General features: G+C 43.1%; 2 protein-coding genes across 2 annotated transcripts; both read left to right on the forward strand.

The window, feature by feature from the left end:
* The first annotated feature begins 1,297 nt into the window (after window positions 1–1,297).
* On the forward strand, window positions 1,298–59,286 carry taf2 (TAF2 RNA polymerase II, TATA box binding protein (TBP)-associated factor). Its single transcript, XM_080746042.1, has 27 exons — window positions 1,298–2,041; window positions 2,696–2,750; window positions 3,474–3,634; window positions 5,890–6,008; window positions 6,660–6,801; window positions 7,477–7,708; window positions 15,358–15,542; window positions 15,992–16,105; window positions 22,388–22,487; window positions 23,227–23,312; window positions 27,423–27,558; window positions 28,622–28,776; window positions 29,652–29,766; window positions 30,063–30,172; window positions 30,802–30,867; window positions 32,595–32,721; window positions 34,599–34,724; window positions 40,390–40,530; window positions 40,704–40,814; window positions 40,894–41,087; window positions 41,958–42,097; window positions 42,660–42,729; window positions 43,364–43,473; window positions 56,629–56,858; window positions 57,812–57,979; window positions 58,441–58,543; window positions 58,958–59,286. The coding sequence occupies exons 1-27, from the start codon at window positions 1,992–1,994 to the stop codon at window positions 59,260–59,262; spliced, it is 3,651 nt and encodes a 1,216-aa protein (XP_080602168.1). The 5' UTR covers window positions 1,298–1,991; the 3' UTR covers window positions 59,263–59,286.
* Window positions 59,287–64,782: 5,496 nt separating this feature from the next.
* Window positions 64,783–119,114, forward strand: enpp2 (ectonucleotide pyrophosphatase/phosphodiesterase 2; the record flags this gene model as incomplete). The annotated part of the gene is made up of 25 exons (XM_080740614.1): window positions 64,783–64,800; window positions 67,522–67,627; window positions 72,546–72,701; window positions 75,512–75,637; window positions 76,291–76,351; window positions 76,582–76,679; window positions 79,490–79,569; window positions 80,983–81,102; window positions 81,834–81,889; window positions 89,649–89,714; window positions 89,998–90,070; window positions 90,160–90,268; window positions 101,531–101,656; window positions 102,895–102,926; window positions 105,027–105,154; window positions 107,580–107,652; window positions 107,784–107,871; window positions 110,520–110,689; window positions 113,527–113,662; window positions 114,025–114,164; window positions 114,608–114,743; window positions 115,970–116,047; window positions 116,359–116,491; window positions 117,338–117,491; window positions 118,944–119,114. 25 exons carry the CDS (start codon window positions 64,783–64,785, stop codon window positions 119,112–119,114), a joined length of 2,634 nt encoding a protein of 877 aa, XP_080596740.1.
* Window positions 119,115–129,975: the final 10,861 nt, after the last annotated feature.

Here is a 129,975-nt window from a genome sequence, read left to right on the forward strand (position 1 = left end):
TTCAGAGATTCAAAAACATTTTACAGTCTTGAAATACTACTTTCAAGGTTTGGACTATTGGCATGAATCTAATCCCATAGATATCTGCTATTTTTCAATAGATAAAGTTATTAGGGCCCCTCCACCTTGGGCCCCAGTAACTCAGTCCCACTTTCCTACCCCTTGTGACACCCCTGCCTGTCCTCAGTGGGGTAAAGTAACTACGTAACATTCACTCAAGTGCTGTACTTATAAGTACAATTTTGAGGTAGACTACTTTTACTTTACTGGAGTATTTCCAATTGTCAGTATTTTATTTCTTCTCCACTACATCTCAAAGGGAAATATTGTACGTACTTCACTACAATTATTTGACAAATGTAATTACTACCATCAGTTAACTTTATAGATTTTGATTATTATTGAAAATTATTAAGAATAGGTTTATATTTACCACTATTTGCCAAATATTGTATAGCTACATTTTATACGTTTGAAAACTTGTGAAATGTGACATTCTGCATAAGGGCACGGTCACACAGCACTTTTATTCTACCTACAGTATGAGGGTGGATTCTGCCAATGTGTGTCAATGGTATTTTTTTTTTCGTATTTTTTTTATGCAGCCAGACCATGAAATGCATTGGTTGTTGACCTCTCTCAGTCATTTGCGTTTAGTAGTGAGGTCACAAACAAGTGCATGTAAGGGCGCCCACCTTAACTTAATGTGGCCCGCAGGTTAATATTGGAATACTGATATAGCCTATTATTGATTTCAGCTGTTACAATTCCAAACATGCAAACATGACCCGCTTTAATTACTTCAGTCTGTATTAGTGACTAGCCTACTAGTCTTGTTTATGTCCATTGTATCTGTATTTAAGAACATAATTGCATTTGATTTTTCTTATACTTTTCAGGATTTCAAAAATAGCAAAAATAGCAGATCTATAAGCTCGACCTGCTATATTATGATCTTGTAGATTAGCCTTTTTTTCTATGTTTGCCTGATTGCATTGTGGCCCTCTGGAGTGAGTGTGAAAATGTATTGGCCCTGTCCAGTCTTTGCTGCCCTCTAGTGGCACAAGGACGATAAAACAATACATATATATTTTTTAAATATAAATTAAAAGGTTATTCGTTAAATAATATAAGACTATTCCTCCATCAGAGTTTCTAAAGTTGGATATACTCGGTCATTTCACATAAATATTTAATTCATGTATTCTCCCCCCCCCCCCCCCCCTCCCTCCCTTGCTTCCACCGCGGGAGTTCAAAGGTAACAAACAAAATGGCGGAACCCACTCACAGACATCAACACAACGCGTTGAGAGCGCACATATAACATAATATTCAAAAAGGAAGACCACACAGCCAGATATCACACATCGCGTTTCTTTCAAAACCAACCCGGCGTTTTGTCTTCCCAGTTTTGTGTAATTGTTGCTGGAGTAGCGTTACATTCTGTGGGCATTCATTGGTTGGATATAACTCAAACTAAAGACACCAGTACAGTGGCTTCTGCAACAAACCTCTCATGTCTTTCTGAGTCGTTGTTTGTTTCATTTTCTCTGTTTGTTTCTCTGCAAACTGGATGCTCTGCACTGAACAGCTTTGGTTGGATATAACTCAAACTAAAGACACCAGTACAGTGGCATCTGCAACAAACCTCATGTCTTTCTGAGTCGTTGTTTGTTGCATTTTCTGTTTCTCTGCAAACTGGATGCTCTGCACTGAACAGCTGGATTAAGTACTTCTTTATTATCATCAGCAGTGCTCTACATTGAACACTTGGATTTGTCTTTAACGTCTTACGATTGAACACAGTGATTTTATACCACGGCTGTTTAAAAGCTCATATAACTGCCTTTATTTCTAACTCAACGGCCGGGTTATAGAGGGATGAGGTTTGAATGGAGCTCCAGTAGTAGACGAACACATTCTTCTACGTCTATTGTCTGTATGTAGCATGTTGAAAGCCAGGCAACTCCAGGAGGCATCAAGCTAAAAAGATGAACAAGAAGAAGGATAAAGGATTTGAAAGCCCCCGTCCATTTAAATTATAAGTATTTTTTCCTTTTCTTTCTTTGACTTCTTGCCTGGACATTTTGAATGAGTTGAAGTAGCCAAATCTGTTTGTAAACAATGTATTCACTTATGGTTGAGCGTTTCAAAGGCTGTAACATGTAACATCTAGCAGCCTAGTAACTATTTGACGTTTGCAAATGTCAGCCTGTAGAGAGCCTTCATTAATGGCTAGTGACAAGCATTAATAAGAAAAAAGAAATAAAAAAAATAGCTCAGTTTACTGTAAATATTGTACTATTTTCTAATCCTCATTTCTGTATGATGTGTTTTGCACACTACTATATTTGTAATTTAATGTCTCAATGAATTGAGTACCAAGTATCCCCAATGTAAACAAGCCATAGTGCTTTTGTGGCTTTCCTAAAAGGTTTGATTGATTGAAGACTTTATTAGAAGTTACAGGTACAGTTTCATCATGACAGTACAGTTCACTGGTACCAGGTCAACTAAAAGGATACCTCAAAAAAGCTTTGGGGCTTGTACCAATTGGGGTCCTTTTTTAACTCATAACATAGAATTAGCCGCAAATTGCAACACTAGATTTTTTTTATAATCGGATGACAAGCATCCTGTTATTTTTGATAAAGAAACTAAAGCATTGCATACTGACATCTCTGTCTGTCTATACGACCCATCAGGTGGTGTGCATCAACAACATCAACTTCCAGAGGAAGTCTGTGATTGTAAGTACGCTGTAATAATAGTCCGTAACTACTGTAATAAATAGATCATGCTTCTAACATGTTCTCGGATTGAAGTATTAGTTTTTGCTATTCATTGGAACCCTAACTCATAGTGCATGCCTATCTGTGTGTTGCAATTACTCATTTAAGTGGAGTTTAACAGCCTTGCATCTACAGTTATAACACTACTAAGTCTAAGAACTTGGCTTCCCATCTCCATGTGATCCAATTGCGGGGGTTGACACTGATGTCTCAGAGGCACTTTCCTGTCGGGCCAGTGCAGGTCAAGCTATACTTGCCCAAAGGTCATGCCCTCTTGCCTGAAAACTAAGTCAATGAAACCAGTAAGACGCCCTAATAGGGCGAGGTCGCTCTGAAACAACGGAGACTTAATGCCGTTAGTGTCAACCCCTGAATTGCGGGTCCAGAACAGATTTAATCACAAGTAAGAACACTTGCTGGGCATTGCTGCCTGACGCACCTCCGAGGGTGCCATGGTGCTGGCTGCAGGGTCATCAGCCGGGAGCCAACCTTCACAGATGTTTCGCTCCTTTAATCCCGGAACATCTCTGGGTGGTGGAGCAGCGACAGGGACGTCTCCCTGCCAGCCCCCCTGCAGCCAGCTTAAGGATCCTAATTCTACCCACATTCTGTCCCCTGTTTTATTGCTTTTGTGTATGTGTATGTGTTTATATATATAAATTGTTCTCTCTCCTCCATCAGGGTTATGTGGAGCTGACCATCTTCCCCACTGTGGTCAACCTGAACAGGATCAAACTCAACAGCAAGCAGTGTCGCATCTACAGGGTTCGTGTGAACGACCTGGAGGCTCCCTTCCTCTACAATGACCCAACACTGGAGGTCTGCCACCACGAGTCCAAGCAGTAAGAACCAACCCCATCTCTACCCCATCTCTCACAGATAAACAGTTGATAACTTATCTACATTAGTGGAGCACCGTAGTGCTATTGTATACGCTAGTGATGCGCGGGCCGACCCGGTGCCCCCACCCGCCCGCCAACCCGCCCGCGTGCGGGTGGGTGGGTCAAGGTTTGAGACTCAATATTGGCGGGCGGCGGGCGGGCGGGTTATCACCACTCTCATGTGCAAAAAATAAATAAGAATAATCACCTGTTCTTATTTGCCTTTTATTCTTAATAAGAGTAGTCCTATAAGAATAAGAATATAATGTTTGAATACGAGCATGAGCGAGCGAGCATGTTTTAAAATGCGCCAGAGAGGAGCGAGGTTTCTCCTCCGCTCCTTGGTGCGAGGACCGTCCCAATTCCGCTCCTGTTGGGCCCGCGAACCGCATTTTGCCAACATTTGACACAACGTGAGCACAGCAGAAGAATGCACAAACAATTCAGCAGGATTTCACTTACCGTTTGTGTCTCTGTCATCCACACAAGTCCGTTTATAGCTAAATACTTTGTGTCGGGTAAGTTATAGACTATAACCAGCCAGTCAACGGATACGATTTGAAACACAACTTTCGCAAGTGAGACGGATTTTTTGACTGAATGAACCAACCACGCTCGCCTCGAGAATTAAAAAAAAGTATAAAAGCTATTTGAGATGTTTATAGATTAGAATCTTTACACACCTGCTCCCAAATAATTAATTATATAATTCCAGTTCACTGCGCATATATTATGTAGGTCATTTCAATTAAGCTCTCGCACTCAATTGTCTGAAAAGAGTCGAGCAGCTCCCGCCTCCCTTAGTTTAAACTAGGTTATAAAATGACATATGATATAGGCTATATAGAATAGATTTTCAGCCAAGAAGTGAATGAAAACGTAGGCCAGTGCTTTCTTATTGTCCATGCTGGATTATTATTTCTTCAAATTGACTGCATCCATCCTGGATCACACAATAAGAGGTAACATCCAGGTCTTTATTATCCATCATGCTTTCAAATCAAACAAAGTAATCACTCATAGGCCTATGTGTGATGTGTGAGACCAAGTTTAACATCTTAAACATCACATGCTGCGCATCCAAAGTCAGCCGCCTCTCCTCCTCTTTCTCTCCTCCTCCTGTGTGTCTCCGCTCTCATATAGGCTACTAAATTGAACAGCCTTTCGGACTTTAAGTCACTCGGACTTTAAGGCCATCGGAAAATCACCATGCGCCCACCTCGAGTCGCTCCCATGATCCCATCTCTGATCTCTCCAATCTGGTGAATCAATAACCAACAGAATGTAATATTGTCCGTCTTTTGCTGTCTGCGCTGTATAAATATGATTGACATAAAACCTGAAACGCCATTCTTCCCCGACGATGCCCCAGAGAGAATGAACGTCTTTGAATGAATGTCTTTTAGGCTAAACCCCAATTTGAACAACACGTTTGTTTATTTAGCCCATGACAATATTGTGCTACTGTAAACCTTTCTGTAAAGCGACGTTGGGTACTTAGAAGAGCCGTATACAGATGAGCTATTCTGGAGATGATATACCATCTTTTTTTTAAATGCGGGTTGCGGGGCGGGCGGATTCGTTGATTTGTATATTGTTCTGCGGGGCGGGCGCGGGCGGGTTACGTTTCGTGCGGGCTGTGGGTCGTGCGGGTTATGAAAAAAACCTGACCCGCGCATCACTAGTATACGCTCAAGCAATGAGCTAAACCTCTTTTTGTAAAGTGTTATTCAGGTGGGAATGAAATCCCAAATCAGATCAAATCTGATCTTGGCAGTAAGATTGAGTGGTGGAGAAAGATTAGAAAAATTGTCTCCTGGATATCAAGGAATGTTAAGGACATTTTTATTTGCACAAGTCCGAAGGTTCATTAGTCCTACATCTCATTAGTCGGAATTTAGTTAGGGTTACTGAGGTTAGGCATAGTATTCTTAACAGATTCGGACCAATGGGCTGTCGGAACAAAGAGGTTTCGGACCAATGCCATGGCACCAATTTGCAGAATGTGTTGATTTTATAATGTGCTGAGTAGCTTATTTGCTGTTACACACCTTTCCTGCCTGCCCTCCAGACAAGTGTAAAGGACTGCTGTGGAAATAATCATGTGATTTTATTTTGATATCCTGATAGATCAGGTACTACAGTATATGCATATCTGTGTTGAATTTTCATTTTATGAAGTAATATCAATCAATCTTTCTTATCTGCCTTTGTAGGAGGAACCTGAACTATTTTTCCAGTGCCTACACAGCAGCTGTGAGTGCTGTGGACCCTGATGCCGGACATGGAGAGCTGGTCATCAAAGTCCCATCTGAGCTCTGGAAACAGGGAGACGGTGAGAGACATACTGGACCCGGCCACACGTGTATGGATCTTTTTCTAAACGAACGCTTTCATTCTCCGATCACAAAATAATCCACGTCCACGCGACAAAAATGTCTAGGTCTACACGTACCACCCCAAAATGATCATGATCAGCTCCAACAAGCATACCATACCATGACAGTAGGTGGTGTAAGAGATATGTAATACCATAGAAGAATGTGCAGAGCATGTGCAGTGAGATGGTTTTGAGCTGGTAGTTAAAACAAACAGTGTGTGTGTGTGTGTGTGTGTGTGTGTGTGTGTGTGTGTGTGTGTGTGTGTGTGTGTGTGTGTGTGTGTGTGTGTGTGTGTGTGTGTGTGTGTGTGTGTTGTGACTCTCTCTCACATGCATGGAGCACCACCCACACGTTATGCACACACACACACACACATACACACACGCACACACACACACACACACACACACACACGTCATCGTTTTCAGGATATTTTGGTAAACCTTTGTTTATTCCTATGCAGGACCATGTCAAACTTTAGTCAATGTTAAATAACTAAAATGTCAGGTACCAGCTCTGTAACCAGGTTTTCAGTTACCGGACCGGTACATAGAACATTAATGTAATATCAGATCATGGTTCTTGTGCTTTTGTTTTGTCTGCAGACCTGAAGGTGTTAAAGGTGTACATAGAGTTCTCCCTGGACCAGCCCAAAGGGGGTCTTCACTTTGTTGTCCCAGATGTGGAGGGCAACATGGCAGAAAGAGCAGCGCACGTCTTCTCCTTTGGATACCAGAACTCCACCAGGTGGGAAAAGTGATTTCCTGTCATGACTAAAGCCCATGTAATTTACCTTCAACCATTAATCCACGATCCACTCTTTTATGTAATTCTACTTATCTACTAGTAAGACGCCCTAAAGGGCAAGGTTTCATTCATGGCCGTGTGCATATGGCTGAGTGCACGCATCCACCTGGCTGACGGCAGATTGCTGGGCGAGCACTGGTGCTTTGGCATGGGGTAAACTTTGACCAAAGAAATGCACAGACACCTGGTTTAAGTTTAAGTTGACAAAATGTGTCCATATTTTCCCAAATATGGAGATGACTGACGTCTGACATCATAGATGTCTGACGTCATACCACATGAGTCTGACACAAATTATGTCCATAATGGGCATTCCCAGATATGGGCTATTGATGACATCAGATATCTCCATAATTGATATGGGCATAAAAGGGACAAGGATGTGTACTGATGACATCAGGGATTTGGGATTGTCACCAAAACCTCAGATCATGCTTATGCCTCATTAACTTTTTTAATGAGGCGTCATGCCATAGCGTGATATGTGACGGACGGACAGATGAACACGATCAGCAGTTTTCATACTAAACATGCGACCTAGGGTCGCAATTATAAACGTTGCAGTTTTTTGCCCTGAACTGACGTAAAACGTTTTTTATTATTATCCCCAACCAGATTCTGGTTTCCCTGTGTGGACTCTTACTCTGAGCTGTGCACGTGGAAGCTGGAGTTCACCGTGGACGCCTCCATGGTGGCGGTGTCCTGCGGGGACCTGGTGGAGACCATCTACACCCACGACATGAGGAAGAAGACCTTCCATTATGTCCTCCCCATCCCCACCGCCGCACCCAACATCTCACTGGCTGTGGGCCCCTTTGAGATCCTGGTGGACCCCTACATGCATGAGGTGTGTGTGTGTCTGTAGTAGGGCATTAACGACTTGTGATTTTAGCAAGTCGACTCGAGTAAAAAGTTGAGTTGAAGTCGACTTTATCGTTTTCATCACATCACACACACATTATTTTTGGGGGTCTCCAGATGATTAACTTAATGTGAAACATTGTTTTCTCACTCAACTGTAAACAAACCAACATAAAGTTTAAGTGTATAGAGGGTATCTTCACATTTCTAAAGTGCCAATTTAAGGACTTTTTAATACCCATAAAATGGCAAATTAAACAAATTGTCAAAAATTGTGAAAATAGACGATCTACATGCTCACAACGCCTCGCGATGCGAGGCGTTGTGAGCATGTAGATCGGCTATTTTCACAATAGAACGTTTTTATTTTTTTTCAACTTCGACTTTCAACTTTCTCTGGTGGGAGTCGACTTGTGTAATGAAGTCTTGTCGACTTTTTCTTTAATGCCCTAATCTGTAGTTGATAGCTGGTGGGACTGAAGATTTGAGGCAGCTCTATTTATGTCTGGGCTGTGAAATAAAACATTTGCCTTGCCTGCCCTGCACTCTAATAATTTATGATATATTTGTGATAATTCAACAAAGTTGACTGGAAAGCTTCACATACTACTGCATTGCAATTATGGTGCAATTATCAACCAAATTATTTTCTCTCATGAGTTCAAAATACCAGGGAAGGGAACTAACCCTAACCCATTTCTAATAATGACCACTAGGTGTCACCAAGACACTAGAAGTAGACCAAGACTTTTGATCAAATGTGATGGTGTGTTTACCATTAACTTATCATCATCCTCATCATTAATTGTAATATCATAATACAATGAAAGTAAAGATTGCATGAGCAGAAAATAACATTTGTACGCGAGAGAATACATTTAAATGTTTTAATAAGCAATGATTGCTGTTTTAAAAGACCAATGTGGTCATGTCTTTTATGTAGGTTTCCCATAGTGACATGTTTTTGTGGTAGGTATTAGGTTTCTCAAAGTGGGTGGGGTGCCGTGACACAAGTCCAGGAATGGCGCAGGAGTTGTGAGCTTGTAGATCGGCTATTTTTGGTGAATGTTCCCCCCAGCATAGGAATGCTAGAGTTCTAAACTCCAGCAGTGTTTAAATCGATCTGTCCTATAATTGAAACGAGAGTTATGCATATAACTATGGTTCTATGAATACCGGATAACCGCCAGAGGGCGGTGTATGAACACCGTGGATAAACATCACGCGCTTGCGCAGAGGTCGAATTCTAATAACAACATAGTCACCCGTGACCCTGTGTGCCTGTGCGTGAGCACGTACACTGCCTACATAGGCAGGACGCACACAAGGACCTCCCTCGTGAAAATCTTTTCGTCTGGGATTCCGAGTGACAGACACCTCTGGCGGTTATCCGGTATTCATAGAACCATAGTTATATGCATAACTCTCGTTCTATTTCATACCTCCTAACCGCCAGAGGGCGGTGTATGAACACCGTGGATAACGTATATCAACATGGTCACGAGGAACCTGCACTCACCAACCATCAGTTACAGGTCGAGGAGGCCGACAACACAGCCATCTGGACCAGTCGAGGGGCAGCAACATTCACCCGGTAGAAGCGGGCGAACGTAGAGGGGGAAGCCCATGTTGCCGCCGCACAGATATCCATCAGTGGCACGCCCTTCAGTGCCGCCCAGGAGGTGGACACCTTCCTGGTGGAATGGCACTTCACTGGAGGAGCCGGCAGCCCCTTCCGCTCATAAGCCTGCAAAACGGCATCAATGATCCAGTGAGCAAGACGTTGCTTGGACAGAGCATGTCCCTTCCTGTGCCCTCCATAGCAGAGGAAGAGAGCATCCGACTTCCGAAACGCCATCGTGCTGTCAATGTACTGCCTCAGGGCCCGAATGGGACACAATCGCACATCATGACTCGACCCCTCCGCCCCTGGGTGCGCAGCATAAGCTGTCAGAGTGACAGGCTGGTTGACGTGAAAGGCTGAAATCCTTTTCGGCAGGAAAGAGGGGTTGGGCCACATGGTAACCCCAGAGCCATCCGAGGACCACCTCAAACAGTCCATAGCGACAGATAGGGCATGGAGTTCCCCTACTCGCTTGGCAGACGTGATGGCAAGGAGAAAGGCGGTTTTAGCAGACAGCCACTTGAGACCAGCCTGCTCCAGCGGCTCAAACGGCGGAGAACATAAGGCTTCCAGGACCATAGGCAAGTCCCACGAGGGCACTCTAGCCACGTGCGGGGGGTGCAATCTGAGCACTGCCTTCAGAAATCGACTGACCAGCGGATGAGACCCCAGCGTCCGACCGTCCACCAGCACATGCCGAGCTGAGATGGCAGCAACATACACCTTCATAGTAGAGGACGAGAGCCCCTTGACCAGCAACGTCTGAAGATACCGTAGCAGTCTCTGCACAGAGCACCTGACCGGATCCTCGTGTTGAGACTCGCACCACTTGCAGAACAGCTTCCACCTGTTTGCATAAAGCGCTCTTGTGGAGGGCGCATGAGCGTTGAGCAGGGTCTGGACAACTGCCTCATCGCAGGACTCTAGCAGAGACCCTGGCCCCTCAGGGGCCAGACATGGAGCTGAAGGCGATCTGGCTGGGGATGCCAAATGCGGCCCTGCACCTGTGACAGGAGATCCTGCCTCGACGGGAGGGGCCAAGGCGTTCCAATGAGAAGCCGCCTGATCATGGGGAACCAGATCCTCCCTGGCCAGTAAGGAGCCACCAGCAGCACTGTGTGACTGCCTGTGGCTATCCTGTGAAGTGTCAGCGTGAGCATGGGCAAAGGAGGGAACGCATACAAGAGGCCTGGCGGCCATGGGTGAGCGAACGCGTCCTGTCCCAATGGACAGGCTGGATCCGACAGGGAGAACCACTGCTGGCAGTGCGTTGACTCGCTTGAGGCAAAGAGATCCACCTCTGCCTTGCCGTACTTTTCCCAGATCCGTTGGACCACGGCCGGGTTCAATCTCCACTCCCCCGGTGGAGGATCCTGACGGGACAGCAAATCCGCTGCCTGGTTGCAGACTCCCGGTAGGTGCACTGCCCGGAGACTGCGAAGGCGAGGAAAAGCCCACTTGAGGAGCCTCTGGGCCTCCAGCAGACACTCCTTGGATCTGATGCCACCCTGATGGTTCACGTGGTACACCGTTGCTACGTTGTCCGACTTGACAAGGACATGCCTCCCCTCCAAGGCAGGAAGGAAGTATTTGAGGGCCAAGTACACTGCCCGGAGTTCCAGCACATTTATGTGTAGTCGCCTCTCCTGAGGGCCCCAGCACCCTCTGACTGCCCTGTGCTCCCATAAGGCTCCCCAGCCTGACAGGGAAGCGTCCGTCACCACCAACTCCCGGCGGGAGGGTAGTGCCCCCACGGGCACGCCCCGGCACAGTCTCTCCCTTCTCCTCCACGGCTCCAGCAACCGACGGTGATGACTGGAGATCGTCACCAGACTCTCCTGATCCCACACGGGGTCGAGGCCCAAGCCGTTGACCCACACCTGCAGAGGCCGCACTGACAGGAGCCCAAGAGGTACAAGCCTGGATACCGATATCAGTAAACCCAGCAGCCTGAGGAGCAGTCCATACTCGAGCGTGGTGCTTCTCCGCACATGAGACACAAGCTCCAGAATGCTGTCCACTCGCCGTGGAGAGGGGCAGGCCATCATTGAAACGGAGTTGAGGGCGATTCCAATGAATACAGTTTCCTGACTGGGAGTCAAGGAGCTCTTGGTGAGGTTCACTGTGAGCCCCAGTTGCGCCACATGGTTCAAGAGGGCCGATGTGTCGCTGAGTACCTGTCCTCGAGTCGACGCGCACACCAGCCAATCGTCGAGGTACGGGAGAATCCGCATCCCTCTGTCCTGGAGCGGGGCCAGCGCCGCCGCTACGAACCTGGTGAAGACCCGGGGGCTGAGAGAGAGGCCAAACGGAAGGACCCGGAACTGGTATGCCTGACCCTCGAAGGCGAACCGGAGGAACTGTCTGTGGTCTGGTGCTATTGGCACGTGAAAATAAGCATCTTTTAAATCTATACTGGTGAACCAGTCCTTTGCTGCCACAGCTTGGAGAACGTCCACTGGGCGCACCATCTTGAAATGAAAAGTCTTCAGGAATTGGTTCAGATTCCTGAGATCGAGGATTGGCCGAAGTGTGCCATCCCTCTTTGGGATAAGAAAATAATTTGAGTAGAACCCTCTTAGCCTTGCTGAACCAGGTACACTCTCTATGGCATCCTTCACTAGGAGCTCTGTAATTTCCTGTCTGAGGGCCTGAGACCTCAGCGGATCGTCGACCACGGTCATCCTCACCCCGGTGAATGCTGGGGGCCGACGTCTGAACTGAATCCTGTATCCTCCGGATATGGTGGAAAGTACCCAGGGGTCCGAAGTTAGGGCTTCCCAGCGGCTTAGATGTTCTGGGGTGAACCGGCTGGGGCCCGGGTCGGGGGAGTCACGCTCGACTCCCCCGGCCCTTGAATGATTTGGATGATCGGCCGTCCCCACGCCTGGGAGCCCTACCTCTGGGCTCCCTAAAAGAGGGCTGTGGGGGCGCTCGTTGGGGCTGGTCGTGCCGAAACGAAGAGTCTCTAGCCGCCGATGATGAAGCGCTCTGACCACCAGATGCTGAGCGTTGAGTGCCCGTGCGCCTTGACTGCCGTGCGGGTTCCCGGCACAAGTCTGCGAACTGACGCCTGTACTTCTTCACCTCAAGGCAGCGGTCCAGGGCCTCTTGAGCTGAGGGCCCAAAAATCTGGCCTGGGGCAACAGGCAGCTTGCAGAGCTTCTTCCTGCACTGCGCTGACACAGGGGCCTGAGCAAGCCAGACCTGGCGACGAGCCAAGGTCAAGGTGGACATAACCCTTCCCAGGTCCTTAGCCATGTAGGCAAAGGCCCTGAGTGAAGCCTCACTCAGGCTCTGTGTTGCCGCATCCGCCCCCGCCGCCACAAGAGACTTGTCCAGGGCCAGGACAAGGTGGGACATCGAATTCCCCACACGCGCCACCTGAGCTGCTGACTCATAAGCCTTGGTGATGTAGTCATCCGTCAGTCTGCATTGGGCCAGTGGACATTTAGGATCCTGACTAAGGGCCTCCTCTGGTGACACCACCAGGGAAGCGATTGAATTCTCCACCGCTGGCATATGGTCCAAACCAAACTGTGCCGCGTCAGCCATGGCACCCATGGCCCTGCGGTCTTGCGATGGATGACGATTAGACCTGGGATCTGCCCAGCATGATTGCAGCTCCGCAATGAAAGCCCTCGAAGGCGGCACAGAGAAAACTGGATCCGGCCTATGCCTGAAGAATTCATTGGAAAGCTGGGGCCCTTCAGTAGAGACCTCAATGCCCAGCCGCGACAGGGCAAGCTGAAGGTCCTCCTTGGTTGCAGTAGTAGCAGTACTTGCTCCTGACCCCTGTGAGCCCGACTCAGAGCGAGGGGCCTCTCCAACTGGCTCCTCATGATATGAAACCTCATTTGTGAAGAGAGAGTCTGAGGCCGATATAGACAGGACGTCCTCCAAACCAGCAGCCCATGCTGCAGCATGGTCCAGGCCCAGCTGCCTAGCATGGCGTTGGGGCCCTACGGTAGCAGCACCGGTGGTAGGGGTACGGGGCTGCAGGTTATAGAGCAGGGCCTTAATCTGAGCAAACTCAGCGGCCAGTGAGTCCACCGTGTGCGACGGGGGTTGCTGGTCCTCCTGACGCACCTTTTTCGCACCTGCACCTTCCCCACCAGCCGTTTCACGACGGCCCTTCTTGGCGCCTGCCTTCTTGGCCAATGCGTCCTTACTATGGGAGCGCTTGCTCTTAGAAAGCCCCCTCACTGGGCTCAAGACTGGCATGCCTGATGGAGGCATGTCCCTGCCCTCAGCCGTCGCCAGCCGTGCCTTCCTCGCATCCAAGGCCATGCAGCTGCAATTCGTGCACGCCTCCGTCGTCAAGGCTTGCCTCAGATGGTCAATGCCGAGACAGCGCGGGCACCAGTCATGACCATCCTCCATATCCAAAGCGGCGGCGCACCGGGCACATGCGTTCTGCATGACTGGTGATTATAGCAGCTTTAACTGTAGCGAAGGAACGAACACCGCTCTCTGATGCTACACGCTTTTAAATGCCAGCACCGTGTGCTGTGCAACGCTGTAAACAAGCGACAGCTAACGTTAGCTTGTGGAGCGAAGACCGCTCTCTATGCTACACGCTTTTAAATGCCAGCACCGTGTGCTGTGCAACGCTGTAAACAAGCGACCGTTAACGTTAGCTTGTGGAGCGAACACCGCTCTCTATGCCAACGTTAGCCGCAGACCCACGCTGGTTAGGCTAATAGCGCTATCGCTAAACAACCATACACCAACACACTGCTGCCTTGCAGGGTTCACCAATAGCTATGTAGCGAAGACCACTATCGACGCTATAGTGAACGGCAGACGTGCTACACACGTGGGTCACAAACTCACAATACAATGCAACTAGCTTTATGGAGCGAAAACCACTCTCGACGCTAGTATATTAGCAATTGGCTATCATCAGCCGTTACTTACCGTACTGCTTTCAGTCCCATCTTGAACAGGGTAAACCTTGCAGTCCACGTAGTCTCTAGGAGGGCGAAAACCGCAGCTCCCACCGTACCATATAGGTTTAGGTTATCGAGACTCCAACGCATCTGCTGTGTCGACCTGCGCTCTAGGCGAAAAGATGAAAGAGGGAGGTCCTTGTGTGCGTCCTGCCTATGTTAGCCTGGCTCCAGCCAATAGACCCGCCCACTCTCTGAGTGAACTGCATCTCTTGGTCTGGATATGTCATATGACGAGTCTCTTGATTCGGTTCAAAGCCGTATCTTGGCGAACCGACCAATGAATTCAAAGCAAGACGGAAAAAAATCTACAGAAACAGTGGAGGGAGGGGTGGCTGCGTGGCTCACCAGAGTTCTTAATTGCTCCCTTTGAACTTCAAAAGGACTCCGAACTGCAGGCATTGATTGAGCCATACAAGTGTCGAGTAGCTCGTTAGTGATTCTCTCTAATCAGTGAAACATCAAAGACACTGACCTGTTGGGTGCATGTCATTGAGGGGAGGGGGAGGAGGGATTGTTTTGTGTGCAAAAGTCAAACACAACCCTCCCACCAGATCGCTTGTGATTGGGAATTTCAAATTTTAAATCCCCTCCCCTTTGAAATCTCAACACAATGGCTCAGGCTCAGACTCTTAAGCTCCAGCGCAGAGTCTGAAATCAGGCTATGCCTATGTAGGCAGTGTACGTGCTCACGCACAGGCACACAGGGTCACGGGTGACTATGTTGTTATTAGAATTCGACCTCTGCGCAAGCGCGTGATGTTTATCCACGGTGTTCATACACCGCCCTCTGGCGGTTAGGAGGTATGAAATAGAACAGATATTCTCTCAACATTGTATCTTAGGGGGAAATATTTACTTATTTTACATAAACGTAAGGTACTGTAAAATAACAATGTAATACAGGGGTGCCGTGGATGAAAAGGTTATTTACAGGGGTAACCTGAGCCTAAAAAAGGTTTGAGAACTTCCGTATTGGATTGATGGTCAACCATGTTTTGTCCAGTGTGTAACTCTCTCTTTCCTTGCTATCCTCCCTCTCTCTCTCTCCCCTTCCAGGTGACACATTTCTGTCTCCCCCAGCTCCTGCCGCTGCTCAAACACTCCATGTCTTTTCTCCACGAGATCTTTGAGTTCTACGAGGAGATCCTGACCTGCCGCTACCCGTACGCCTGCTTCAAGACAGTGTTCGTGGACGAGGCCTACGTACAAGTGTCTTCTTATGCTTCCATGAGCATTTTCAGGTGAGCATAATAAAAAGACAGTTGTGGTCTGTCTGCATAAAGGCTTATGTATAAAAAGAATAGCTTTTGATTGATTGATTGATTGATTACTTCATTAGAAGTTCACATAGGAAAAGCACAGCACAGGACAGTACAGTTCGGATACAAGTTCGATTAATAGGATTTAAACCCAAGAAAGCTAATGGCTTGTTTACCTTGGGGTCCTTTTCATTGTCTACTAAATACCATAAGATTTAGTCTACTAAAATGTATTTTGGCAGGCCTTGATGGCGCCAAAACGCCTGATTTTATACTCGGTTGCATGCTTAAAATAGCCGATCTACAAGCTCACAACGCGTCGCAGACAGAGCTGTCTGTCTGCATTTTCCAGTGGGATGGCCAGGAAGATGTTTTGCGTCTACCTTTCTATCAGTCTTTGTTCATTAATGTTGCTCTCTGCTCCCTCCCAGCACCAACCTGCTTCACAGTGGTATGATCATTGACCAGACACCAATGACACGGCGCTGTCTGGCCCAGGCCCTGGCACAGCAGTTCTTTGGCTGTTTCATCTCCAGAATGTCTTGGTATGGAACCACACACGCATACACAGAAACGCCAACACATGCATACCGGTGTGCTCTAAGCATAGACGGAGACACAGCAGTTCCTATTCACCATATTAATTGTATTAACATACTGTAGTGGCTCATGTTTCGCTACCAAAGCAGTATTTCCATCAGAGTTTTTCCTGGCGGGGCGTACTGTAGTCGGAGGCTTTACTGCCACCGTCCCCTCGCTGCGTCATCTCCAGGGTTTCCTGCAGGAAAACAACCTAGTCTAGGTGCTGCTGGAGGGAGGGTGCGACTGAGTGCCTGTGCACGCTAGAGCTGCACAATATGGACATGATTTAATAACTCAGATATCTCTCAATAGCTATACAATATGACACAAATGTAGCAATAGTGAAAATGAAACATTATTTTCGACGGCACCAGGAAAGCACCATGTGACACAAGCTTTCGGGAGCGGCAGCCGATCGTCTTTTCTTTCAACCGGAAATGAATAATTATAGCCGCGATCATCCGTGCTTTAGTTATGGTCCGTAGAAATGGGCTTGTTTTGACCAAAAACGCAATCTGGGAGAAGAATCCGAGATCCAATTTTTCTGAATTCCACAACATTGGTCTGTGAAGACTGTGGTGCATCATCAGGTTCAACACTGCAGAAAAATCATAATGCATGTATCGGTGACAAACCTATTTAAAGTGTTAGTTCACCTATTTTTGACATAAAGCTGTGTGAAATACTTGCCATTAAAACAGTGGTTAAAAATGTATTAATTGATTACCAGAGTCCCGTGGTCAGAGTTCTGGTCAGTTTCTAATGAATATTAAGTAGTTCCAATGGGGTGGGGGCCATTTGGTGTGGCCCAATCATTGAAAATAGATGAATCCACAAAACTAGCGTCATTTGTGTATATGTATATTGTTGGCCTATTTCTACCATATAGAGCGAAGTTTCGTTCTGATCAGCTGACTGCAAAGCACCTTGTTTGGGGGAAATACGTTGCAGCGGCGTAGTGATACTGGACACAAAAAATAGTACCATGTGACAGAGGGGTCAAAGTTGAAAGAAAGTTGGTCTATTTGGTAGAAATAGGTCAACAATACAAATGACACTAGTTTTGTGGATTCATCTATTTTTAATGATTGGGCCATGAGCCCCTGCCAAATCACCGGAACTACTTTATATTCATCTAAAACTGACTAGAACTCTGACCACGGGACTCTGGTAATCAATTAATACATTTGTAACCACTATTTTAATGGCAAGTATTTCACACAGCTTTATGTCAAAAATAGGTGAACTAACACTTTAAGTAAATTTGAGTGCATTTTCCACCTCTGGTCACAAGTGTCAGTGTCCATTCTTACCAGAGGTTTTTGATTACATATGCCACCCAATCACTGAGTTACATAAAATGTCTCTCTCTCTCACATACACACACACACACACACGCACGCACGCACGCACGCACGCACGCACGCACGCACACACACGCACACCAACCACTCTCCCCCCCTTTTGGTGCCTGCCTACCCTGCACAAGACTTGCCTTGATTGAACTGTGTTCTAGGCTAACACTCACCAGAGTCTGCTGTAATGGAAAAGTACTGATTCTGTTCAGATGTTGTGTGGTAACACTTGTTCTGAGGTCAGTATATGATGTCCGCTGGTGAGAGATTGAAGGCAGAACTGACCTGTTGCGTCACTGACGTTTGTAGGAAAGCTATTGAAAAATAACAGATATACAAGCTTACAGCGCGGCACCGAGTGCCGCGCTGCGAGCTTGTAGATCTGCTATTTTAGAAAAATCTTGTAATTTTTTGAATATATATTTTTAAAAACAAATATTTGTAACTCTAATATTTGCGTCATATTTTGAGATGGGGGGGGGGGGGGGGGGGGGTCCGCGGCCAAATACATGTAATTTTGGGGGTCCTTGACATGAAAAGGTTTGATGAGAACTACTGATTTAGTACTAGTAGAAGGATTTATAAGACATTTATAAAATCGTGTCAATATATTCAAAGACTTATACACATTTTCATGATTAAAAAAAATAGCAGATCTACAAGCTCGCAGCGCGGCACTCGGTGCTGCGCTGTGAGCTTGTATATCTGCTATTTTTCAATAGCTAACGCATAAAATAAGGGTTAAAGCGGTTCAAATCTAACGACACACAGATTTGCGTTCCCGGTTTAAATGGGTTAATAAAACACCTCTCCTTCTGACAGATAAAGTGAATTTGTGAATTTAAAGCTTACCGTAATTGCTGGACTAAAATAAGCCGCACCTGAATATAAGCCGCACGAGCTAAATTTGGAACAAAAAACTAATGTTTACATATATAAGCCGCACCTGACTATAAGCCGCAGGTGTCCTTCCTGCTTCCCGTTAGAGCGCCCCTGGTGGCTGTTAGCTGTACAAATCTATATATAAATCCTTGTTAAAGACCAAAGTAAAACTAAACCACTGGCCGTTAGCTGTAAAAATCTATATATATATATATATAAGCCGCACCTTTGTATAAGCCGCAGGGTTCAAAACATGGGAAAAAATCCGCGGCTTATAGTCCGGCAATTACGGGTATGTTTGTTTTTATAAATACCTCGTAAGGCCAAATGGTCAAAACAACCCTGGTCTGCGTGAAAAGGTTGTCTGGATCTGACAACACCACATTAATTAAACCCCCGGTCAAATGTTTCTTTGACCGGGTCTCCCACTTCAGAATGGGGATACTGGGGTTCATGTGGTCAGATAAGGTAAAGATAGGACTAGCCTTTCATCAGCCAGATTCCAATATGATAGAAAACGTATGTTCTTCAGTCGCAAACATCACTTCATTGGAGCATAATGAGCTGCCAGCAACCCTTCCCGATTCAAGCTGCTCTCCCTTTTATTTTATTTTTTAAATGTGGTTTATTCCTCAAGACCTTTAATGTGGTCTGTGATGAGAGATTTACTGCAGTGGTAACCTATTTTATTACCATTAACCCATTTAGGCCTAGGATTATTGACTGCTTTAACCATTGAAAAATAGCAGATATACAAGCTCGCAGCGCGGCACCGAGTGCCGCGCTGCGAGCTTGTAGATCTGCTATTTTTGAAAAAACAAGATTTATTTTTGCAAGTATTTGAATATATCTATTTAAAAGCGAATATTTGTAACTCAAATATTTGCTTCTGGGGGTCCCTGGAACAACATATTTTGAGATGGGAGTCTGTGGCCAAATACCTGCAATTTTGGGGGTCCTTGACAAGAAACAGTTTGAGAACCACTGATTTAGAGGAAGGATTTAGAAGTCGTGTCAAAGATCGGGTCAAATATATTCAAAGACTTGCACACATTTTCAAGTTTTTTTCAAAAATAGCATATCTGCTATTTTTCAATAGTTAAAGCATGAAATAATGGTTAAAGTGGTTAAAATCTAATGCGACTCGGGCGCGTTCCAGGTATTTGAGTGTTAAAAGTCAGATGTCTGTCCAATGCTGGTCTTGACTGATTGTATGTGCCAACATGACCGCTTGTCGTGTGCGTGTGTGTGTTTGTGTGCGTGAGTGTGTGTACGCACGTGCGCTGGGAGGCCCCTTACGAGGACTTTTAACATTCTCCAGTGCTGCCAGTAGTGTTGACAGAGATGCCGGAGTTTCACCAGAGGTGTCCAAGCTTTTGATCCGCACTAACAATGAAGCCCCTGTCTTCCTTTCCCTTCCCGCATGCCCCTGCCTCCCTCACTCCCTTTTCTGCTGCTGTTTTCTGCCGTTCGTTCTTCTCTTTTTTCACCAATAATCCTTTTTCCTCTCCTCCACATCTCTTCTTCTCTGCTTTCCCAGTATTGCATTTCTTTTTTTTTCCCCCTCCAAAATCTTTTTGTAACCCATTTTTCACCCAGTGCCAATTGCCTAAGCTGTAATCCTGGGCTCTGCTCTCCCTCTGCCAACCTGGGGAGAGCCCTGAACTGAGCTCATGATTCCTTCAATGCATGCGGAGTTAGCAGGCCGCTTCTTATGACCTGACCTGACAGTGGGGAGCTTCCCCGGTTGGACGTAGCGCGCGGAAGGAACACGTTATTCCAACCAGTTATTTTCCCCTCCATCAGGGGAGGCATTATATCCTTCATCCTCCATCCTTTCCTTCTTTTCTTCTCCTCTTTACTTCTCTCGTCCTGTCCTTTCCTCCACTGAAACTATTACTATTGAACCTCCTACTAACTACTACTACTGAACCTATTACTATTGAACCTACTACTACTGAACCTATTACCTATTCTCTCCTCTCCTCTGCTCTGCTGCAAAACAACAAGCATCAGATGTGTTGGGGGTTTGGGGTTTATTTGTCCTGCTGGTGATGTTGTTGAGCTGGCATTGTGCTAGGAACAGTCCCCGGGAGAGTCAGCCCTCCTCTTTGATTTCAGAGAAGCGTGGCATCGCCTGCTAACAATTAATCGGTGTGGTTTAATTCTAGCTGGGGCCTGTAATTGAAGACAGGAGCTTTTGAGGAAATCAGCCAGCTCTAGCTGCTTGTTGAGCACCTTTGAAAGAAAGGGAATTACATGAAGAACACTTTCATTTATCCATATTTGTAAGGGAAAATATGGGGGTATTCGCCGATAAACACCAATTTTATATGTATCTCCTATAATATATATTTTTGATCCAGCTATGATGTATTTTCTTGCAAGGCATAGCTGATCGTCAGCGATTTCGGTGTAACACAGAAGTAAGTGGAACTGGGAACTGACTTCGGGCGTCTTCTTTGACACCAGCGAATGAATTATTCGACAGTCTACCCGGCCCATTGTCGACACAGGCACCTGTCAATCACTCTGACCGCCTCATGAATTATTAAGTAGTGTTGACGTTCGTCATCACGCGTTACGTTTTTGTTTAGGGGCTGTAATTGTTTCATTATAATACACAAACACTCGAATCTACTTTTTTTGGCATCCAGTGTTAGGTATGGCTATATTATCACTACACATATGCTCTAAAAGTGTGAAAAACTTATTTTTGATTTCACTGGGTCTAAATAAAGATTTCATGTGCTTTAAGTAAAGATGAGAGATTAAGGACGGAAAGACTTCAATTTAATTTGAGAGTGCTGTGTATTTGCCAAACTGACCTGACCCTGAACTACTGCGCAAAGCTCACAAGACGCAGATCTACGTATAAGTCAGATTTCATACCCGTATGTTGCATTTCAAGTATAAAAGAGTGCATACGAGGTTTAATAGGTTTAACTCATACATGAGCCGTGACCAAAACACTAAACAGCCATAACTTATTTCAGTAATGGTGTCAGATTTCTGTATGGCTTTTTAAATAAAGGGACTCATTAAGTTTATTATAACGAATGAAATCATCTGGCTACTGAAGCCAGCCTTGGTTCAATTTAACTCAATGTGAAAAGCCACCCACCAAGGTTGTATGGTTATAGGTATTCATGGTTTTATGAGCCAATACATCATGCTCATAGTTATAAATGTTGTGTTCACAAAACCACATAATAATACATTTAACAAAAAGTCATAGCGAAATTGCATGAGGAAGGATTCGGCCACAGTAACGTAATCATTGCAGGGATGAGGTGTGTTCACTTACAACTTAGTTACTGGATGTTTGATATTATATTTCACTGGTATATTCACTATTTTTAGTCTTGAGTGTCTGCCCCAACACTCCAAAATGAAACGGCACAGGAAACAAATTGGAAATGTGTTTATTGAAGCTAAGGTTTCTGAAAATATTGTTGTTGCTATATCCAAAATAACTTTGGTGTAGCATTCCTTGAATTCTGGGAATCGCAGTTGTAACAGACAGCCAACAGAGCTGCTGGAGATGTTGCCGGGAAAAAAAGAAAGAAACTAAAATGAATGAGTGCAATTAAAAGTGAAAATGGAACTGCATTTTTTTTATTCTCAATAACAATCAACCTTTTCAACCTTTTTTAAAGTTTGAAAAAAAAAAGAAAAATCGAACAATTACTCACCGCATGGAGACTTGAATTCATGGATATGTTTTTGTCGCATTCCTAAGCCAATACTTTGGTGACCAGCAGTGTTTCCCTATGGAGACACAAAGAGTCTCCTAAAAATTGTGTCTCAGGAATGCGACAAAACTAAAAAATATCCATGAATTCAAGTCTGCATGGAGTGAGAAATTGATCGTTTTGGGGGTGATTCCCTATCCCTTAAAAAATGCATTTGTACTTTAAACTAATCTCTGATTTACAGAGTGATCCATATTTTGTAGCTACGGTGTGTGTAACATGTAACATGTGGTTGTATCCATGTGTCCTACAGGGCTGATGAGTGGGTGCTGAAGGGGATCTCCGGCTACATCTTTGGCCTGTACCTGAAGAAGACCTTTGGAGTCAACGAGTACAGGCACTGGATCAAAGAGGTACTGGAGGTTTTAAGTTGTGTTTGAAGATCGATTGAAGACTTTATTAGAAGTTTGCATAGGAAAGGGTACAGATTCATGACAGTACAGTTCACTCGTTCAAGGTCAACTAAAAGGATACCTCAAAAAAGCATTTGGGCTTGTTTCAATTGGGGTCTTTCTGTCAGAATTACAGACAAATAAAACACAGTACTATGTGAGAATATATATATTTATTTTAATCGGTCGTAAAACACAATGTAAAATAAATGGTATTTACAATACAAAGCCGAGGAGAAGGTAAGCGAGGCCAGAAGAATTAACTTCAAGAACTTGGGAGATGTCGTTCTCAACATGACACTGGACCAGAGTGATCCTGATCAACTATGTTAAGAATCCCAAAAAGAGAAAGCCGATCCCAAAAGATACCTCACCTATATTGTCAATACAAAGGTGCTTCTAAAGCACAGTGTCTATGTAACTATTTGATTCACAGGAAAAAAAGGTTATCAAGTACACTATGATACAACTTCCACAGCATTTCACTTTGGCGTTTCCTTGTTCTGCAGACTGTTCTGCGTTTATTTATTGCCGGAGATGATTTTATTTCATGACATCATGCATGTGGCGGCATGAGCTGTGTTTAGTTGACTTTTGAGGGGACAGATGTGCAGAAAAACCCTGTTATAGTTGGCCAGGGCTTTGGCCACACCGTAAAAAAAAATAAAAACTAAACTAAATGTCTCCCGATGTTCCTTAGGAGTTGGATAAGATCGTGGAATATGAACTGAAGATGGGAGGAGTTCTGTTGCATCCAAGTTTCAGCGGAGGCAAAGAGAAGGACAAGTAAGACCATGAATTGATCTGAAGCCAGTAACTCATCTGGGTTTAGAGAGAGCTAATAAGTAGTAAGTGTAACCAATGTGGGTTTCCAGCCGGTAGAATATGAATCATAACTGAACTGATGGTAAGTCAGTGGGCTGCATTTACGAACTTGGCAAATATGCCTTAAAAATAATGATTTATAAATATAATTATAAGTTGTCCCGATCTTCAGAAAGTCTATAAGGTCAAATATATGTTTTGGCTCTTGTTAAAAATACATTTATAACACACTGCATTACATCCTTGCCAGCTAACCGCACCACTAAAGACTTTAAAATATAGGCATATAACTTCTCATGGCATATTATCCCGTGAGAAGCTATGTCTGTATTTTTATGTCTCTGGTATGAGTAGTGACTAACTTGCAGACAGAACGTTTTCAGGACCCCCAAATTGACACTTATTATTCCACAGCCCCCATGTGAAAAGAGACGCCAGATTTTTACGGCTCTATAGCAGTGATTCTTAACCATTTTAATTTCAAGGACCCCCAGTTTGAATGCATTAGGCTACGGACCCCCATTTAATGGTATTTATATCTCTGAGATCCGAATTTACAGTATATTGTAAAATCGACGTTTATGTAACTCAGAGAAAGGGTCCATTTGGTTCCATAAGTTCTCTCTCTGAGTTACAGATGAAGCTATTCACCATTTTCAGATGTTATTTGTCATAAATCCATTGCTGTCTCTCAACTCATTTTGCCAGTACTTAGACAGGGGTCCGTACGCTGCATGTCAAATTCATAATAACTTCAAAACTTTTTTTTTTTGAATGATGGTGAGAGTGCAGCGTGGCAGTAGAGCTCAAAGCCATTTGAGAGAGTTGACGGGGTTTTGCGTGTGTTCACGGAGGAAAGAGACTTTCTTTGGCGGGGCAAGAAAGAACCTTTAGAATGAGACATGCCCACACACAGAGCAAAGATTCAGTAGTTCTACATTAACTCATTAACTGCCAAAAACGTGAATCCCTTAAAAATCCCGTTGTACCACCCTGCCACGCCCGTGAATCCCGTAAATAAAAAAAAAAAAAAAAAAAAAAATCTTTTTTTTTTTTTTTTTTTTTTTTTTTTTCAAAAAATTTTTTTTGGACCCCAAAAACGTTAGTAGGCATGATAGCGATCGCGAAATTGCTTGTTTAACCCCCATACAACCCCCATACAACTCAGGTAGCAGACCTCCAAGCTCACAACAGTGTAAAACATAATGGCTGCTATCTCATGAATGCCTGAACGGATTTCCATTCGGATTTTTTTGTTTGAAAGCTGTGAGCAATGTGGACACACGTGGTGCATTATCTAGGCATGGGTGTGCATGATCCGTGCACTATGAATTACATGGAAGTCTATGGAGACGAATGGCAGTTAAAGAGTACGAAGGTATTGTTAAATGGCAGCATATGAGTTAAGCACCCAGCTCTGTTTTCTGCCTGTCCACAGTTGAACTACGTCCATATTGGGTATGTTGTCAACAGCTTGGCTCATTGCTCATAAACCTGGGTATACTGATGAGGTTAGCGCGCTAGTGGAGGGGAAGGAAGGAGTTGTAGATATGTGGAGTGACAGAGTGAGTGCTGAGATATTATGTTTGGATCGTTAACTTTTTTTTCCCTTCAGTTGTACCTACAATAGTATGAATGAACCAGTAAGATGCCCTAAAGGCGAGAAGCGACCTCGCCCTTTAGCGCTGAAACATCAATACGGCACAGTTAAGAAGCAGGAGTTAAACTACTAGTAAGACACCTGAGGGTGGAATGCGACCTCAGGGTGACATGCAACCTCGCCCTAAAGGGCGAGGTCGCGCCAATTCTTGACCATCTGGCCAACCACAGCGTTTCTCTGACGATTCTAGTTGTTGTCATTCTGGGGGGAGTTTGTTCATGTTTTTGTGAGGGTATCAACCCTAGGAGACACGGGGAGAACATGCAAACTCCACACAGAAAGGCCCTATCGCTCACACCCTAGGTTGGGTTGGCGATAGGGCCTTTCTGTGTGGAGTTTGCCTAAACATGGAGATGTGGTACAGAAGGACTCATATATGGGCATAGAAAGTATGTCATGTGACATCACTTCCTGTACAGACAGTCAGACAGACAGCCATTGACTCCGACCTAACAATGGCTACTGTCTATGACGGTAGTTCCATATGACATATTGGACTAGACTATCTCCATATATAGTGTTATCCACATCTCCATGTTAGGACTCATATATGGGCATAAAAAGTATGTCATGTGACATCACTTCCTGTACAGACAGTCAGCCATTGACTGCGGATTAACAATGGCTACTGTCTATGACGGTAGTCCCATATGACATATTGGACTAGACTATCTCCACATATAGTGTTATCCACATCTCCATGTCATCGACATCACTTCCTGTACAGACAGTCAGACAGACAGCCATTGACTCCGGCCTAACAATGGCTACTTTCTATTGGACTGGACTATCTCCATATATAGTGTTATCCACATTTTGTGTAGCCGCCCTGTACAGGAAGTGATGTCACAACTCGCTGACATCACAGAGGATACGGAAGGACATCACAGAGGATACGGAAGGAAGGTCACTCAAGCGACACGGTTCTTCAGAGTATATGCGACCTTCGGTCGCAACTAGTAAGACACCCGAGGGTGGAATGCGACCTCAGGGTGACATGCAAGTCACGCCAATTCTTGACAATCTGGCCAACCACAGCGTTTCTCTGACGATTCTAGTTGTTGTCATTCTGGGGGGAGTTTGTTCATGTTTTTGTGAGGGTATCAACCCTAGGAGACACGGGGAGAACACGCAAACTCCACACAGAAAGGCCCTATCGCTCACACCCTAGGTTATTTCTCCATGTATAGGTCCAAATGCCCAACGTTGAGCTTGACAACGAGACGTTCTTAACACAGCCGCCCCCATATTTACTTTAGAAAATATGTTAAATTCTAAGTACGTTTCGAGTACCGGTTTGATACAAGAGCGAATAAGCACTACACTTCTGGAATCATGTGCGTCGACTTAAAGTTGGATCCAGGCCTAATACTGTCAACGTGTTCTCCACATCTCCATGTTTAGGCCAAACAGATTCGCTCCATTTCTCCATGTATAGGTCCAAATGCCCAACGTTGAGCTTGACAACGAAACCTTTTTAACACAGACGCCCCCATATTTACATATATATATAAAAAGTATGTCATGTGACATCACTTCCTGTACAGACAGTCAGACAGACAGCCATTGACTCCGGCCTAACAATGGCTACTTTCTATGACGGTAGTCCCATATGACATGATGGACTGGACTATCTCCATATATAGTGTTATCCACATTTCGTGTAGCCGCCCTGTACAGGAAGTGATGTCACAACTTACTGACATCACACTGACATCACAGAGAATACGGAAGGACGGTCACGAGGATACGGAAGGTCACTCAAGCGACATGGTTCTTCAGAGTATATGCGACCTTCGGTCGCAATTAATCTGGCTGGTCGATTAATCATTGTGATGTCAGAACAGGTCAGCTATATCCATATCTGGAGTCAGGTCAGATGTAGAGGTATTGGCCAGCTCCATATATGGAGATATCTTGGCCATATATGGAGCATGACATGAGGCGTGACGGACGGACATGATCTGCAGGTTTTAAATAGTAATAATACGACCTACGGTCGCAAACAAAAATCACACCAGTGTGAAGTGAGCGGTGCTGATGACGATGGTAGACCCACATGACTTCTCATCATTGTATTGTCCAATCTGAAAAGGGACGTACGTAATAAAATTTGATGGGCTGTCCATTTTGCATGGACATAACACACATGGACATACATACAAAGCCACTTACTGGAGCAGCTAGCACCGCTCAAAAGAGAGCTTGTTGATTCTCAAATGTTATGCTGTTGCTGGAAAAGTTATCCACTTCTAGCCAATTCAGCAGCATCATGGCCCCCAATTCTTACAGAACATCAGAAGAGTCATAATTTGTGTTAACAAAGGTATTGAACCTGCTATAATCATGCTTTTGGCCTTCAGCATTTCTCCAAAACCAACAACGACATGTTTGTTTCTTTGCCTCCGCAGTCCGACGCCTCACCTCCACTTCTCCATCAAACACCCCCACACCCTGTCCTGGGAGTACTACAAGATGTTCCAGTGCAAGGCCCACCTGGTGATGAGGCTGATAGAGAACCGCATCAGCATGGAGTTCATGTTACAGGTTAACACGGGTTGTTTTTATAACTCAGAAATGCAACTCCGCCAGCGATTTTCATGGATCTTACCTTATTTTGAAAGACCCACAAAAGTCACGGGTGTGACTGACCACCAGGAGTGTACACGCTGTTTGTAACATCCAACGATCATGTCTTCTTTCACCCCTTTAGTTATGGTCCTTTGTACGATTTGGATTATCTCTGGGAGTAGAATCCTAGATAAATCCACTTTTCTGAATTCTCTAGCATTGGTCTGAATGGAAAGCCAGGTCCCCGAATGACTGCATCTCCCGAAGGATCATGGGAAATTGAGTCCCTGCATTACTGCGGGGTGTATCAGGTGGCTGTCTGATATTAAACAATGGAAAGACCAATTACGCGTTTTGGTGTATATGGCAAAAGGTGTTTTGGCATAAATGCCGGCTAAAGTGTTATGATACTATTCTTTACCCTCTAAGGTTATTATTTTAAAAAACGATTTAAAATATAGTGAAAATAAGCCGATCTACAAAGCCTCAAATGAATACCCTGAAACTTCAAAAACAGTATGATCCTTTAGATTTCACACCAAACACTCTTAACACATATGGTGCCAACCCCGAGTTTCCCGAGTTTGTATTGGTACCACCGCTGTGCCAACCCCGAGTTTCCCGAGTTTGGGCCGTTTTTGAAGAATTTCTTTTTTTTTTTTTTTTTTTTTATGTTTTTTGGACCTCCAGAAATGTATTAGGCATGATCGCGATCGCGAAATTGCATGTTTAACCCCCATACCAACCCATTCTTTCAAACATGGCAGCCATGTTTGTTTACATCTGAAGAAAACATAATGGCTGATAAATCATGAATGCCTGAACGGATTTCCAAGCGGATTTTTTTGTTTGAAAGCTGTGAACAGTGTGCACACACGTGGTGCATCATCTAGGCATGGGCGTGCACGATCCGTGCACTATAAATTACATGGAAGTCTATGGAGACCATGGCATCGCGGGACATTGAAGAGAAAAAATCATAGCAACATAAGTGTTAAGCATCCGTGTGTTTTCTTATGCGCTGCCTGTGCTCTCTCAGGTGTTCAACAAACTGCTGAGCCTGGCCAGTACGGCCTCCTCCCAGAAGTACCAGAGTCACATGTGGAGCCAGATGCTGGTCTCTACCCACGGCTTCCTCAAATCCATCTCCAACGTCTCTGGCAAAGACATCGCCCCCCTCATCAAACAATGGGTGTATCCTAACATCTAGTCATTCTGTCGAGAGTGTAAGATAAGTGGTTGTGCAGATACTGTGTTAGATACAAGGTAGAAGACGTGGCACTACTGTACAGTACTCATTGGTGTGTTTATAAGTGTCGTTTTATATATTTAAAGTTGTACTATGTAACTTTTTTTATAAAACAAATCTTAAAATTCTCCTAACTATTAAATCACAAAAGTTTTAGAAGATCCGCGCCGTGAATTTCAGCCTGTAAAGCCTTCTCTGTATGTAAACTGAGATCCTTGCCGTGGACCGGATCTCGCGCCAAAATTGCGTCATCACACTACCGGCCAATCACAGCGAGGGTTATACAACTGCCGGCCAATCACAGCGCATCTTGAAGTGGGGTCGCTATGGCAGCCATATTTGTTGTCGCCCGTTTGTACCATCCCTTCTCTAGGTAATTTCGCCTACCAGGCAGGGTGAAGGAGTCCGTATCTCTGGAATTACTGAACGCACAGGAACAAGGGACCCCTTAAAAGATAGATCTCAGCGAGGTGGAGGCAGACGCGGGGGTCTGAAGGTACGAAAAACGTCCGAAAGACGCGGACGCGACCGCGGTTTGCTATAGGGCTAATGACCACTAGTTGGGCATCTTACACAGTATGGCTTTAAGTTACTATAAGCCAAATATTAACTCATTTACTGCCACCATTAAAATTCGACTTTGGTAGTTCCCTGACACACTCTTTTATGTTTTTCTTACCTTTTAAGATGTCACTTTTGGCTCATGGAGCACATACTGTGTAGACTCTCCTGTTAAATCGTTGAAATGAGCAACCCCAATGATACCAGTCTTGCTGACACTCTGATATAGATCTTATTAGCCTTAATGCCGTGATACCAGAGACCAGAGTTCTGTGGTGAAGTTTTTCGGCAGTTTTGCCTTCAACAGGAAGAGGAATGTCCTGGAGCTGGAGATCCGACAGGACTACACCTCGTCGGGAACTCAGAAATATGTGGTAAGAATCCCTGTTCTGTGTGTTCTTATAACACACACACACACACACACACACACACACACACACACACACACACACACACACACACACACACACACAGAGGCAGAGTACTTTATATTTGTGTTTGTAGGGGTGTCTTTGTGTTCAATAGCATTACCAAAGCAAATCATTCTTAACAATTTACAAGTTTGCTGACTGCAGACGCAGGCAAAGATTGGCCAAAATAAACATTAAGGTTTATCGATGATCTACAAATCTAACATAACAGTCATGTACTGTATATCTTTTCCCCCCAGGGTCCCATAAAGGTCACGGTGCAGGAGTTGGACGGATCGTTCAACCACACTCTGCAGATAGAGGAGAACAGCCTCAAGCATGACATCCCCTGTCATTCCAAGAGCAGACGGTAAAAACACCAGTGGAAATCTATCTCTGTCTTTTATCCTTGTCTGTCGTCACATATTATTCCAGTGGCCCGGGGGTATGTGCCCCATGCTCATAATTTGTTTGAGGGGGCACTAACCTGTAGTGACAGTTTTTGGCCGCGTGTAGCAGTTAACCACTGTATTCAACTTTGAAACTCTCGTGACCGTTTGCCCAAATAAAATGCTGATGGTTTAGTAGTCCATTGGCTCTGGTAAAATGAACGTTTTTATTACTACTCTGGCATAGCCCCTTTGCAGGCTTTTGGAGGACCTACATAATACCTCTGCACCAGCTCCACAAACTCCTCAGTCACGGTCAAAGATGCACCAGCACAGAAATAGTGTTGCGCGAAGCTATTATTCATATAATTACCCACATGGATAATTGCAATCGGACATAAAAACAAGGGCAAATTGCACTCAGCTGCTAAATGTATGGGCATGCTTGCGCTGTGATATCATAAGCAATAGCACAACATCTTTTGTGAATCGGACCGGAGACATGGCAGATTTCAGTTGCAAGTGATGTGTAAATTGTGGCGCTATCAAATTGATGCTCACGATTTTACTGTGCAGATCAACATGTTCTTGTTGGTTTTCTGTTTACTAGCAACAAGAAGAAGAAGATCCCTCTGATGAATGGAGAGGAGGTCGACATGGACCTCTCAGCCATGGAGTAAGACTCAAGAACTTGTTTTATTTTCCATGTCTGTTGGTTGTGTGACTGTGATCTGGAGTGACAGACTAGAGCTAGGGGTCAACGTCCAGGTTTGATGATGTCATCTCTATTTGCCAGTGTAAATCCTGTTCATCTCATGAAGAATGTTGTGACTGTAGCTCTCGTCTGGCATGGGCATCGTTTCAGTCCTGTGATGCAGGAGACTAATTTAACCCATTTAGGCCTAGAATTATTGAATGCTTTAACTATTTGAAAAATAGCAGATATGCAAGCTCACAGCGCGGCACCGAGTGCCGCGCTGTGAGCTTGTAGATCTGCTATTTTTGAAAAATCAAGATTTATTTTGCAGTCTTTGAATATATCTATTTAAAAGCGAACATTTGTCACTCAAATATCTGCTTCTGGGGGGTCCCTGGAACAACATATTTTGAGATGGGAGTCCGTGGCCAAATACCTGTAATTTTGGGGGTCCTTGACAACTAAAGGTTTGAGAACCCCTGATTTAGAGGAAGGATTTAGAAGTCGGGTCAAAGATGGGGTCAAAGATATTCAAAGACTTGCACACATTTTCACGATTTTTCAAAAATAGCAGATCTACCAGCTCGCAGCGCGGCACTCGGTGCCGCGCTGTGAGCTTGTATATCTGCTATTTTTCAACAGTTAAAGCATAAAATAATGGTTAAAGTGGTTAAAATCTAACGCGACTCGGGCACGTTCCAGGTATTTGAGGGTTAATTTGGCTTGAGAAAACAAGTGCACACTGTACACAGTAGTACACAGTCAAGCTGAACCGTATACAGCAATACTAGAGTCTTAAAAAAGATTGAAAAAGATCGCAGCGCGACGCGTTGTGAGCTTGTAGATCGGCTATTTTCAGCCTGCAACCAAGCGTGAAATAAGGTGTTACGCCGCCATCAAGGCCTGCCAAAAATAAATCTAGACTAAAACTAAAACTTTTCAGATGACTAAAATGTGACTAAAACTAAATTAAAATGTATTCAAGAGAATATGAATCAAATCAAATGTTGTTGTCAAAATCAAACTGCTAGTAGCTAATCGGGTGTTGAACTTGTGGTTGCAGCATCTAGGTTCCATCCCGGGAACAGACTTGTGTTTCTGTTGAAGTAAAATGCCAAAAATAAATCACACTTGTGTGAACTGAGCGGTGGAGGCTGCACGTGTGTGTGTGTGTGTGTGTGTGTGTGTGTGTGTGTGTGTGTGTGTGTGTGTGTGTGTGTGTGTGTGTGTGTGTGTGTGTGTGTGTGTGTGTGTGTGTGTGTGTGTGTGTGTGTGTGTGTGTGTGTGTGTGTGTCAGAAAAGGTACTGCAGGCTACATATAGACAGACACGGACAGACGCATACCCACACACACGGCCACGTATAGGAGACGGTGTGACCACCGCTCAAAAAGATGACCCATGTGGGGCGGCATAGCTCAGGGGTAGAGAACCGTTATTAGAACACGAAGGGTTCCCAGTTCGAATCCGGGCTCCCCCTGAGTTAATGTCGAAGGGTCCTTGGGCAAGACTCTGAACCCCACATTGCTCCCGGTGAGCAGGTTGGTGCCTTGCATGGTTTCCTCCGCCACCGGTGTATGAATGTGTGCGTGAATGGGTGAATGTAATGCACAATCTCTGTAAAGCGCTTTGGATAAAAGCGCTATATAAATGCACCATTTACCATTTTACCCATGAGGGGGTTGTTCTTCTCTCCTTCCTGAGCAGTGCAGACTCCCCCCTCCTGTGGATCCGTATAGACCCAGACATGTCCATTCTGAGGAAGGTGGAGTTTGAGCAGGCCGACTTCATGTGGCAGTACCAGCTCCGCTTCGAGAGGGACGTGGTGGCACAGGTGGGCTGTTTAATGGTCTCAGAACCAAAACACCATTCAGTTAGAACACATTACTATTATAAACTGGATTATTTTGTAGACTCACAAAGGCATCCCACTACTTGGCCCGGGACGATAGTTGCATTTTGCGCTGTTTTTTTTTTTTTTTTCCTCTACTGCAGGGGTCTTCAACGTTTTCAGGTCAAGGACCCCTTAGTTGAGAGAGAGATGAAGCATGGACCCCCACAACCTTTTCATAGATTCCATATAGTTTCATTGTTTGACAGCACGATCATCATTGTATTTTGGGTTCATGTCAATTTGTGTGTTCAGATATTTAACCACTTGAACCGCCAATACTTAATAAACTTGACCTTTCACTCTGTACTTAGTCTGCCCTTTTCCCCTCTACACCAAAGCTCTTTGCCGAAAATAGCCGATCTACAAGCTGTGAGCTTGTAGATCTGCTATTTTTGGCTAAAGTTCTCTGGACACTATAGGGTTCAAGTGGTTAATATAAAAAAGGAGAAAAAATCTTTCTATCACTCAAAGATTTGGAGGACCCCCTGTTGTAACTCTGAGGACCCCCTAGGGGTCCCGTATCCCCTGTTGAAGACCCCTGCTCTACTGTTAGGGGAATAGAATAGAGTTTTCTAAACTCTGACCAGCCTGGTGTCAATACCTTTTTGGGGTTTCTGATCTGGTCGGGAGCTGAAATAACTTTTTAAATACATTTTGCAGTAAAGGTCAGTCGGCCGGAACCACTGACAGGAACCACCAGTGCCGTGCTCCTCCAAAATGATTCCCCTAGTTTAAAATTGGTTTAAATTGGTTTAATCATTTCATTTCTTTTGGTATAGTAATGGTTTGGTATGTTCATCTTAATCTTTTATTCTAAATTGTAGCGCGACTAGAGAGAATAAACTAATTGATTTGCTTGTAGAATGTAGATCTGCTATTTTTGAAAAACTTTTTTTGAAAACTTAAAAAAAAAGAAAAAGATTAGTGGTTCTCAAACCCCCAAGGGCCCCCAAAATTATAGGTAGGGACCGTGGACCCCCATCTCAAAATATGTTGTTCCAGGGACCCCCAGTAGCAAAGACTTGAGTTACAAAGGTTTGCTTTGAAAATGATATATTCAAAGATTCGCACACATTTCTATGATTTTTCAAGAATGGCAGATCTACTAGCTTGCAGTATGGCACTTGGTGCCGCGCTGTGGGCTTTTATATCTGCAATTTTGTTTAAATAGCTAAAGCATAAAATAATGGTAAAAGCGTGTCAAGTCTTAACGCGACCCAGGTCTTAACCCATTTAGGCCTAGAATTATTGAATGCTTTAACCAGTGAAAAATAGCAGATATACAAGCTCACAGCGCGGCACCGAGTGCCGCGCTGCAAGCTTGTAGATCTGCTATTTTTGAAAAAGTCGTGAAAATGTGTGCAAATCTGTGAATATTATGTATTTTCAAAGCGAACGTTTGTAACTCAAATTTTGCTTCTGGGTGGTCCCTAGAACTATATATTTTGAGATGCGGGTCCGTGGCCAAATAAATATCAGTTTGGGGGTCCTTCACATGAAAAGGTTTGAGAACCACTGACATAGTAGTCTCTCAAGAACAGACTAACTGAGCTCCAGTTAAGTGAAAAGGACCTTTTCTTTGACGATAGCTAGCCAGATTGCTGACGTAGAAACATGGGTTTTTCAAAAAATCTTAGAAGGATTCAAAAGACAGTTATAGAATCTAATTTTCACGTTTTTTCAAAAATAGCAGATCTACAAGCTTGCAGCGCGGCACTCGGTGCCGCGCTGTGAGCTTGTATATCTGCTATTTTTAATAGTTTTTCAATAGTTAAAGCATAAAATAATAATTTTTTGTGCCATATGTGATTCCCCAGGAGGAGGCCATCGCGGCGCTGGAGAAGTTCCCTACTCCTGCGTCCCGGCTGGCTCTGACCGACGTCCTGGAACACGAACAGTGTTTCTACAAAGTCCGCATGCAGGCCTGCTTCTGTCTCGCCAAGGTAAAGGAAAACCAAAAATCTGTGAATGTCTGTAATACGTCTGTTTGTCTACATCTGTCTTTGAGTGTGTGGAGGACCGCACTGAATGTGTGTGACTGTGTGCTGAGTGTTAAAGGAACTAGGTGATGCACACATCCTTTCCAAGTGCTGGTGCTGGGCTCAGTTCGACATAGAAGTTCAAAAATAGAAGTCTTCATATTTAGTCGGTCAGAGTTATATTCTTTTTAAAGGAGTAGTTCACCCCCAAAATGACTTTTTTTCTATTGATTAGTCACGCCATGGAGAGTAGAGTTCAATAATATTTTTAGTTTTTGTCACATTCCTAAGACAAAAATGTGATGACAATAAATTTACCCCCATCCGGGGTAAATTTACTCGAATCAAATTTTTGTCTGTGACAAAAACCAAAAAATATTATTGAACTCTACTCTCCATGGCGTGGCTAATCAATAGAAAAAAAGTCATTTTGGGGGTGAACTACTCCTTTAATCCTGTGTGCTGAGTGTTGCCTGAAATGTCTTTTATCTGTCTGTCTTAGGGATGGCCAAATGGAGACATTTTCTTAACCGATAACCGTAAGGCCTTATCAGTTAAATAACCGTCAAGGAATGTGTTCAAAAAATTCACTATTTTAACGATTAAAACAGATTTTTAACCTGTTTTTCCCCATAAAGTACCATATTTACACATTAAAAACAATACAACTAGGAGAAACAAGAATACAAATGTTTTCTATAAGAAATGTGTTTTTTGCAAAGAAATGGTAGGATTTAAAGAATCACTCTGTAATGTGACGCGGCTGTGTGCAGCAGCAGCAATGGCTCGCACGTCGCTTCAAGTAGATCGAGACTCTCCCCCCGCTCCTCTGAGTTTGTTGTGCAGAGCAATAACTTCCAATCGTATGACTTTTGGAATGGTTGAAACTGAAATCGGATAAGAAACTTGGTGTTCATTTCAGTCATTTTCTTCTCTCTCGCCCGTGTTTTGTGTGTGCTGATGAAGCGATCATTGCTGCTCTGTGAGCTGTGTGTTATTTTCGCATAGCCTACTCTGTAACCAGACGGCTGATTTAATGTTCCGCTCATCATCATTATGTAACAAGATTAGAAAGTTGTGTTTTAAGCTCTGGGATTCAATTCGACGCGTGACGGGTTCTGTTTTGGAAAATCCAATTGGAGCATTTGTTTCCTGATGAACAAGTCAGCGTGTACGATTCCAAATCAAGCGTCGCAGACTCGCAGTTGCATGCATGCATGGATGTTACACAGACATTGGTGTCCAGGGTTTACACAGAAATGTGTGACCGCAGCGCGTATATTTGCATCGTTGATGACTTGATGTTGCACAGACATTAGTGTACGGAGCTTTTGGTGTGACACATCTTTTTTTTTTCACCATTAACCGTTAGTGCTTACCGTTAAGCAATTTCTTAACAGTTAAACGGTAACGGATAACCGTTGGCCATCCCTAGTCTGTCTGTGTGCGGGTTCGTCTGTCTCCCATTTATGCCCATATACATCATCAACATCAGTGTTGTATTTGTGATATAATATTTGGCGGGACGCTATTTTAATAACGTCACACGCACGTCGCTTAACACCTACCTATCTACAGGAGTTAGCTGGGCAATTGATATGCATCCATGGTCTTCCCTATGTTAATGGAGGCTTTGTGACACTACAGCTTTTGTAAACGCTGTTGATTTGTGAACTTAAGTGTTGTTTCACATCGATGCATGTCTGTGCGCTTGCTCAAAAAGTTTCGGGACAGCATGTACACGTTTGACACGACCAATACAGCAATGTTCTTTTTCAAGTATAAAGTTGTAACATATGTAATTTCTTTGTATATTTTGGTTATGCGTCATATCTACCATGTGCAACTTCAAAGCCTGAAAGCCAAACAGAAGTGCAATTGTCAACGACAAAAACACAATTAAATTGTTAATCGCAATTATTTGAGTGACAATTAATCATCATGTAAAATATCATAATCGTGACAGCCCTATCAACCTCCATATTTAGTCGGTCGGTCATATGGTAGAATAAGATCAAATCTGAGCCCCATTGTAAAACAAAGTGAAAGTTTAACATAGAAAAGGGGTACAACATATGTATGTGAATATATTTAGTGGGATTCCATGTCAGCCACTGACGTTGTGCCCAAGAAATCTGTCGCTGATCTGTCAGCAGTTTGCGAGATTAGCGAGCTCTGGACAGACTCTTAGCCTCTCTCTGAGCCACGTCTGACTGAATTGAACATGACCCCCTCGCTTTGTATCCAACTCTTCCTGTTCCTCTCGCAAAATTACTTCATTAATTACAACAAAATGCGGTTCCTTTCAAACGATAATGTGAATTCGGTTACAGTTGAAGTACTTCAACATCAACATATTAGCTACCACCCAGCTAGGCCACCCACCAACCTTTGCCCACACTTTAAAAAAAAAAAAGAAAGAAGAAAAACCTCAAGTGAATAATTGTGTTCTCTGACTCCAGGAAAACCTATTCTGTGGATTTGGTATATATATTCTAACCTTAATCCTGCTGGATTTCCCCCTTTTTCGAGTTCCACCTGAACCAATATTTTCACAACATGACAAACTGAACGGAGGTCGAGATGGCAGCGTCTCAGTGCTTTCATTAAGCTAGTGTGTGTTTGACCACTGAGTCCTCGTGGACTTGGTCTTAATGGCCTTTGGTTCAGGCACGGACCCACACACATTCACGTACATATACACATAAATGCACACACAGTCACACACAATGTTTGACCACAGGATGAAATACTGTAGCGTAATTAACCTTAAAACCACTTGATGGACTGGACTGCATTCTGATTGGTTTGCGTGAGGTTTTCTGCTGGCATGCCATTGGTGGGTTGTGTTGGAAGAATGGAGGCAGGAATGGCCTTAGGGAGGAAAACATAAGGACATATTAGTACGAAGAACACACAATGAGTAGACGCACAATAACACACTTAACGAATACTCAAACAACACAAGTCTTCACATGTGCGGGCATAAACTACTCAGTGGTGTAAAGTAACTAAGTACCTAACCTAAGGTTTCTGAAAACCTTCAAATTTGGATTAAAGAAAATAGCAAATACCAATGTGACACAGAGAGCGTCCCTGCCTTAAAGGTAAAAGAATGTCTAGGTAGCAACAGTTCTAAATGGGTTAACGTATTTGTGCTTTACTTGAGTATGTCCAAATTCCAATACTTTTACTTCTACCTGCAGAGGCAAATGTCTGTGTGCGGGTTCTCAGAGGCAAATATTGTACTTCTCTCCTTTGTAGATTTGGATTATTATTACAAAACACACATTAACCACTTCAACCCTGTATACTGTACATTTCGGCCATTTAAAAATAGCCGATCTACAAGCCCACAATGTGTCGCGGTGCGACGCATTGTGGGCTTGTAGAGCTGATGTTTTCAAAAGATTGTTATACATTTGAAAACATGTGAAATGGGACATTCTGCACAATGAGTACTTTATACTTTTGATACTTTAAGTATGTTGAATTCCAGACTTTGTATTTGCTTAACACTTTGCTAGCCGAAATAGAATGGCTTGTTGATAGATTAGCCGTGAAATTTCTATTATTGTATTATTATTATTAATCCTTTTAGGCCTAAAATTATTGGATGCTTTAACTATAAAAAAAAAATAGCAGATAAGCTTGTAGATCTGCTATTTTTGAAAAGTCGTGAAAATATGTGCAAATCTTTGAATATATGTATTTTTTAAGCGAACATTTGTAACTCAAATTTTGCTTCTGGGTGGTCCCTGGAACGAAATATTTTGAGATGGGGGTCCGTGGCCAAATTCATATCATTTTGGGAGTCCTTCACATGAAAAAGTTTGAGAGCCACTGACATGGTAGTCTCTCAAGAACAGACTAACTGAGCTCCAGTTAAGTGAAAAGGACCTTTTCTTTGACGATTGCGAGCCAGATTGCTGACATAGAAACATAGGTTTTTCAAAAAAACCTTACAAGGATTCAAAAGACACTTATAGAATCGGGTCAAAATTCTAATTTTCACGATTTTTCAAAAATAGCAGATCTACCAGCTCGCAGGTGCCACACCGTGAGCTTGTGTATCTGCTATTTTTCAAGAGCTAAAGCATTCAATAAGTCTAGGCCTAAATCAGAGTAATTCTACATTGCAGTATTGATAATTGTGTTTCCTTTTTCCACCGCTGCATGCAAGCATAGAATACTTTGCGTGCATGTCCACGCCCAGGCACATGCACATTCTGCACACTCGTATGGAGAGTCTTAACGGACTACTAGCCTCACCCTCTGTGTTTACATTGCTGAATGGCAACATCCTGTGTCAATGACCCCAAGCCCCCATATTACCACACTGACACAAATCTCCACAATATCCTGTTTAACCCATAGACCACTGGAGCCCCGGTGCCTTATACCTGTGGTAACTGTGTGGTGCTTTTCATACATACATTTACCATTTACCTTTTTTATATTCCAGTTCAGAGTCACTCGTGGCTTGCCCACACATTACATTTAGAATGGATAGAAATTACCTTTATTCATTATTACCGGTAGTCCGGTACTTACCTTTGTGAAATGACACAATTTGAATTGCAAAGAAATGTAATAATGGTTCATATAGCAAACTAGAGCTCTCAACGGGCCTTGAAAACTAAAAACCAAACCGACCCAAGAGAGTTGAAGCCCGATCAAAGCCCTAGTATGAAATCGTTGCTGTCGCCTGTCGTGCACCTGTGGTGAAAATACGTATTGTGAGCTTGTAGATTGCCTATAATCACATTTCTTTGCGATAAAATATTGAGCCCAAGAGTGACCAAACCCGAAGGGGAAAAAATTACGTAGCCTATTGGTTATTGCTAGAAAAGGCTAGCAATTTATTTACGAAGGGAAGAGAGAGAGAGAGAGAGAGAGAGAGAGAGAGAGAGAGAGAGAGAGAGAGAGAGAGAGAGAGAGAGAGAGAGAGTCACATAATACTTATGGTCTTGCATTTAATTAACATCTCGGTTCTGAGGGGAGTCACTGACTGCGGGCAACGCACACACACGCCATTCTCACTAAGTACAGTAGCTAATAAACCTTCTCCATTTCTGTAGCTCTGACCAAGGTTACACACTTTTGTGTTCTTTACATATCTACACATACATTCACACAGGTTTGAAATAGAACCCTGCAACATTATTGCTACACAAAAGCAAACCAGAAGACAGCGAGGTGCTTCTCATGCTTATAGGCTATTGATTTGGAGTGTTATCTATTTGTCTGTCAAAACATTCACTCATTAGTATCAGGGCTCAGCAAAAAGAAAGGAGATATACCAGACTCAACCAATTAGCATAAATGATAGGCCTGGGCTTGTATAGAACTTTGTATGGTGTTGGTTATTAGTGTAACATGGTCAATTTTACATTTCATCAGTGCATTCAGCAGGAACATGAATTTGTAACTGTGCCATGTTTTTCTTCTTTAATGGCAGCAGACTGCTGTCCACTCAACTTGCAGAAGGCAGGCAGAATAGACGTAACCTGTGTCTTAACATAATGTGTGTGTGTGTGTGTGTGTGTGTGTGTGTGTGTGTGTGTGTGTGTGTGTGTGTGTGTGTGTGTGTGTGTGCGTGTGCGTGTGCGTGCGTGCGCTCTTGCAGATAGCCAATGCCATGGTCAGCACATGGCAGGGTCCCCCAGCCATGAAGTCCTTGTTTACCAGAATGTTCTGCTGTAAAAGTTGTCCCAACATCGTCAAAACCAACAACTTTATCACTTTCCAGAGCTACTTTCTACAGAAGGTAAATTCGCACACGCCATTTTTCCCTTTTTTTTTCTTTTTCCTTTTATGCCATCTTTAACCCTAACGCTAAAACTTAACAAGGTCGTAATAAAGACAAACTTGGCTCTTGTTATTCTTTATTCTTTTCACTCGTACTTTTTCATTATGTTCATGTTCCTTTGTGTGTTCTAGACCATGCCAGTTGCCATGGCATTGTTAAGAGACGTCCAGAACCTGTGCCCCAAAGATGTTCTCAATTTTATCCTCGACCTCATCAAGTACAACGACAACCGGAAGAACAAGGTAAAGGTTGACACTAAACAAGCTATGCACTCTCTTTCTTCTCCAATAATAATAATGTTCTCTCTCTCTGCCTCTCCAGTTTTCAGACAACTACTACCGCGCCGATCTGATCGATGCGTTGACCAACTCTCTGACTCCAGCCATCAGCATCAACAACGAAGTGCGGACGGTGGACAATCTGAACGCAGACGTCAGACTCATCCTTGAGGAGATCACAAGATTCCTTAATATGGAGAAACTGCTGCCCAGCTTCCGCAACACCATCACTGTCAGGTATAGTGGAGGCGGGGTGATGTCCTTCTTTGTGTTTGTTTGAGGCGTAATAGAAAGACTATTTGGGGGATTGTTTTACTTGATGAGACAGTAAAGGGGGAAGTAGAAAGTGGAGCAGAGATTGAGGAGATTACATAAAACATGGATCATGAACATAACATCTGTAGATCTGTGCCTACAGTATGCGGTCTACTTGCTAACTTTGAGCCACCAGGAAGGGCAATTTGTATACCAGCGCTTATTTATCTAACTGCAAATGTACATTTGTCAAAGTGAACCATTCCATCCACAGCAGGCACCAAATAGTCCTTAAGTCATGCATCTATATTGTATTAGAGCGGCATGGACCACTGCAGCCGGCTCGCCCCCAGATATTGTAAAATAGTACTGATGGATTATGTACTGTACATGTTGCAACACAGAGCTCCATGACTTTTTGCCAAATACTCCCCTCCAACTTATTGCAGCTTTGAACTGAAAACATCTTTCCAACAATCCCTCCCTCATTACAAAGTTACTGGCCTGCAGTAGGCATATAGTCAGAAATAGAACTTCGCAGAAAAAAAATCGCATCTAGTTCGAAGTGAGCGGTGCTATTTATGAGTTAAATAAGTTTGGCCAATGTGATCCTGGGCGTATAAAGAAACTTTGGGCAATTTGTGCAAAGATGTAGGCCAGATGTAGGCCCGTAAAGTTTGGCCAATCTGACCGTAGGCTTTGGACAAAGCCTGATGTTGGAGCTTAGCTCCTTCCAGGAGCACCGGTAAAAAATCACACCAAGTGTGAAGTGAGCAGTGCTATTTATGAGTTAATTTCATTAAGCGTAATAGAAGATATTTTGTTCTCTCTCCCCGTGCCACTTCTCTACAGCTGTCTGAGGGCTGTGCGTCAGCTACAGAAGAATGGTCACATTCCCAGTGACCCGTCGCTCTTCTTGTCCTACGCAGAGTATGGACACTTTGTGGACGTCCGTGTGGCTGCGCTGGAAGCTCTGGTGGACTATACAAGAGGTGCAATATTTAACCAACAACAACACTTCTCTCACAGATCAGACTGCATGCATTATTCATAACAATTCTCAAATAAAACTAGTCTAGTCTGTCTGTCACTGTCCTACACACACACACACACACACACACACACACACACACACACACACATACACACACACACACACACACATGGCATTCGCATATATACAAACTAGTGACTTGTGTGTCACCGTCCTTAACACACACGCATGTACTGCACATGGTATTCCCATTTGTACAAACCTTTTGTCCCCCTTATTTAATGCACTTGCATAGTGGCACTGTCTAGTGCACGTGCATGCATGTGTGCACCACACATACACAGACTTTTCATTTGTACTACTATAAATAAATGTGCCATCTCTCTCTGTGTGTGTGTGTGTGTGTGTGTGTGTGTGTGTGTGTGTGTGTGTGTGTGTGTGTGTGCGTGTGCGTGTGTGTGTGTGTGTGCGTGTGTGCGTGTGTGTGTGCGCGTGCATGTGCGCGTGCATGTGCTTGTACGTGTGCACGTGTGCTCGTGTGTGTTGGGTTTTTCCTCCAGTTGAGAGGAGTTCAGCAGAGCTGCAGTGGCTTCTCACCATGGTCCAGAATGACCCAGCTCACTATGTCAGGTCAGCACAAACACAACCCTCTCTTCTCTCTCACTGGGCACATTATAGAACCCTGACCTTCTACCACAGTGTACTATCAAATAGTATACTGTAAAAATTAGAGATGTTACCGATCAATCGGCAATGGATCGGATCGGGCCGATCAAAGCATGATCGGCGATAATCGGTGGTTTAGATCAAAAGGTAAATTCACCGATCCGATCCGATCGGTGCATCTGATCAACCAGCCGTTCAGTATGCCCACTTGAGGCCATTTTGGGGTATTGATTTCCACAGTGCTGAAGGAATAATTAGTTACTGCTATGATAATAAATACATAGTAATGCTGGTAAATATCTATAAGGCAAATATATAAATGAATTCATGAGTGAATTAATTAATTAAAGTTAAAACATTAAAATTTAAAAAATATAAATAATATATAAATAATAACTTGATCGGATCGGTGATTGATCGGTATCGGGTGATCAAACTTTTGTGATCGGTGCTCGGTGATCGGTTCCAAAAAACCTGATCGGACCATCCCTAGTAAAAATGTTTTTCAACTTTGGAATTAATAACTGAATAACAAAGGAAATCAAATGCAAGTGCTACATAACGTTCTTCTTCTTTGTTTTCTTTTTTTTTCATCCAGACACAAAATCTTGGGCATGCTGGCCAAGAACCCACCATTCACCAAGGCAACAGACTCCTCTCTCTGTAATGAAGCTCTAGTCGACCAGCTATGGAAGCTCATGAACTCAGGTGAAACACACACACACACACACGCGCGCGCACACACACACACACACACACACACACACACACACACACACACACACACACACACACACACACACACACATCCATTATTTATTTGTTTGCTCTAACAAATTAGATGACTTCAGAGCAAGTCATTCCAACTTAGAGAAGTAATGGATAGATATGTCAGGCTTTTGATGGATAGCTTACATGTCAATATTTTGATTGATATTGTATGTGCTAGTCTTTGATTAATATCTTAGCCATCTGTTTCTTTTGTTATTGCGACCGTCAGGGAGCAGTTTACTATGAAAACCTCCACCGGCCGTCCGTCCGTCCGTCCGTCACGCGTCATTGGAAAGGACACCCGGGCTCCAGGGAAACCCCGCCCACCGAAGCTTTTGATTGGCTGAAGCGGAGCTAGGGAGCGCTCAATTGTAGTCGCTTGGACAGGGCGTTTATCGTGGGCTTGCCCAGGCCTTACGGCCTGGGCATAAATATAACGATTGCATTCACCACGGCTTCGTAACTCGCGCGGCGCTCCGCCGGCCACGCGGCCCTGGCCCGCTCTTCGCGGCCACTCGCGCCTGCGGCGCTCGGGGGCGAAGAGCAGGACCAAGGTCCGCTGGCCTTCGCGCCGCTTGCAGTGTCGTGGACAATCGAGCGGCTCCGTCTGGAGCCCGGGTGTCATTTCCAATAACGCGTCCGTCACACGTCACACCTTTGCCCTGCTCATATCTCTGCATCAGTATGACATCACACCACATGTGTACACAAACCTTTGTGTACGTTGCTGTGGCAACAGTCTGTTGTTGCTGGTTTGTTAGTGTACGTTAGCAACCACCTTAGCAACCATGGTTTTACCCTAGCAACCAACTGTTTACCCTAGCAACCAACTGTTTACCATAGCAACCATGTTTTTTTACCCTAGCAACCAACTGTTTACCATAGCAACCAGATACGCAGAGCAGGGATCTCCATATATGGGCATAAACAGGTGACATCACACTGATGTCAGATACTCAGAGCAGGGATTTCTCCATAATATATGGGCATAAAAGGGATTCTGTTAGGGATCTCCATATATGGGCATAAAAGGGATTCTGTTAGGGATCTCCATATATGGGCATACAAGGGATTCTGTTAGGGATCTCCATATATGGGCATAAAAGGGATTCTGTTAGGGATCTCCATATATGGGCATAAAAGGGATTCTGTTAGGGATCTCCATATATGGGCATAAAAGGGATTCTGTTAGGGATCTCCATATATGGGCATAAAAGGGATTCTGTTAGCTGTTAGTGATCTCCATATATGGGCATAAAAGGGATGCTGTTAGGGATCTCCATATATGGGCATAAAAGGGATTCTGTTAGGGATCTCCATATATGGGCATGAAAGGGATTCTCTTAGGGATCTCCATATATGGGCATAAAAGGGATTGTATCCCAGATGATGCCCTGTTAGGAGATCCACACTAACAGAATCCATATATGGTCCTACCGACAGCTGCTATAAGCCAACCCTGGCGATAAGGTCTGAGTCGAAGAAATGCTTCTTTCCTGGCAAGAATTGCCCCTTTATACTGTAGGGCTCGTTTGTGTATTGTATGACATCACGCCACATCATCGGCTGAGGACTGTGTGATGTCATCATATCTCCATATATGGAGACATAAGTTGCTAATGCCCAAATATGGGCTGGTGAGGTCAGACTTAGTGTGATGCGTAGGTTATCTCCATATATGGAGATTCAACTTCAATGAGTAACCATGGCAAACTGTCAACTGCCCGTATGTCTTGATAATTGGTAAAACAAACTTTTGGCCTATTTGTGGAGATAAGCGACCAACGGTCGCTTATCTCCCGATTAGGGAGTCTTACTGGTTGTAAAGGGTGGTGTGGCTCGCCCATGTATACATATTTCATTTACATATGTCAGTCCTTTTTTTAAAGTCATAGTGTACATATAGTAGACACAATGAATGCATACTCAAAGGTTTTATTGATGAAAGTTTCCCAAACTCTTATATTGCACAGCTGTCTAACATGTCCGGGAACAAAGTATGACGCAAACCTTGATGGAAACTTATGAAGTGCATATGGCAGCTGCTCTAGTATTTTCAGCCCAGTGCTGAATTAGTTTTGAATCCAGTGCCATTAAAACATAGTATTACTTTTGTCATGTTGGGGACTCACAGAAATGGACCTATAATCCAATTTGGGACATCTACCCATAGCGGGGCTTATACTGTAGGAGTTGTGTTTAAAAAGCCAGTTGAGGACAGAGTGCTCCTGAACTGAAAGATGGTGATGAAAAGATGTTAAGTTGTTCTTGAAAGGAGTTGTGCAGACTTGGTGCCTTTTTAAAATACTGTATAATTTATTTTGTAAAACCTCCACAAACTGTGAGTCAGTCAGTCAGTCAGTCCGTCCGTCTGTCTGTCACACGTCACACTATTGCCCTGCTCATATCTCCGCAACCGTTGCCCCGATCCATGCCAAATTTTGCACACACACTCCTTGCCTGCCAAACTACAACCTCCAAGGACCCCCGGAGCTCCAGGGACCCCCAGGTCCCTGGGGGACCCCCAGATGTAAAAAATGACCAAATGTGCAAAAATGACCACCCCAACGGGGCTGCTCACGGGGAATTCCCGGGGACCACCCACTCCTGGTGCTCCAGAACGGATGCCAAAGTGGTGGCGCCCCCAGTGGAGGACCCCCTCCACTGCAGCTCACATAAAATGCCGTAACTCGGGCTAGGAGCGTCCGGGAGAGCCGGGGCCGGTACCTATTCGTCCGCCAAGGCAACCACATTTTTGGACACTGCTCCTACACATTTTGCCCTAAAATCACGCTGCGACCTGACGGTCGCTTATCTCCCGATTAGGGAGTCTTACTGGTATTAGTAGTATTGGTTGTTGCAGAGTAGCAGTGGTAGTAATAGGCGTATTGCAAAAACTTTTTGCGTATTTACCTTTTTAACACATTGGCCGCCATTTTAACATTGACTGTATGGCTCTCCTGCCATTTTGTTTAATAAAAAAATTGATATATTTTTTTTATATTGACATTTTTCCTAAATTCTGTATTTTTTCGACAATGTCATACAGAACCTCAAATGAAACAGGACAAACTCTAGTCTCACCGAAAAATAAAATAAATAAATAAAAAGCTTTTTTTTCTATAGTTGCAGCCATCTCAAAATAGCCATTTTTGACCAAAATCCAGCTATAATTGAAAGAACTGGAGATATTGACCTTTTTGTGATTGATGGCTTTTCGAGCGAATAACTCAGTTGATATTTGTATTTATGGCGTCAGGCACTTATCAGATAAGTGTACTAATGTAATTATGTAATAGGAATTATTTTTAGAATTTTCTGTTTAGAAAAATGCAGAGAAAAATATTTTTATATGCTATGTCTGACCAAAAACAGCAAGTTCACATTGATATACTATTACTGCTACAGTATTCTACAAGTCTGCTACAAGTCACTTGGGGGCGCTGTCTCTCTGTTTCTGTGTGTAAATGCTAGTTGCGCTCTGTAGGCCTACAGGTGCACACACACACATTGACATCAAAGGGGGCATGAGTCTTTACAACCAGTAAGACTCCCTAATCGGGAGATAAGCGACCGTTGGTCGCTTATCTCCACAAATATCACAACCTCCACCTCTCACGTCATACGGGTAGCCATAGTTACACCTGGAATGTTGAATCTCCATATATGGAGATAACCTACGCATCACACAAAGTCTGACCTCACCAGCCCATACTTGGGCATGGACGACTTATATCTCCATATACGGAGATGGCCATATATGGAGATACGATGACATCACAGAGTCCACAGCTGATGATGTGGCGTGATGTCATACAATACACAAACAAGCCCTATATAAAGGGGCAATTCTCACCAGGGAAGAGAGCATTGCCTGGAATGTTGAATCTCCATATATGGAGATAACCTACGCATCACACAAAGTCTGACCTCACCAGCCCATACTTGGGCATGGACGACTTATATCTCCATATACGGAGATGGCCATATATGGAGATACGATGACATCACAGAGTCCACAGCTGATGATGTGGCGTGATGTCATACAATAAACAAACAAGCCCTATATACTGATGCGATACGATGACATCACAGAGTCCACAGCTGATGATGTGGCGTGATGTCATACAATAAACAAACAAGCCCTATATACTGATGCGGAGATATGAGCAGGGCAAAGGTGTGACGTGTGACCGACCGACGGACGGTCGGTGGAGGTTTTCATAGTAAACTGCTCCCTGACGGTCGCAATAACACTTCTAGAATACACCTCTAGAATGGATTGCTATGACATTTGTTCAACAAGGTGATCAGCAATCTCTCAACACGTCGCTCTGCGACACTTTGAGAGCTTGTAGAGCTTGTAGATCTGCTATTTTCACATTCTAGCACATGTTAGAAAATGTCTCCCCCTGCCCCTAAAAAATCCTCTGCACTGCCCTGGCAAGAGCAGGCCAGACGCAGTTTGCTAACGAGGCGAGGCTGTAGTTGATCGATCGCTTGTTGGCTGTAGTTGATGCTTGTTTTGGTGGAGCGTGGGCCAGGGACCCCCACGCCCACCTGGTTCCCTAAGTGTTGGCTGGAGACCAGGGGACCCCCTTTGTGAGACCCCATCGACAGGGACCACTTGTCCCTGCAACTGGATCATGTGAACTTTATGTAACAAATGATCGGCTTATTGATTGATTTTACAATGTTATGTAACTCCGCACTGCTCTGGGAGGTCGGCGAAGCGTTGGACCCGCGGACCCCTTATTGGTTCCGTTAGAAAGGCGACCAGGGACCCCCACCTTTGCAAAGGCGATCATGGCTTGTTTGTGGACTAAAGTTTGTGGACTAAATACCATTATAAAACTAATATTATAGCCTGGATATATGGATTATAACCCAGGGTGTGGATTCAAATCAACCATCATCATTATCAGGTACGTTTTAGAAGCATTTATATGGCGAATTGGCGATAATTGTGTGTTTTGTGTCTTGAGAGAGAGAGAGAGAGAGAGAGGCAGATCTCACTGATAGCACTGTTTTTTTATGGGACTGAACACCATCAGGGGGTCCAACAGGGACCACTGAAACAGAGATATAGTGGTCCTGGAGGGAAGCACACACACACACACACACACACACACACACACACACACACACACACACACAGCTGTTCTCACACTTTTTTTTCTTCTCTTTTTTTTTCCGGCAGCCAGCCTTTTGAGCTCAAATGCGTCTTTTGCCAGTTCACTGTGGGTTATGGGGAGATTTATACATTTGTATTGCAATTTATACATTATTACAGTATTTTTTTCAAACACACTTACTTTGATGTGTGATATTTTAGGTTCCCTTTAAGATAAAAGGCTCAGACTTTGTCACGGGCTGTGGAAGAATGTAATTAAACATTACATTATATAAAAGCAAATTCTCGGGACTATCGGGCCTGGCGGGGAACGACATTGGGATTTTCTCGGGACTATCGGGGGGGGGCGGGGAATGAGTTAAGTTCTACCAAATAATGAGTGAATAATCTGAATATGGACTAAAAAAGGCTTCTGGCAGTGGTTATTCCGCAAGGTTTTGACATCTTTTAAACTTTAGCAGGTTAACAGCGATGGAGAAGAGGCTGTTGTTGTTTCCAGGGCCGTCACCTTAACAGGAAACTCTTACTTTTATCCATCCACTGACCTACTGAACTAGAGTATTAGTGCCAGCGGTTGCTCAGAACCATCACCATTACATGTAACATTTTCTCAACGCTACCTTTCAACTAGACGAGAGTTTTACTGCCTCCTCCCTCTGCTTTACTGGACAATCAGTATGCCGAGAAAATCTGCTGTTTCACAACCATGCAGCTGGCATCGACTAAAAAGCGCCCCATAGTCCCCTGGGGGCCCGACGTAATTACACAACCTCAGACGACTCTTAATATGTGGCTTGTGTGTTCCTGCGTAGCCCGATATGCGGTTCATGTTCCTTGGTTCAAGCACCGTGTTCTTGAGCTGGGCTTTTGTTGTTATTGTATGCAAATGAAGGATTTCTGTACCAAATGAAGGTATTGATATTTTCAGGTAACAGGAGCATTTTCCAATTGTCAATACTTTAACTAATCTACTCCACTACATCTCAGAGTCAAATATTATAATTTTACTCCACTGCAATTGTTTGAAAACTTTAGTTAACTAGTTCCTTTATAGATTTGGATTATTATTACAAAACATACACGAACTACTTCAGCCCTATATACAGTTCTGCTATTTTCAAAGGGTTTTAATATTTTATACGTTAGAAAATTTGGGAAATGGAACGTTCTGCGTAAAGAGTACTTTCACTTTTGGTACTTTACAGTAATTACATTTTTATACCAATGCTGTCGTACTTTTACTAGAATTCCAGAGTTTTACTTTCTACATTGCAGTATTGATACTGTTATTTTTTTTCTTGTACTTTTTCCATCACTGCTCCTTCCTAACGTTTTACTGGACATACTTCTGACAGAGCTGAGGACCTGCTGGCGTTGTCTGAGCCCTCTCAGTAAAAACCCCTGGGGAATCGGCAGTATCACAACGGGGGGGCTCTCTCTTTCTTCCACAGGCTTATGGTTATGGTTTCCATTTCCACATAGCAGCAGCCCTATGGCTAAAGTATGGTACCAACACTGCCAGACGTTCCAGTCTCAGCAGGGACCTCCATTACTGAAGTTCGGAATCCTGTCACAGCGGTACTCGCGTTCGGATAAAAGCTTCCATTCGTTGTCACTTTAGATCAGTGGTTCCCGAACTTTTACAGCTCGAGACCCAAAAAAGAAATGTGATCTCTCCCCCGGGAGCCAAATGAAAATAGCAGATCTACAAGCTGTAGATCGGCTGTTTTCACACTACTAAGTATTTTCCCCCTCTAAATAATGGATTTTATTTTATGGAATTATTTTTTTTAAAAAGAAGAAAAAAATGAATTTGTTTAAAATGTTAGAATTTGTGTTGAAAATCTTTTGAAAAAAAAATGTGTTGGAAACAAAAGATAAAGGAGTATTTACTCGTGACCCATATACATTTATCTCATATACCGTAATTGCTGGACTATAAGCCGCACCTGAATATAACACCAGCTAAATTTAGAACAAAAAACTAATGTTTACATATATAAGCCGCACCTGACTATAAGCCGCAGTTGTCCTTCCTGCTTCCTGCTAGAGCACCCCTGGTGGCTGTTAGCTGTACAAATCTATATATAAATCCTTGTTAAAGACCATTGTAAAACTAACTAACTGACCGTTTGCTGTAAAAATCTTTATATAAGCCGCACTGTTGTATAAGCCGCAGGGTTCAAAACATGGGAAAAAAGCAGCGGCTTATAGTCCGGCAATTACGGGTAGTAGCTATGTTGATAATACCAGCATTGAAGAGTTAAACCAAGACAGATGCCTAGTAATTATTTATTATTTATTTTTAGCTGCCTTGTGCCTTAATCTGTTTTGAGTTCCATTCGTTTATAGAGTAGTCTACTTGTCAAAATAGCATCTTTAAATGCATATTGAAGACGTGTTACATACCTCAACACTTTGTGTCTATACAGTAGTCTATCACGGTTTTAAAGAATCGATAATCAGGGAAATGCTTTGAAACCCGTTATTTTTGGCTGGTATATACTTGACCGTATGAAAGGAAAAAAAAAACGGCAACTCTTCAGTGGAGCAGTATATCCTGTTACCATTTTGTTTGTTCTGTTTTAAATGTAATCACAGTTATTATAAGGATGTAGTCTATCAAGCGCTGCCAACATAAACCACAGAGAAATTGTTCCCCCGGGTTTTCCAACATTATTCTCTCCCATTTTATAGGCCTAGCTGTTATGCCATGTCAAAGGTTGATGGGATGGATGTGTAGGAATAACCTTATACCTAGGAGTAGTAGGGGTACATTTTAAGTTACTGTATAGCTTAACTTTATGTAGGAACTAACTTGTTCCTTGTAACTTGTGCATTTATAGTTAACTCTAAATCAAACTACATTTGAACATAAACATGCCGGGTGCAACAGGCTATTATAGTACTATAGCTGCACAATTATTCCCTTGGCTCGCTACTTGTTTCCTAATTCTAATAATAATTTGAATAGATGCTGTAGTATGTCATTTAAACATATAGGTTTGATGTTTACCTATTATCCTAATTACTTTGTAGCATTTAATTGTATTCTTGGAACTCTATTTACTTGTTGTTGGTTGACTAGTGTTCATGCGTTTTACTCCGTTCTTGCACTCTGGATAAAAGGGTGCTAAATTTGAAATTGTGGTTCCGGTTTCCCAATTATTTAATTGTGACTTATTTGCACGTTGTCCTCGTCTAGTAGGCGTTAATAACCAAAAAAAAAAAAAAAAAAAACGCTGTGCGCACAAATTGCTAGTCGCGGCCATCCTTTCCCATCTAACAAGCCCTTTACGCCTAATGATATATTTGACATGACATATGTTTCCATCAAAAATCATGATTTTACCAATAATTAATATGATTAATAGCTGCAATTAAACCAAATAATTTCACCCACTCTTTTACACCTGTAAACTTGGGAATGGGACAGTAAACCTGAAGTTGAAATTGCAAGAAAACTGCTGTTCACAACTTGCTCTCTAGTCTTGTAAAATAGACCCCAAGATGATTAGCTCAACTGGGAGTCACACTGAGAGAACTGGTTCTGTTCTGTCCTCTAAAACACTCAAAAATTCTATGCGCCCACAAAGTCAGTCATTAATGTACCCATTAAATCCAGAAAGTGTCACCTAAATGTGTCATAAATGTAAAACTCGTCATCGTAGAGAAACCGTTGTCCGTTCGTTTGTAAATATGTTCACTTGATGAAGGTTGGCGGACCGGTTGTATGTTTACAGGTATTCATTATATAGCAATAATGTTACTGGTCTTAAAACCCTGCAAGACCCGAATTAATTTCTACTTGCCAAAACAAAAATCAGATGGTGTTGTAGGAGTCCTAATCAGAGGAAAATGTAATGTTTTAAAAAAATGTTTTTGTAAGGTTTTATAGCCACACTGGGCCTTGCGGGGTTAAGACACTCGAAGCTACGTACAGTATATACTGTACATACTGTACCCCATCAGCGACCTAAAGCCTGGTGCATCCATTTCACTTTACAGCCACGTGTCTTCTGACATCAGTTGGCTGCTCATCTGGGTTCGCTCAGTACCAGAGCACTGGTTGATGAAGGAACTGGTTTGTGGTTGTGTGCTGTGTGTAGGTTAATACAAAGAAAGATTTACAAACAAAACAGTAATATGACGATAATGATGAATAGAATAGAAAAATATAACAAATGTGTATTATTTAAAACTAATATAGTCATTATTTTAACATTTTGGTTGATCCATCCTGAACAGATAACGACGATGTGTATTTCTTTGTAAACAGTTAGCCTTGTACACTCTCCAGCCCCTACCCTAATTGGAATAGCGCAATGTCCAATTCTCTTTCATGGTGGGTTTTCCTGGTGCGCAGGTTGATAGCTTTCCCCCAGCTTCATCTTCTGACTGTTCTAGAAAATTAAATTCCAGACTTCTTTTTTCCTTTTCCTAAGAGCGGTCTTCCTGCTTGTGACCCAGGCTGTTTAAATGAATCAGCTTCACTGTGTTTGCCCCAAAGAAGCCCGTTTCTGTCTCTGAGTTTTTTTTCTGCCATCCCTTTTTTATGATCTCACACGGTTTGAGGTCCCTGGGTGCAAACTCAGGCATGAACCGACTGAAGGAGCACTGAAAAACATAACTTCCATAGTGATCGTCGTCGTCGTCTTGGAAGAAATGACTTGGACGGAAGAACACAACGTTAACTGTGAGAGTGTTCTGGGTTGACGTGTTTGTTTCCGATCTGTTTGTTTTATCACGTCTTGGACTATAAAAGGTATTTTAAGTACCAGACCATATACATGGTTCTGCTCTCTTATGTTGTATCCTCAGGTTTCATTGGTGGGTTCTTTACTAGGGGGGGTCCTATGTGTCTGTTGGCTATAGCTGGACTGGCTGTGCCAGCCAGGTCTGCCAATACAAACACACAGCAACCTCACAATCCATATTCAAGGGATGGGCACAACGCTGGATTCTTGCTGATTTTATATATATATATATATATATATATATATATATATATATACAGTATATATATATATATATATATATATATATATATATATATATATATAATATTATGTCTGTTTTGTTTATTGGCGCTGCACTTTATATTGTGTGTGGGCAATAGAAATGCACAATTATATGATGGCTTAGAAATAATCAGTGGTGGTTAAAGTACACATGTGTTTTAGAAATACTCTGTTACAAATAAAGATCCAGAATTAAACATTTTCTTGTGTAAAAGTACAAAGAGATTGTCATCAAAATATACTTAAAAGTACCAAAAGTAAAACATGTTTGCGACCCGTTGGTTGAGCTTGTAGGTTGTGTATTTTCAAATAGCCAAAGTTTAAATAGGGGCTGAAGTGATTAATGCGTGTTTATAATAATCCAAAATCTACCAAAGTTTTCAAATAATTGTAGTGGAGACGAGTAAAAGTACAACATTTGCCTCCGAAATGTAGTGGAGTAGAAATAAAAGTATTGCAAATTGGAAATACTAAATGTACTGGAAATAATACCATAGCCGTTGGTTTTGTTTTGTAGGTGTGTGTGGGTGGGTAGCTGGGGTTGGCCCTGTATTCTGCCCGTGCCCACTGCGCCTGCCAATCTAAATACACAGTGACCAGAGTTTGGTAACATTTAATGCTGCGGTGTACGGTAATGTGTTGGTTGTTGCATTCATCGTCCCCGAACCCACAACCCCCCATATGTTAAATACGGGCACGTACCTTTTAGGCGAAGCCCGAACTGGCGAAGTGGGGAAATGTCCGATACCGTAGCGATCTGGCGAACGTCTTCTGGACAGGGCGTTTATCGTGCGCTTGCCCAGGCCTTACGGCCTGGGCATAAATATAACGATTGCATTCACCACAGCTTCGTAACTCGCGCGGCGCTCCGCCGGCCGCGCGGCCCTGGCCCGCTCTTCGCGGCCACTCGCGCCTGCGGCGCTCGGGGGCGAAGAGCAGGACCAAGGTCCGCTGGCCTTCGCGCCGCTTGCAGTGTCGTGGACAATCGATTCGCCAGATCGCTACGGTAGGAGACAAATCCCCACTTCGCCAGTTCGGGCTTCGCCAGAACAGGACTTTCCCGTTAAATACACACACAGGGTGATGTTTTGCTGGGTTTGGACGTCTGTGCTGTCAGAGAAAAGTAGTTTGAATGGTTTCGGCTGTTGTTCATGTTGGAGACATTTATTTCACACTTCTCGCTGAAAACCCACAACCCACCCCCCATGTTGGGCAGTCTAGCCTTGGTGGGATTGTCAACATCAGCACTTATTCTAATTTATTCCAGCTTTCCAAAGTAACTGTCGTTTTTTGGAAATGAATCCCTTTATAATGATGTGTTCGGGATCTAGTGTCCCTGAGCCGGTGGTGAGTTTGTGTTTTTAATGCAGCGTTCGTACTAAAAAACTGAAATGGGGGGGGAAATAAAAAGTGGTTAGAGAAAATTAAATGTCTCCTTGAGCTAAAGTTTAATTCGAGTCTCTGAGGTAATCTGAATCCCTCTCACCCCCACCTCTCTCTCCATCTCTCACACGCTCTCTCCCCCCCCAACTTTAGTTTGACCTTTTTCTTTTCCTGTTCCCCCTCCCCCACATCACTTTCCAACTTCCTTCCTGACCCCCAGGGGTGTCAATTGGGTATGGCAGGGGTATGCAGCTGCCATACCCTGGGTCTAGGGGGGAAAATAAAAGTTGCTTTTAAATATAAATCCATGAATGTCTCTTGTCTATCTGTGCTGGTTATTATGTTGTTAAATTACAGTAAAATAACTACAAATGCAAAATGTAACAAAATCTTGACAAAATGGTATATTCCCAGGTTCCGCAGGTCAGCTGCACAGGTGCAATGCATTAATGTTAATTGTGGCGCATTTACTAACATGCCAAGTTTAGCTGCACTTGAACAACCTGCCATATCCAGCCCAAGAAACCATAGAAACAGGGGAAAAAATAAAATGTACTTCTTAAAATAAATGTATCATGCCTATTGCTAGGTATGGCAACATGACTGGTGTCTTACCTTCGCCCGCGTGCAAGACACCAGTCATGTTGCCATAGCTTTTTCTGAACTGACGCCACTGCTGACCCCCCACCCCCTCTCTCTCTTTCCCCCCTCAACTCCATTTCTGTCCTCCTATTCTCCAGTTGCCTCCTGTAATGCATTGACTCTCTCTCAAACCATGTATGGTTGAACAGTTTCTCTGACACAATAATCCTTTACTACTCTTTCTTTGTTAGAGCAGTGGTTTTCAACCAGTGGTCCGTGGGGACCACTAGTGGTCCTTGAGGGGGTTCCGGGTGGTCCCCAGCTAAATGATGGAGAGTTGGTAACCAAATGGACCCTCAAGAGTGAGATTATGGTTAAACAATCTTCATTACTTAAAGGATTAGTTCACCCCCAAAGTGACTTTTTTATATTGATTACTAACGCCATGGAGACTTGAGTTCAATTATATTTTTAGTTTTTTGCCGCATTCCTTAGACAAAAAATGTATTACAATAATAAATGTACCCCCACTGACTTCCCCTTCCGGAATCACTGGAGGTAAATTTACTATAATCACATTTTTGTCTTAGGAATGCGACAATTACAAAACAAAATGATTTAACTCAAGTCTCCATGGCATGAGTAATCAATAGAAAAAAAGTCATTTTGGGGGTGAACTAATCCTTTAATTTACAAGAAGTCGACACAATTAGAGAATGTAGAATTTTTTTTATTAAGTTTGGCTGTTATCTCTATGGTAGCCAACATCAATACAGCAAGGAATTCAAAATCTTATCCAACGCTAACAAAATTTCAGGGTCTGAGAGGCTAAATCTCATCAAATGGTGGTCTGTGGAATGTCGAATAAATAATGGACCTTAATATGAAAAAGGTTGAAAACCACTGTGTTAGAGCATGGTATGTTGTATACTATTTATTCAGTTTTTCTCAACTTGCCCTATCTTTCCCCAGGTACCTCCCATGACTGGCGGCTGCGCTGCGATGCGGTGAACCTCTACTACACGCTGTTTGGTCTGATGCGTCCGTCCTGCCTGCCCTTGCCAGAGCTGGGCCTGGTGCTCAACCTGAAGGAGAAGAAAGCCGTGCTCAACCCCACCATCAAGCCTGAGCTGGGGGCCAACGCCATGATTGACACCCCCGGCAGCATAGGCATCCATGGCATCGGCATGGGTTACGCCACCGTAAGTTGAAAGTCTATAAGCTGATTGCATCAGTTCTGCATCCGTTCAGAAAACCATCAACGACTGGCTAAGGGGACATTACATTATGACTACACTGGATGAGACAATAATAATCATACAGTAATCTAAAACATCTCTAAAAAGAATTGAATTTACTTTAATTAGTGTGGTTGCCTACACCAGTGGTTCTCAAACTTTGAAATTTGAAGGTCTCCCCATAACTTTGACAGTGTACAAATGGAACCAAATGGACCCGTAAGGGTCCATTTGGTTCCATTTGGTTCCATTTGTCAAAGTTACTGACTTGTAATGGCCAATAGGCTCTATGCATATACGCCATATACGGTCTGTTTGATTTATTGTACAGTGGTTCTTTAATTTCAAGGACCCCCATAACTCTGTACAAATGGAATCAACAAATGGAATGGACCCACTCAATGACACTTTCAGACCCACTGGTGTAGCAGAGTGTTTCCACAGTGAGCCAACATGCACAATATCAGCACCCTGACTCTGTTTGACCAGAATGGAACAGACCCTTCATTAGTATCATTGGTAACACCTGTGAAGGAAGTCGAAAGACACCCGGAAGTAGAACAAAATGGCGTATATGCATATAGCCTATTTAGACCCCCATCAAGGAACATAGTCCCTGAAATCCACTTTGCGAACAAAACTCCTGGGGACAAAACTCCTTCTAAAACTAACCTTTTACCACTTCAAGGTTCTGTATCTTCGACCACATGGCATGAGGTCAAAATAGCGATACAAGGGGATGATCAGTGTCATTTGTTATTGAAAGTGCTACGGGTGTGATGGCCTTGTTGTCATCACACATCAGCAAGTGTGGGTGTGTGAAGTCCGATGATCTTGGAAGCAATATACGGATAATACTGTAGTGTAAAGGTTGTTTCTGTTCGGTTGTTCAACGTCTTTTGTCTGGTCCTTGCCAGATGGATGAGGAGCCAGACCCCATCTCTTCAGGGGTGTGTGGTGTGGGCCAGCCCCCCCAGGGCATGAAGAGGAAGGCTGACACCCCTCTGGGGTCTCCTCCTGAGCCGGGACAGGTGTTACAACAACACCAGGACGAGGATGTGAACAGGGGCCGCTTCAAGATCAGGGTAAAAAAAAACACCACTCTGATCTAACCTTTTTTATTTCCTGATTAGTATTTTGTTGACCGCTTTTGTCTCTATAAAGAGTAACAAAACAAGGGCAGTTAACACATACTGTATATTTTCAAACAGTAGCCCAGGGTGCAAATAACTGCTGGTCACCAAATACCCACCGGGGGTCTGACACCGTTTTGCAGTATCGACCGCCATTCAAATGGCTGCCCGGTTCTTTTAAAGGCCGGGGGTTGAAACTGTTTTTGCGAATGAAAATGCCCTGGCTACTGTTTGGGAAATATACAGTAGTGTTATTGATAAGAACCACAACTAAAAAAACAAAAAAAAAGTCTAGAAGATAAAAGAAAAGAGAAGTCATTTTTTTGTCTAAGAAAGAAAACCTATTTAGAAACTGATGGGTGACGTATTCAGACCGTTTGATAATGATGTCTGATTGTCTGTCTGTCTTTCAGTTCAGTGCCATGGAAGAGGAAGACATTGACATGGAGACTGTGCACGACAGCCAAGCTTTTATACACCATCACCTCAACCTGCTGGAGAGACCCTCCACACCAGGTTAAGACACACACACACACACACACACACACACACACACACACACACACACACACACACACAAAAGACAGCCAGTAGACATACAGAAAAAAATAATCAAACCCAGTTTGAAGTGAGCGGTGGATTTGAGAAGTTCATTTCAATAATCTATCACTGTAGAGAGAGAGAGAGAGAGAGAGAGAGAGAGAGAGATGAATGCGTGTATGTAGCAGTTCATTTCATTAAGTCTCATGAAATCTCAAACTGCCTTATACCACCACACCACCATATTATTATGGGAATTTCGAAGCGAACCCCATCAGCCCCAAAATATGACTAAAACTAAATTGAATTCTATTCAAAAGACTGACTAAAACTAAACCCAAATTCACCTGAAGTCTAAACCAACACTGGTTCTCTCCTCTCTCTCTCCAGGTAAAGAACCGCCGTCGGTGGAGCAGCCCATGCTCTCCATGCCCGCCACGCCCGTGCCCTCCTTCCCCAAGGAGACCACCTCCTCCTCGTCCTCCAAGCACGAGCACCACCACCACCACCACCACCACCACCATGAGCACAAGAAGAAGAAGAAGAAGCACAAGCACAAACACAAGCACAAGCACAAGCACGACGGCAAGGACAAGGACAAGGAGCGGGAGAGGGGGGACGCCGCCGGGTCGCACGCCTACAGCAACAGCCCGGCCAGCGGGAGGTCTCTGCGCTCCCCGTCGCTGTCTGATTAGAGCAGTGGTTCTCAAACTTTGAAATTTCACGGTCTCCCCTTAACTCTGACGGTGTACAAATGGAACCAAATGAACCCGTCAGGGTTCATTTGGTTCCATTTGTACACCGTCAGAGTTACAGACTTGTATGGGTCAATTTAGATAACCCTAAAGGAACCTTAAGGAACCCACAGAGTCCCACTTTGAGAACCGCTGGACTAGAGCCTCAGGCCACATTTACACCACAATGGTCTCTAGGGAAAACCGAAAATTCCCCTTGCGTTCTCACTTTTTGAGTGGCGCAAACCGCTCCTACAGTACATTTCACTCTGTGTGTATGAGCACTGATCTCTCCATGTACAGTATGGATAGCCAAAAATGCATTACTCAGCCAAAATAATTAGTACAGATCTCCATGTATGGATAGCAGAAATGTATTGGCCAAAATAAATTGCACAGATCTCCATTTGTGGAGATCCGTGGAGATCCATGCTCATACTCATAAAGTAACTGTCGTAACGGACAGAACGGCCCATACAAGGATATATGCTCGTGTGTTGTGTTTGCACCGCTCACTTCGCACTGGTGCGATTTTTATTCTGCGTTTAGACGGAGACTCAACAGTGATTGGAAACGCTGTCCACACGGCATCACACATTTTGCGGATTCCCCCGTTTTCTCCCATTTATATGGAGACGCAAGGCGGAGCGTTCTCAAAGATTTCCATTCTGGAAGTGGTTTTCACTTTTGCGTTTGCGTTTTCAACCCCCGATAACGCCGTTGTAGTCCAATTTATTTTGACGTTTTCCCTAGAGACCGTTGTTGTCTAAATGGAGCGTCAGGCCTGGCTGGTACCCATTTTTTCAAACGGAGGTGATTCCCGCTGACGTCTTTGCCCCCCCAAACAAGAGACCACTTTGCCCATTTCGCTTCCACCTCTTGGTTGAATTAATTTATGATTCATAGTGGAAACGGCCCCCCGTTTTACTACGTTGGTGATCGACCGACACCACACAAATTATATGCAAACACACACACACACACACACACACACACATAGCTGAAGAAGCTGTGATGCTAGTAGCCACATGTACCACGCTCGACAGCCCCCACTCCCCCACCCCCCACCAAAACACACACACTTTCCCAACCCCACACACCCTTCTCTCCACACAGACACCGCTTTTTTGGAGAAACTCGTCTCCGCAGCTCAATGCCAACATTCAGTAAGCGGTCACAGTGAAGGGAAATAAATGGCATGATTCACCCATTCTGTTTTGGGTTTTCTAATTAGAAGGACCTGTTTATTCCAGGAACCAGTTTGAGGAAAGTCCCCCTATTTGACTCTAATAGCTGATTACATTATGACTACACTGGATGATACAATAATAATCATACAGAAATCTAAAACGTCTCTAAAAAGAATGTAATTTTCTTTAATTAGTGTGGTTGCCTTAACACATTCCCCGCCATTTTAACATACCTTCGTACTCTACGGTGCCTCTGGTCTCCATAGACTTCCATGTAATTCATATTGCACGGATCATGCACACCCATGCCTAGATAATGCACCACGTGTGTCCACATTGCTCACAGCTTTCAAACAAAAAAATCCGAATGGAAATCCGTTCAGGCATTCATGAGATAGAAGCCATTATGTTTTCCTAAAATGTAAACAAAGATGGCTGCCATGTTTGATAGATGGGGTTGCTATGGGGGTTAAACATGCAATTTCGCGATTTCTATCATGCCTACTACATTTTTTGGGGTCAGAAAAAAAAAATTGAAAAAATTTTTTTTTGATTTTTTTTTTTTTTTTTTTTTTTTTTCCAAAATGGCGGAAATTCTCGGGACTATCGGGCCTGGCAGGGAAAGACATTGAAATAATCTCGGGACTATCGCCGATAGCCAGGCCCGATAGTCTATCGGGCCTGGCATGCAATGAGTTAACTTGCCTACACCAGTGGTTCTCAAACTTTGACATTTGAAGGTCTCCCCTTAACTTTGACAGTGTACAAATGGAACCAAATGGACCCGTAAGGGTCCATTTGTACACTGTCAAAGTTACTTACTTGTAATGGCCAATTTAGACCCCCACAAACTGAACATAGAGTCCCTGAAATCCACTTTGAGAACCATTGGCCTACACTGCAACCAGACTATAGTTCTTGTCCAGCTAAAAGGAGTAACACTTTCTGTGACCCCAAAAAGAAAAACCCCAAAGGTTGTCAATGTACTTTAATGGATTTGGGCATTGGTCAAGCTTCACGCAACATCCCGATATAAAGGCAACCGCACTTGCGATTTCCGAGAATTGCACCTTTCTGGTTATTAATTAAAGTCATCCAATGGGAATGGTCCCATGTATATGCTGGTAAATCCTTTTCAGGGAGGGGTTCTCTGTAGCTGTGGGACGTCTTAAAGAATATGATCGTAGTTTGTCAGGTTGTATCTTCGGCCCTGTCTTTTGCTTTCACATCTTCATCTATTTTGGATCCCTTGTTAAGCGTTGAGTTTAACGGATCGTGCAAAATCCCATGCAAAAATAACAATGTAACTGTACTGTAGAATTTAAAACATTTGTTATAGTCTTTCTTTACTGTTATATATAACTCGTTTTTCTATGTTTGTTTTAACCAATGTGTTTTAACTAGCTTTGATTTCACACAGTGTTGTGGGATGGATGGATTTCTACTGACATAAAGGATCAGACTTTTCTCAGATTCCTGTGCTTGTTGTTCTTAATGAGTCAAAATAAGAACAGTGGTGTGATCTATAGCAGTGGTTTTCAACCAGTGGCCTGGGGACCACCTTTGGTCCTTGAGGGGGTTCCAGGTGGCCCCCAGCTAAATGATGGAGAGTTGGTAAGCAAATCGTCGTTGCCGGGTGAAAACCATGTATGTCCAAAACCGTTCGTTTTGCATTTATCGTTTAAAAAATGATTTAAACTAGTGAAAACAGACGATCTACAAGCACACAACGCCTCGCTTGTAGATTTACTGTTTGCACTACTTATGTGCGACGGCCTTCTATGATGAAGCAGGGCTTTACTTTGCGAAAGGACGTACAAATGAAACTTGGAGATACGAGGGTTCTGCCCTACAACGACGAAATGGACCCTTATAGATCTTTAACACTTGAGTGTAAAATGTCCATTTGTTTTCACTTTACGCTCTTGTGTAAAATTATTGTTAAAAATCTGCATCACTTAATGTACAAGCAGTCTACACAATTGGAGAATGTAGAATAATTGTTTGCCTGTTATCTCTCCAACATCAATACAGCATGACATTGGGGGGGGGGGTCCTTGATAACACTAGCGCTTGTAGATCTGTTATGTTTGCCATGTGACACCAGTATGCAGAACATGGTTTATATGCCTTTGACATTTTTTATACATGTTAAAAACATGTTTGACAAAACAAAGTGAATTGTTCTCGTGTTTTTTGCAACCAGGAATATTGAGTATAAAGTAATCGAGGATAAGTTTGGGAAATTTCCCATTCTTGCTCAAACCAAGGATCAGTCGTATGTTTTCTAGTCTCACGAGCCAGACTGTTGACTCGAAAATGTAGAATTTTATTTTATTTTGATCAAAGTTTACCTGTTATCTCTCATAGTTCCAACATCAATACAGCATGCATGGAATTGTGGACAACAACATATTCTAACTTTTAGGTCTGAGAAGCTAAAGTTCATCATGGTGGTCCGTGGCTCTGAGAGAGATGTAGCAAGGACCCCCACTATATTGCATAAATTGTGTTGCAGATTAAAATACTTTATAGATTTTATATATATATATATATACAGTATCTTCATAGACTTGTTTGACAGCACTCATGTCGGATTCATGTTAATGTGTATTTCAGACATTTAACCAACTCATACGCCTCGCCGGCAAAAAGGGTTGTGAGCTTGTAGATCTGCTATTTTTGGCTAGAGTTCTCAGAATAGGGATGCTAGGGTTCAAGAGATTAATACAAAAAAAAACAATAATCTTATAGATGGATTTGGCGGACCCCTGTTACAGTAACTGTTCCCTGCTTTAGACAACAGAACATACATTATATATTGTGGTATTTTGGGACTGTAGGTTTGTGTTTACATTCAGGTGTAGTATTTTTGAAACTGCCTTGAAACCAACCTACTTACTGTGTAACTTTATTCATGATGTGTCCAGCAAAAAAATAGTTTGTATACATAAAACTACTAATGTATGTGAAATATAATTGGTGTCCAAAGCAATCCTGGACAACACGAGTGAAAAGAAATGACCTATAACATTATTTTTTACACTTTTCCTAGAAATGATTTTTACACTTTCAATTAAACCATCACTCAGGGTTTTGCTGTGGCTAACCGCTCACCTCTCCGTTTGGGATTGGGAAGGTTTTCATTCATCTGACAGCAGGAGTAGGTGTCAGGACCATTTAACCAGGAGAGCTAGCAGGGATTTCAACAGGAAATGAGCTAGATCTGTTTCAGCTTCAGCTTTGTGTGTCAGTGTGTGTGTGTGTGTGTGTGTGTGTGTGTGTGTGTGTGTGTGTGTGTGTGTGTGTGCCTCCGTGAACTCCTTTGGGTTCAGTATCCTGGTTTGACCTACAATCCTTTGATCTATGACCCCCCCCCTTCCTATGCACCTCTTGACCCCCATGCATGCAAGGCCTGTAAAAACTTCCAGTTTAAATGCAATCATCCCTCTTCTCTGTGTGTGTCCTTCTCTTGTACATTAATGTTGTGTTGTAAAGCAATTGGTTGCTGAAATGTTGCTGTCCTTATAGAAAGATAGTATTTGGCTATAGTAGGTTAATGCATAGTTTGATGATGTCACAGTCTAAACATGCAAACACATTGAGTGATGATTCCTGACCAATCAGGAATTGTCCAGGAATCATTCCCTTGAGTTCAATGAAATAAGCACAAAGGTATGTACAAATGTTAGTTATTTTCAAATTTTCTATACTTTTACTTCTACTTCACTACATCTCGGATCCAAATAGCCTATTGCACTTTGCTCCACTACAATTATTTGAAAACTTTACTTTGTAGATTGCTTATTATTATAAAACATACATTTAATCTCTTCAACCCTATACTCACAATGCCTTGCGATGCAACACATTGTGAGCTTGTAGATCTGCAATTTTCAAAAGATTTGTATACGTTTGAAAACTTGAAATGAAATTGAATGAGTACCTTTATGTTTATTAAAGTACATTTTTATACCAATACTTTTGTAGCCTACTTTTATTCAAGTAAATATTGAATTCCAGACTTTTACTTGTAAAGAGTATTTCTACATGCATTACGTTTACAATAAGTAAAATCATTTTTCCACCACTGCAAAATCCTTGCCAGGTAAAATGCCCTCCTCTCACAAAACCCAGTCCAATGAGGAGCCCCCTCCCCCCCCCCCCCCCCCCCCCTCTCTCTCTCTCTCTCTCTCTCTCTATCTCTCAGTGGTCCTCCTGTTCAGAAGGATCAGCATCATTCAGTCCTCTGACCTGCAGCAGCATTGGAATACACTCATATCTACAGAACATGTTACTGGGGAAACTGGTACGGTAAGAGTTCCTGTTGTGTTGTTACACATTCATTCATGTTATTAGACTACTTTTACACCCCTATGGTTCGTTGTAACATGTGTTGCCTTGCATTCATTCCATGCGCAATTACGCAATTTAGCCTATGTTTATTTAAAGAAGGCTACGCAGCTCTATGCTACTATAATCCTCCGCGGAGGTTGTGAGAGTGTTCACTCCCTCATTGCCTGTTAAACTATTGTGTATAAATACGTTGATATAAAGTTGTTATTTGCATAACATATTAAAGTGCCAAAGATTGCTGTGTGCGTCCACGCGGTCGCATGCACACATCAATCTTTGGCACTTATGTTCACCTTCAAAACTGAATGGAGGGACCAAAGAGAAGAAGATTAACTTTCGTTCATGTTAAACTGCGAGAATTGTGGATTGCACAATTAAGACAAGACATAACAAATTGGTTTGCACTTGGTGGTTCACGAAATCCGATTAGAATAGTTACGTTGATTGATTGATTGATTGATTGATTGATTGATTGATTGATTGATTGATTGATTGATTGATTGATAGTTCGCATAGGACAGACTTGACAGATAGGCTACAGTTCAGATTCAAGATCTACTATAGGATTTAAACCACATTGGGGTCCTTAATTTGTATTCAATTCATATTGGATCTAGGCTGATTGAAATTGCATTTTACAGGCCTATATCTTGGCCTACTAGAAATCAAAATACAGTATGATAATTGTCTGGTGCACTACTGTATACAGGCTACCATCACTGAGAGGCGTTCAGCAGGTGGCATCAACAGATTCAAGCTTTAATTGCCTTGTACACTTGTTTCTCATTATGATCCAGGCTGGTTGTGGTTATCAAACCTTTTCATGTCAGGGACCACCTGTGTGTCAAGTGTTTGGCTGCAGTGCAGACCCCCATCTGAAAATATTTTGTGCCATGCAGGGGCCTCCTTACAAGATTGTTAAAATGTCTTTCAAGATTTCTTTTTGCTGTGCTAACCGCTCCTACGATTGACTTAATGTGTAGGTCCCTTTGTCCCTATGTAGGTCCCTATGTCCCTATCTATGTCCCTATGTCCCTACTGCATGTATTCAGTACCAACAGCTCACACAAGATTTATTTAGCAGATCTACAAGCTCACAGCGTGGTGTATCATTGTGAGCTTGTAGATAAGGCTCAGCTATACTGATTTGGATGCAATATTAGCACATTTACCTTTGGAACCCCCCCAAAGGACCCCTGGTGGGCCCTGGACTCTATACTTTGATAACCACTGATTTAAGCCTATATGGGAGGGAGTGAGGAGTGGACAGGCTGGACTATTATAGCCTACTACTACTTCATAGTAGTTTAAATGGTGATTTATAAGCAGAGCTTGGTGATTTGTAAAATGAGCTTATACTTGTAACATTAATTCGACATTGATAGGTAGACTAGTACAGTTCAGTGGTGACTTCCGGATCCCAGGTGGCATCAACACATTAGTGTTGCCTGGCTGCCGCTTGATTCTCATCATCTAAGCCAAGTTATTATAATGTAGCCTACTTAATTATGGTTTAAATATAGTGTTGTGATTCAAGCTGAATGACAATGTGCTTTTTTGCTTGGAACATTCGTTCGATTCATGGCCTACTTGATAGTGGTGACCAGGTGAACGTTTTTATTTGCCTCCCTAATACCTATTCCTGAAGGAGACCTCTGTTCAAAACTTTGGTTTTCTTTAAACATTTCTTCATAGTCCCTCCTTTCTGACATTCTCGTTCCCATAGTAACTTTAGAAATGTGTAGATACTCTGTATACACTTATACTGTATGTTGGTTTGTTTACTGTTGAGTGAGAAAACAATGTTGCACATTAAGCTGATCAGCTGGGGACCCATCAAAAATAATTTGGGGGCCCCCCTGGGTCCCCAAATGAACCCAGTGGTTCCCAGAACCACTGATGTGGACCACAGGTCCACATTCATGAGGAGTCCAGCAGACTCCTCATGAAAAATGCAATCTAGAATTTCATGTGGACCCTGTCCATATGTCTGTAAATCTTGAAAGTGTGAGAACCAGGGCTCATCATCGCCATTCAAAGTATATTGTTGCCATGGACATACAAAATGAGTGGACAAAAACATTACCAGAAACAAAAAGAGATAGCCCTGAATGACCATAACAGGTCTGTAACTTTGAGAGTGTGCAAATGGAACCAAATGGACCCGTTTTACACTCTCAGAGTTATGGGGGTCCTTGAAAATAAAATGTCCTAATGCGTTAGGACTCCTAATGTGCCATACATAGTAGTGTCATAATACCCAATATATAAATCAGAGTCGTAAATATTCTGAAGAAAACCTGGAGACTTGACATTCAGTAACTCGGTCTCATGATCAAAATAAGGACATTATAATGGTATGTAAAATCGAAATCTAAAATGTACCACGGACAAAACCGAGTGAGGGACACAGTTGATTGTGTACATATTGATGACCCCTGGTGAGAACTACTGCTTTAGAAGGCATTTGTATAACCACCCTTAGGTCTTAATTTGTAATATACGTATGCGCATCCATAAAGTGACTGGCAAATCGTACGTTTAAGGTCCTTTAACATCGTTTAATGCAATCAGATAGGACTTTTCTGTTTGGATGTTTGAGCTGCCAAGGCCAGAAAGTTTATTATAACTTCCGGGTATGATGATGATGTCACATGCATACCCTCTATTCCAGGTGGTGTGGGTTGTGTCCATCCTGTATGGCTCAGACGTGTCTTTAGGATATGTCTATGACCGACCCAGGCGGTCAGGAGAGGAGGCGGCTTCAGCCAGGACTGAGTGTGAGTATAGGCTTACTTAATACCGTTATTTGACCACCTGTATTTAAACTTTACTGGGAATTTTAAACCGTATGCAATGCTAAATGGTACATTCATACAGTGCTTTTTATCCAAACCGCTTTACATAGTATGTGCATCACACACACACACACACACACACACACACACACACACACACACACACACACACACACACACACACACACACACACACACACACACACACACACATTCATGCACCGATGGCAGAGGAAACCATGCAAGGCACTTGACCTGCACATTGGAAACAGTTAGGGGTATAGACAGAGTCTTGCTCGACAAGGACACTTCGACACTAATATGGCTATGGGGGAGTCCGGGATCGAACCTTGTGGTTCACACCCGTCCGCTCTACCAGCCACTCTACCCCTGAGCCACTGCCGCTAGTCTGATAAAGTCATTTTCTCCCTCTCTTTTGTAACTGCTCCACACCATATTTCAGGTGAATTAACATTTTTTCTGTCCTTTTATTTTGAATGGACAATTTCACCCCTTTTTAAACTTTCTTCATAGAACTGGTCCTCGAGTCACTATAATGCTCATTATAAGATGCCACCTGTCTGTCTATTTTTACTCTGTGTCTCAGGGGAGGGCTGTGGACTACAGAAACCTGCCTACTAGTGACATCATTGGTAGAGAGATCTAGTCATTTCAAACATTGTATTTCTGTATTAATGCCAGAACAATATAGCATGCTAACTTTCCAGGAAGTGAAAGGCTGCAGGTTCTATTAGCTTGGACTCCTCCCACTGATGATGTCACTGGTAGGCAGGTTTCTGCACAGTCCATTAGTAGTCCACCAATGAGAGACAGAGTTAGTAGGCAGAAATTGTGCCGTCTCTGCTCAAGTGGTGCAGTGGTAAAGTACCTGCCCACCACCACCAGGGCGCCTGGGGGTTCCAATCCAATGCAGTGAATCCACTGGAAGCCAGGCGGGAAGTGTGATATTTGTCACTGCACGTACAGCCCTATGGGCTGGGGTGGTAGGGAGTGTTGGGCGGAGGCTGTAGCCCAGGGTTAGGTAACCTTAGGCATGGGTGCCAACATTGGCACAAGGGAGGGTGATCACTGGCACACTGGCATAAGTGTAAGAGAGAGATTTTTTTTTTAACATAAAATATTTAAAAAAGTCAATTCAATGAAGTCCTATACATAATTCTACATTCATTCAAACTCTGAACTCTCACTGGGGAGGGAGTCTGGGAGATATACGTGAGTTATTGCTGAGTCTAATGATCATTAGAATGTCCCGATCATGTGAAAGCAAATATTCCAAACGAAGAAGAAAAAAGGTTCTGAAAATCAAAAATCAGTTGGACATTTTATTTTGATGTGGCGTCATGATACCAGTAAGACTCCCTAATCGGGAGATACATGTATACACACTGCAAAAAGCAACCTCATGGTGGCGCTAGAAGAGGGGCATGTGAGAAATCACACTGACTATCAAGAAAATAAAAACATGGCACATGTCAAAAAGGTTGCTGAACCCTGCTCTAGTCTATGTCCTCCCGGTGGGCAGGTGAGCCAGTAGGATAATAACAACAGCAGTGACAACACACAGAAATGTTTGAAGGGAGGAATCAAGAATCAAGTAAAAGGGGTAAAAGGGGAAAAGTGGCATCTTATAATGAGCATTACTAAGGATCAAAATGAAAACATTTCTATAGATTATTCTTCACCCCATGGAATTTGAGAAGACTTTTTCTTTCTCCATAGAAAACAAAGCAGACTCTTTGTGTCTCCATAGGGAACCACTGCTCATCAAATTATTGTCTTAGGAATGCGACAAAAAACAAAAAATCTAATCCAGTGCAAAGTGAGCGGTGCTATTTATGAGTTAATTTCATCGAGCGTCCCGTCCTGCAAAGCTTGGCCAATGTGACCCCGGGTGTCCAAACAGACGCAGGACAAACAGACAAAGCCAGACGTAGGAGCGGTTAGCACCAAAAATATCCATGAATTCAAGTCTCAGTGGGGCGAGTAATCGATTTTTGGGTGTTTTCTGTTGTTGTTTAAGATAAGGTTAAAAATGGGTGAAGTGCTCCTTTAATGACATTGGCTATTTTGATTTTATGAACTGTACAGTTAATAACAATGTAAACTACACGTAATTGACTTTTGCACTTTATAATTTATCCTCAGTGCATCGTGTGACTGTATGTGTTTGTCCTATGAATAAGAAACACTCGCGTATGCTTTTTCTTATGCGCGTTCATCGAGTGTGTCTGGAAGACTTTCACAACTTTGTTCAGCACTCATTTAACATTACACATGGCTTCAGCAAGTACGAACAGAAAAAACATACATTTGCTCTTTAGTTTCCAAAACGGCTCAGCACAGGCAATTCGTCAGTGTATCTTGGACACATTTTAATGTACCTTGGCATGCTGTGCTTTGGGACTTGCCTGGACCTACCTTCGCCCTCGCTTGCCAGACGTGGAAAACAACCTTTGATTTTCTTTTTTTTTTTGTTCAACAGACTAAATCTTGAAACCAACATGAGACTCGAGAGCAATCAATCACCCTGACATCAACTGGAGTGACATAAACCCACCGCTGACCAAGTCTCAGCGAACACTCTTCTAAACATGGGCCCTACATGCACTTAAATGAGAACTAACTTTCCATACCAGCAGCTCTATGGCAATGGTTTTACTCAACTTGTAGCTTATTTACACACGTATTCTCTATCTGTCTGCCAGTGCATATAGAATGAGCAAGTAGACCCTATTGGGTGAGAAACAACGGATCAGTGTGACCCTGCGTCGCCGTGATTAGGCCGTCTGTTTTTTCTTTTCGAGAGAGGGCATGTGTTTGCCCAGCTCTACCTTGAGTCAATATTAAGAGAGCATTTTGAGCCCATTTTCTGCCCCAGATTTTCTGACCTTGTCAGTACAAAAAAAAAACTTTAGCTTTCATGGGAAAGGAGGAATCTTTGCCAAAGAATTGCCACGGCTGTGGATGACAACTGTGACCTTTTCGGTCGTATTTGAACTCCAAGTGACGAGAGGCAGGGTAAGAACTCTGGACAGGTTTTTTTTTTTTTTTACCCACACAGCTGAGAATACATTTTCGGTGCACACATGTGGGCCAAGCACCAAGATAGAGTATATCCCAATTAGTTTTATCTGTTTTATTTGTTGTCCAAACTCACTGGAACACAACAACCAGAGTGAAAGTGACACTAAAGAGTGCACATGCGGTTGCACACAGATAGTACACCACTGTGGCTGCTGGCTTTGGCAGAGAATCATTTTAAAGATTTACACCTAAATCCTTCCATGTACATACAGTATGTACAGTAGGTGTGTGTACACACACACACACACACACACACACACACACACACACACACACACACACACACACACACACACACTTGGCATGGCTTGGATTTTTCTGCTCCCTAGGATGTTTTTTTCATGAGTGAGTGGACAAGGAGCATCTTGTTATGGATGTAACAGTTCAACTTCTCTCTGTTTCTCTCAGATGTGCAGGACAGCGTCAGTTAGGATTTCAGTTAGAAGGATATTCTCAAATAGAGAGTCAGAAACCAAAATGGGACGGCAGACAGATGCCGTAATGTGCACATTCGGACGCTGGATGGACAACGGCACTAAAGTGTTTTCCCGAGCCTTAGAGCAGGGGTCTTCAACAGGGGGTCTGGGAACCCTAGGGGGTCCTCAGAGTTACTACAGGGGGGCCACCAAATCTTTGTGGGATAGGATAATTATTTTAGATTAACAACTTGAACCCTCGCATCCCTATTCTGAGGAGAACTTTGGCCTAAAATAGCAGATCTACAAGCTCTCAACGCCTCGCGCTGCGAGGCGTTGAGAGCTTGTGGATCGGCTATTTTTGGCAAATAGGTTGGGTGTGGTGGTAAAAAACAGAGCAGACCAAGTACCGAGTGATAGGTCAAGTTTACAAAGTATTGACAATTTAAGTGATTAAATGTCTGAAAAAACACGAATCCAACATCAACTGATGACAGTGCTGTCAAACAAGTCTATGAATTTACCGATGAAATCGATGAAAATCTGCAACAGAGTTTTATATAACATGTAGAGGGGGTCCCTGCTTCATCTGTCTCTCAGCTAAGGGGTCCCTGGCCTGAACACGTTGAAGACCCCTGCCTTAGATGAATGAATCTGATTTTTTCCCCCCTTTTTTCAATTCAATCCTGAATCAAAAGGTTTAAGAATCTTTCAACCAATTGGTGTCAGACCTTTCATCCCACAAACAAGAAATCGCCAAGTCATTTTAGCCTGCCTTTTAGTTGATGCTATACTGGTTAAACTCTGAAGAATCAGCCGTGCCCTTTTGAAGTTCATTGATCAAAAAGGAAATGTCAAAACATTTGTTTTCGTAAAGTAAGTAAACCTTGCCGAGCCATGTGGCCCATGGGCAGAACAGGAGCCTACCTCCTGATTCTGTTGCATGCTGTGAGGCAACTTGATGTACAAGTACACCCCTGGACATGACGCTAGTATACCCCAATACAACCCTTGATGCTGAGTGCCTAGCAGGGTCACATGTCACATGTGTCACATTTTGGTATGACGCAACCAGGGATCGAACCCCGACCAGTCTCAGGGCAGACACTCTGACCACAATGCCACAGAGCTGGTTGATATGACCTGTGCTTACAGTATATTAGTGTGCAAGTACTACACACAACCTCCAATGATTGAAGACAATTTAATATCTTTGCTATTTCCCATCTCACTAGAATTTGTAAAACTGTGTCTGGGGAAGAAGAAGAAGAAAAATTATTACGCCCCCTTGAACCCCTAAAAAATAAGACATTGGTTCATAGTTTATATTTGATATGTTTGTAATAATCTTCACACTTTCTCTCTCTCCTCCTCCTCAGCTCGTACTGCATCTCCCATCATAGATACCTCAGTGTCCTGTAGGAACAGGTGTTTTGAGCTAGTTGAGCTGGAGCCGCCGCTGTGTCGTTGTGACAACCTGTGTAAGACCTACAACAGCTGCTGCTCCGACTTCGACCTGCTCTGCCTCAGAACAGGTACGGTTTCACCTTCCTCCTGCTGTTCCTGTACTTCTCTCTTTATCCTATTTTGGAATGAGGCCGAATACTTAGAATATTTATATTTCGTCGAATAAGATTTTGTCCACAATTCTATTGTTATGGTACCATAGATAGGACTGACAACAGCCCAGGTTTTTCTTGAGAGCGTAAAATGGCACCATTTAATTTCACACTCTCAAGAGTAAAAAAAGTGTCCATTTGGTTACCAACTCTGCATCATTTAGCTGGGGGACAACCTGTAACCCCCTCAGGGACCACTGGTGGTCCCCGGACCACTGGTTGAGAACCACTGCCTTATATAAGCTCTCTTCTTCTTCTTCTACTTCTTCTTCTTTACCTCTCTCCCTCCATGTTAATTTTATATATTTCATTGTTCAACTTTGTCTACTGTGTGAAAATCATTCAAGTTTGTTCTGCAAAATGTTTAAGTGACGATTTAGGCTGCATGTTGTATGACAGGTCCTATATTAGTAATCATTTCTCTGTTGTCTGTAGTCATACTTATTTCTCTCTGGCTCATTTTCACTTTGTCGTCGTTTGTTGTCATTTCCTATTTGAGCTCATCTCAATAACAGCCAATCCTATCTTTTTTCCTAATCCTAAGGGCCGATTCATAATCCACTTTTAGAGCCGAATTTATTCCGGTTCGGCTCTGTCCAAACTACAATATGACGTCATTCAGAGGTTCGGGGGGGAGGTTTGGCTGTTCGATGCTGTCTGTGTGTGTGTGTGTGTGTGCTTATTGTTTTGTGTAAAGCACTTTACATTAAGCATTAAGACAGTAAGACACAGAGCATTAATAATTAATTTTGTGACTACCCGAACCGAACCAAAATAAATTAGTCTCGTATGCATCAGCCATAATCCTGCTTTTTTTTTGTTGTCTATGCTTCTCTCTAAAATCCTTCTTGCCCCTTCCTCGTCTCTAAACCAACCCCCTGCTGCTTCCAGTGTTGGTGGTCTGTTTTTAAAGTTCCCTTTTTCCAACTAGGTGGTCTTTGGCTCATTACCACCTTGCTGGTGGAATCCTCCCACTGTCTGAAAACAACACCGTTTTGGTCAAGGCCGTGCTGTGGTCTTTATTCTGACAGCGGGCACTGTTATTGAAATAGATTTATTTTCTTAAATCCGGAGAGCCAAAGCCTTGTGGATTATTTCACATTGAGATACAACTCTTATGTTTCTTATCTGGTATGGTGGTGAGACAAATTGGCATGCCGTGGACTGGAGTGTGTCTCGAGATTTGTGTGGACATGTAAAAAGCATAAAGATCATGTTGTTCAGGGATGTTATAGTCAAATGTTTACATTTAAAATTTTGTTTTGGCTCATTGTCAAAGTGTGGTCTGGCACCAACAAGTTTGAGTCCGTTGATACATAGTAGTAAAAGTCTAAAACTGTATACCCAACCTTTATATCATCACTGTCAGGCAGAAACCTCATATCTCCAAGTTTAAAGTTTGTATGTTTTTTCGTAAAATAAAGCCCTGCTTCATCATACAAGGCTGTCGCACAAAAGTAGTGAAAACAGCCGATCTACAAGCACACAACGCCTCGCACCGCTAGTTCAATTTTAAAACGATAAACACAAAACAAAAGGTCTTGGACATACAAGGTTTCCACCCGACAACGACTATATGCCTCAGGTGAGGGGAGAGATAAAAGTACAGAGAGAATGCTAGATATATCAGCCGCTAGGTTGTGATGCGCCAGGCAGTACCGACCAATCAGCACAATCTATAAAGAGTGACTTTGCTGTGGAACGATCTCAGCATGTTAAGAATGTCCACCATAGTTATTACATGGATCAAATGCTCTTGTTATCTTTGTGACTAATAATAAGACTACTCAATTCAATTCAAACTTCATTACAGACACACAGGGGTCCATAGAGTACATACATATCATCGACATCACACATGACAAATTAAACAATGAAAAGAAAAGAAAACAAACATAAAATCATAAATAGAGGCTCACTCTTAAATAGAGCCCTTCCCAGGATTGACTATATCCTCAATGATACTGTTCCGCACATGTGTGGATTCCACACGCTACAAACAAGTGACTGGCACTATGCCATCAAGGGACTTTTATTGGTATCCTCAGGGCATCATTGTAGGCCACTTTAAGCCTCCTCATGGTACCTTTCTTGTATGTGCGCCACAAGAAAGCTGTATACATGGGACTGGGAGTGCAGAATGCTTTAAAAAGTGCACACTTGACAGGACCTGAACACTCTCAGCTTGTCTTGATTGATTGATTGATTGATTGATTGATTGATTGATTGAATACCTGATTAGCAGTTTGCAGTAAAAAAAAAAACACAGGAAAGTACAGTTTAATACAAGGTTGGATAACGTTGGTCTATGACATGGCGGATATACAGATAGACTTTATTATACAATTAAGCATGTTCTACTCTTTTCCTTGAAAAGTTCTCATTTGTCAGGGACATGTGGACGGCTGGACGCACTGTTGTGAAGATTCATGATCCCTTTATGAAGAGGTCTTTCAAGTAATCTGGGTGCAATCTGAAGAAGAAATGATTGCATTGTGGAATATATCCAGACCAGACTATATATTTGAGTGGTGCAAACCGCTCCTACATAATTCTGTCTTTGTTTGTATGTATGGATGTATGTCTGTCCGTCCCACACTTGGCACATTGGCCAAGCTTTGCGGGATGCTTAATGAAATGAACATAAAAGGCACTTCTTACTTCACACTGGGTGTGATTTTTGATTCTAATAACAGCACCTCTTATTTGATCCTACCAACATCCAGAGGGTGGGTATGAATGCAGTAAGGATCGCTGCGGGGAAACTCGAAATGAACAACATGCCTGCCACTGCTCTGAAGACTGTCTGGCCAGAGGAGACTGCTGTACCAACTATAAGGCACTGTGTAAAGGTTTGTAAGGGTAGAACACTCAACACATGACAGCACCCATGCAGTAAAAGGCCAGACTAAAAGTACAATCAAGCAAATCAGTGTTAAAGGTTATTACTGTTATGTTTTCTAGAATCTACTTTCTCAAATATCCAGCGTATGATACTTTTGTTATTTTGCTTGCACAATAGTGAAATCGAGTACACACGTTGCGCAGTGTTGGAAAGAGTACATTTTTTTTTACTTAAGTAAAAGTATCAATGCTGCAATGTAGAAATACTTTGTTACAAGTCCAATTGTGCATATGTGTGTCCTTGGTGGTGAAGAATTGGATTTGAATTGACGCATATCAGGCCAAAGGTGGTACTGCAGCTGAAATGCTCTGAGAGCCATTCAAAAATGAGAGAGGCTCTCTATTCAGGAGTGGTAATTTAGCCTAAAACCTTTTGAAAAACGTTTTTGGGACATAAACAATATGACATAAATACTTTTTAAATGCATGGTGTATCACCTTTAAGTAAATGTACTTAGTTACTTATTGGTATGCACTGTGCACAGAGACGCGCATGCACATACCTTGATCTCATTCTCCTTGATCTTCACAGTTGTCCTTCTCCCTGCTCATGGCTCTGTATAATCCGCTCTCAATCTATACTGTCATGTTGTTCTTTCAGGAGACACTCCATGGCTGCAGGATGAATGCGAGGAGATGAGGACACATGAATGTCCCGCTAGGTAAAAAAAAAAGGAAGAAATGGAGATCACACAATGTTTCTTTCAGCACTTTAATGGAAAATTCTTGAAATGACTTTTTCCTGTAAAGGATTATAAACTTCCATGTGTGTGTGTGTGTGTGTGTGTGTGTGTGTGTGTGTGTGTGTGTGTGTGTGTGTGTGTGTGTGTGTGTGTGTGTGTGTGTGTGTGTGTGTGTGTGTGTGTGTGTGTGTGTGTGTGTGTGGTTGTAGGTTTGTGCGTCCCCCCCTCATCATGCTGTCTGTAGATGGATTCAGAGCATCGTACATGAAGAGAGGCCCCGCCGTCATCCCCAACATTGAAAAACTGAGTATGGCCTTAACGGGTTTAAAATAATTATATGGATAATACTATGAATACTAATAATACTAATAATAATAATTATCGTGTTGTTGGTTGGAAACCCTGTACGTCCAAAACCGTTCTTTTGTTTTTATCATTTTAAAAATGATTTGATAGTAAAAATAGGCGATCTACAAGCACACAATGCCCCGCACCGCGAGGCGTTGTGTGCTTGTAGATCTGCTATTTTCACTATTTTTGTGCGACACTCTTGTATGATGAAGTAAGGCTTTACTTAAAAAAAAAAACGTACACATTTGAAACTTGGAGATACAAGGTTTCTGCCCGACAGTGACCTTATGATAAGTTCAACAAAGATGAAGGGGTGGTTTAGCTGTAACTGTCTTCAGTTTCTTGGTATACCTACGATCCTAGATGACTATTGCTATGCATATGTAGGCCTATTACCCCCCGGCTCCACCGGGCGCGTCGAGCGTCGCGTCAACGTCAACGCTGGGAACGCTCCAGTTTTAATCAATGAACGGTGCTCCACTGCCGACGTTGCGCTGCTGTGTGCTGTGTACGTGACGGCGTCCAAACTCAAAAAATCGTCCACAACAGTCCAGTAATGTATAAAATATGATTAAATGTAATTAATTGCATTGTATATTTAAATGTATAGGTCTATACGTGCTTTTCTGCTGTTGGCTATCCATTCTCGTCATTCACAAGGGTGACTAGATGACTAGATTTTAATTGTATTTAATTATAGTGGTCTTCTTTGATAAAATGATGTATGAACACAACAGGCTATAATCATGTCAAAACAAAGTGGTCAGTTGTGCATTGTTGCTCTCTGCTGTTTGTGTGACAACATGAACATTCAGGTCGGTCACAAATAGTTTTATTTCTGTTTGAAAGTGATTTTCATGTTGTGTTGGAAATGGGCTATATTGCCATTTAGAATGAATAACTCACAGCCACTGCGGTGGAGCCGGTCGGACGTCAACTTGGCGGTGTCAATGAAGCCGTCAGGACGCAGAGCAACGCAGCGCCCCCCAGTGGAGTAGAGCTGGGATCGGGCCCATTTTTTCTGTCCGACCCGAACCTGTGTCCGACAGTTTTCTGTCCGACCCGAGTCGACGTCCGAGCATTAATCATGAAAAAGCGTCCGACCCGAGCCGAGGCCCGAACCTTATGTTTTCAACGCTTTTTCGCCTTGTTTCTTTTTCTTTGAGGAAGCCACTGATTTACACTCACTAGCAAACGTGTTATAATGTGCAGTGAGTGCATGCAGCGTGCCTGTTTGTTACCCTTAATAATATTAAGCCACATTGTGGCTTGTGAAAGTGTTTTAAATAATTACACAAGTAGGCTACGTTAGATTATTAAATAATAGGCTATAACGTGCACTGCGCGTCTCTTGTCTGACTGCAGTCAGTGACTCGCTGCAGTCACACACTTAAAATCCTCTTTTACAAACTGTTAATAAAGTATTCACACACAAACCTTTTCCACATGTTCAATCAATATCAAAATGTATTCAGTCTTACCAGCATAGACGAATCTGACATCTGCTTTTAATATCCAGCGTCCACAAACGGCCAGTCCACGGCCAGTTGGCCGTCTTTCTTAATCAAAAACTATTATTAATCCAACCATTATGGTTTATGGGTTTTAGGCTAAGGCTACATTCAACATCGGACTTTTTAATTATGTCTGCGTTGACAACTACGTTGAAATGCGTCCATACCGCGGCGCTGATTTCCCTCTTTCGTTTTCAATTGCTTTAAACTTTACCGTAGACAAGTTAACTTTTATCTCGGCTGGCGGCAACATTATCTCTCACTCATTCGCTTTTTCTTCTTGTGTATCTGTTTGTTTGTTTGTTTGTTCTCTGTCACATATGACACTCCGTCTCCCACTTCCTTTTCCCCATGAACATGTGTGCATGGTTGTCAAGACAACGCACTGAGCGTAGCCACGTGCAGTGCACCAGAAAGACAAGGAAATAGCACACACAGAGACGATAGTTGTATCGTTTTACACTTTATTTTCTATGAATCAAAATTATGTCCGACCCGAATCGACGTCCGACAATTAATTGTGAAAATGCGTCCGACCCGAGCCCGAGCCCGTCGGGCTTGTCGGGTCCCGTCGGATTTCGGTCGGGTATCCCAGCTCTACAGTGGAGCTCTGGCCTTACATTGTGCTGTCCTTGCTTATTGTAAGTCGCTCTGATTAAGAGCGTCTAATCAGTGGCGTCAGTTCAGAAAAAGCTAAGGTATGGCAACATGACTGGTGTCTTGCACGCATGCGAAGACACCAGTCATGTTGCCATACCTTAGCAACAGGCATGATACATTTATTCTAAAAAGTAGTTCTATTTTTTCCCCCGTTTCTACGGTTTCTTGGGCTGGATATGGCAGCCTGGAACGGTTGTTCAAGAGCAGCAAAACTTGGCATGTTAGTAAACTTGCCACAATTAACAATAATAAATTGCACCTGTGCAGGTGAATTGCGGAACCTGGAATATACCATTTTGTCAAGATGGGGATAATACAAATGTGGAGAATATAATTATAATACCTTGTTAAAGTGACCATTTTGTTAAAACTTGCATTTGTAGTTATTTTACTGTAATTTAACAACATAATAACCAGTACAGATAGACAAAGAGACATTCATGGATTTATATTTAAAAGTAACTTTTATTTTCCCCCCTGGACCCAGGGTATGGCAACTGCATACCCCTGCCATACCCAATTGACGCCCCTGCGTCTAATGCCTAAATTGTTACTGATCAAGGTGTTGCGTGTTGTCTGTATCTCTCCTCAGGAACATGCGGTACCCATGCTCCATACATGAGACCTGTGTACCCCTCCAAAACCTTCCCCAACCTCTACTCTCTGGCTACGGTATGGAACATCTGGGACATTGTTCTTCCCTTCCCCTTGCCCATGATTTGCAGAGGCTGTTGTATGATTGCATGACGTCATTATACAACTGCGAGTTCCAATGTTGAGTTCTAATTTGACAACGTTGTATTAGGGAAATTGGACGTGAAAATGACTTTGTGGCATGTATGGTTATAAACATCAAACAAAACAGTTTGGTAATTTTGGTAGATTACATCTCTGTAACAATGATTCTTGGCAATAACTTTATACCATTGGACAGCCTGTCTGTTTCTCATTGTGCAGAATGTCCCGTTTCAAGTTTTCAAATGTATACAAATCTATTGGAAATAACAGATCTACAAGCTCACGATATCTTGCATCACTACACATTGTGAGCTTGTAGATCGGTTATTCTCAAATGGCTGAGTTGAAGTGGTTAATGTAAGTTTTGTAACAATAATCAATTGTTAAAGTACCTAGTAACCAACGAACTAACCTAGTAAGTACAATATTTGCCTCTGAGATGTACTGGAGTAGAAGTAAAAGTACTGACAATTGGAAATACTCCATTAAAGTGAAAAGAAAAATACATCTAAATTGTGCAGTACTTGAGTAAATGTACTTAGATACTTTACAGTCAAGCAATGCCAAACAGCTTATTCTAATTATTCTAATTATACAAAAGGGGGCCTGATTTAAATGGGAAATAAACCGGCCTTTCCAACAGCATAAAAGGTATTGCCAAGAAGCATTGTTTCAACAACATAAACATAATCTACAAAACGTAAATGTCACATATTTTCAGTGTTTTATTACTGTTGTGCCCAGCAGTAACCATGAGTAATAATAGACACAGATTATCACAATATTCTTCTCTTAAGTCTTCATTTATTATCCTTTTCTAGGCCAGTGGTTCTCAACATGTGGGTCGGGACCCCCAGAATATTTTGGGCGGTCCCCAGATGATTAACTTACCTGTAATGTGAAACATTGCTTTCTCACTCAACAGTAAACAAACCAACATAAAGTTTAAGTGTATACTATAGAGGGTATCTGCACATTTCTAAAGTGACAATTTAAGGACTTTTTAATACCTCTGAAATGACAAATTAAACATTGGTCAAATTGTCAAATATTACAATGCGAGGCGTTGTGAGCATGTAGATCGGCTATTTTCACAATAGAACCGTGTTATGCAACATGTAATACCTCAACTCTTCTAGTGCTCGTCAGGGTGGGGGGTCCCCAGTTAAAATATGATTATTTTTGCAGCCTGAAAAGGTTGAGAACCACAGAACCACTGTTCTAGCCAATGATACAAATCTCTTACATGTGTGTCGGGGTCTTAGCTGTTTGCTTACAGTAATAACTGTTTGCTTACGTTACCGTTACTTACTCTTTTCGTGTCATTTTGTTTTGAATGTGTGCCAGGGTCTTTACCCAGAGTCTCATGGTATCGTTGGCAACACCATGCACGACCCTGTGTTCAATGCCACCTTCAGTCTGAGAAGCAGAGAGAAACTCAAGCACCGATGGTGGGGAGGACAACCTGTGAGTCTCTTCTCTTCTCTTCTCTTCTCTTCTCTTCTCTTCTCTTCTCTTCTCTTCTCTTCTCTTCTCTTCTCCTCTCCTCTCCTCTCCTCTCCTCACCTATCCAGGGGCGAAATTAGATCTTATTCTGCATGCGTTTTCAGGTCAAAAGCGCCCTGTACTGCTGTGAGGGGGGCCCATAGATTAGGAGATTAGAGACCCCTAATATATTGGAAATGACAAAATACATATTGTCGTCGTCGGGTGTAAACCTTGTATCTCCAAGTTTCAAATGTGTAGGTTCTTTCGCAAAACAAAGCCCTGCTTCATCGTACAAGGCCGTCGCACAAAAGTAGTGAAAACAGCAGATCTACAAGCACACAACGCCCCGCGGTGCGAGGCGTTGTGTGCTTGTAGATCTGCTGTTTTCACAAGTTTAAATCATTTTTAAAATGAAAAATGCAAAACGAACAGTTTTGAACATACAAGGTTTTCACCCGACAACGACGATATAATAGCCTATGAATTTATAATACTGTCACCAGTAGGGGGGCCCTTGGGTTTATTAAACCCATCAACCCTATACAAATTACGCTTGTGCTCATATCCTATCCTATCCTATCCTGTCCTGTCCTCCTCCAAATCCTTCCTTGCTTTCAGTTTCATCACAAGATAGAGAACTATAGCGAGGACATTGTTGATATTTTAACCTGTGCTAAGTGAATGCTTTTCTCCTGTTCCCTTGTTGCCAGATCTGGATCACATCAGTCAAACAGGGAGTGAAGGCTGCCACTTTCTTCTGGCCCGTGTAAGTCTGCCTGTCTCACATGTCTGAAGCAGTGGTGTTAAGTACTGTACTTGAGTACAATTTCTGTACTTTACTTGAGCATTTCCAATGCTTTGACTTCTTCATCTCGGATCCAAATATTGTACTTTTACTCCACTGAATTTATTTGAGCACTTTAGTTACTAGTTACTTTTCAAATATAAATTATAATTTACAAAACACACATTAACCACTTTAGTCCCATTTTATACATAGGCCATTTGAAAATAGCTGATCTACCTATTTTCAAAACATTTTCATACATTACAAATTTGAAATTGCACATTCTGCATAATGAGTACTTTCTACGAAGGTCTCACTTGCTCTCACGTCATACGGGCAGTCGAAAGGTTGCCATAGTTACTCATTGAATGTTGAAACTCCATATATGGAGATACCCGACAAATCTCACTAGGTCTGACCTTACAAGCTCCACATTTGGACCTGGACGACCTATTACTCCATATATGGAGAAAAAGACATCTAGCTGCTGACATCAGTCTGACGGTCTCTGATGTCACAAGTACACGGCCAAGCACTATATAAAGGGTGGATATTACCCTTAAGCTCAGAAGCAATCAGAATACTCTACTCGTTACCTTTCTCCAAGACAAGAAGCTTATAATCACAGCAAACCATCTCAAGGCCTTTAGTTCACAAAGCGAGACCCCAGAGCCTTCCATACGAGAGAAGACATCTCGGTTAAGTTCTTACTGGACACCACTGCGAAGGGTCCTAATCTAGGACAACCAGTCCCTTTAGTGTTTTGTATAAGGAGAGACGGATAGAAAGAGAGTCAGAGAGAGTGGTGAGAGAACGACAGGTTTTCCAGAACCCGGTAGGTACGGTATACGCACACGTACAATGTATACCAGCAGCTTTGATGATGAACCTCCACTCCTGGAAGGAGTAGTGAGCTCCCAGTCTCCTCACACTCAAGTCTTCTGCTCTGAGGATCCATGCTCCTCCTCCTTCACGTCTCAGGTCTTCCTCCATAAACACGTGAACAGGAGCCAGAAAGACCTCCACTGCCAAATGCTGATAAATGGACAGATATCCGCAGCCTCTCAGCAAAGGACCAGCTCTGGAACCAGCCAGAAACAAGGACACACAGAGGAACCAATAGAACGCAGTTGTCAGCAGCCTACCAAGACTTTAACTCAACCACAAGAATTTAAGACACATGATCTGACTTACAGAGGAAAGAAAATCCACGCCTGTAAACAGTGTGACAAGAGTTTCAGTCACTTAGCAGACCTGAAGAGACACCAGCGCGTTCACACAGGAGAAAAACCTTTCCACTGTCAACAATGTGACAAGAGTTTCAGTCGGTTAGATTATCTGGAGATGCACCAGCGTATTCACACTGGAGAAAAACCTTACGTCTGTCAACAATGTGACAAGGGTTTCAGTGTTTTAGCTTCTCTACAGAGACACCAGCGTATCCACACTGGAGAAAAACCATACGTATGTAAACAGTGTGAAAAAGGTTTCAGTGTTTTAGCTTCTCTAAGAGACACCAGCGTATCCATACTGGAGAAAAACCATACGTATGTAAACAGTGTGAAAAAGGTTTCAGTGATTTAGGTCCTCTGAGGACACACCAGCGTTTCCACACTGGAGAAAAACCATACGTCTGTCAACAGTGTGAAAAAGGTTTCAGTCAATTAGGTGATCTGAAGAGACACCAGCGCATCCACACTGGAGAAAAACCTTATTGCTGTCCACAATGTGGCAAGAGCTTCAGTCAGTTAGGTCATCTGAAGGCACACCAGCGTGTCCACACTGGAGAAAAACCTTACGTCTGTCAACAGTGAGAAAAAGGTTTCAGTGAATCTGGTAATCTGAAGAGACACCAGCGTGTCCACACTGGAGTCAAAGTGCAGGCTGAATGCAGAGTGAAAGTATGGAAGCCCAAGTGAGTCAACACAATAGATCAGACCAAGGGTGGACTGGCCAAGTCCAGAAAGACAAGTTGAGTACCACTGTTCTAACATGCTGTACCAGGGGCTTTCCCCGTTTTTACGTTACCTAGCTTACTCACCCACTGCCCCAATGCCTTGAGGGAATGACCAGATCACCTCAGCAGCCTGTAACCAGCTGATACAAGGAGGCACAGATGAACCCCCAATGGATTAGCACCGCGGTTAGCACCGCTCAATAGACCGCTTTTTTACCAAAACTATGATGTCACAAATGATGATGACATGAGTTCGCTAGACCAATGAAACACTTCGATTCTGTTGATCTGTCCATGATGTCATAGTAACAGAGGCACTCGATTGGTTCACCCTGATTTAGAACGCGTTTAGGCCGCGTAAAATACGTCATAACGCGTTTAGGCCGCGTAAAATACGTCATAACGCGTTTAGGCCGCGTAAAATACGTCATAAAAAATTATTGAGCGGTGCTAACCTTGAATTTCAAAATTATATTAAATGAATATCACTTATAAGCGATGAAATAACCACACTTTTAGACAGACTGTGGAAAATCTTACAGGTTATAAATGATAGGCAGGTAATACAAGTTTAAAATACAAATGAACAGACTTTGAAAAACTAAAATATTCATCTTCTGGCCTCTTCTCGCCTCTCTGGAGGCCTCTCTGGAGGTAAATAAGGTCACTTATCATTACACTATGACACTCTTACAAGCTACAATACGTAGCTTGGTCAACTAACTGATGAGAAATGACAATAAAGACTTATATAGTCTGAGCAGACCTCTAGACTGACATCATACACAACAAAAAGAATATTGCCATGCATGCCTATCAACACTGATTTGCGCAGGAATTAGTTTGCACCGCTCACTTCGCACGGGTGCGATTTTTTTTTCTTCTTTCGTGTATCATCGTCCTTGACTCATCATCCTTGACCTTTAGACTAAGTGTTCTTACTGTACTTCAATTTAACAGGGAGAAGTTAAGACACATCAGCTGGGAAGGAAACAGAAAAGACACATTTGGTTGGCAACAGAGTTGAAACTGAGCTTAATCAATCTAGTACATTACAAATTTGAAATTGCACATTCTGCATAATGAGTACTTTCTACTTTTGGCACTTTAAGTACTAAGTATAATCAATTTCTTTCACCATAGTAAAGACTGCATTCACTGTCTGGAGAGGGCACTTTTTACGGACGGATAAAAAGGCAGGGGCTCAAGCCCCCTTTGATGTCTATGTGACCAAGTTGGAGGGCATGTCCATTGTATGTAAACAGTACAAATCATTAGCAGATAATTCTCAGAACAAGAAATTATCCACTAAAATACTGTATGACTTTGTATTTTTGTCCATATTGCAGTTATAGTTGTGAGTAAAAGGACACACGCACACACTCTCACACTCGCACTCGCATACAATACACAGTAGATTGTAGCCCTACTGTGCCTCCCTCCCCAAATGATTCTGTCAGCAAAACTGTGTGCCAAAACTATTCTGCAAGTCAGGAATGTCAAGGCCCTTTGTAGCAAAATATTGTTCATACTGTACTTCTCTCTGCATTTCTCTGTGAATGAAATTCTTTAGTTTCCTGCTACATTCTTTGATTTACAGTCAGCAATTAAATATTCCAGACAATATGGAGTTTTACTTTGTAAATACCTTTTTTATGATAGTTGGTGTTTATCAATGCAGAGTATGGCATTCAAATGTATAAAGTAGGTTTGCGCAGAAGCAGCGAAAATAGGCAATCAACAAGCTCACAACGGGTCGCATTGCCTTTAATGACATGCGGAGCGGCAGTGGTTCAGACGGTCGAGCGGCCACTCAGGTGGTTCCCGGTTCGATCCCCGACTCTCCCTGGTTTAATGCCAAGTGTCCATGAGCAAGACACCGCTCCCGATGAGCAGGTTGGTGCCTCGTAATGTTTCCTCCACCATCGGTGTGTGAACGGGTGAATGTAATGCACATGGATGAAGGCGCAAAAAAGGTTCCATTTAGGTTCCATATAGGTACCATTTACCATACCATTTACTATTTACCACTTTCAGTGCTCCCCTACTAACCTTGTCCATACAATGTCTAACCAATAAACTGTTCAATCAGTAATTGTCTTGGCATTGAGTCACCTTGATTGAGTGACCGTAGCTTGTTACAGCTGGCTGTGAACTCCTCTGGTCCAGAACATGTCTGGTCATGTTTCTGTCACTCCCGTCAGGCCAGTGCGGGTCAGGCCACAGTGCCGTATCTATAGCGTTTAGAACACAAAGGAGCCCACATTTATCAACACAGAGAGGCCTTTGATAGAGCGAGAGAGGCAGATCTCAGGAGAGAGAGGCTGCATGCTGCAAGGCTGTTTTTACAGCAATTTGTGCAAATGGGCCTGTTTACGCTGTGAGCAGGGTTTCACTGTGAACCAGGGTCGCAGACGTGCCACTCTCTGAAACCGCAGGGGCCAAAGTGCGATTCTCGAGTGATTTTGCTTGGCACCCGTCAGAGGTGCATGTGAGAGAAAGACAGACAGACAGAAAGAAAGAAATAGAAAAAAACAAAGACAAACAAAGGTAGAGAAATGTAGTGCGCATGAGATAGAGTGACGGAAATTACAAAGGAATGTGTGTGTGTGTGTGTGTGTGTGTGTGTGTGTGTGTGTGTGTGTGTGTGTGTGTGTGTGTGTGTGTGTGTGTGTGTGTGTGTGTGTGTGTGTGTGTGTGTGTGTGTGTGTGTGTGTGTGTGTGTGCGCGCGCGCGCAGTGCGCGCAGTGCGTGCAGTGCGTGCACTCGCGCGTGTGTGTGTATGTGTGCGCACGTGCGTCTGTTTGTCATGTACACGTCCGTGTGCGTGTGACAGCTAGGGGACAGAGAGAGAAAGGGGGGGCCACAAAATTCGACTTTAGCTTGGAGCCCCTCATATTCTCCCGCCACTGGAGAATATGAGTGTGAGCAAGCGGGTTAAAAAGAAAGGGGAAAAAAGCGGTGATAGAGATAAGTAATAGAGATAACAATACCAGAGAGTATAAAAACGTTAGCACACTTAACACTGAGGATATTTTTCTGTGTCGAGAGTACGGTTGGACAGAGAGAGAGAGAGAGAGAGAGAGAAAGAGAGAGAGAGAGGGAGGGGCCCCTGTGGAGTTTCATAGTAATGTAACCGTACCCCCTTCCTTGTTCCTCCATCCTGGCCCCCGCTGCCCCACACCTCCAGCCCCAGCCAGGGGTTCTGAGCCTGGGCCTGATGGTTGACAGCTGTAGAGCGGGAGCTGGGAGCTTGGCTTGGATTGTCACTGCACGGGGCCGGACGTACAGAACGGGGGCTGTCCTGTCAGCCATGTTCAGACACTTTCAGCCCCAGTGGGAGTGCTGTAAAACACTGTTTCTCAGTCAGCATGGGGGTCCAGGGAGCGATTATGGTGTCCGTCTTGTTGGCCGAGGCTTGTGATTGGCTGAAACGGAGGTAGGGAGCGCTCCGCTGTGTTCACTTGGACCGTGCGGAGGTGCCAAAAGTCGGGGGGGTGAAGATTTACGATTCTCGGACGGCTCAAGCAGACTTCGCAACGCACAACACGGCGACTTGCTTGCTTTAGCTCGCTCGGAAGTGTCTCACGTGGCTCAAGTCCGCTTGAGACGGCGCGCCTCCGTCGTCCCTACCGAAAACAAATTTTATCTCCTACGGATACAATAATAATAGCATCCAGCGAACCCCCCAGCCCCCAGGGGGCCTTGAGTTTGATTGAATGATTGAATACTTTATTTACACGTTTGAAAACAGTGTGGAACAAAAGCTATGCTAAACGGATAAAAGAATCCTTGTTTCTAAATGATTGATAGTTATGAACAGTGGTGCACATAACTTTTTGGGGCTAGTACTCAGGGGAAGACCTGGAGATGTTGCTTGGTGCGCACCCTAAAATGTGGCGGAATATTTGACGATTTGTTTTATATACTGTGTCATGACCAAATGGAAGGCTACAATGCTAGCGTTTACACATTACATAGATATGTCAAACAGACATGTATGAATATTTTTTGGTGCATGTCATTTCAACAACTGCAAAGGGCTCATAATTTACCGTCAGCTCACCACTTTAGATTTCTCCAGATCAGAGCATACCTTCGGACTCATATACCCCACTTTGAACAGTTAACAAGACATAACACATTAGACAGTATTCTTCTGCATACACCTGGCATTAAGGGCTCGGTCTCCTTCTTTTACGACATCCTCCATGCTTCTGTGCCAACATCCAGTGATAAATCTAGGATCGACTGGGAGGAGGATTTGAACATTCCAATTCCAGAGGATGTATGGGAGTCAATCCTGAGCAATATACACTCCAGCTCCATAAACGCTAGACACACTTTGGTTCAATTCAAAGTAGTCCACAGACTACACTACTCAAAGTCAAGGTTACACGCCATATACCCTAATACCTCTCCCTTGTGTGATAAATGTAAACTTGAGACAGGCACACTTGCCCATCAGTTCTGGTTCTGCCCAAAACTGAATTCCTACTGGTCCCTCATTTTTGATTACCTATCAAAAGCCCTTAAAAAAACCATTGACCCTGATCCACTATTGGCTATGTTTGGACATGTTACCTTCAATCCTTCTATTAAATCATCCGAAGGCCGAGCGATCTCCCTTTGCACATTGTTGGCTAAACGTCTAATTTTACAACAATGGAAATCTGAATCTAGCCCTTCATTCAAGCAATGGCTCAGAGACCTGGGCAACGTGCTCCATATGGAGAGAATTCGGTACTCAATTATTAAGAAGGACGATCTCTTTATGAAAATATGGCAGCCTCTGCTGGATAGGTGGTCAGTCTCCTGTGACAGAGCCCGTGACCGGGGTGTCCCCTCAAATGCCTGAGAACAGTCTGGGTTTTATTTCCCTGAATCCCGCTTATATTATTAGCTAAGGTTTTCTTTCCTGGATGCTGTCAACAACTACTTTTACTTTTATTGTTCTCTCTTTGGCTGTTTTTTTGTCTTTTTGTTTTGGTCTGTCTTTGTCTTTTTGTCTGTTTTTTCTTGTGTTTCCTATGAAAAAGGGGAAACTGACTTTTTGACCTGTGTTGTACTTTGCTACTTACCCCCAATAAAAACTATATTAAAAAAAAAAAAAAAAAAAAAAAAAAAAAGCAATGAATAGATTGAGAACTATGACGGCAGACTGCTTTTTTAATTGATGAAAATCCATAAGACTGCAGGCTGTTCTGACACCAAGGCTACTGCATCAAATAGATATGCTGTGCACATCCAGTAGTCGCTTGGGCAATACAAAATAAATAATAGTAAAAGAGAATAGAGAAAAGACGCCGACCATGGCCGATTTCGTTGTGTACCTGATAATTGCACATAGGCGTTTATGGGAGCTGTAGCTCTGCTACCACAACGCCACTTTAGCCAGCATGAGACAGATGAAAGGAACTGTTTGGAATAACGTGTTCCTTCCACGCGCTACATCCTAATAGGGAAACTCAGTCAGGTGATAAGAAGCGGCTTGCTCACTCCTCATGCACTGAAGGAAGCGTGAGCTCAGTTCGGGGCTCTCCCCAGGTTGGCAGAGGGAGAGTAGCGCCCAGGATTACAGCTTAGGATATTGGCACTGAGTGAAAAAAGTAAAACATTCATTGTCATTCATTTGTGAGTTTCTGCAAGGTTTGAAGTATTATCGATACACATTTCATTATTTGCATATGGTGTGTGCGTGTGTGTGTGTGTGTGTGTGTGTGTGTGTGTGTGTGTGTGTGTGTGTGTGTGTGTGTGTGTGTGTGTGTGTGTGTGTTCTAGTGCCATTCCGTTGCAGAGGAGGATACTGACCATGCTGCAGTGGCTTCACCTTCCTGATGGAAAGCAGTGAGTTTATATGTGTTCTTTTCATTCATTGACTAATTAATTCATCAATTCATTCATTATTCATTACTCATTCATTCACTCAGTCACCAGTCACCCGCTACTCATTCACTCACTCACTCACTCACTCACTCACTCACTCACTCACTCACTCACTCACACACTCACTCACTCACTCACTCACTCACTCTACCACTCACTCACTCACTCACTCACTCACTCACTCACTCACTCACTCACTCACTCGCTGGTGAAACTACTTCTGTTGACTCTTGTTTCATTCCAGGCCTTATGTCTATGCCATGCACAACGAGCAGCCTGACACATACGGACACAAACTGGGGCCCATGAGTCCGGAGGTGAGTATATACTGTCGATCAGTGGTTCCCAAACCTTTTAGCTTGTGGCCCAAGCAAGTGAAAACTCAAACAAACACCCTGTGTTTCAGTTGAACAACCCTCTGAGGATGCTGGATAGGATCGTTGGCCAGCTGATGGACGGCCTGAAGCAGATGAACCTGCACCGGTGTGTCAACATCATCATGGTGGGCGACCATGGTACTGACACACGCACGCACGCACGCACGCACGCACGCACGCACGCACGCACGCACGCACGCACGCACGCACGCACGCACGCACGCACGCACGCACGCACGCACGCACACACACACACACACACACACACACACACACACACACACACACACACACACACACACACACACACACACACACACACACACACACACACACACACACACACACACACACACACACACACACACACACACACACACACACACACACTAGGGCATTAACGAAAAAATCGACAAGACGACTCAGTCGACTTCATTACACAAGTCGACTCCCATCAGCGAAAGTCGAAAATACTTTCTAGTGTGAAAATAGCAGCTATTTTCACAATGTCTGCCTCTATATATTTGACAATTTGGACAATGTTTAATTTGTCATTTTAAAGGTATTAAAAAGTCCTCAAATTGCCACTTTAGAAATGTGAAGATACTAGTCTACACACTTAAACTTTATGTTAAAGTCGTTAATGCCCTAACACACACACACACACACACACACACACACACACACACACACACACACACACACACACACACACACACACACACACACACACACACACACACACACACACACAACACCTGTGTAGAAAAGTGAAGTGACGTAGGCTCACTCACAGACTCCACACCCACCACTGATGTGACGTTTAGATCACAGGGTTTATTGTTTACAGGTTGTGTAGGCATGTGGTTTCTAAAAGACAAGAAATAAACAGCAAACATATAATCGCTATATATTCAAATGTGTCAACTCTCTGGTTACTCAAAAATCACTCATCTACAGTATTTCACCAGTGTAGGCTTTAACATAACTGAAACTTCAGCAGTAGTGCTAATTAACAGAAATACAAACAAGGGCATTTCACACTTCACATTCTTAGCAGTGGTGTCAAACATAAGCATGGAAACATGAAGAATATCCACTCTTTACATCAAACAAACTTACTGGTCAATGGACGCACACCCTCTCACAACAACTCTGCAGTGAAAAATGAACCAAAAGACACTGTGACTTAATTAGCTGAATGAACTCCACCTGCTTGTGGCATAATTATCTGAACGAACTCCACCTGGTGGTGGAAGCTACCATTCTAGGAGGGGTGAATGTGGACTGAACCAACTGGCCTTTTTAACAGCCGCCCCCAGATTCCTGTATGGAATATGTAACAACAAAACAAAGGCCAGTAAACAGTACTCATAACAGTCTTAAGAGTCTGGCAGACAGGTGCTGGGACTGTCTGGGTGATCAGTCCTATGGGCCTCAAAGCACAGGTTAGCTGAGGGTCAACGATCATCATTTGGCTGTAGCACCACCGACATCTGCCGAGGGGTTGTGACTCTGGGTTCATCACTTGCAGCATCGATGCATCCCGCCGCCCCGTCAGCAGGATGTTGGGTGTAATGGGATTGATGTCTGCCACTTCTGGAGACATGTACTCGATCTGTTGGGAGGTAAGCTGGGCTCGTAGGTCTGGCGGCAGAGAAGAGAATGTCTTTTGTAGTTCTTGGCCCCCGCCCTTGAAGGTTGTACTCTGGTTAAAGGGCAACTTGGGGTCGAGGATGATAGGGTGCAAGGCCTCAGGATCAAGGGTTGTAGTGTGACGTTGCCATCCTCCAGCTCGGATGAGCTGAACAGCTTTGTCCTTCTCTGGAGTGAGAGTGGTATGACGACTAACACATAGTAGTGGTTTCTCTGCCTTCAGCAGCTGGCAGTCATTGGGGAAACACTCCTGCTGCTCACACTGGAGTAGAACATTCTCTGCCTCTTTGTAATCCTTAGTTGACAATGGACAGTAAGCCGCCCCATGCAGCTGGGCAGGGGCCTCTACTTTCACTTGGTCTCGGACAAGTCTCTTCTCAGTGGCTCGAAGCTGAGAGAGGACTGCCTCCTTTGGGGCCCTGAGTTGGGGCATGTTCGCCTTCTTTGTGGTCCTGGGTAAAGGTGGGGTAGCACCTTCTATCTCCACTCTTGTTGTCTTGCTTTTCAGCAGGGCTATGGCATCTTTGTCCTGGCGGGAGCGGGTACAAGCCTTTCCCTTGTGCCCTGGCAGCACATCCATTTGCTGCGGCTTCTCTACAGGGCTGTAGATATTGGCTGATGGTGACAAGATGGAGGTGAACAAACACTGCTCTTCTGACAGACCATGTCTCAGCTTCTGTGTTGGACCCTGCAGTGTCCACCCAAGACGAGTCCTCACTGCGGCTGGGCCTCCAGGGGGCCCCAGACGTACTGGCGCAATAGGTGTGATCAAATGGGGATGATCAGAACCAATCAAAAGCACTGGGCGGACACAGTGCAATGGCTGCAGCGGTAGTTGTCTCAGATGCCGGTACTTCTCCTGGAGGCCCACTACTGGATGCGTGTGCTCCGCTAGGCCCAAGCGTTTTGCTGTGAATGCCCGGTTGATGGAGAAAACCCAGTGTGGTGTATCTGCGCAGGAGATGGTAAAGGAGACTGTGGCACCATGCACAATCTGCAGATCTTGCCTTACCGTTCGTAAGGGGAGATCCTCCGGTTCCCCTATGAGGCCTAGCTGCTGGGCTGCTGGGTGGAGGAGGATAGTACGTTCCGACCCATCATCCAATATAGCATAGGCATCCATGGTTTTGTCTCCATTCCTCAACACCACCTTGCTGACCTTGAGGAGGACCTTGCGGCCCTCTAGTGGCCTGTCGATGTATAGTACCTCCTCTGAGGTGCTATTAAGGGGAGCTCTCATGTGCTCTGGATTCCCTCCTGCTCCCTCGTTGTCATCAGTGGCCCCTTTGTTGATGTTGTGCAGGGCAAGGAGGTGTCGTTTGTTACACGTCTTGCAACGCATCTTCAAGTCACAATCAGCAGCTCGATGTGCCCGGCCACAACGCCAGCAGCAATGATTAACATTTATCCATGCCTGCTTTTGGGTTGTGCTAAGTACCTTGAAGTTCTCACAATTGTTCAATGAGTGCTTAGTGTTGTCACAATAAGGACAGTACTTCTTAATCGTCTCCTCATCCTGAGAGATGGCTGATGTGCTCATCAACACGGTTGAGGGTGCATGCTTTGACAGCCTTCTTTGTCCTTTGTCCTCATCCTTCTCCCTCCATGAACTGCTGCTGTAACGGATGTTATCTTCCTGCACTTGGAGCTCATACTCGAGCCAGTCTGCTAGATCAATGAGGGATGGCACAGGCACTCTGAGAGGATGAATAAAGCGGCGGAAATTGGAGCGCAGGTCATGGGGAAGCTTCCCTAGCAGTCGAGACACATGGGAGCCACACTCCAGTTCAACATTGCCTTTTCTTCCCAGCTGCTCCAACATGCCCACTAAGGAGCGCACACGGAGTGCAAACATCCGGAAGGCTCGGATGTCGCCACTTGCAACATTAGGACCATCCATTAATTCAGCAATCCTCTGTAGGGCTAGCTGATGAGGCTGTCCATATTGCAGGTTGAGAGCTGCCATGGTGTCAGAAAAGGGATGACGTGAGTGGCTGTAAGAGTCAGCGATTAATAGTGTCTCTTCTGCTTTGAGGTGGTCAAGGAGGATTTGGTACTTAAACCTCTCTGAGGCATCACATGGGAGAAGGTTGTCTAGAGCGATTCTTAGACGGTTGAACTCTCTGGGGTTTGGGTGGTTCATGTCAGGAATTGTTGGCGTGGGGCCCCTGTAGAACCGCTCCTGTCCACCTACTGGGCTTGGCGTTCGGTGACGGGAGTGACGGTGGGTTTGGGCATGCCTCCTAAATGAATCATCCAGCTCATGTGACCGTGAGGTTTGATTTCGATATGATAATGACCTGTATTGGCGGTCCTCATAATCATCACGTGACCATGAGGTTGGTCGTAGATATGATGCTGACCTGTGAGGGCGCTCCTCAGAATAATCACTCGCAGATGAACTTGATTGGGACGGTTCCCTGCGGGCTTTGGACCTCCTCTGGCTGTTCAGGGAGGTACTCTGTTGTCTCGGTGAAGCAGAAGAGCTCTTCTTGTCTTGAGTGGACTGGGGTTCTGAGTTTTGTGGCTGTAGCTGAGTCTGTTGGGAACTATGTGTTGCAGGTGAAGCAGTAGAGTTGGTTACCTGCAGCTGACGGACGAGGGCTCCTAGGTGTTCTACCTGCTCACGTAGCTGATGATTATCAGGGGAGCTCTGATGACGGTTAAGCTGCTCCAGTTGAACCCTGTCGCGTTTCCTCTTATGGCGAAGTGTGGCATTCTCCAGCCTTAGCTCGTCCAACTCCTGAAGCATAGCTGCTTTCTCCCTGTCAATTGGCTGCCCTCCATGACAACGTGACTCGCTATCCTCAGGCCACTGCTCCTTAACAGTCCACTCTGAATACTCCTCTTGACTGAGGGGACGACTACACTCTGCACCCTCCTCCTCCTCACCATCATACTCATGTTGATGAAGAGGTCGAGCACATGGTGACACATGGCGACTTGTCCCCCTGAAGTCTGAGAGGTCATAATCGTTCAGATGTGCGGGGATGGACTGCTTCCTCCTGACACGCATGCTGCGATGTTGCTCTAGACTTCGGGACATCCTTGTCAGTGGTGAGATGGAATCCCAGCTCGAAGGACCATGTAGAAAAGTGAAGTGACGTAGGCTCACTCACAGACTCCACACCCACCACTGATGTGACGTTTAGATCACAGGGTTTATTGTTTACAGGTTGTGTAGGCATGTGGTTTCTAAAAGACAAGAAATAAACAGCAAACATATAATCGCTATATATTCAAATGTGTCAACTCTCTGGTTACTCAAAAATCACTCATCTACAGTATTTCACCAGTGTAGGCTTTAACATAACTGAAACTTCAGCAGTAGTGCTAATTAACAGAAATACAAACAAGGGCATTTCACACTTCACATTCTTAGCAGTGGTGTCAAACATAAGCATGGAAACATGAAGAATATCCACTCTTTACATCAAACAAACTTACTGGTCAATGGACGCACACCCTCTCACAACAACTCTGCAGTGAAAAATGAACCAAAAGACACTGTGACTTAATTAGCTGAATGAACTCCACCTGCTTGTGGCATAATTATCTGAACGAACTCCACCTGGTGGTGGAAGCTACCATTCTAGGAGGGGTGAATGTGGACTGAACCAACTGGCCTTTTTAACAACCTGACTTAGCGTTATCAGAAGTTTGCACCAGGAATAAAGCAGCGGGTGGAATTGCCTTTGATTAAAGTTACATTGTTACACTCTGCAGTTCATTGGAGCTACTATGTAACAACTGGAGGCCAGACGTCCGCAAAAAACTGAGGGAACGCTGCCAGTCAAAGTGATTACTGGCCAATCAATTCAACAGAGCTTTATTGGCATGTTTCCATCCAGTTCCTGATGTCGCGTGGCTCAGCTGTTCTTAGAGGTTGCGTACGAAAGATCCCGCCCCCACCTGCCTCTGATTGGCCTACCAACTTCTGTTTCTGTGACGCGCGTGGAAGCGAGGCACGCAGAAGCGATGCACGCGGAAGCAATGTAGATTCCCTTGGTCCCCCGATACATAAGCCGAGGCGTCTACCTTTATAGTGCGACGATTCGTAAGGATCAAAGCGAGTTCAGGGGGCGGTCCCAAGGGAGCGCGCGCGCGGAGGGGGGTGGGTCACTAGGTCCTGCCCCCCCCCTTACCCATAGTTCTTAAGGAAGTCAGATGGTGGGACTCAGTCTTGTTGCATAGCACTGCTGCTTGCTACCATGCGGCAGTTACACACACAAGTGCCACACTTGTTGCTTGCAGGTAGCTGTGCTGCTGCCCACCGCTTGGAGAGGGTGCCTAACTTGGCTGAGTATTTCTGTCTGTTTCTGCTATTTTTCTATCCATTTACATTGTTATATTGCTGTTAATGTACTGACCTATTATCTTGTTTATTATTGCGATGTTGTATCTGCTTATTGTAAGTCGCTTTGGATTAAAAGCGTCTGCTAAATGCCTAAACTGTAAACTGTAAACTGTAAACTTAGCTGCCAAACTAAGAAGCTGTGTTCTTGGCCAGGTTGTATGGGAAGTTTGAGATTGTTATTCTGGTAATCGCTGAATTCTAAACTGCTGTTTCAAGGTTCAGATTTCTTGCTATCGTTGCTGGTGCCTAGCTGATTTCTGTACTTTCAGTTTGTTGCTAAAGCTATTTCAAAGGTGTTACAGGCTTGCTAAAGTTGCTAAAGGTAAACTCAGTATCATAGAAGTTGGCTGTGGCTACGGGCTAAATGCTAACTTATTTCGTGCCCTGGTGGGCCTTTACTGGGCTACCATGAGTTAAAGTAATCTCAGTCGTTGGGTTTGTCGATAACCATGTCAGTACTTTGCAACGGCGCGGGCCGTATCGGCTAGCGCGGAACAACAGGTTTAATGTATAGTCAGCTAGGAGCTAGCTGGTGGCTATTGCTAGCCGGCTATTTCGGTAAGGATGCTGTTAGCTGGTAAATCAATGTGCTAGCCATGTCAAGGCATAGAGCGGCGAGAGCCGCGTGAAAACACAGCCCCGTAGCAGGTAATGAATCACGCTAGGAGGATTCAGTTTGTAGGTTGCAGGTGTCTGTAAACGGCAGAGTTCACCTAGCTCCTGAGCTAGCCGAGTCACGTCAAGCGGTGATTTACGGCATGACGTTCGGCAGCAAATACTAAGCGCTGCGTGTGGGAAATGTAGTTCTCTATCATGCCAAGCCTCGGCGTCGTGCTAGTAGCAAGCTTCGCCCGCAGCGTGCTTAATCTAGTTAGTATGGGGCCTATATTGCTTCTGCCTCGCCTCGGGTTATGTGTATGTTTTCCTCTTTTTGCACTGTCTGGCCGTCTTAACAGCTGCTGCTTATGAGGTGCTAGTTGCTAAACCTTAGCAGCTACCAAATGGTTCCTGTCGCTTCTTGGACCATAGTAGGGCTGCTGCCAATTATCGTGGCATAGAAGCCCTCGCGGGAGGAACTATTAAAAACAGTATTCGCCTCTCTTTGAGAAGCCTATTAAGGATGTTTTCCGTGTGAGCTCCTGGGAGGAGGAAAACCCGCAGGCTATACAGTTTACGTGCGAACTTGTTTTGCTTCCGCTAACACAGTCGTGCCTGTCTGTCCTGACGTCACCAGTTGAACTCGCTAGTGCATGCAGGGAATCGTAGTCTACTCTAAATGCTCGATAGACCACCCTCCCTCCCTCCCATCCAGCTAAACATTCTCTTTCAGTTTCAGCATCCATCAGCTGTAGCTTTTCCTCGCATCGTAGGCTTTTAGTTGATAAGTTCTAAGTTGTCAGCGGTACTGCTATACTAAATGCTATAAAAACCAGCAAGTTATTGTTTCTACTGCATGTCAAGCTGTTACCAGGGTGTTGAGTGTTTTCTGCTAACATGTTGTCATTACTGCTCCAGTACGCCGCAGCGTCTCGCTGCGGCGGCTATAAGGGCGCGGCTAACACCAGGTCTACGTTTTAACTTCAGGTTCCTAACCTAAAATCATGTTTATTTTTCAGGTTTCCTAACCCTAACATCAGGTCTATCTTTCAGCTTCGGGCTAAAGCCGACGCATAGCGACAGCTACAGCAGGTCGTCTTTGCAGCGTCGCACGGCAGCTGCGGGGTGTTTCTACTGCATGTTAAGCTGCTACCAGTGTTTCAGAAGTTAAAGGGTTTTAACTCAAATATTTGTTGCAAACTAAGGTTATAGTACTGGGTCACATAGCACACCGTATGTTCTAGTGGTGTTTCCGTAGCCGCTGCACTTGGCTTCAGTACTGTTTTCCTTCAGCTCATGCTAAAGCTAATACTTGCTGGTTGCTATTCATCCTGTCTATTATTCCAGCTTCAGGCCGGCGCGGCTGCAGGCCCACGGCTAGGACAGCAGGTTATCATGGCAGCTTTAGCTGCAGGTTCCACTAATCATGTCTTGAAGGTTATGTTTCTAGCTTCGTCTAATGCTGTGTGCGGCTGGGAGTCCAGTCGGGAGTCGGTCGGCACCACGGAGGGTATCGCTGCGACGGCCACAGCTGCTTCCGCTGCTGCCTTGGGACAGCCGGCCCGCCAGCCTCCTGACTTCCCGGCGGCCCGCGAGCCCACGACGGAGGCACGTAGGGCACAGGCTCATCTTCCGGGGGGAGCGGCACACCGACACCGCCGTCACGCCGCAAAGGAACGCCAGTTCTAGCGCCAACGGCGGGAGCCAGTTTTCTCGCCAGCGACGGCTGCCCTGGAAGCACGGCGGAGCCAGACTCTAGCAGGTAAATAGCAGCGCATTTGCTTGTCAAGTTCTGTCAGGGTGCAGTCGCTCTAAGCTGGGGAATTTACGCATATCGGTTGGGCCACGTTTTGGTATGGTTTGACTTTAAAAGTCAAGAGATGGGTTGTAGAGTTTCTTATGTGTGCATCAGCAAACTCTGCAGCAGAACTAACTCACTTTTTCGTCTTGTATTTCCATGCTGAAACACCTGGCTGTCCGCCCGATGTCTGCCCCAACGACCCTCTGTTCCATGACGCATGCTGGTTCGCCGCGAGACTGAGGGAGGAGGGCCAGAGTGAAGGCGTCGCGCCATCTCTCTACACACCGCATTCCCTGCGGAGCGGAGCAGTTTCGGCAGCGGTGCCCCGGGCGCGGAGCAGCTTCAGCGGCGGCGCTCCGGGCGCCCTCGGGCTCAGCCAGATGCCCTGAGGAGCCACACTCTAGCAGGTAAATAGCAACGCATTCGCTTGTTCGATTCTGTGAGCGTTCAGCCGCTCTCTAAGCTTGCTAATAATAGGCAACCATAGTTACATGGCAGCGTCTTACTTGTACTGGATGTTGGGCTTTAGCCGCTCTCTAGGCTTGCATAGCTTGCCTTTAAAGGTCAAGACGGGTATCTCGTGGAGATTCTCATATGTGCAGCAGCAGACTCTGCAGCAGAGCGCTCCGTGGGCTGCGAAAATTTCTCTGTTTTCCTAAAAGTCAGCGTCCTTAGGCGTGGTTTCATTGTTATGGTCAGCTAAAGCTAAGATTGTAATTTCTGCGGCAAGCACATGCGGTCACCAAGGCCAGGCTTAAGATGCGACTAGCACATGGCTCTGAAGATTGCAGCTCGCAGTTTAAGTAGGGAAGGTACACCAGTGTCAGTCGCAGAACTAACTCTCCCTTCTGTCCTTTCATGTCCATGCTGAACACCGGGCCGTCTGCCCGACGTCCTCGTCACACGACCCCCGGAGAGAGCTGCCAGATTTGCGGCCCGCCCCTCTTCACTCTGCATTCTCTCCGGATCGGAGCAGCCACACCACCAGCACTTCTGGTGCCCTCAGCTAACTCAAGATCCTGCACGCCAAGCTATCAAGCACACACAACACAGGACTGACCGAAGCGTAATGGTTCCAAGCTGGAGTTGGACGCGTTTCAGTTAACGCTTCAGCTGCTGATGTTAATAGTGCTGCAGGCACTATTAGCAGGGTTGTTCCATAGGGTTTTATTTTGCATCGCTGCGAGTTATAAATTCTATCATGCAAAAGCTAGGTGGTTGCTGGGGTGTTAGTTAGGTAGGATGTGAAGCTGTATGACGCTGTAGTTATATGAATTAAAGGTTTCATCGCTGCTTTTGGTTCTGCTGTCTATATATATATACGTCCATGTTGCTGCTCCCGCTTTTCTCTAGGGTGTTTTAGTATGGCTTCAGTCAGATTGCAGTATATAGTTATAGTCAGCAGTACCACCTTCCTCACCGATGGTTCGGTCTGCAGCTGCTAACATTCTTAATTATTAAATTGCTTTAGCAGTACTTATAGCGTTTTGGCAAGCTGCCAATATCATTGCTTAGTATTTTGCCTTAGTAATATTCGCTCTGCCAGATGCTAATATGCTTAATTATTATTTTTGCGTTAGCAGGAAAGGCAGTTCATAGTTTGCCCGCAGTTATGATAACTTAATCACTAGAGTCACAGCAGAGCTGCCTTCCTCGCAGTTGGCTAGCACTGGCATGGGATTCTGAGATTTTGGCGTGCTTTGGGGGTTTGTAGTTTTGGGGGTATCGGGCCAGGGCTCGCTGTAATTAGATTATGCCCTCGATGCTCATGGTAACATGAGGATCGTGGGTTCAGCGAGCCATGGCCCGAGGCAGAACCCCATGCCAAACCATGCTAACTTAGGCTATAGATTCTATGCTGTCTTATAGTAGAGCTAAGGTAGGCTGCCAATACTATGCGCTTAGATATAGGCTTAGATTCTATGCTGTCTCTATAGTAGGGTGCTCAATATGCCATGTTGTGTGATGCTTGCTTTCTGCTTCATTCTGGTCAATAAAGTATATCTTAACCCAAGTGATCGTCTCCTGAAATAGTGCGACGATTCGTAAGGATCAAAGCGAGTTCAGGGGGCGGTCCCAAGGGAGCGCGCGCGCGGAGGGGGGTGGGTCACTAGGTCCTGCCCCCCCCCTTACCCATAGTTCTTAAGGAAGTCAGATGGTGGGACTCAGTCTTGTTGCATAGCACTGCCCCGCCACCACCCCAGCGCCACCTTCAGGTTCTGCCTTAGATCCCCCTCGGGGGGTATCGGGCCAGGGCTCGCTGTAATTAGATTATGCCCTCGATGCTCATGGTAACATGAGGATCGTGGGTTCAGCGAGCCATGGCCCGAGGCAGAACCCCATGCCAAACCATGCTAACTTAGGCTATAGATTCTATGCTGTCTTATAGTAGAGCTAAGGTAGGCTGCCAATACTATGCGCTTAGATATAGGCTTAGATTCTATGCTGTCTCTATAGTAGGGTGCTCAATATGCCATGTTGTGTGATGCTTGCTTTCTGCTTCATTCTGGTCAATAAAGTATATCTTAACCCAAGTGATCGTCTCCTGAACTATGTCTATGGTTACATACACTACTGTATAAAGAATTTATTTTGGGGATCACAGCCTAAAAAGGTTTGAGAACCCCTCGTATAGAGCATTAACAAATTCATCCACCAGGGGCATTGTGCGTTGCGAAGTCTGCTTGAGCCGACTCAGTGCCGTCCGAGAATCGTAAATCGTAAATGCATTCTTATGACTTCCTATCTAGCCAAGCTTTATAAACTATATATATTTTAAAGAGAAAACTATAAAAAAAAATATATAATAATAAGCGAATATTCGACTTGAATAACGGCGAATAGTGACTTTGATATTTGAATATTCGAATATTTGGTGAATGCCCTATTTCACACACACACACACACACACACACACACACACACACACACACACACACACACACACACACACACACACACACTCACTCTTCTTCCTTCATACCTTTAGGCATGGAGGAGATCAGCAATGAAAGGACAGAGTTCCTCAGTAACTACATGTCCAACGTTGATGACATCATCCTCATCCCGGGGCCTCTGGGCAGGATACGTTCCAGATATCACAACAACCCTAAATGTAAGACAGGAGGGGTGGCGGTGGCAGTGGTAGAAAAAGTACTCCTAAATGTAAGACAGGAGGGTGACGGTGGCAGTGGTAGAAAAAGTACTCCTAAATGTAAGACAGGAGGGTGACGGTGGCAGTGGTAGAAAAAGTACTCCTAAATGTAAGACAGGAGGGTGACGGTGGCAGTGGTAGAAAAAGTACTCCTAAATGTAAGACAGGAGGGGTGGCGGTGGCAGTGGTAGAAAAAGTACTCCTAAATGTAAGACAGGAGGGGTGGCGGTGGCAGTGGTAGAAAAAGTACTCCTAAATGTAAGACAGGAGGGGTGACGGTGGCAGTGGTAGAAAAAGTACTCCTAAATGTAAGACAGGAGGGTGACGGTGGCAGTGGTAGAAAAAGTACTCCTAAATGTAAGACAGGAGGGTGGCGGTGGCAGTGGTAGAAAAAGTACTCCTAAATGTAAGACATTTTTGTAAAAGTATCAATACTGCAATGTACCGGTAGAAACACTGCGGCCGACCGACTGTTTTTTTGGGGTTTTTTTTGCAACCAGCGGATTATAAAAAACGCAGCGCATTCTGTCCCAATAACCAGGACGTTATGGTCCCCTGATTCAGCCCGGGAAAAGGAGTTGGAAGAGGCCCTCATTGCATGGCCGCGCGGCAGATTTTTTCGCCTTCCGGACGCGCCGCGAGGCCCCAATTACTAACCGATGAACGGTTACTGTGATTTTAGGTCTCATATGTTTCTGGTATAAAGAGAGTCTAATGATAATGATGTTGTATGTAGACCATCTAGGAGTAGTCAAGGAAGCTAGCGAGTTGTGGGCTGATATTCAAATGATAGACAAGCCAGTGGGGCCAATGTGATGGCTCTGTGGGCTGCTGCTACTTCTCTCTATAGCGCTGCTGCTACTCAAAGATTAGCCATTTCAGCCATACAGTTTAATGGCCGGCCTGGACCGGACGGGAATGGACCGGCCGTTCGGGAGTTGTCCCGCTTTTCCCAATGGCCAGCACGTCCCTGAGTGACGCACCAGCTGTCACTCACTTTCAGGACTCTCCCTGTGTGAGCATTGCTCTGGATGCAACATGTGTGTGTGTCCTTGACTGTTGTAGTTTGTCCACCTAATCTATTCATCACAAACGGTATGAAACTTTAATAGTTGCATTTCCAGGTTAACTGTTAACACCAATATTTTGCTAATTTTAACACACACCTATCTTTATTTATCTATTCATTTCTTTTTCAGATGACCCAAAAGCTGTTGTTGGAAATCTAACAGTAAGTAATAATTGCGACCGGAGGTCGCACTTACTACAGAAAGCTGCTCGAGGTGTCCGTCTGTCCGTCACACACGTCACACGTCACACGTCACACTTTTGCCCTGCTCATATCTACGCAACCGTTGCCCCGATCCATGCCAGATTTTGCACACACACTCCTTACCTGCCAAACTACAACCTCCAAGGACCCCCGGAGCTCCAGGGACCCCCAGCTCCCTGGGGGACCCCCAAGTGTAAAAAATGAGCACATGTGCAAAAATTACCAAATGACCACCCCAACGGAGCTGCTCACGGGGAATTCCTGGGGACCACCCACTCCTGGTGCTCCAGAACGGATGCAAAAGTGGTGGCGCCCCCAGTGGAGGACCCCCTGCCACTGCAGCTCACATAAAATGCCGTAACTCTGGCTAGGAGCGTCCGGGAGAGCCGGGGCCAGTACCTATTTGTCCGCCAAGGCAACGCGGACACCCCACCCCTCATTTCTCACATGGCCCTCTTCTAGCGCCACCTACAGGCCGATTTTTAAAACACATTTTTGGCCACTGCTCCTACAGTTTTGGCCCTCAAATCACGAAAATCACTACACAGTATGTCTACACTCATCTCATCAACATGGATCAGGAAGTTTTTGGAAGAAAAAATGTTTGCCCTATTTGTGGAGATAAGTGACCTACGGTCGCTTATCTCCAGATTAGGGAGTCTTACTGGTGTATATTGTTATATATTTTTTAAAGGCACGCACTGACAGAACTGTGGTGCATGGATAAAAAGTAAAATGAAACTTGTATTACTTGAATGACTGGAACTCACAACTGCAACAACAGGCACATTATTTTCCCATCACATTTTCATAATTTAACATGGACACTGATTTCTAGAGAACAAAATGACCGTATCAGAATCAGATTATCACAGGTTAAAAGGTCTAAATCAGTGGGTGTTTTTGTTTTTGTGAAGGCTCCATCATTCCGTTGCAAGGAGGGGGGAAATAAATCTAAGATACATACAGTACACATAGCATAAAAAGCAGCATGAAATCTGAACAAAATAAATAAAAAAAGAATACGAATAATCTGTGTAATATGTGTAATATTCGACAATATTCATATTGTTTATTTGAGTCATTTCGGGTGTGTGTCATTAGGGATGGGACGATATGAAAATGTCATATCACGATTATTGTGACAAAAGAAATCGCGATTTACGATATTATCGCGATAATCAAAATCCATTATCCTAGGGCGGAACATTTGCCAAAAAATAGCTGATCTACAAGCTCATAACGCGTCGCAACATTTGATTTAAAGTGGGAAAAAAAGACTGTATCAAGTACGTACCGGTATATTACCAGTAAGACTCCCTAATCGGGAGATAAGCGACCGTTGGTCGCTTATCTCCACAAATATCACAACCTCCACCTCTCACGTCATACGGGTAGCCATAGTTACACCTGGAATGTTGAATCTCCATATATGGAGATAACCTACGCATCACACAAAGTCTGACCTCACCAGCCCATACTTGGGCATGGACGACTTATATCTCCATATACGGAGATGGCCATATATGGAGATACAATAAACAAACAAGCCCTATATACTGATGCGATACGATGACATCACAGAGTCCACAGCTGATGATGTGGCGTGATGTCATACAATAAACAAACAAGCCCTATATACTGATGCGGAGATATGAGCAGGGCAAAGGTGTGACGTGTGAAGTGTGACCGACCGACCGACCGACCGACCGACCGACCGACCGACGGACGGCCGGTGGAGGTTTTCATAGTAAGCTGCTCCCTGACGGTCGCAATAAGTACCTTTTTGAGGGTTTAATTTGGTACCGGATATGCAGCTTGGCAAATAAAAGGTGAATTAAACCCAGTGCTGGACAGAGGACCATATCACGATAAATTAAATCTCCATGATACGATTAATGTGAGTGTTTTTTATCACTATTAACGATAATATTGCTTATCATCCCATCCCTAGTAAGGACATTTACTTTGTTATGACCCCCCAGATAAATGTATGATTTCCAGTGAAAGATGACAAACTCAATTTGTTTATTTATTTATGTGTATTTTATGTTCCAGTGTAGGAGAGCAGAGCAGCATTTTAAACCATACCTGAAGCAGCACCTGCCAAAGAGACTGCACTACGCCAACAACCGACGCATCGAAGACATTCACCTGTTGGTTGAGAGGAAGTGGCAGGTTGCCAGGTACAGTGACATCATCATCCAAACAGGGAGTCCAGTGGTTGCAGTTTGACATTTTGGAGGATTTATTAGAACAGAAATCTTTCTTTTATATGGTTTTATAAATTGTATTTTTTTTTAACACTTCAGCTATTTCATCAATCTAGGTAGGTATAAACATGTTAAACACATGGTTAGTATATGTACAAACCTACAGTGTCTGAGTGTGTGTGTGTGTGTGTGTGTGTGTGTGTGTGTGTGTGTGTGTGTGTGTGTGTGTGTGTGTGTGTGTGTGTGTGTGTGTGTGTGTGTGTGTGTGTGAGAGTGAGAGAGTGAGAGTGATGCTGGGTGTTTTATTGTTAGTATGAAAACGTACACCTCATGTCCGTCAGTGAGTGAGTGAGTGAGTGTGTGAGTGTGTCACGCTAAGTAACACATGGGTCTGTGACGCTTCGCTGATTGTCTCTCACATAAAATGCTACGCATGTGTGTGTGTGTGTGTGTGTGTGTGCGCGTCTCTGTGTGTCTGTCTCTGTGCGGTGCCAGACGCTCTGTTGTTTCAGCACGAGCTTGCTTCTCACCGTTTGGGCGTGTTACTTGTATTGAAAGAAATGCATCTGAGTGTGTGTTCATTGATACAAAGAGCAAGCTCTTCCTCCCTCACTGGGGTTGTTAAGGGTTGTTTGGCTTGATAAACTGTGGGAGAGCCACATGCCAGCAGAAACACAAACACAGACAGAAAGGGGATTATTGAATGAAAGACATCTTTGAGGTTTAAATGTAAGTGAGATACAGATAGGCTAGTCGCTACTGCTACAAGTTGAATGTTAAGAGGATTCACACACACACACACACACACACACACACACACGCGCACACGCGCACACACACACACACACACACACACACACACACACACACACACACACTGACTCAGACAGACGTGCAATGGTGAATGTCTACGTAGATCCCAATCCAACTGAATATTCACAGCAAATGAAAAACCTGTCCTGTCCAAGTCTACGTTCCTTCGTCAGCTAGTGATTTACATAGTCTACATGCTTGTGGCTTCACCCCCTGGGCACTCACACACCCACCCACCCACCCACACACACACCCACACACACGCACACACACATGCGCACGTGTGTGCACACACACGCACGCACACACACACACGCATATGCATATGCATTTCCACTGGTGTGCACGCATGCATGGACACACGCACACACACTAAACGTGCATCACTGGAAGTAGTGTTTTAATGGACACTTAATAAAATGTGCATGTTTTTCAATTAGAGAACTGTGGCAGGAGTTATGTGAAGGCATGGTTGTCTTGGCCTGAGGGCCGAAGGAAAGTGAATTCCTGCAAAATACCAGAGATTAACAGCATTAAATACCAAACCTTTAAAATGATTCCATAGATACCTTCCATGGCATACCTTCTTCCCATACCATGTCATAACTACAAGTGTCTTTTTATGGTGTGGCTCTGCAAAGGTTGGTCTGTTTGTCTGTCAGAGGCAGAGCTAATACTTCACTGGACCTCTCACTCAGTGCTACAGAAGTACCTCCACTATTATTATTATTATGTTTTAAATTATGTTTGATACTTTTCACTTAAATTTGATCACAGAAGTCAAAGTGGTTTGGATATCATGGAGTCATATATTATGCCATAGATATGTCATCAATGACTGACATGCTGTTCTCCAACTGTTTAAGCTAAATTCAGTTATTTTACATCTTCAAGTGGTTAGAACACCTTACCGACACAGGTTTAAATGTGACGATGAAATTACGGTAGTGTAGATCTGCTCACAGATCTTCTACAGCAGGGGTTTTCAAAGTGGGTGACGGGGTACCCTGGGGTGCCGAGACGGCAGTCCAGGGGTGCTGCGAGATAATTTGATAATATTTGGAATTTATTTGGACACTTGAAAACATATTTAGTATCATTTTAAACTTGAAGCAAGTTATTTTGAGTCAGTTCTAACCAAAATGGCTATAATCTCAATGTTTTCCTCGCAACATAATCACTAAGATATCGTCACTATCGGGCAGAAACCTCGTATCTCCAAGATTCAAATGTGTAGGTCTTTTGGTAAAGCAAAGCCCTGCTTCATCATACAAGAATGTCGCACACCTTGCGATGCGAGGCGTTGTGTGCTTGTAGATCTGCTGTTTTCACTAGTTTAGTACATTTTATAGATGATAAATAGAAAATGAACGGTTTTGGACATACAAGGTTTCCCCCGACAACGACGATTTGCTATAAATATAAGGTGCTGGGAGTGAAAATTATAATGTAGGTGTGCCTCGGATTAAAAAATATTTATGGGGTGCCCTGAGACAAAAAGGTGTGGGAACCCCTGTTCTACAGTACTCATTGTTAAGAATGATATAGGAGATCAGATGTGGCCTCTTCTCTCCTTGTCGTACAGAAGGGTTCCTGAGGGGAAGAGGATGTGTCGTTATGGTGACCATGGCTACGACAATAAGATCAGCAGCATGCAGGTAACTTCCACAACGCTTGTGCTTCTGAGACCCTTTTTCGCTAAAGCATAATTTAGGCTTCACACTACAGTTTTAAATGCAAACAATAATGCTGGAATCAGTGAACACATTGGCCATCTTTTCATTTTCAGACTATGTTCTTAGGATATGGACCTTCATTTAAGTTCAAGACAAAGGTTCCTGCCTTTGAAAACATTGAGCTTTACAACGTTATGTGTGGTAAGATATGTTTCATTATGTATGAGTTCAATTATTACATTAAAGTAAAGGTTAATGACAGTGTTAGCTTCTGATTCAATCATGTTCATTTGAGCTGTGCATCTCTTTTCCACGTTTTGAGTAACTTATATCAGGGATTTCTCAAACACGTTTGGCTCAGGGCACCCCTGTAAATACGTTTTTCATCTTCGGAAACCCTGGATTACATTGTTACTTTCCCTCTAAGATGTATGTCACGGGGAACACTTGAAAGACAATATTTGTTTCCTGTAGGACAGATCGAAAAATTACTTGTATACTAGAGTTTAACCCTCTAAGGCCCACGGTTGTAATATTACAACGTTTGTATTTTATCCAAAAAAAGGTTTAAATCATTTTATTTTAGCTCCCCCTACCACCTAAACACCACCATTGGATTCTATTGTTTAGTATTACAATGCCATTGGCCACAATATTTGCATATAAATACCCCCCACAGGGGCTGACATTCACACCCGCCACACCCGCTGAAATTCCAGAGTTTTGACGAACAACATCTCACTTTTTCATGGAAGCTATACCTCACAAAAACATAAGTAAAATGCCTGTACTATTTTTTTTGGTGATCATTAGAATGTCTAGAACATGTACATATGTTATTATTGTGAAAAATATCCCCCATATGTAAATTAGAGCATGATTTATGCTTTTTGATTTATGGCTATAAAATCTTACAAAAACATTTTTTTGAAAAAAACATTACATTTTCCTCTTAATAGGACTCCTACAACACCATCTGATTTTTTTCAATTTTTTATTTCAAGTATTTCTTAATGCGGGCCTTAGAGGGTAAGGGATCCCTGGCTAATAAGACAAATATGCCTTAATACATTATATTTATATTTCTTCAAGAAATAGCGAATCTTTCACTCAATAGGAGAAATGCCCGTCGCAAGTTGATGATGTCATAAATGTCAAGTATGATCTATCCCTATGGAATTTATGGCATACATGTGAAAATAAAAACAAACGTAATACTTCCTATGGTTAATATGACCATCAAATCGATATTTCAAATGTGTTTGTGTTTTTTTTGTGCACATACATGCCATAAATAGATCACACATGACATTTATGACATCATCAACTTGCGACGGTCATTTCCCCTGTTGAGTGAAAGATTAGCTATTTCTAGAAGAAATAAAATATTTAAGGTGTTTTTAATTTTAAATTGTAGTTATAGAGGACGATTATAATGTATTAAGGCATATTTGTTGTATTAACCAGGGATCCCTTTAACCACTTGAACCCCAGCATCCTTATTCTGGGGGTAACACTCACCAAAAATATCCTATCTACAAGCACACACCACGTCCCAACGCATTGTGAGCTTGTAGATCAGCTATTTGTGGTGAAGAGTACTTGGTGTGGTTAGTTTAACCCCCTGAGTACCACTCAGGTGGTTGAACCAACCACTAAACGAACTGAAGGGATGTTGATACATTCCAAATAGTATCAAAGTATTCTGAGGCACCCCTGGACTGGCGTCACGGCACCCACTTTGAGAAACCCTGATATTATGTTCTTTCACTTCATCTTAACCCATTTAGGCCTAGAATTATTGAATGCTTTAACCAGTGAAAAATAGCAGATAAACAAGCTCACAGCCGCGCAAAAAAGTCGTGAAAATGTGTGCAAATCTTTCAATATATGTATTTTTAAAGCAAACATTTCTAACTCAAATTTTGCTTTGGGTGGTCCCTGGAACTAAATATTTTGAGATGGGGGGTGCGTGGCCAAATACTGGTCCTTCACATGAAAAGGTTTGAGACCCACTGACTGAATAGTAGTCTCTCAAGAACAGACTAACTGAGCTCCAGTTAAAGGTGTATTCAGTGATAATGAAAGTGGCTGGGGGTCATCTTGTCCCTAACTGCCCTTACAGTGTGGAAATGTTTAGTTTTTTATAGATTTTTTACACCATTATAATGTTCTCGTTTTGATCATTAGACCCAATCACTGAATATCGGTAGGCCTAAGTCTCCAGCTTCAGATCAGGATATGTATGATACTGATTTACTACGAGACTGTGGCATTTTATGAGTTCAGTAGTTTACAATCTAGGCATTTAGCAGACGTTCTTAATTCAGAGCGACTGTGGTTCTCAAAACTTTTATTTGACCATCATAACTAAACATCATAACATAACTACGGCCATACTCTACCCTGATTGGTCGAGGACTGGCTGGCCACCTCTGAAAACCGAATCTAGCTATGCTCGTAACACAGTTCATGGTGGAAGTCCTTATATGGTCAGCACACATTCTAGTGAGGAGAATGAATAGAAAATGTACCAATTGTATTTTTATTTGAATGAAATACAATCACTTAATATACCTTTAAGTGAAAAGGACCTTTTCTTTGACGATGGCCGGCCAGATTGCTGACATAGAAACATACGTTTGTCCAAAAAACCTTAGAAGGATTCAAAAGACACTCATAGAATCGGGTAAAAATTCGAATTTTCACGATTTTTCAAAAATAGAAGATCTACAAGCTCGCAGCGCGGCACTCGGTGCCGCGCTGTGAGCTTGTATATCTGCTATTTTCAATAGCTAAAGCATAAAATAATGACACACAATAACGTGTACCCGTTCTGAATCTTAAAGACCTCCTGGGTCTGAAGCCGGCCCCCAACAACGGGACCCACGGCAGTCTGAACCACCTGCTGAGGACCCCCACCTACAGGCCCACCATGCCAGAGGAGGTGTCCAGACCGCTGCCCTCTGGTCCCAGTCCCCTGGGAACCGATGACCTGGGCTGCACCTGTGACGACAAGGTCAGCTATGACCACTGGGTGGCGTCGTCCCAAAACCTATAATACCGCTTGTGAAAGGACGCACTGGGATTGGCCGGTACCCTTGTGCAGGGACGCCGCTATATGATCAGGACGCAACTCAAACTGATTCCGCTCAAACGAACTTCACAACCGTGAAGAGGATCTTAGAGAGGCAGGCCAGGGGCTGAAATTTCTAAAGGGGCCTTTTGGTGAAAACATCGAAAATAGCCGACCTCCAAGCTCACAAGCTTGGAGGTCTGCTATTTTTGACACACGGTCTGTTTTTTTCTACACCTTTCTTGATTTCAACCTAAGATGCTGCATTCAAGTTCAGGAGAGTTTGGACAAGGCAATTCTCTTGAATGCTGCCTTCAGGTATGGCATGGAAAGAGAGCATTTGCATTTATTTCACCATAGTGAAAACTGCATTCATGCTCTGGAGAGGGCACTTTTTCAGACAGATAAATGGGCAGGGGCTCAAGCCCCCTTTGATATCCAATGTGTGCACGTACCTGTTTGCAACGTTCGGCACGGCGACTTGCTCACTTTAGCTCGCTCGTGGTGCCTCTCGCGGCTCAAGTTCTCTTCAGACGGCCTCCGTCGCGCTCAATAACTATACAATATCAGTTGTTGTAGGCGAGAGGTACTTCCGCGTTGGCCACAGAAGCGGAGCGTGATTATAAGCACAAGCGGTTTAGGCTTTGGTATGTTGCGACTTGCGACTTGGTGGCAGACCTGGGCTCAATTTCCTATAAACAGCTGATAGTGATACATGGACAACAATTTTAGGCAATGCTGAGCGGTAGTGCTCCATATACGGATTTGATAATAGTATAAGACAGTGTGGCACATTCAATAATGTCACTTGACAATTGTCACATATTGGAATAAAAAGAAGATAATGTATTTGTTAATGGTTAGCCTGGTGTTAACTAATGTACCTGTACCGTAGTTGTAAACAAATACATTAACTAAGCTAAACTTATAATGGGTTATCTATTAAATTATTCCAATATGAATTGGCATTAACTAATGTAGTTGTTAACATTATTTTGTAAGTAGCTAACCAATAACAATAACAATATTTGAATTATTTCCAAGACATTCCATCCACCCATCCAATCTTCAACCGCTTTTCTGGAATCATTGCTATAACTTATTCACATTTTACAAGCAACGTTTCGTTGAGTTTTCGTAGTGTAATGTCATACTGAATATCACTGGTAAAACATTTGCTGCACTTTTGCTGAATCGACAATTTATACTGGATACTCTGAACATAATAATTTACCACTACTGTATATCTTAGAATAAAACTAGCATGGTGTCCAATTTCTAACGTACACAACACACAGCATATGCACACATACCCAGAGGATATAATTTCATTCCGTGTCCATTCAAGAAGTAAATTTGCCCACTTGAATACCAGTGGTTACTGACTGAAACTCCTCTGGAGGCGCATGCATGCTGGAGAATGAGAATGCCCTACCGAAGCAGAAAAGTGCTTTGCATGGGAAGTTAAATCGATGCTTCTCATGCAGTTGAAATATTTTTAAACTGTTTTCAGATGTTTTTGTCTTTCAAGGTCTGCTCAGTAAGAAGTAAGCAAACAAACACAATGAAAGCAGTGGTGGAAAAAGTACTCACATTTAGTACTTAAGTAAAACTATCAATACTGCAATTTAGAAATACTCTGTTAAAAGTAAACGTCTGGAATTCAAAATGTACTTGAGTAAAAGTACGAAAGTATTGGCATCAAATGTCCTTAAAGTACACAAAGTAAAAGTGCTCAAATGTACAAAAGTACTTTTGAGTACACATTGCGATTTACTGAGTAGACCTGTAAAAAGACCTGGCGCTATATTGCATTCTAACCAGTATCCCTAACTGCTGCGATAACCCTATCTGTTTCATTTACAGCATATCCTTGCTTTCTGTGGCAGAGCTGGAATCACATCACTTTCAGTTAATTCCATGTATAGCTTAAGTAACACTTGCAGATGATTGGCTAATAACAAAGCTTTCATTCTCAATCATTCTTTTAAATGGATACAATAAGATGCAGTTCTTGATTCGCCTGAGTTGAAAGTGAACTGAGCCCAGCCCTGCACTGCGAAATCCAGAGTGTTATTTAACTCTAAAAGTGCAAAAATAAATTACCCTTAAGCCCTTTGCACACAGGACCGTTGTGTTTTTTTTTTTCAGTTTGCTGTATGAGTAAAACGCATAGACCTGTTTCTTGTTTACAAACATTGAGACTAAATGCACAGGTGACTGTATCATGTAATCAATTCCCACCAATCCCCAAACCTGTTCTTTTGGGGAGCGCTGGTTTCATTGGCTCATTTTGGTACCGACCTGCGCACGCATCTAGTTCTTATCAGTGTAACGTAGACCAGAAATGCATGTATTGGATTTGGTGTGCAAGGCTGTGCGGAATCCACACTGCGGATCCGAAAAGGAGTCATAAAATGAGTCAATGAGTTTTTACCGCATGCGACAAGACGCACGAATCGAACTGGTTTCGATCGAGAAAAGAACGCACGGCCGCAGCCACTTGTCGCACGGCAAATTCGGAGCCGGTGTGCATGAGGTCGTAGAGAATCATTGTTTTCTTTTTTTAAATGCAATAGTCTGTTTTGTCCGTGTGAAAGAACGCGTCTGTGTGCAAAGCCCTTTAAGTGGGTGCATTTTTCCACTCTTGAGTTAAATTAAACACTAAGGATTTCATTGTGTTCAGCTGAATGATTCGCTTAACCTCTGCAGGGATACTGTGTGTGATTCCCATGTGGATCTCTGGCAAGAGATTGTTTCAATCTCCGATCTTTTTGCAGTTGCGTGTAAAAAGTAGGGGCCAGAGAGGTTTGAAAGTGACCCTTGTGCGAGGCTATAACCTGGAGTCACTCTGGCTCTGTCTCTTACAGAACAAAGTGGAGGAGCTAAACCAGCGACTGAGGCAAGCTATTGATGGTCAGTTTGGTTATGTGAAAGTGTGATGTTTTAAAAATGTTAACGCTAAAATTATCTGGGTATTATTTTATTGTAATATTAATATAAACCAGACAATAAGGGGACGTTATGGATATATGATTTCATTGATCAGATCTAAAAAGCATCTTGACCTACACGTATGTCAAGAGAATGGAACATCTATATACACATACACATGTGAACACATTTAAAATGTAGGTGCCCATCACATTTTCTGACCTTAATATTCTCACTTTATACTCAGAACGTTGCTGTATATTATAGTATTATAGGTTAGAAATGTGTCTTGTTACATATGTGATTCTCTTCTTCCATCCTCCTATATGGTCCGGCTCTCCCAGATAGCAGAAATCTGCCATACGGTCGACCTGCTGTTCTGTACCGTAGCAAATATTTCATCCTCCATCACGGTGACTACATCAGTGGATACAGTGAAGCTCTCTTCATGCCCCTGTGGACCTCATACACGGTCAGCAGACAGGTACGTTTGATCTCCTATGTTGTTCTAAGTGTTATGTTAAAAGGTTAAGAACAACAGCGATGCTATAGTACTAGGCCATCAATTTCAACCATGGGCTGATATCGTTGAATTACATTTCAAGTCAACACGAATTAAGGACGGTATAGACGACCAATATGATAAAAGGACGGTATAGACGACCAATATGATATAAGCCAAGCTATCCCTCAGGAATGGAAACTACAATACGAGTATATGAGAAATGAGATGCAAACAATTTACTTCTACTTATTGTGAGTTTGTAGATCTTTTTTTTACATCTTTATACATTTGAAAACCTGAAATGGGACATTCTGTATAATGAGTACTTTTACTCAAGTACATTTTGAATTCCAGACTTTCGTTGCATTGCATTACTTTTACTTACGTAAAAATGGTATTCTTTTTCCACCACTGGTCCCCAGGTAGAAGTGTCTCCGCTGCCTGAAGCCCTCTCTAACTGTGTGAGACCAGATCTCCGGGTACCTCCAGCCTTCAGCCAGTCCTGTACCAACTACAGAGCAGACAAACAGATCACCTATGCTTTCATGTACCCACCACGTAAGTCTACTCTAGACCAGGGGTGGGAAACTTTGATGATGGAGAGGGACTCGCTCCAGAGGGCCACATTGCATATGGCAGAAACTGGGCAGAAACCTCTTACCTTGGTGTAGATTATTGCCCTGCTTTGTCATTCTTTGTCACACAAAGGTCTCCAATGCGTTTTGAGCTTGTAGATCTGCTTATTTTGCTATTTTTGAATTGGAATCCTGAAACATTTTTTGCTATTTTTGAATTTGAAGCCCAAAATACTCAATACTTCACAAATTAAATGCAAATTCAAACATTTTCAAATAGAATTTCATAAATGAATGAAAGAAAACCTAAGAAATTACATAAATTAGAAAAGTGTTAGGTTTAAGAAGTAGTGAAAATAGCCGATCTACAAGCTCACAACGTGGCACGGAGCGACACGCTGTGAGCTTGAGACTTCTGCTATTTTCACTAGTTTGGGTCATGGGAAAACATCACGTTTTTCTTTTGGGTCTCGAGCTAAAAGGTTTGGGAATCACTGTTAAACAGGATATTTCCATGGATCTTTTCAGTGACAGTCCTTTCATATTTAGTCCTCACATAAGTTACTGCATAAGTCTACAGTAAGCATTATTTATCAGGTTTAATCCATTCACATGTCTGGGTCCCAAAAATCAAAAAAGTCTTGAGTCCAGCCAGTGGCGTCTGTTCAGAAAAAGATACGGTATGGCGCGTGTGCAAAACACCAGTCATGTTGCCATACCTTACAGGCATGATACATTTATTTTAAGAAGTACATTTTCCCCCCCCCGTTTCTACGATTTCTTGGGCTGGATATGGCAGCCTGGAATGGTTGTTCAAGTGCAGCTAAACTTGGCATGTTAGTAAACGTTTAACAATAATGCATTGCACCTGTGCAGCTGACCTGCGGAACCTGGGAATATACCATTTTGTCAAGATGGGGAGAATACAAGTGTGGAGAATATAATTATAATACCTTGTTAAAGTGACCATTTTGTTAAATGTTGCACTTTATTTTACTGTAATTTAACAACATAATAACCAGCCCAGATAGACAAAGAGACATTCATGGATTTAAAAGTAACTTTTATTCCCCCCCCCCCCATGACCCAGGGTATGGCAGCTGCATACCCCTGCCATACCCAATTGACGCCCCTGAGTCCAGCGTGTTTGTGAGTATGATGTTGTTGCACTTTAGTCCTAATTAATCTTTTTATTTTCCATGTCGACAGAGTTTTCCTCAACCATGGATGGGAAATATGATGCTGTCCTTATCACTAACACGGTCCCCATGTATCCTGCATTCAAAAGTAAGTCTGTTTGATGGTGGTGTCAAATGTAGCTGTCATTCGATTATCCTCTTTGGGATTAGATACTGTATGTGATTATACACTCCAACAAAGTAAATGAACTACATTTTGGATGTTACTACAGTTTTGCCACATATAGGGTTACATTAATATCTAATCAAATCATTTTAATAACCTTTGTCCTGGGATTCACAAGATTTCTATTAAAAAGATCCCTTTTCATATGCTTTGACAAATCTATCTGCACAATAGGAATGCATGTTTTATGATCCTATAATACTTGGGTCTCTCTCTTTCTGTCTATGTTTCAGGGATATGGGGTTACTTACAGAGGGCTCTGGTGAAGAGGTTTGCCAGTGAGAGAAATGGAGTGAATATCATTATTGGTCCCATTTTTGACTATGATTATGATGGACTCAGGGACTCCACTGACAAGATAAGACAGTAAGAATATCAAGATTTTGTCTCAGCCTGAACCCTCATTTATTATTTTTTTCGTTGTGTTTGATGGGAAAATAACACATTTTAAAGAGAAAAGTAACACAATTTCAAGAGAAAAATAACACGTTTTAAGAGTTTTCCTTTTTTCTTTTGCAAATGTATCCAAGCAGTAAAATAGTTCAATCTAAACTGAAATACGGTCAGAGTATCATATATGCCCCTTGCTAGATGAAATGACTTCTTGTTTGTTTTACCTCCCCTCTCATTTTATATGTTGTCAATTTACTTTCCTTTTTGCTACAATATTATGTTAATTTCCCAAGGATAGGCCTATTTGAATATCAGTTTTGTGCTATGGTACTGAAAACAAGCATATCGTCGCTGTCGGGTGAAAACCTTGTATGTCCAAAACCGTTCGTTTTGCATTTATCATTTTAAATATGATTTAAACTAGTGAAAACAGCCGATCTACAAGCACACAACGCCTCGCGCTGCGAGGCGTTTTGTGCTTGTAGATCTGCTGTTTTCACTACTTTTGTGCGACGGCCTTGTATGATGAAGCAGGGCTTTACTTTGCGAAAGAACATACAAATTTGAAACTTGGAGATACGAGGTTTCCACCCGACAACGACGATATAATCCCATGGTGTACGTTTAGTCCATGTACATTAGTGCCATCTAGTGGCATACATTCAGAATATCCTACAACATTGCTTTCCAATAGCCTACATTCATTGCCATGAGCAAGTACTGGGCTTATATACACATACATACCCCTACTATTACCCACATTCTCCTGATGTTTTCAACTATGGACATGCCTCACCTTTAGATGTTTCTTTCCTAAAGGTATGTGAGTGGTACGATACCCATCCCCAGCCATTACTTTGTGGTGGTGACCAGCTGCCTGGACTTCACCCAGCCTGCTGACTCCTGTGCCGGCCCTCTGAGCAGCTCTGCCTACATTCTACCACACAGGCCTGACAATGAGGAGACCTGCAATGTGAGTTTTCTATTCAAATTGTTTATGGTACTGTGGGGTGTGTGCAGCGTATGCTAACATGTCTTGAATAAGAGACATTTCCCCTTGCCATAGGTTATGGGGCATCTCAGACAGACATCTCTGAATAATATAGTAGTTGAGGAAACTTTTTCTGGGTTTACCTGGTCTTTGAGAGAGGCTTAACCTCTGGGACAACCAGATCTTATTTTATTGTTGTTTGGAGTTATTTTTTGTGTTCAATCTGTGTTTTGAAATATTTTAGTATTTCAGCATGAATGATGATGCATTTTGCATATGATGCAGCATGATGACTCATATGATGCAAAATGCACTGTTTTTTATTTTATTTTATTTTATGTATTTCTTTTTTATTTTATTTCTATCGTCAGTGTGGTGGTTTTGCATTTTCTGAAACCATTTGTTGAACTCGTCAGATGTTGTCAATGTATTGCACCATCATTTTATACTAATGCAACTTTACCAGTGTTGATTTTAACATTAAATTATGATTTAGTTGGTAGACTTTTGAATAAAATTACATTATAGTCTACAAAATCACATTACAGATGACTTTTGGTCGGCCTTGATGACGTAGCAACGGCTGATTTTACGCTTGGTTGCATGCTGAAAATAGCCGATCTACAAGCTCACAACGCGTTGCAGCGTGACGCATTGTGAGCTTGTAGATCTGCTATTTTCAGAGAGCAACACCCGAGCGCAACCAAACATAAAATGATGTCTTGTAGTTCTACTGGATCTCTTCTTCTCCACTAGTCCCAACCATAACATTTGTTGACGGAATTGTCAATCTATTTAGTTTTAATTTTAGTCATCATAGCCTAGTTTTTTTAGTTTTTATTTCGTTTTCGTCAGGGAAAAAAGCTAGTTGACGAAAAGCTTTCGTCATACCTGTTTTTTTGGTCGAGGAAATCACAGGGTTCCCACGGTCATGAAATTCCTGGAAATATTTTGAAATTAGAAAAATATTTTTCCAGTACTGGAAAAGTTTTTGAATTGATCAAGGGTCCTGGAAGGTCCTGGAAAAAATAGCTATGCATTGTCTTCGGTTATTGATTTTGTTAATACCTCTAAAAAGACAAATTAAACATTGACCAAATTGTCAAATATTAGAGGCAGAAATTGTGAAAATAGCAGATCTACATGCTCACAACGCCTCGCGTTAGAAGCTTGTTATACAAAATTCCTCAACTCTTAGTGCTCGTCAGGGTGGGGGGGTCCCCAGTTAAAATATGATTATTTCAGGGGTCACAGCCTGAAAAGGTTGAGAAGAACCACTGGCATACACTACCTGTCTTTGGGCATTGCTGTCATATAGTCCTGGAAATTGGGTTAAATATTCTGGAAAAGTTTTGGTAAAGTTTTGGAAATTAATTGGTGAAAATGTGTGGGAACCCTGAAATCAACGCTAACTTTCACCCAACGCCCTTGCAGAGTTCCGAGGAAGAATCCCGCTGGGTGGAGGATCTGATGAAGATGCACACAGCTCGGGTGAGAGACGTGGAGATTCTGACGGGCCTGGATTTCTACCGCAGGACCACGCGGAGCTACCCCGAGATCCTCTCCCTCAAGACCTACATGCACACCTACGAGAGTGAAATCTGACCAACTCCAATGCACACTTTATTTGGTCAAAGCAAACAGATGGATGTGAATACAAACTGAGTGTTATTGTCCCTCGATCTGTGGTTGGGACAGAGGAACAGTAAACAATCTACAGCAGGGGTCTTCAACAGGGGGTCCGGGACCCCTAGGGGGTCCTCCAAATCTTTGAGTGATAGAAAGATTTTTTCTCCTTTTTTATATTAACCACTTGAACCCTATTAGTGTCCATATTCTGAGAACTTTAGCCAAAAATAGCAGATCGTTGTGAGCTTGTAGATCGGCTATTTTCGGCACAGAGCTTTGGTGTAGAGGGGGAAAAGAGCAGACTAAGTACAGAGTGAAAGGTCAAGTTTATTAAGTATTGACGGTTCAAGTGGTTAAATATCTGAACACACAAATTGACATGAACCCAAAATACAATGATGATCGTGCTGTCAAACAATGAAACTATATGGAATCTATGAAAAGGTTGTGGGGGTCCCTGCTTCATCTCTCTCTCAACTAAGGGGTCCTTGGCCTGAAAACGTTGAAGACCCCTGATCTACAGTATTTTAGGTTACAAATAATGCAATTGACATCGTCCTACTCTGTACAGATCCTTTTTTTCTTTTTGCATGGTGAATGTGTGGTACATGAAAGTGATTGGAGTATCTGTTCGCACTCTTTTACTGTGCCTTATTCCCCCTTGATTTTATTTTTGTGGATCTGTGGAGATTTGCAGTGTTCGTTTTTTTGGAAATGCACAAATTATTGCCATGAATGAAGGGAGAAACAGCTCTGAGCAGACTGCAACATTCAACACTACTAAATACTCGGTTCGGTTTTTGTTCCTGTTTGTAATTGTCCAAGTGGTTTTCAAATATCCACTGAATTTTCAAGCGCTCGATTATAGCAGAAGATACTTCTGATGATTTATGGCTGAAAATTATGATTCACGTGTAAAACAAGACAAAACAGGAGTGCTGACTTTCACTAGAAGTTGAATCAAGCACTCATATGTTACATGTCAAAAGGCAGAATCCAATCATCGCCTAATTCAAATGTGTGATTGATTACAGGTAGCATGTGTCTTAAAATGGTCTGTTTGTGGAGGGGTCACACCCTGCATTTCCAAAACATTGTGTTTGATATTTATTAATCCTACAAACATCAATGTACGCCGAGAATAGTCCTTCCCAGTCCCCCACTATTTCACACAATTACAAATTATACTGTAGGCCAGGGGTTCTCAAAGTGGGTGACCGGGCACCCTGGGGTGCCATGATGGCAGTCCAGGGGTGCCGCGAGATAATTCGATAATATTTGGAATTTATTTGGACAAATATTTAGTAGTATCATTTGTCATTTCAAACTTGAAATACAAAGTTATTTTCAGTCAGTTCTAACCAAAATGGTTGTTATCTCAATGTTTTCCTCACAACATGATCGCTAAAATATGCTATAAATATAAGGTGCTGGGAGTGAAAATGATCAATATCGTCACTGTCAGGCAAAAACCTTGTATCTCCAAGTTTCAAATGTGTATGTTTTTTGGGAAAATAAAAGCCCTACTTCATCATACAAAAGTGTCACACAAGTAGAGAAAATAGCCGATCTACAAGTAGATCGGCTATTTTCTCTATATTAAATTGTTTTTAAAATGATAACACAAAAAGAGAAGGTTTTGGACATATAGGGTTTCCACCCGACAATGACGATTTAATGTAGGGGTGCTTCGGATGAGAAAAAAAAATCATGGGGTGCCCTGAGACAAAAAAGGTTGGGAACCCCTGCTGTAGGCTACTGTAGCAGTTGGGCATCACTCCCTGAAGATAAGTGGTGAACTCACCGGACAAGTCCCAACAAAATGTGTTATTGAGGATGGATGACCTGAGTACCCCACTACTATTGGTGAATTTTATTGTATATTATGAGGCTGACCGATTCAATTTGACCTTGCTCGCTGACTGTTTCCATAAGACTTTTCCTTTGTGTGTGGTGTGATGTTACAGTATGTAATGTGATATTGCGAGTGCGAGTGCATGAGTGTGCACATTTGTTTGTGTGTGTGTGCAGGCGTGTTGTGGTTGTGTTTTATTCAATGTGTCTTTGCTGTTGACTGTGTGTCTGTGTGATTGTTCTATGCACATTAACAATAATGCCAATGATGATGTTTTTGTACTGCTCTCTAAAACATACCACCTGTGACTGACTTATTTATGCCTTATTGATTTTCAATACAATAAATGATTTTTTTGTACTAAGTCATCTGCTGTGGTGTTTATGAAGTCGAATGAAGAGAGTATGCTTGAATTATATCAACTGAGCAATTCTGACTAGAAGATTAGTAGTTTGTGAATTGTGAGTGTTGAATCTATGACAAAACAACCACTGAAAACTGGACAGCATGTAGAAAATGTTAATGTTTAAATGGACTCTCATCTCAGATAGGCCTAACGTTTATTAAGTTACCGCCAGTGTTCACATATTTACAACAATCCCCTTGAACACTTGATATTATGTTCATGTGTGTAGAGTCTAAACATCAAATTCCCTCAAAACCAACCAGACAAGCTGTCATTCTTATCATTTCACGTGATTCAAGCAGTATGATTATCTGTATCTCGTCTGGGCTGAATGCACCTTAAGATTCATATAGAAACTAGCTAGTCAAAGCACATGGCTGTGGAAAGATACTGTAGGCCACAAATACCCTGTTACAAGTAAAAGTCTGGCATTCAAAATGTAGGCCTACTTGAGTAAAAGTACAAAAGTATCTGTATCTACTCAAGTAGGCTACTATAATTTAAGCCTACAATTTTGACCGACTTTTGGTTCACTTTTGAGTAGGCCTATTTCCATTTTAATAGCCTACTGTCCGTAGCCTAATCTGAGCCTGAGTAGGCTTATATGTTATTATATAGGCTGTCTTCACAGCTTTGATAGTACTGCTTGGTATATACTGTAAGTGCTGTTACTAATTAAAAACTATAAAAATACTAAAATTGCTAAAATATAATAATTAATGGTCATAATTTCATAAAGCATAAATAATCTTATAAATTCATGGTATAAATACATATTTGGGTTCATAATTGATTTCATGTAGGGTTAAAATGCATAATATTAAGATATTGTATGTGGTTAAAACATTATGGGATGGAACAAAGATTCACTGACTGTCTATTAGCTGCACACGGGACCTCTTTGATGTAGGCTTGATTACATGTCATTGCTCACAGGTGTAACAAACGGACCCTGCACTCTGCCTAGGAGCACTAGCTGAGCTCTGCGTCTTGCAGTCAAATAAGATGCACCTCTAAAGGTTTATTTTACGTTAAAAAGGACAAAGAAAACGCTGAAAGGAAGGACTATAAGAACTGTATGCAACCTCCGTTGCATACCGAAGAACCTCCGTTCACAATAGCGGCCACCGAGGTATTCTATATTTAGATTTGACTTTGATGTGGACGCTGTATAATGGACACTGCGCGTTGCGCATTTTCTTCTTGTTCTGTATTTTCATTTCATGTACTGTATGTTTGTGAGTACTGTACAAGTTTATTGATTATTGTTTATTTGTGTGAACCTAGTTCTCACGGCATGTTTGGAGGAGAAGAGAGGAGGAGAATAAACTGCCCGTTTTCATAAAGAACCGACGCCGACCTGTGTTTGTTGTGAAGGGAGCTACATATACCTAACCTATACATGACTGTCAATACAAACTCAAGCCCCAAAGTGTTATAGCTAAAACCCACTGAGGCACACAACATTTAATAAAATGCCCTAAAAGGACTGCCATGCATCCTACTGTTTTTCTTGAATAGACTCACTAGATTCTAGTATATTCTATTCTAGGGCATTTTTTTTTTTCAAGATTCAAGGACAATTCAAATTGCATATAGGATACAACTTGACATGGGAAAACAGTAGCCTATGCATATGGAATAGAATAGATTCTAGTCACTAGAATCTATTCTGAATCTTGAATTGATATAGAAGGAATCCGATTTATAATGATACGCTGCCACCCAGTGGATAGATTATTGCGACCTTCAGGTCGCATTTACTATCAAAACCTCCACCGCCTGTCTGTCTGTCTGTCTGTCTGTCACGTCACGTCACGTCACGTCACGTCACACTTTTGCCCTACTCATATCTCCGCCATCGTTGCCCCTATCCATGTGAAATTTTCCACACACACCTTGCCTGCCAAACCACAACCTTCAGGACCCCCGGACCTACACAGACCCCCAGGGACCCCCTGCCACCGCCGCCAAATAGTGCAAAAATTACCAAATCAACACCCCAACTGGGCTGCTCACAGGGAATTCCCGGGGACCACCGACTCCTGCTGCTCCATCAGTCCTTCACCTTCATTGGTTTAACTTTGCCTGCCCCATCCTCTGATTGGCCGAAACTTTATTTGGCTTTACTCATCAACGGTTGTCATACAATCTTGTGGGTGGAACCAATGCCACTTACAGACCTCTTTGTGTATACTGTGACCTGAAGGTCGCTTATCTCCCGATTAGGGAGTCTTACTGGTGTACTGTAATGATAGCATCCTCACCATCTAACATATAATTAGAGAGAGAGGTCAGTCAGTCAGTCAGTCAGTCAGTAGTCAGTCACAAAATGCATTATCTATTCACTCGCTTCAGCGACTGATCTCAAATTTAACATGGCATTGGTCATTAGCATTATACACACGGTGACGGAGCCCGAATTTCATTTTTCCCAAATTCGAGCGATTTTTTAGCGTTTCTTCACTCTACAGCTCTACAGTCTGTTGTCAGGGTTACGGTCCGTTCCTCCAGGCCATGGGATCTGTAGCCCCGGGCCCACACACACCTCTCTCACAGTTAGGAATCTCTCTCTCTCTTTCTCTCTCTCTCTCTCTCTCTCTCTCTCCCCCTCCCTCCATGGGTCACGCATGCAACGGGTGATGTGTGTCTCATCTTCCAACGGGTATAGAAAACTTATGTGGAGCAAATACATCCTCATACTTCTATTCACCTAATTTTGCTGTTAAATTATTTGTATCCATCATAAATATACACTCCTCCATGGGCTGCTCCTTACATTATGATGCTCCCACATATTCTCACGCACGCACCATGCAGTTACAGTTACTTTCCCCAAAACCCACACTCTGCACATATTTTGCAGCACATATATTCGAACGGGTAAGGTCTAGTGTACTAAAATTGTAAAGTAGCCTACAAAGTAATAGTCAACTAGGCTACAGCAACTATGACAGTTGATGTTGAAGTAGTGGTTCTGGTGGTTGCATAGTTCAGAACCACTCAAACACTGTCTGGTCAGATTGAAGCATGCTAGTGTCAGTGAACACCGTCTCACTGCCATGTGTCCTACTGTTTTTCTTGAAATAAAAATGTTAAGGAGAGCAGAGCAGAGTACCGATTCCAATCAATATATAGTGCCTTTTCAATGCATCAAAAATACTAATCAATTTTCAAACTCTTGTCAGATTTAAACTATTCAAAATCAATTCAACAAGTATAACGTGTCTGCAGTGTTTGGCACTGAGAGCAAACTTATTAATAAACAACTCACAATGAAGCACATCTGAAATTGTTTCAGATGTATTTTTGTATTTGTCATAATTATTCCAATTGTGTCTAAAGGCTATGTTGAACTTACTTTTAAGTTATATTTGTCATACCTGTATCTGCCCTGTGCCTATAAAGTTTGTAGTTTTGTAACAGATGTGTGTTTTTCTGTGATTCACATCACATGGTAGCAGAGCAACAGTGGTGGGAAAATTCAAATGTTTTACTTTAGTAAATGTATCATCAATACTGCACTGTAGAAATGCTCTGCTACAAGTCCAGTATTCAAAACAGTATTCAAGTATGTCCAGTATTCAACATTTACTTGAGTAAAAGAACAAAAGTGGCATAAAAATAAAGTACCAGAAGTAGAACTACTCATTATGCAGGATGTCCTTTTCAAAAAGTGTATACAAAAAATGTATAAATACATACATACAAAAATCTTTCCACCAATGTCTCACCTCACCGTCACGTGACAGGAATGCAAACACACACACACACACACACACACACACACACACACACACACACACACACACACACGCGCGCGCACAGTGACTCAGTGACTGTGTGTCTCTCAGTCAGTGTGTCACTGTCAGCGTCTCTCTCACTGTCATAAGGTAATTACGCTTTTACATTTCTGTTAGTTTTTATCATTTTGGCTTTTTTTACCTTTTGTTTTCAATTCATTATAAGGTCACGGAGGTCACACCAAGTTCTACCTACTGTATTAGGCAGGATTGTGCCAATGCATTACAATGTGCTGCTATCCCATTGAAATGCACTGTCAGAATCCTCCCTCAGAGGCAGAATATGAGTGCCTAATTAGGTTCACTACATTAACGCTTCTCTCTCTGTCTCATTGAAGAAAAACTGCAGAAACTCCACAGACACCATGTCCAACACTCTGTGTATCGCTGGTAGTTTGTTTGGTGAGTAAACAGTAAACTCTGCATGCTGTTACTCATTATATATACCTTTATAAGTGATGTTTCAGTTAAAATGTATAGATAGATAAAGCTCTATATTGTGACAGAAATCATTGCTATATAGAGTTATTGTTCAGTAACAGTGTTAAATAGCTCTGAGTCTATAGTGTGACAGTAATCATTGCTATAGAGTGTTTGTTCAGCAACAGTGTTAAATAGCTCTATATTGTGACAGTAGGCCTAATCATTGCTATAGTGTTGTTGCGACCGTCAGGGAGCAGTTTACTATGAAAACCTCCACCGGCCGTCCGTCCGTCCGTCCGTCCGTCACACCTTTGTGACCATCAACAAACGTCACACCTTTGTTGATGTTTAAATCGAAGAGTCTTGGTCAAATACTTCTGTTGGTTTCTGCACTGATCATTTATACAATTCAGCTGTGTTTGCTCGTGTCATCATGATGAGGTCATAAATCAGCCATGCCCAAATATAGATTTTACGGGTTTACATGCTTACTCAGTTATTCGTTATGTGAAAGTCCTATGACGTCTATGATATCTGACATCATCATACATACATTCCCTTTTATGCCCATAAATGGAGATCCCCTCTGTAGAACCAGCCACTGACATCACTGTAATGTCAGGGGAACCAAATCCCTTTTATGCCCATATATGGAGATCCCTGTGATGCCAGGGGAACCAAATCCCTTTTATGCCCATATATGGAGATATGGAGATCCCCGTGTTGCCAGGGTAACCAAATCCATTTTATGCCCATATATGGAGATCCCTGTGATGCCAGGGGAACCAAATCCCTTTTACGCCCATATATGGAGATCCCTTATGTCATCAATATTAAGCCCATATCTGTGAATATCTTTGGGTACCAGATGTCTCCATATATGGTTAAATGGTCCGATATACATCACTGGCCAGAAGACCAAGAAATGGTGCAACCTCGCCCTTTGCTTTTCTCCCTATAGGCATCTTACTGGTAGGTAGTTTAATGAGGAATGCAGTATGGTGGTAGGTAGGTAGTTATGGCCTTTGATGTAAGATTTTCACTTTCTAGGATAACTATATTTGCTATTCCCAGATGATGGCCTTTTAGGGTACCCCTCATGCCCATATATGGAGATCCCCAGGCTTTACTAATTAACATAAGTTTTATGCCCATATATGGAGATCATTGTCCCAATGTCATCAGATATATGGGCATAAATGGACACAGGCAAACTAGATGGGCTGTATGGATATCCAGATGTGTGATGTAAGTGTTTTATTCCAAATGTGGCACCCCACAGACATATTTCCAGAAACAAAATCCCTTTCATGCCCATATATGGAGATTTCTGATGTCATCAATCCCAGGCCCTGTAAAAACATGGTTGCTATGGTATGAGCAACTTATGTCTCCATATATGGAGATTCAACTTCAATGAGTAACCATGGCAAACTGTCAACTGCCCGTATGTCTTGATAATTGGTAAAACAAACTTTTGGCCTATTTGTGGAGATAAGCGACCAACGGTCGCTTATCTCCCGATTAGGGAGTCTTACTGGTTCAGTAACAGTGTTAAATAGCTCTATATTGTGATAGTAATCACTGTCACTGAGTCACTGTGTGTGTGTGTGTGTGTGTGTGTGTGTGTGTGTGTGTGTGTGTGTGTGTGTGTGTGTGTGTGTGTGTGTGTGTGTGTGCGTGTGCGCGTGCGTGCGTGCATTCCTGTCACGTGGCGGTGAGGTGAGACATTGTGTGGTGGAAAGAAGAAGGAGAAGTAACAGTGTTAAATATCTCTATTGTGACAGTAATCATTGCTATTGAGTGTTTGTTCAGTAACAGTGTTAAATAGCTCTCCATTGTGACAGTAATCATAGCTATAGAGTGTTTATTCAGTAACAATTTTAAATATTCTCCGGTAAAGATGGGGCCAACGTAAGAGTATTTATTAATCTATGTATTTATTAAATCATGTCTGACGATCTTTCATCTTCATCTATTTTAGGTCCAGGAGGACAAACTCAAGGTAGATAACTTTCATTAATTAATGCTTTATGTGTCAGTTATGGATCCTATTTAGAGACATATTAACCCATTAGTTATAGATTACATATTAGAATCCTATTTAGATACATATTAATCCATTCATTATTAATTAACGATTATATGTTGGAATACATGATTTGATTGATTGACTAACCAGTAGTGAAATCATTCGCTTGAACAGATGCTACATTAACCTGATATAATAGCTTTGTAAAATCTATCATCAACACACTCTGGAGTAATTTAAAGAAAAGCAAATCTCTATTAACCCAATCAAAAGCCTTTTGAAAGTCTATAAAACATGCATAAGTTCCCCTCTTCAATTCTTCCTTTAATCACTGTGGTTACTGTATAGATATGATCAATACAGACCCTGTGCTTCCTGAACCCGTGCTGCTCATCAGCCATATTTAGGAATTGGTTTAATTATAGACTTTATACCAAAGGGAAGGAATAATACTAAAAGACTAAGCACAAAAAGAAAGTAAACTTGACTCCGTCCATTATATCTACCCTTTAACAACTCATTGAGTGCCAGCCTATCACCACTAGAGGGCGCCCAGTGACCAGAGAATAATAGAGATATGCTGGTAATGCATGCCCAAGCCCTGGAGCCATGACTTGCCTGAACACTTTCCTTTGTGCATGTACAGGAAGAGGATGAAGTTAGCTTGAAGTTAGCTATTGGCTACCAAGCATTTTAGAAGCCTTATTTTCGTCAACTTAGCCATGATTAAACCTTGCACACCTCATGCATGGGAAAAAAACAGAGAAGAATGAGCTCTAAAAAATCCAATGCAATCCTGGATTGCATTGGAGTGGATTTGTGCAGTTTGTTCACAGCTTTCAAACAAAAAAATCCGATTGGAAATCCGTTCAGGCATTCTTGAGATAATCGCCATTATGTTTTACATGTAATGTAAACAAAAATGGCTGCCCTGTATGTTAGATGGGGTTGTATGGGGGTGGAACATGCAAAATCGCGATTGAAATCATGTTCACCAGATTTGATGGGGTCCAAAAAAAAAAAAAAAAAAATCTAAAAAAAATTTCAAAATTTTTTTTTTTTTTTTTTTTTTTTTTTCTTTTTAAAAGCCGAACTTGTTCGGGATCGGCACTCTACGATACGCTAATAAAGCCGAACTAGTTCGGGATTGGCACTCAAATAATACCGATTTGTATTGTGTTTTATATCACAGGTGTGTGACAGTCACAGATGTGTGCCTAGCACCTGCGCATGGGTTCTCCAACTTGTTGAATTTGTGGTTTCTTCAAGCAACAACACTGTTGGAAAGATGCCAAGTTTGTCCCTTCAGGATAGGGCCTGTGCAATAGGGCAACTCGAGGCTGGTGTTCCAGCATTCAGAGTAGCAGCATTATTTGGTGTCAGCCCTGGTACCATTTCCAAACTTATGACCACGTTCTGTGAGACTGGTGAAGTCAAAGAAAGACCAAAAAGTGGCCCCAAGGCACCCAAAGAAGACTGGAATCTTCAATGCTCCATGCAAGCAACAAAGGTGAATGACATCAGTGCCCTATCCTGAAGGGACAAATGTGGCATCTTTCCACCAGTGTTGCTACTTGAAGAAACCAGAACCCATGCTCAGGTGCTAGGCACACATCTGTGACTGTCACATACCTGTGACTGGCACACAACTTCTAAAGTGAGATGACCATTTAGGAGTTGGTTTAACTTTACAGCATATTCACCCTCATCCATCTCCCTCTCAAGAAGATCTTTGGAGTTATTGATGTTGGCCAGAAAACTCTCTAAGATGGGTGGGATACACTGTTTGACCTCATATACTCACAGTACAGTGACTTCACTATGACATCATGCGTTGCAGAGTGCGGGGGGTGTGTCCAGCTGGACATGACATCAGCCCTGGTCTTCATCACCTGTGACATCATCCTGACCATCATCATCATCATCTGTGTGTTCTGCTTCACGGCCAGAGGAACACACACTGATGGTGTGTGTGTGTGTGTGTGTGTGTGTGTGTGTGTGTGTGTGTGTGTGTGTGTGAGTGTGAGTGTGAGTGTGAGTGTGTGTGTGTGTGTGTGTGCGTGCGTGCTGTGTGTTTTTGTTGCGTGTGTGCGTGCCACGTGTGTATGTGTGTATGTGTTATAATTAAAAGTCTGTTCCAAAGGTTACTAAACCTCAATATCCCTATTCTGGTGGCGAAACGTTTACAGATCAACAAGCTCACAACACGTTGCATTGGGAAGAGTTGTGAGCTCGTTGTGAACTTATAGATCTGCCATTTTAGTAAATGTTCTTATTTGGTCAACAGGTAGAGTTCCAACGACCACATCAAAGCAAAC

Source organism: Nannobrachium achirus (genome assembly GCF_963921795.1).
Source record: "Nannobrachium achirus genome assembly, chromosome: 2".
NCBI lineage: Eukaryota > Metazoa > Chordata > Actinopteri > Myctophiformes > Myctophidae > Nannobrachium > Nannobrachium achirus.

Coding starts and splice junctions, on each gene's coding strand:
- taf2 (XM_080746042.1), top strand. CDS start 1,992: ATGAACAAGAAGAAGGATAAAGGATTTGAAAGCCCCCGTCCATTTAAA. Junction 2,042..2,695: donor AGCCCCCGTCCATTTAAATT/ATAAGTATTTTT, acceptor GTCTGTCTATAC/GACCCATCAGGTGGTGTGCA. Junction 32,722..34,598: donor AGAGGGACGTGGTGGCACAG/GTGGGCTGTTTA, acceptor GTGATTCCCCAG/GAGGAGGCCATCGCGGCGCT.